Source organism: Bombyx mori, chromosome 4 (genome assembly GCF_030269925.1).
Source record: "Bombyx mori chromosome 4, ASM3026992v2".
In the NCBI taxonomy this organism is placed as follows: domain Eukaryota; kingdom Metazoa; phylum Arthropoda; class Insecta; order Lepidoptera; family Bombycidae; genus Bombyx; species Bombyx mori.
Window position 1 is genome coordinate 9,359,603 of NC_085110.1, and position 130,405 is coordinate 9,490,007.

Consider the following 130,405-nt stretch of genomic DNA (forward strand, 5'->3'; position numbering starts at 1 on the left):
TTTTTGCAAGAAATGTAAAAAAGATTTTAATGGACATGGGCAACAAAAACGAAACGTAACAACTATGAGTGTTGACCTAATATTTTCAAGTCTTTAATATGCCAAGTGCCTATGTTTTTACCCGACATGTCTTCTAGAACGTAGACAAGTGGTGAGAGTTTTTCGACAACTTTGCACTTGATATATTTCGGTGCTAACTTCTTACTAAAATACTTATCTTTGTCACTCAGGACGTAAGCGCGTTTATAAACAGTATCTCCTACATTAAATTCAAAGGGCTTTCTGCGTAAATTATAGTTAGCAGTGTTTTTTACGTGTGCGTGATATAGAGATTTCTGAACTTGATCGAAGATGGAGCTCAAACACCCTAGGTTTTCGGCATACACATCTCGAGGTAGAAACAAAACTTGATCACCCAAATCAATATCAGTATAATGAGAGCCACATACTACTAGTTCTCTGCCAAAGACAAGGAATGACGGAGTGAAACCAGCAGCCTCGTTAACCGAATTATTAATGGCAAACTGGACACTAGGAATAAAAGTATCCCATGATCGATGATCACTATCTACAAACGTAGAAATACAAGTAATAATTGTTTTGTTATACCGCTCTACGGTATTCACCTGGGGGGTATATTTTGGCGTGAAAAATACGTTTGGTATGTTATACTTTTTGAATAGTGCATTTGTATGACTACTAATGAACTGAGAGCCATTATCGAGAAAAATTGTTTGAGGCACACCATGAACGAGGAAAATTTGCTCTTCTAAAATTCGGACTATAATGTCTGAAGTTGCCTTTTTAATTGGATAAATGTGACAAAATTTCGAAAAACAGCAAGTTATCACTAGAATATGGCAATTTTGTTTTCGAGTCACAGGCAAAGGACCCATTAAATCAATCGATAACATCTGATACGGTCGAGAGCACTGCTTGGGGCGACCCATTTCTCCAAGAGTAGCATGGTTTTGAATTTTGTACTTGAGACAAGTGGAACATGAACCTACGAAATTTGCTACGTCTCGATACATGCCTGGCCAATAGTATCTAAGGGCGATACGTCTGTAGGTCTTAAAAATACCCAAATGACCAGCTGTTGGCTCACTATGATTCTCAGCAATGACAGTGTTTCTAAGTTCTGAAGGAACTACCTCTTTCCACGAAAATTCATTTGTGAGATAACACTTATTCTTACTACAACGGAAAAGAGCGTCATTTTTGATATGATGATTTGGATAATGTACAGGCTGGGTCAAACAATTATTATAAAGGGTCTTATACCAATCATCACTAGAAGTCGTGAGTGATTTAGCAGTAGTGATAGTATTGACTGGGACAGCTCTAGACAAAGCGTCGGGAATCACATTGTCTACACCGCGGCGGTGTTTGATTTCAAAATCAAACGACGATAATCGAACTCCCCAACGTGCAAGCCTACCCGTAGGATTGTTCAAGGAAAGGAACCACTTAAGTGCGCTGTGGTCTGTGTAAACTGTGAATGTCTTTCCGTTCTCCAGATAGCAACGCCAGTGTTCGAGAGCCACGAGAACAGCTAAGGTCTCACGTTCGGTAATGCTATAATTCTTTTCGGCCCCCGATAAGGACTTGCTCATATACGCTATAGGGTGCTCTTTCCCGTCAATAGTTTGTGTGAGCATACCACCTATCCCATAGTTACTTGCATCTGTATGGACTTCGAAAGGCAGATCATAATTTGGGCAGGAGAGAACAGGTGCCGAGACCAAAGATTCCTTAAGTTTTTTGAACGCAGTGTCGGCCTCATCTGTCCACTGGAAGGGAGGTGTTGATTTTTTGTTCGACAACCTATTAAGCGGCCCTGCGATAGTGCTAAAGTTTGGGACAAATCTCCGGTACCATGTTGCCGTGCCTAGGAACCGTTTCAAGTCCTTACGACATGTAGGAGTTGGGTAATTTAGAATGGCTGTAACTTTATCCGGATCAGTCCGCAAACCATTCGCGTCGACCACATAGCCTAAATATTTAAGTTTACTTCGAAAAAATTCACACTTTTCTAAATTAATTGTTAGATTAGCATGGCGCAGCTTGTCTAACACGCGAAGAAGAAGACTAACATGCTCATCAAACGTGCTACTTACTATTATCACATCATCTAAATATGCGAACGCCTTGTGATCCATGTCGCCAAACAATAAATCGACTAACCGCTGTTGCGTAGAAGGCGCATTGGTCAAACCAAACGGTGTAGTCTTGAACCGTAACGTCCCTCGTCCCGGAACGTAAAATGCCGTCTTGTCCCTATCTTCGAGTGCTATTGGTAATTGCCAGAAAGCCTTTGATAAGTCAATACTGCTAAGATAGCGCGCGTCTCGCAAGTTGTCCAATATCTCCGATATGTAAGGTAAGTTATAAGCGTCGCGTTTTGTAACAGAGTTTAGCTTCCTACTATCTAAGCAGAACCGCGGCTGACCATCTTTTTTAGTGACTAGCAATACCGGGGATTGCCAGGCACTCTCACAAGGCTCAACTACATCAAGCTGGAGCATTTCGTCTACTTGCTCGACTAGGATTCTCTGTTTCTCTGGTGAAAGCCTATAGTAGCGCTGTCTCACAGGAGGAGAATTCCCCGTGTCGATGTGGTGAGTAATTAAGTTTGTGCGTCCAAGTCCTTTGCGCTCAAAAGATATTTCTTCAAACTGCTTGGTAATATTGTCAACGACGGCCTTTTGTGATTCGTCCAAATAATCATACGAGCGCAAAAAATTGGTTGGGCTACCAACATCTAAATTAGCCAATGGAGGGCCGGGGAAATGAAGAGAACTCAAGTACTTCGGGCAAATTTTAAATGTGTGCCAAAAGTCAATCCCTAAAATAAGCGATGATTGAACTTCTGGAACTACGTGACTCTGAATAATGTGGAACTGGTTTTCGAAATGCACTGGCATATTAATATAGCCTATACTTCTAAGATTTTGTCCACCAGCCGCAATAATAGTCAATTTATCATCAGTACACAACTCCAGCCCACGACTAACTAATGCACTATGAGCATTGTTGCCTAAAATAGTAACCGCTGAGCCTGAATCCAAAAGGCCGGAAACTGTCAAATCGTGTATCTTAATATTAACATAGGGTCTTTTATCGTTAGTTGGTTTTGTATGCAGAATTGAAGCAACCTTGTAGCCATTAAAAAATAAACTAATTGTTTTTAACCAATTCTTCCATTCATCCCGGCTGGTACGGTGTATCTTTACATGTTCCAGGGACAATGGTTTGCTGCAATTCTGCAAATTTAGTTTTTTTTTTGGAGCCTGTTTGCCAGTACAATGTGAACACTCAGGTTTCTTAACTCCCTTGCGACCACACTTAAAACACAAAACTTCCGTATTAGTGCAGTCCCTAAAACTATGCGTATTGTTGCGGCACCTAGGACAATAGGGTAATTTTTCCCTTGCATCGTGATGACTTTCTTCAATACTGTGTAGATATTTTTGATTAATATTAGTGTTCCTGTTTATTTTTAATGGTTGATACGACTGTTTGTTGTAACTATAGCTAGATTTATAGTCGTAGGTCGATTTCGCCTTGGTCGCATATTTGTACGCAAATTCTGGTGCCAAGGTATCGGAAGTCGCTGCAGATGGTTCTCGAAAGTGGACGAGCCTAGACTGAACAATTTCATAATTCCTGCACAAGGATCTCAATTGATCAATGTTACATATTTCAGTAGCAGAGGCTAGAGTGCTTGCATAGCAAGGGCGGATATTATGTAATACTATTTCAAGCTTGTCCTCTTCCGAAAGTGATTTTAAGAGGCGGGCAAACATACCCGAGAGAATAGCTAAGTATATCGTAATATTTTCCGTTTCCCCTTGAGTCCTAGCACGAATCTCAGCAAGTAAACGGTAATCATAGTCTGCTTTATCAAAATCTTTTTTTAAAAGAACAACAAGATCATCCCAAGATGAAACCTGGTCCTTAATACTCCTGAACCAATGCAGCGCATCATCTGTAAATATTTCTGTAGCAGATGAGAGAAGTTTTGAGTCGGGGATGCTACGAGCCTCGCTAAATTCGTAAACACGTTGAATAAAAGATCGAACACATGATTTACCATCGAACTTCAGCCTACTCAGTTCTGAAGTAACACCTCGATCACAAGTAACAGCGACATTAATTGGTGCCTGAATGCCAGGTACAGAAGCAGATGCTGAACTAGATACACAAACTAATAGAGGGTCAACTGCCTTTTTGCTTAATTTCTGGAATTTTTCGTAGGATTCTTTAAAAAATTTACTACAAGCAGAGTGCGGCTTCTCTACTTCATCAACCACTATTCTGTTGATCCTATGATAAAGGTGATGAAAAATATTTTCTATGCGCGATAATGTACTTTTATCAGTAGGGCTTGACTCGAGACTTGCATTGACTTTATTCAGCAAGTCCAAAACAGCTTGAAGATCATCTAGGGGTTCGAGATGAGAACATAATATATCTTCTGAAGGAAAAGATTGACTTAATTTGCTAATCTGTTTCCTAAGATCAGCCACCGTAGCACCGGGGGTCTCACCTCTTATCGCGACTTCGTATTCCAGTTCAGTTTTTTGTAGGGATAAAAATTTTATCGTAAAAACCATAGTGATGCCTCAGGGTTAGCCCGAAATGGCATACGAATAAAATAAAGGAATATAGTTAAGAAAAAAAAACTCCGTTCTGTTACAAAGTTCGCACCAATAAAACGTCTAGGGCTAAATAATAAAAAATCTAGAAGAATGCAAATAAAGCAAAAATATACATGTACTATTTAAATTAAAAAATCGTCTGGATTGTATTAATACAAAAAAACAAGCTTTTTGTTTAATTAAATTTTAAATTAACTAAAATTAACACTTTTGATTTTGATTGTACCTATTTTTGCTTGAAACAAATCTTAAATAAAAACGTTAGGTTTGTAAGAGTATCATAAACTAAAAATGTAGGTACACAAAAATAACACAATATAGGACATGTACAGTACGACGATTTTTACAACACTTAGGACAGTCACAACACAATAATGTTAAACAAAAGGACACACACACACACGTATAATCTGCAACCACTTGACTCGAGAGGCAAAGTCAGATATAACCACGTAAAGGGCGCCAGTGCGACAACTGCTTAGTCTTTCCTTTAAAAAAAAAAAAAAAACTAGTGTCTCAGTTAAAAAAATATATATTACAAAAAAAAAAACGGCAGTTGAGCACACAAATTTGTAGGGTGTGGTTGTACGGCCGATCTGACTCTCCCTCTGTAGGTTACCCTCCTGAATTCCGGCAGCCAACGGACGTGGGTTGACCCGCTGAAGCACCACGTCTGGACTCCTGGAGGTTTCCTGGGCTGGCTAGATCACCAGGGTACGGGTTACTGGGCGGAGATGACCTTTTCAGCACACGCAGTTATCGGGTGAAGCAATAAGCAAGAAGCGTGAAAAAGCAGCTAGGCATGAACCCCTAAAAGCGGGGTCGAATCCGTTTATTTTAATCTTGTTAATATTAAACAGCACACGATATTGCTGTACTAAATATATTTTTTAAATAAATTATTTGTAGGTAAGTCGTCTAGGTTTGAAAACGAACTTTAACTGAACTCGAATACAAACGTAAGACTAATAAGGAAGTCTAGTGACGACTGCCGGCGGCTGCGCAGTGTCTGCGCCAGCCGAACCTACGTCTCGGGGGGAGGTGGGAACTATTGTTCTCATCTCAGCGGTACAGTCGATAAAATAACTGCTTTGAACATAAATACTTTTGTTTTAAGGTTTTTTTTTTATCTTTTTATTTTGCAGACGATTTAAGTTGTAACATTACGTTACAATATTGTCTGTTCATAATGCATAATTTAATTATAAATAAAATAAATCAAATATAATTTTAAACAAAAATCTTGATTTACTTAGAAGAAGAAGAAGAAGAAGAAAACTTAGCTTGGTAGCACGAAACAGATTTAAGTTTTCAGAATGTTTATTATGAACTAATTACGTTCTGCCTAGTCTATTATTAAAAGGCGCACGAATTGCTTACAAAACGGCCTTTGTCTTTGCTTAAAGCAACAGCCTGTATAATTATCCATTTAGGTGGTTTTCTTAAGTTAAACAGTATTACACCACACTTTGTTGACCCTCTGTGTTCATGAGTATCATAATTTGGAATAGAATAATTCTACGTTATCTTGTTAAAGTTGTTCTCATCTTTATTATTATTCAATTTAACAATTTCAGCTTGACGTTTGACTAAGTTTGGTACAATAGCTTGATTTTCAAACTGTGTAACATGGGCAAGTCGGATAGCCTTGTCGAACAGTTTGTCTCGATATCGAGTCGAGGGAGCTCATTTCTATCCCCGTTCAATTACGGACCTACAATGCTTCATCTTCGCCCGTTCTGATTCAGTTCATGCATCAACAACATCCTCCGGTTATAGTAACCGGCAAACATCGTGAGCAAATGACCTTGACTGCGCAGAACCGAATTTTAGATCACTTTGGTGGTGAGGGTGAGGCGCGACGGCAGGGGAAATCGTATCGAGCGCGTTATTGGTAGATCAGTCGAACCTTGCGTCCCGCACCGCGCCTTCGTTCCGCTTGCTCCCAAAAGTACGCTTGCGTACAGTGAAAAGTCTATCGTTATTAATCGTTAAGTTATATTTTGTTATAATTGCTTGTTGACTTTGTTGCCATTGCTATTTGATGAGTGTTTGTTGATTTTTTATAAAAAATACACTATGCCGCGACAAACTGGTGTAGTATTCAAAAGAAAGGGTAGAAAAATTGTGTACGACGTATATTGCTTCATTATAAAACAGGGGAAGAATGATATTATGGAAAAAGTAAAACAGACTTCGGAAGCAACAAAAACATCAGTGAGTACTGTTAAGTGCATTATTAACGAAGCTAAAGGCTCTGGCTTGCTCATCGTGCTTGGGACTCCGGGTAAGAAAAGATCAGGGAAGAAGAAAGTTACCGGAATGGATAGTTTCGTTCAATCTGTAATAAAAAGATGTAATCATAATAACTACATAACAAGCAGCGAAACTCCGTACCGTAGAAAGGCTTCGAAAATTTTAAAGAAGATATACATTTTAATGGCTCGGAATGAAGTTTACGACGAATTATGACAGAGCTAGGCTTCAGATGGAAAAAAAAACCAGAAAAAAATCGGAAGCTGGTAATTGAAAAAAGTAACATTCGATTACTACGAATCGAATATCTTCAAAAAATAATTAATTATAGACAAAAAAGAAGATCGAACCGACCGAGTCGTAAACTACACCGATGAGCCCTATGTCGACTTATCACGATGATGGCGACTCGGGTGATGAAAACAGTGATGATGATAATGGTCAAGATTATGATAACGAAAAAAAATTACAAATACCAGCTTCGCTTCAACTGAACGAAGACCTGGCAACAGCTCTAGTTTTGACTTAATAGAAGGAATATCTATTTTACCCCAAGATTAAATTATTATAATTATTAACCTATATTTTTTGTTGATGTTCTAATAAATATATAAATAAATACATATGTTGATTTTAATAATTTAATTGCATTATGACGCAGAGTAAATAATGTTTTTGCACGTGAGTGTACCATGCGCAAACTTACCCCCACTACGTCAACAAATGCTCAAGAAGTTTGCCGGCTATTATACCGCCGATTCAATTAGCACTCTTTGCCAACCAAGTGTGGTGATCACTCATGTACCACGTATCAACATCGACTCCCTTCAATCACTTCAGTCCTGCTTCTGCAGGAAAGCCGTCGAAGCACCGTTAGGAGAAACGTGTTCGTTAGTCACCGTCGACGACCTAGACCTGTCCTTTCGGGTTCATGCGATCCGTTTACGTTATTGTTAGACTTTTCTAGATTTAAAGCTGGGATCAGTATCACTGAGATCACTGTTCTCATCGAGCTCAACGCAAAGTTCGACATGAAACCTAGCCCATTACGTCAGCCTCCTGAGATTCTTGCGAGTTCCATTCATCGAATCGAGATTTTGATTCTGTAGTAAGCATTCGAAAAGCAGCTGCGTTTGAGTTGTCAGGTCTCTTTCGGAAGCGCTCGGGCTTTTTTACTGGTGGGAGAACCTTTTGTGAGTTCGCACGGGTAGGTTATCCCGCCTATTTCTGCCGTAAAGCAGTAATGCGTTTCGGTTTGAAGGGTGGGGCAGCCGTTGTAACTATACTTGAAATCTTAGAACTTATATCTCAAGCTGGGTGGCGCATTTACGTTGTAGATGTCTATGGGCTCCAGTAAGCAATTAAAACCAAGGCTGTGAGCACCCATCTAAGCAAAATAAAAGGGTGCGTGTACTTATGTACGCGCGTAAGAAGTAAAATTTTTTTTTTTTATTAATCAATTTGATAAAAAATTGATTAAACAACATCCTCAAACACGCATATTGGACATCCCTTTTCTTAACATCGTATAAATTCGGTAATTCTCGGTACGGTTCGGAAAGTTCACCTGCGGCCATATTCAGACTCGCCAAGTTACGTCGGTCGTATTGTAATGAGCGATTTAGGGGGCTACTTTATTCTGTTAATTTTGTGTCACGGTGCGCGCGCATCATAACTCACTCTCATCAATTTTTCATAACGCGCCTAAAGAAGTATAACTTCAAAAAACACTCATCCTGACAGAGCCCGCCTTCGTCCACCCGCATTGGTGCAGCTGGGAAAAGCATCAAACTATTGGCCGTCCCAATATATTTATACATAATATGTATATGACCTTTTATGGCTGTGAGACTTTCATGTGGGGACGTTTGTATGTATTCGTATGTTTGTCCTCTATGCGTTCCTAAACCGTTCATCCAGTTGTAATTAATCTTTGCACATTTACCTGTCTAATATCTCAACTAATGTTTTTAAAATAATGAGTGCGTCAATTTTGCCAACCCGAAGCTACTTCTGATTGGCGCTTTTTTAACTGACCACAAATTAAATTCAAGTAAAGTTTTCAATTCGAGCCATATTTTTTATTTATTTATGAGAATTTTAAAGCAATTTTCCATAAAAAAATTACTATATGTAAGCATAGTAATATAAGATCAAATTAAAACGGAAACAACTTGGAGTTAAACCCGAGCGATCTAAATAAGAATCAACACAGTCCGTTTAATTTTAACGAAAAATTCAGGAGGCATTATGTTCAAGTTATCGGGAAAGATCCTTTTTTGTACTTGAAGTATATTTTTAAACGAAAAACAATTAAGATCGTAGCTTTCAGTCCTAAAATATTTACAGTAAATTCTGTAATACTGTAAATTCTGGCACACAAAATATTTTTGAGCAAGTTTGCCTGTACATTTACATTGTTTACGTACATTTTAGTAAATGAACGACGGGCTATAAAATAAACTAGAAAATTTCAAGATTTATTTATAAGATAAACATTCTTAACTAAAGACGAAATGCAGGACTTTATGAATTTTCTTTGTGGAAAATATGATTTTCATATGTTGTTTTTCACCCACTGTGCTGCTATTTAAATTACTCAAAACACGTATGCTAGAGGAAGGAGGAAGCATCAATCTGGTAGCAGTTTATTTTGAATTCGACATGTTTGAAAACCGCTCTGATCAGCTATATTCAGCGCGTCTATGAAAGGGCTGCGCTTTCATTTTCATTTCACATTCAGTGTTCGTTTAGGCTGACTCGAGTTCGGTCGCAGAGCTTTCTGTCCGGGCGGCCGTGAGCATCAACCGCCCTAAGCGTAAATTTCCTGATGTATGCCATGTAGAGATGTAAATGAGGTATCTTTAAACTGTAAAGTGATTTAAATAAATAGTCAGATGAAAATAAACAGTTTCAAGTTCTGAATTGTGTTCTATTTTTCTGGTGTTTGGTCTAGGCGACTTATTCGAGGTGAGGAATGTTTGGTATTTTTGATTTTTTTTTTAAATGTATGTTGTAATGAATTATGCCGAATATTTTGCAAATTATATACAACAGCGTAGAATTATAAATACTACTGTTTTAAAACAGTTTGTGCAAATTAAATAATTAAAAACAAAGTAAATATAATACTCTGTGTAAAAGTTTGTTTGTACATTCTGATTTCAAAAATATCTTAACCAATTCACAAATACTCTGTGTATAAATTTGTTTGTGCATTCTGATTTCAAAAATATCTTAACCAATTCACAAATAGATTTTAACGTATAATAATTTTGCGCTAATATCTTTTTTATTTGTTTTATTTAAAGTTGGTCACAAGTTATCATATTTTTTGTTTTATTGCGTACATTCGTGAATGAGTAGGTACGAGACTCAGAATGAGTTCCTGTAGTGTCAAGTGATTATCGGAGTTATATACATCACTGCCATCACCGGCCTTAATATATGAGGCCGAAAACTCAATTGTATCGCAAAACGTTTGCTTGTCCTTCAAACCGGAATATTTGACTGCTTCGTATCGGAAATAGACAGGCATTATTCTTAATGTTTATCCGTTTTCCCCACTCGTTTATATAATACTAGCTTTTCCCCGCGACTCCGTCCGCGTGGAATAGTTGCTTTGGCATAACGCTAAATTTTACGCCCCCACTTCATTTACGTAGAAAGTGAAAATATTTTTAAATTATAGAATGTTAAGGAGCTGTTTAAACCCCTATTTTGAAACATTCTTTATTGGTGCTCCACTTGTATTGGTCTTACCGTGATGTTATATAGCTTTACTTAATAAATGGGCTGTCTAACACTGAAAGAATTTTTCAAATTGGACCAGTAAGTAGTTCCTGAGATTAGGGCGTTCAAACAAGCAAACAAACTCTTCAGCTTTATAATATTAGTATAGATTCGTAGTTTTCCATAATTCTCTTCCGACTATCCGCGTTTGGAGGGTTAAAATGAAATCCTCATTTTTTTAATATTCCTTACACCTTACTGGTGGTAGGACCTCTTGTGAGTCCGCGCGGGTAGGTACCACCGCCCTGCCTATTTCTGCCGTGAAGCAGTAATGCGTTTCGGTTTGAAGGGTGGAGCAGCCGTTGTAACTATACTGAGATCTTAGAACTTATATCTCAAGGTGGGTGGCGCATTTACGTTGTAGATGTCCATGGGCTGCAGTAACCACTTTACACCAGGTGGGCTGTGAGCTCGTCCACCCATCTAAGTAATAAAAAAAATAATAAAAAAAATTCCTGAAGGTATTACAAAAGAATCTTCGGAATAGAAAGATGGCCGCAGATTAAATTTTTTAAATGTTTTGGCAGTCGTTTACAAGCGGACATAGGAGCGCGTATTTTATGTATTATCGACATTTTATCGCTGAGTAAATTTTAAAACGGCAGTTTAATATCCTTCATTCTGATTTATATTTTTGAAATTTATGTGTTTCGTTATACAAGCTACTAGATATAAACATACATACACAGGTTTACGTTTACAATCCGGTCGCAATCAAGCTAGATAATTTTACATGATAAAAGTCCTCACGTCCTAGGATCGGCGGCGATATTTATGTTGTTGTGCTTACGAGCTCTAAGTGGGCCATGAACTTCGTCTACCCATCCAATTAAATAAAAGAAATCTAGCAACAAATTGAAGCTTCACTGGCTTAGTAGAAAATACGATGGTTGTTCTTGTAATTATCCGATTATGTCGTGGTTATATCCAAACAGAGGCGGGCACCAATTCTACTCAATATTTACATAAGTCCCTAACGTTTAATATTTACGAACATTGACATTATATGATGATGGAAGGTATATAGCATAACATAATTAAATGGAGGATAAAGGAGGAGGATAAAGCAAGGTGCAATTGTGGAGCCTATTTGTGCCGTCCGGATGGTACCAGTATTAAATTTATTTCTTGCGAAGTAGTCACATACTATGGTTTCAAGGATACGGTAGCCTTAATGTATATATCTAACTGTTCGTTGTTTATAAACGGTAATACTAAAAAAAATTAGCACGAAATAAGATAAGACAAAGTGAATACAAAGAGCAGTTTTATGGCTAAAGTGATCTTTTCCAGACCGCTTGCTAAGAAAGGAAAACCGCATTTTAATTATAAATGCGTTTAAAATTATAAAGCGGTGTCATACAATGAAGACAGCTAAACGTACATAAAAAAGTTTTTTTATAATATTAAATACATACATAGATTTGTATATTAACACAATTGATACACATAAAATTGCTAAATACATATATAAATACTTTCTTATAAAAATACACATAGATACTTATGAAACGAAATAAAATAAAAAAGTAGTAGACGACATAAGACAACATATGACAGAATCATAGGAATCAGAAATTATGCTCACCGTATTGTAATATAATTTTGAGACTTCTTATTTCATGACTATAGGACGTTGTGGTGTTTATAGGCTCCGGTAACCGCTTGATATTAGATGTGCCATGAGCTCAATTACCCACTTAATCTAAAAAAAAAATTCAGATATTTTATCAGAACACTTTTTGTCAAAATTGTATTTTGACGTAGATCATGTCTTGTTGTGGATATAATTTTTAATTCCGTTATATGCATAATATCATTGTACATTACGCTTCCTTTTGAGTTAGAGAAATATCTTTAACATGTTTTCTCCAGGATTAACAAAAAAGAGATAGGTAGGTGTCTTCTTTTGAGAATTTATGTGTAACTGAGGGATTGTTCTAAACGATCGCATCGCCCGCCACCGGAGCAGAGCACAATGCCTTTCCAGATCTTTGCCTTCTTTGGCCAAATACCATCCGATCCTGGAAGGAACCCCCCTCCATGGTGCTCTTTTTTCAAACAAGGCTTGCGGACTGTCTTCATTAGTTGGCTCCGATTCCGATTCGGTAGTAGATTCATTCGCGAAGCAGCTACTGTTGAGTTGTTAGGTCTTCTTTGGAGGCCCTCGGGCAGCTGTTAGCAAATCCCACCTCTCCTGGCTGAGCCTTGCTTGTCCACCTATCCTGGTGAAACTGGAAAGGCTTCCAGGCCACCAGTAATACTTCAATCAAAAAAAAATGTTGGCCGTGGCTTGGTTGTGTCCCTGACATTGTTGATGTTCTTTAACAAACGGTGACCACTTACCATTACGTGAACCGTATTCTCGTCTGCCCACAAAGGTTATACAAAAACAATTTAAAATTTACTCTAGAAATTTAATTTGCATCGTTGATAATCTTACGGGTCGGATTGGATCGGTAGTCCTTCTTCATTTATTAAACAATACCTTTTTAAATTTAAAATGTACCCCTGAAATTTCTACGATTCTTCTGAAAACGTTTTTTCTTTTAAATCAGATTCGAATAACTCGTTATAAGAAATCGGAAAGTTTCACGAATGTTGAATTAAAAAAATAAATCAAGATTCCAATTAAAGCAATCGATTTGATGATTTGGTAACCATGTTTTTAAATGTCAGGAAAATGTTCAAGTACATACATATACTTTTAGATCGTGTCGGAGAAGTCGTTGACTTCACATCTCAACTATGTATTATTCATACCCGATCCTGTAGACAGAATGGTAAATAGTCGACGTCGCCCAAAACAAGTCATTACGGATCCACCCAATCCATTAACGTTGCTTTTAGGTACCACAAGCACCGGTCACCGTCCTCGTCGAACCCGTCGCTTGCGACGAAGTGCTCGACGAGCTAATTAACCCACAGACACAGCCCACTGAGTTTCTCGCCGGATCTTCTCAGTGGGTCGCGTTTCCGATCCGTTGGTAGATTCTGCGAAGTACTGCTGTTGCTAGGGCCAGTGTTAGCAACACTCCGGTTTGAGCCCCGTGAGCTCACCTAAGCGTTAGGGTGAAGCTGAAATAGTCTCTCAAGGCTATCAGCATAGGCAGGAAAAAAAAGTATAATAAATACGTTAAAGTAAGTTATAATATGTAAGTTAAAAGCTAAAACTGTTAAAAGTAATAAGATTATGTATATATAACATGAGATTTAACAAATCGATTAATCTTGTTATAATTTTACATTTGTCAACTTTTCATAAAAAGCTTAGCGTCGTGTTGGAGAATAAAATCAACAGAATCAAAGGGATTGTTGTATTATTAAAATCAAAGCTTCACGTACAAAGTATTGAACAGATACGTAAACAAAAACACGTTAGGTAAAATCTAAATAGGTACAATTATTCATCACCTGTGTAAAATATTTTCTGCACCAAACAAATATTAATTTGTAGGTTTGTGTGTTTGTTTGTGCGCGCTTTACGCGTTCGCGTTTCTTTCGTCAGATTGTTTTAAACTCTTTACTTTGTATTGTTGGCACATAAGGATATCTATCATTCAGGAATAAAAATCAAAGGAATCTACGTATGACCGGCGGCGAGCGATTATTTTCAACCAATAGATGTATTCCATAGATTTGCTTGTCATAGCGAAGCGTTACTAAGAATCCCCACTTTCGAATTGAATCCATTAAAGGCAGGCATTTACTGAGTTTTTCAGCGATGTGGGATAAAAGCGTACCTGGTAATTTGTAGTTACTATGGGCGCGGACTCGAGTGTAATCAGCTTATTACATTGATTGATCCTGAAACACAATTTAATTAATTATTTACCTAACTTTTAATTATCAAAGATAATTAACTTTTAATTATCAAAGATAATTAAAGTAGTGTAATAAAATCAAAGCTTGCCAAATTTATAATATGTGAGACATGTAGGACGTTTTGGTCTTGCAAATTCTACCTATTTCTGTGATGCTTTTTTTAGGGGATAGACTAAATAGCTCATAGCTGAATAGTATGTACCTTAACATTCACAATAGGACGATAATAAGGGATCGTACATAAACAAGCAAAGTGTCGTGTGGTAGAAAATGTTCGTATGTATTATATCATTGAACTTACAGATACAACGGATTCGTTGCTACGGTTTATTTATTGAATAATTTCCTTTGACTATAGCTACCCTCTTAAATCCACACGCCGAGTCTTAATATAGTTCATTTTATTGGTTTCGTGTAGCTTCGACATTCTTGTAAACGATTTTGGCTAGTGGAAACAGGGTCAGAATATTAAGCATCTAATTGCGTTAGCTACTTTCTAACAAAATATTTTTAGATATTATGCTACTGATAAATGTAATTGAAACAAACCTACTCTAATAATAGTGGCGATAGCGCTATCGTACAACATATGATATTTGACAGATGCTTGAATCTCTCTTACGACATTTTCAAGATGAGCTTGCATACGAGGGCGGCACTGAAAATTTCGGGAACTAACGAAGTGACACAACATTACTATTTAAAAATGTATTTATTGCTTTTCGAAGTATTCTCCGCGAAATTTGACACATTTTTCCATACGATGGAACCAATCATTGAAGCAACCATTCCATTCGGAAGTTGGGGTCTCCAAAATGGCCGTTTTGTAGGCGTCTACAGCTTCTTCAGGTGATGAAAATCTCTGTCCACGCAATTTATTCTTTATTTTAGGGAAAGTATAGAAATCATTAGGGCTTAGGTCGGGGCTGTACGGCGGATGGTCTAATAATTCTATGTTTTCTTGCTCTAAAAACTCTTTTGTTCTGTGCGCGGTGTGAGAACTCGCATTGTCGTGATGGAGGATGATGCGGCGGTTGCAGTTCTCTTTACGGAGTTCAGAAACGACCTGTGGCAAACAAATGCTAGCATACCATTCTGCATTAACCGTTCTTTGTCCCTCAAGAGGAATAGTCGTAACATGGCCGGTTTTGGAGACAAACGTGGCCACCATTTTTTTTGCAACACTCCGTGAACGAACAATTTTTGTTGGCTTTAATTCATTTTAGAACACCCAAACTCGTGACTGGTTTTTGTTTCGGGTTCGTACGCGTATATCCAGGATTCGTCACCTGATACAATGTTGTATACAGCATTTGAGGATCCTGCGTGGAATCTTTCGAGAGTTCTGACGCACCAAGTAACGCGAGCCGATTTTTGCTCTTCACAGAGCGAATGCGGTATCCATCGGGAAAACAACTTTTTTACACCTAATTGTTCATGCAAGATTATTTGTATTTGACTCATGCCAATGTCTAAAGTTGCCTGAATTTCGCGGTATGTCACATGTCGATCTTCCTCAATCAACTTACGCACAGCATCAACGTTTTCTTGGGTGACTGCAGTTTTTGGACGACCTTGACGGGGATCATCACTGAGCTTGACACGTCCACGTTGAAACTCAGCAAACCAGCGATAAATTGTGGTTTTGGATGGGGCTTCATCACCAAATGCAGAAATCATCCGGTCAACACACTGTTTTTGTGTTAAACCACTCGAAAGTCATAATAAATCATCGCTCTTGAATTTTCTCGAGTCAATTCCATTTTCTCAACGACTAAACAAGTTTGACAAAACCTCGTGACAAGACCGAGAATCTTTTTTTAAATACCTAGTCAGGTCATAAATTCTGTCACATGTTTAATGTAAAATAATTGAAACAAGTTTATTCATTATGTAACCATTCATATACCAAAATGAACTTAACAAAACATACATTCTTATGACACTAAAGTTTATTCAAAATGACCTCCGTGATTTTGAATACAGGCCTTCAATCTGCGCGGCCAGTCGTCTATCGCAGCACGAACGAGGTCCATGTCAATATCGGCGGCTACCTTAATCAAGGATGTCTTGAGTGACTCCAAATTGGGATGAGGCTTTGAGCACGCCTTTTCCTCCAAGTGTTGCCATATCTTGTCATCTAACGGATTCAAATCTGGACTGGAGGAGGGCCAGTCTTCGTGCCGGATGAAGTCGATTTCACGCGCCGCCAGCCAGTCTTGTGTGCTCTTCGCTCTATGAGCTGGTGCCGAATCTTGTTGGAATACCCAGTGCCTGTTATTGAACATGGTATGAGAAACAGGTTCCACAAGGTTCGTCAGGACTGTATTTTGATACACAACTGCATTCGTTTTTACACCTTTCTCACAAAAATGTACCTCTGTTAAGCCCCAATAAGAAACTCCCAACCATACCATGAGCGAGGATGGAAAATGACCTCGTTGGACACGCGGAATACGGTTGCTCGCTTCTTCCCTACTGTGTGCGTACACCTTATCATTTTGTTTGTTGTAGCTCTCTTCTACGGCAAAAATTTTTTCATCCGAAAAAAGATTTTCCCGATATATTTTTCCCGCGTACCGCTTCAACATAGCGCGGCATCTCTTCAGTCTCAGGTCCATTAGACGAGCATTCAAACGATGTCCTGTTTTTCTTCGTTATGCCCGAAGCCCTAAGTCTTCATTTAACACCCTTTTCACCGTGGTTCTGCTTAACCCCATCTGAAGGGCCAACAGTTTCGTAACGTAAGCAACGTTTGGGATTTCTTTGAATTCGCGCCTTCACAGCTTTTATCACTGCTGAAGTCCTAACAGACCGAGGGCGACCACTTCTTGACCTGTCATCTACACTAGAGTCTCCATTGTATCGTTTGATGGTACGATAAACGAATCTTTTGGTTATATTCAAATTTTTCAGTATGTTAAAAATTTGAATTGGCGCGTAACCGCAACGATGCAACGCAATAACTGCAACATGGTCTTCTTTAAGCGTCCACTCCATATTTAAAAATGAGTGAAAATTCTAAAAGTATACATTTTTATTTTCATGAACAATTCGAAATTCGAATTCAATAAACTTTTTTGTGGCCAGCATTCTAAAAGAAAAGTTTTTACTGTGTGACTAGTTAAATAAATGGTATTCGATTTTTAAAACCAAGGAGTTTTCAATTAAAAAGATTTTAATATGACAGGAACAGTGGAAATATTCCATTCCCGATACTTTTAGTACAGCCTAGTATATAATATTACAGTTTCGAACAACATTCGGACCGTCGGATAATCGAACCTAATTCCCGTTCGGCGGAAGACATTCCCTTTGTCGTATACCTACCTCAAAAAGAATACATTTAATTATTAAAAAAATCAAATGTATTAATAAATAATTCAAATGTATTATTAATGACACAATTAATTTGTAATACGTAAAGAGCCTAAGAGCCGAATATATTCTAATTATACGAAAATCGGCACCGATTCACAAACCTTTTTTTATGAATGAAGGATTACTGGTGGCCCGGAGGCTTTTCCAGTTTCACCAGGACAGATAGGCGAGCAAAGGCTCAGCCAGGAGGGGTGGGATTCGCTAACAGCTGTCGGAGCGCCTTCAAAGGAGACCTAACAGTTCAAGAGCAGCTGCTTCATGAATGAATCTACTACCGGATCGGAATCGCGACTCGCTGTGAAGATCCGCCGAGAAACTCAGCGGGCTGATGTATGGTTGGGTTGCACGTCGAAATCTTAATCGAGTCCTACGAGTACGGTTACCGTGGTCCCTAAGCCTGCTCCAGTGTTAGAGCTGAAGGCGTCTAATGCAAAGGTTGGATCTAATGCAAATGGTATTGGATCTGACGGATCCGTAAGGACGCGTCTAGGGCGACGACGGTGACTGGCTCCTGCGTAGTCAATGTTCCTTACGAACCACGGAGCTCCGACGGCTATCCTGAAAAAGCGGGATTGTAGGGATTGGAGGGTCTCTATGTGTGTGCGGGCCACGTGAGCGAACATCACACTTGTGTAAGTCATGACGGGATTTATGCAAGTTTTGTAAAGTGTCACGAAGGGAGATTTTACTTTGCTTACAGATCATAGGATAAAGTCGACCGAGAATAAACGCGCGGTCGTGCACTGTTTTTATGTGTGGGCGGAATGTCATCGATGCATCCAGGGTGACTCTCAGATACTTAACCTTCTTGGTCCAGGGTATTGGTTGGCCGAAGAAGGTGATCGGGAGTGTGAGATTTTTCCTCCTAATGCGGGAATAAATACGGCTTGAGTTTCCTCTTTGAAAGAACACCGCAGTGTTTTTCCCTTGGTTGATATCTATGCGCCATTTTCGGAACCACTGTCCGAGGGTTGCAGCTGCAATCTGGAATTTCCTCGCGATTAGAGACTTGTTTCTAGTCGAGTAAACGGTCGTGTCGTTAACAAATAGAAGCGGGTTCCTTCGACTCGATATCGAAAAGAGCGGTTCGACAAGAAGTCCCGTATGATGAGCACGAGACTGTCCAGCACGTCCGTGTTGAATAGTTTGTAAATCAAACCGTTGTGCCAGATTTTCTCGAACGCTTTTGGGACGTTGAAGAAGAGAGCTCCCGTGTAGAGCGGTTTTGGTCGGTTAAGCTCTACGAGAACGTGCTGCGTGAGGGGGTGCACCTGTTGTACGCATGAGTGATTTGCGCGGAATCCGTATTGTTTATCGAAGAGAATGACCTTGGATGAGACGAAGTCTCTGAAGAGTTTGTAGAGTAGACGCTCATACAGTTTGGCTAGAGATATGAGGAGGCTAATCGGGCGGTAACTCGTCGGATGGTTTTTGGGTTTACCGGGTTTATGTAAGCCGATAACGTTCGCTTCTTTTCACACCGCGGGAAATATATAGTTCGTTATAGCGGCGTTGAAAATAGATGCAAACATCACGATGAGCTGGGCGGGTAGAAGTTTAATAACGCGTTTAGATATACTGTCTGAACTGGGAGCCTTGCAAGGGCGTAGGTCTTTGAATCACAAACCACTTAGTAACTGAAGCTATAAAAAGTATCATATGCTCATTTTTGGTTAGGCGGTTTGCATAATTAATGAAAATGAGTGATTAAACACAAAATAACGGGCTGTAGCATATTTCAAATATGGCATGGACTGCATCCGCTGCCTTTTTCTATCTCGATAACCATGCATTACGTTTTTATTTATACAAAATTAGTTATTGAAGACGATACGTGTTTCTGATGCCCGCATCACGGGACATTTTAAATTTTAAGCCACACAGTATCCTTTTTATTTTTTAAATAAGCTATTGTAATTACCGAAATTATAGAAGCTTAAAAGCTTTTAACGTTAATATACTACACAAATTTAACTTAAAATAAATTCTTCTCAACTGTGCTCTTGGCAGAGTGGTCGTGGTCATAATTCAAGTTAAAATGAATTTAATTTCATTTTGTTAAAATGTAAAAAAAATATGAAATTCTTTGAGTTTGTCAGAGCCTTGTCTGGAGCACTTTTGGTTAAATATTAAACTGGCAGAATTATAATTCATAATAAACCCGTTCAAACCTAAATAAGTTTTATAAGTGTTTATTAAATTCATTACTTTACATAAATTGGTAACAACTCTGTAGTAAGTTTAATTGTAATTATTGTGGTGGTAGGGCATATTACAAGTCTACATAGACGTTTGCCATTAGTCTATCTATTGCTATCGACCGGCATTTTTTTTTATATATTCCCTACCTAATTGTTGGTAGCCTAAGGGGCTATTCCAACTTCGCACGGACTGGTAGGTGAGCTCAGGGGTCAGCCTGAGAGAATTTCTAATACTAGCCCTGGCAAGAGTATTGCTTCGCTGAATCTACTCCCAGATCGGAATCCGGACTCACTGAGCAGATCCGGCGAGAAATTCAGTGGGTTGTGTCTATGGGCTACTTTGCAAGACGAACTCTTCGTCGGAGTCGACGAGTTTGACAAGGACGCTGACCGGACGCTTGAAGAGCCTAAAAACACCGAGAGTGGATCCGGGGATCCGACAAGACATGTTTTGGGCGACTTACTGCGCTTGCAAATCATGGGGTAGAGTGGATCGAATAGGAACGCGGCTCGGTCGCGTATTGACTTAATGTGGGAACTGAATGTCATTCCTCTGTTAAGGGTGACGCCTAAGTACTTAGCCTTCGAAGCCCACGGTATGGGCTGGCCAAAGATTTTTATGGTGGGAATGGAGTTACCTCGCCTAACTGGTGACGAGATACTAGCAGTAGTGTCGGGAGGGTGACCCCTTTTGAACAGCACGGCTGTGCTTTTCGTGGGGTTGATGTCGATGCACCACTTCCAGAACCACTGTCCTAAATTGGTGGCCGCGATCTGGTGCTTACTATGCATGAGCGACATCTTCCTACTCGAGTAGTAGATAGCCGTATCATCGGCGAAGAAGGCTAGCTGGGTCGCCGGCGACCGGGGTATGTCGTTAATGCATAAGCTGAGAAGTAGCGGAGAGAGAGCAAAACCTTGCGGAACTCCGGCCGAGATCTAACGCGGAAGAGAGCGGGTTCCCTCTACTCGCTAACAAAACGAACGGTTCGACAAGAAGTGAGTCGTCTATTATCAAAGGTGGCAATCTGTGCATTTGGACAAAAAAATGTTATTGATATGTCAATACAGATTGATTTCAATATAATCGTCTCCTTCAAAGAATACGGTTCAAAACCAGCATTAAATAAAGGTTAATAGTTAACCTGTTATTTATCTAAGATGTCGTTCAGAAGCGTTTTGTGACTGCCAATGGAATACAAAGTCAATAATTCGTTTTTCTGATTTACCAATAATTGTCCAAAAGTCACATTGCCGGCTTTGATAATAGACGACTCAAGTCTCGTATGATGAGCACGAGTTTATCTGGAACTTCATCGGCAAGTATGAAGTTATTTGATTTTTTTATTGCCTTTGTAGGCAGACGAGCATACGGCCCACCTGATGGTGAGTGGTTACCGTCGCCCATGGACTTCAGCAATACCAAGGGCAGAGCCAAGCCGCTGCCTACCATACCATTGATGACGGCCGATGTACATACTCATCTTCTGACTTGATAAAACATAAACATTAAATTTTAATGATCTTAAAAATCCTTAAAACATAATTGTCTTTTCAGGTATAGAAACACGAACGGTTTTTTGAATCATAAACAAAATAATACTCTGAATAGGTTTTTTTTTAGCCTGGTTCTAGCTACTTGCTTTTACGAGAAATTAATTACTTTCGGTTCATGTCCTTATTATCAAATTATTTTAGTGATGCTTATAATAAAAGGACTAATATTTTTTTTATGAAATTTTAGGTTAAATAGTTTTTATCGATTTAAATTGCACCACAAGTCAATGAAATTAATCACTAAAGGTCCAGGTTTAATATTTATTTACATATAACAAGTTGAACACGCACAAACAGGTAGCACAGCACAGACGAAGAATTAGTCCATAGAATTAAATAGTAAGATAGAAAAGTAAGGTGGAAACTGAATTTAAATAAAACATACAGGAAACAAAGAATTACGGAATCAGTAAGTTATCGATAGGCGACATGCGATCTGCGTGAAGTCGAGAGAATCGCTGTCGGTTGGGACGATGCGCCGGAGCGGGGTTGTCTCCCCGCACACTCCACTGCAAATACCGTTAGAATGTGCGTTTTCGTTGCACATTCTATTGCCGTTATTTTATCGTCTGGTGTCGGTGTAATTATAATAAATATGTAAATATAGTAATATTATAGTTGTAGTATAAATGTGTACGTGTTTATTATATGTATATATTATATAAATGACAATGTATATAGTAAGTGTGCTAGTGTGTCTGTGTGTGTTTGTGTGTGTAGGTGGGTAGGTAGATGCCACAAAATAACTTATTTAACAATAATTGCTACAATTTGAAAAAAATATTATTGAGGTAAGGTATTAATGAACTGGTCTCCTACTTCTCACTCTAGCGCGCTGACACGAGTAAGATGGGACGACGTGTCTGAGGCCGCGGTCCGCGTTGCCGTCGTTGCTGCCGTCGCCGGACGTCGACAGTGTATCGAGTTCCGACCCGGCAGGTTGGTTCTAATCCAGCGAGGTATTCCGGAACATCAGTGGCATCGTTTGGGCGGCCTGAGGGATCGATGTACCGCGGAGGCCGACGTCGTTGGTCGTCAACGATTGCCTCGACTATGCCAGCCGGCGTTGCTATGTTGACCGCGGGAAACCCCCTGCTCTAACCGGGTTCTGACCCCGGGATTGGACGCCGGCAGAGAGAGTACAAGGGGAGTCGTTTGGTGTGGTAGGGCCCAAAAATATCCTTGGGCTCGCGTTCTGCTTTCAATATTTACAGACCGTCAAGTCCCACATACTCCGCGTGCCCCCTAAGCACCGACACCTTGTAGGAGGTTCGGCCCCCTGACTGAAAAAAAAGTTTGATACCTCCGACGTATATTTCTATCTTTTAATCCTGTAGCCCATGAAAATTACAATATGAATACCTCAGGCAACTTGAGTCAAGGTTGTATTGTAATAATGACTTCAAAATGAGTCCAAAATGAGAGTGTCTTTCGCAGAGTTCCTCCGCCAGCACTATCCGAAGCTATCGTCGGAATTTCTAGGCTTTTTAGGGCACCCGCTGCTCCCGCGTGCCCCGTACCCGCACGCAAAGCCTCTACGCCGTCTGCTGCGGCCTCCGTTCCACCGACGCGAGTAATCATTCCGTCAAAAAGTTCCAGTAAAATCGCAAAGCTTTATCAGGAGAAAATTCACCTCGAAATCGAAGAGAAAGAGATAGTTCATTAGAACTTCATTAGAACTGTGGCGAGTACCTAGCCATCATACGATGTATGATATTTGATAGATGCCTGAATGTCACTTACGACATTTTCAAGATAAGCATGCATATATACAAATTCCGAACAACAACACTTGGGCCGTCGATCTATCGAGCAATATCACCCGCTTGGTGGAAGGTCTTCTCTCCGTCGTTAAGCATTCCACAGAACTATCTCTATAATTTAACTTTTTTTTATTGTTTATGTGAGTGGACGTTCTGTCAGCCCACCTGGTGTTCAGTGGTTACCGGAGCCCAAGAACATCAACAACGTAAATGCCGCCACTTACCTTGAGACAAGAGTTCAAAGTCTCAGCTTTACAGTGCAACGGCTGCTCCACCCTTCCAACCCAAACGTATTACTGTTTTTACTGTTTTACGGCAGAAATAGGCAGGGTGTTTTTTTGTCGACTAACCTTTTTCTTTTTTAATCAAAATTTAACACGAGTGAAACCACAGACCTTTGCGTGAAAATAAACTACTAACCTAGTAAATTAATTGTATTCTATAAAATGTCATAAAACATTTAAATTAGAAAAAGGGTTTTCCGGCCAAGTACTTTGTTGGTGGATCATTCTCATTACTCTTGATGCTTATAAATATTTCTCAACAACTCTCTCTCTATACTCAATGTTTTTCGAAATAATAATATTAATGTTTGGTTAATTTAGCAAATTATTATACCACATCCATCCTGCTTATTTTTGCTACGAAGTAGTTTCGTTTCATTCGTTTCGGTTTGAAGAGTGGGACGGCCGTTATACTTACATTACAGTTGAGATTTCCGTCTCATGTCTCAGAGTGTATTTAATATAATTTTGGTCTTGAATTATTCGTGGAAGTCCAGAGAAGGTTTAAAAGGTGAATAAATATGAAAATGCTCGGAATTAAATAAAAATAACATTTTTGTTTTTCCTTTGATGTTTATTTTATACAAAAGTTTAGGTCTTTTATTTATCGATTGAGGCACTACGAAGAATGCCGGGTCAGCTAGTAAAAAAAAAATTGTTGATATAAAAATATATTGTTTTTGTCTCTGCCTATTTGTATGTATTTAGACACTACATTTGTACGAGTTTGCGTTCTTAACTGGATGGATAAGATATCCCGTGTTTTCATTATAATATAGAGTGATACGACTATGCGTTTACCTACTGGTAGTGCGTATTGTAATCATGCACGGGTAGATACCACTACGCAAGGGGGCCGTTCTCTTTCCGCTCCTGTTTAGTTTATTTATTAACGACATTCCCCGGTTGCCACCGACCCAGTTAGCCTTGTTAGTCCAATAACCTTTGCATTAGACGCCTTCAGCTCTAATACTAGAGCAGGCTGCACCAACCCGCTGAGTTTCTCGCCGAATCTTCTCAGCGGGTCGCGATTCCGATCCAGTAGTGGATTCATTCGCGAAGCAGTTGCTCTTGAATTGTTAGGTCTCCTTCGGAGGCGCTCGGGCAGCTGTTAGCTAATCCGACCCTTCCTAGCTGAGCCTTTGCTCGCCTACCTGTCCTGGTGAAACTGGAAAGGCCTCCGGGCCACCGTTCATCCTTCAATCATAAAAAAAAAACTACACCGCAAGTAGTCCTGTATTTTGGCTGAGCAGGAAAGCTGTTATACAATTGATCGTCGATAGTAATTATAGATAGTAATAAAAAACTATGTGGTTAAATATATGTACAGCTCTAAACTAGCGACTTCTTTATATTTCTTTTTCTGAGCTTTGGGTCAAATGTGTTTGAACGCCGACAGACAGAATGATTATTCCATTTAGGTTCATACATATTAAGCTTAAACACGGTGAGCCTATTATTAGAGAAAAGTAGCCCAAGTAGAACCGCAGATACTGGTTAGAAAAGAAATTTGCTCCTACATATAATATGTACCTTTCTACTTACTAATTTATTTCAATTGAAACTGAATGCGCGCGTACCTTCAAGAGTACTCGATTCAGAACTTTTTATTTATTTATTTAGTAATCTTGTAAACAGTGAAAAAAATAATTTATAACAAGTTCTCGATTTCGATTGTAAATCTTCTCGCAAAAACTATTTGGGCCTTGTCATTGTTTTCAGGAACGATCTTGTAGTATGCAACGTTGGGATAAGAATTAATGTTTGAAGTAGGTTGAAATAATATACTGGTGGTAGGGACTTCTTGTGAGTCCGCATGGGTAGGTAAGCCCCGCCTATTTCTGCCGTGAAGCAATAATGTGTTTCGGATTGAAAGGGGGGACAGCCGTTCTACTGTTAAAACTGAGACCTTACAACTCATTCTTGTCTTAAGGTACTTTTGTTCATTTTTTTATTTTATTAATGTGGGTTACCCGTCTTAACGTGGCCGCCAACTTGTAACCCTGGGATACCTCGCTGGATCAGAGCTTACGTAGATCGCGAGGAGTGGCCTTTTGTCACCCGTTGCTATTTAGCAAGACCCGTGCAGACAGCGTACACGACGTCTTATTGGTCTCGCTTGCCGGTAACAATACGAGCAAAACTAATTTTCTGGCACCCAGCTTAATGGAGAGCAATTTCTTTTATGGCCTCTCCCTTTGGAAATTTAATATAGTGCACTCGTAGAAGTCGCACATTGCCCACCATAGGCGACGTAATCCGCGCTACTGTTTCGCATCGCACACCGTGAAGCATGTGTTCCACCGTTTCTAAGTGGCATTTAAAGTAATGGTACTTTGGCCACGGCCCATCTCCAATCGGTGTAGGTACTTTCTGAAACAACGGTTTTCGAATAACACGTGGCTAGTTTCAGTCTTGGGTGATTTTCCTGGACGGCTGTGGGCCGATTACTTTGGACTACGCTTCAAGTACGGAAGTTAAGTATACTGAGAGAAAGTTTGAATCACACATTTGTGTTATGTCTTTTTTTGTTTCATGTAATTATAATTGTAATGCGGTTAGCATTAAGAACATTTAATCAGTAATAAATGACGTATTTCATTTTTACTACCGAATAAATTGCAGATTGTCGTTTATACATACGTACAATTTTATGTACTCGTTACGTACATATCTTTTTAAATTTCGAGATCACTTACGACATTCTTTAAATTGTTTGCTGCCTCCTAAAAACTTACTAAAGTACATCTATATACATAAAAATGAATCCCTATTTCCCTTGGTCACGACATCACGCGCGAACGGCTGGACCGATTGCGCTAATTCTTTTTTGTTGTGTTTGTTAATGCCAGGAGAAGGTTCTTATGAAAGAAAAAAACAGGAATTTTGCGTAGAAAATTAAGAAAGTTAATCTAAATAAATAAAAAAGTGGGTGTGGCCTAACGGATAAGATATCCGGTGCATTCGTGTTGAGCGATGCACCGGTGTTCGAATCCCGCAGGCGGGTACCAATTTTTCTAATGAAATACGTAGTCAACAAATGCTCACGATTGAACTTCCACAGTGAAGGAATAGCATCGTGTAAAAAAAAAATCAAACCCGCAAAATTATAATTTGTGTAATTACTGGTGGTAGGACATCTTGTGAAGGTACCACCATCCCGCCTACTTCTGCTGTGAAGCAGTAATGCGTTTCGGTTTGAAGGGTGGGGCAGCCGTTGTAACTGAGACCTTACAACTTATATCTCAAGGTGGGTGGCGCATTTATGGTGTAGATGTCTATGGGCTCCAGTAACCACTTAACACCAGGGGGCTGTGAGCTCGTCCAACCATCTAAACAAAAAATAATAATAATCTTAAACTAAAAAACTTAATCACCATTTGAAATTTTCTAATGTAACCATAAGGCGTTTGACATAACATTGACAGAATGCGTGCTGCAAATATCCCCAAAGAGGATGTAAAAAGACTGAATATCGTTTAAAATAAATGCTTTGGTATTAATAAAATACGAGGATATAAAAAAACAGAATTTCACAGTTCACGGCAAACCGTTGCTATTGGACCAATAAACGTTGTGTGCCAATATTTCAAGGCATTTAAGTATAATAATGAAGCTCCTGAATTCAAGTCAAATTGACGCAATTGGTACTGCCACCGGAGGAGCCACATTCATTGGTTTGGAAATGGGACATTCATTGAAAATAAACCAGATTCTAAGCATTTTTTGACTCATATCCAGCAATACAATAATTATTATTGTTTCAAATAACGTCATTTGAAGCTACAAAAGCTATTCAAGAAAATATTACGCCAACTTTCAAGGTTAGTAAATTGAAAAACAATAAACTTTTACCAACACCTGTCTGTTGCAGAATACGTTGGCAGGCTTCTATTGAAATGGTGTATCAATTGAAAGGGCGTAAAGTACATTTGTAGCTCTACGAATTGCTAGAAGCAGCCAGAAGTGACCAGGTAATAGGCTAGGGGATAGGGGAATGGCAGTGCTGACAAAGTATTTTGAGAGCCACGTGGTAGAACCTAATGGTGGTATTACAAGCAATCTGCTATATAATATCCTATATTACATCATTTTCTCAAGTTCAGATTTGTATAAAAGAAAATTCAATAAAATCAATAATAAATGATAGTCCCCGAAGCGAAGTGAGAGTGGGTCGCTAGTACTTTATATTTATAAACTGAGTTCATTTTGACAAATGAATGATAGTCAATGTCATTTCATATTGTGATATATAGGTACACATCCTACTTGTTGAAACGATTATTTTATTAGTTTGCTATTTTATTACGAGTAGAACAAGTCAGCTCATGGTCCAGCTGATTTTATATGGGAATAGGAGCCCATAGACATCATAGCGTTATATTATTAATGCCAGCACCCAACTTGACATATGAGGTCGAAATCTCAATTATATTGCATAAAGGCAGTCCAATATTTGAGGCCAAAACGCATGGCTGCTTCATCGCAGAAATAGGCAGCATTTGGTACGTATAGCTCATAATACGCACTTCTAGTAATAACGTTTATATTCTTGTCAGGGTGGTTATATCTATCATACACACTATAGCAGGAACTATTTCCGAAATGCCTATACCAACTTCAGAGTTTCAACTCAATGAGATAAATAAAACAAATTCATTATTTTACACACAAGCAGATTTGAGTTACAATTGAATGCAGCAATACAAATTTGAGTTTCGTAGCTGGAATAAAAAATAGACATGAAACAACACGATCGTACTGTTAAGAAAAAAGACGCATAATTATCTTCCACGTGACCGCTTGGCTGTATACCGTTCAGATTAATGGCTCGTACATTATAAAAGGCGAGCTATTTTTGTTTCGCATCAAAACGATTTGTTATTTTAGTATTCACGCTTTTGTAATGTGATTACCTACTGCATGAAATTTAAAGATCCACCATAGATATGATTAAATAGACATTGAATTTATAGATTAAGAAGAATTATGTGTGGATTTGGTTTGTGATTATCGTAGGATTTGCAGGGAGTTTCTTTTCCTTATTCCTTCTTCAATACATTATCTACAGCAGGAGTATGCCCAAACAAAATTCCTCCCGTGGAATCTTGCTCTAATTGCTGACCAGCTAAAAGTTGGGCATCGCAAGAATATACTTATTTAGCAGTTGTTGGTCGAATGGTATGTTTGTGTATGAGCAAAATAGTTTCCCATAAAGTTTTCTAGTCTTTCCACAATAATAAAATGATACTAATGTTGTATTTATTTTCATTGTTGCACTTTTTTCTTTTTTAACATTTATGGATATTTTACCAGTACTTTTAAATTAAGGTACCAAAATTATATATGCTGATGGACACGCCATTGGAACGATGTCTCAGGCAAAACTAGTAAAATTTAATTTCCTTCGTTTCTTTTCGTCCATTACGCGGAGAGATGATGAGAAGAAGTCTATGTCATCATTTTATTAAGGTACCACTCGTTACTCAGCTAATTTAACTGAAAGTACTTAAAATTTTCAGAAATGTTTTCTTTCATTTACGTTGAGGCTTTGGGTTTGACTGTTTCTTACGGCAATTCCTTAGGGCTATGGAGTGTTTTACATTAAGTGAGATTTAACAAAATGATTACGATAGGCGGCAGCGTTATTGTGGCTTAGATTCTTGTTGATGTCTATATCTGGCGGTTGTCAGTTTCTGTCAGATTGGGCACGTGCTCTTAGCCTTATTGAAGCAGTAAAATGTTTGAAATTAAACGCTCAACTTCTTTTTTTTTGCAGTGGTTTTGTGGTCAGCAAGTTCGCTTTAAAACACGGGCCTTAGTGTGGAGGTCCGGTTTTCAGCAAAGAGTGCTTGCTTACGGTTGGAAGCTTGATAACAATGTTGGTGCGGGAAAAGATTAAGCTCTAACCGCTGTAGTCACCTCCAGCCATATTTATAATATATTTTTATAATATTTATAATATAAAGTGATAACAATAAAAAAGTAAGAGACAGATAATGTTCACGATTGACTTCCACGGTGAAGGAATAACATCGTGTAATAAAAATGAAACCCGCAAAATTATAATTTGCGTAATTACTGGTGGTAGGACCTCTTGTGAGTCCGCGCGGGTGGGTACCACCACCCTGCCTATTTCTGCCGTGAAGCAGTAATGCGTTTCGCTTTGAAGGGTGGGGCAGCCGTTGTAACAATACTTGAGACCTTAGAACTTATATCTCAATGTGGGTGGCGCATTTACGTCGTAAATGTCTATGGGCTCCAGTAACCACTTAACACCAGGTGGGCTGTGAGCTCGTCCACTCATCTAGCAATAAAAAAAAAGATAATCTATCCAGGAATACATCTTTAGAACTCATGTTAATATAACTATTTTGCTTTCACCGAATACACTCTCTCGACCTGTCTGTAATATTTTTGAAGTTAATGAGCTAAAAAGAGTATCACAATCCATACTACTGCTGTAAATAAAACGAGAAGATAAGATAAAAACTCCTTTATGAATCGCTGGCGATATTCTATTAAATGTAGCGTATTTCGGAAATCAATTTTACTAGTCGACTATGATATCTTTAAAAATTACAACATAAAGTGAAAAATTCGCTGTCTAAGAATAATTGAAAGAGCTAATGTGAGCTCGATTAGGCCAACTGCATTATATTTCCGATATTTCAGCGGTAGGCAGCGGCTTGGCTCTGCCCCTGGCATTGCTGAAGTCCATGGGCGACGGTAACCACTCACCATCAGGTGGGCCGTATGCTCGTCTGCCTGGAAGGGTAATAAAAAAAAAACTTCCGAAAGCTATTTGAAGTTTTTAGGATTTTTACATATTTTTTAAACATTTATTTAATTTTACAATAAATTTCTTCTCGTTCGTGTGTTGAACTTCGTTTATGGATATAAATATTTATGAGATAAAAGTGATTGAAGGTATTGCTTATGTAAGCTCGATCACGACCTACATAAATCTCGAGATACAGATTCGTGCTTAAGAAGCCTTAATAAAAGCGATATATTCGGCGAAGGAAAACGTATTTATTCAGTGTGCGTATTCAATTCATACGACATAAATATTAGTAGATAATGGGAGTAAAAAGGCTACTTTCTCCAAACAAAAAGGCTTTATCGAAACATACATTGGGCTTTATTAAACGACTAGCGACCCGCCCTCGCTTCGCTTCAGAAACATTAAAACACACATGAAACCAAAAAAAATATATAAAAAAAAGTAGCCTATGTTCATCAGGGACAAAGTCGGCTTCTAATGGAAAAAGAATTTTTCAAATCGGTCCAGTAGTTTCGGAGCCTATTCGAAACAAACAAACAAACAAATCTTTCCTCTTTATAATATTAGTATAGATATCATACCCGAACCGAATGGTAAACAGTCGACGTCGCCCTAAGCACGTCATTACGTATCCTCCCGATCCATTAACGGTGCTTTTAGGTACCTCAAGCATCGGCCACCGTCCTCGCCGAACCCGTCGCTTGCGACGAAGGGCTCGACAAGTAAATTAACCTATAGACACAGCCCACTGAGTTTCTCGCCGGATTTTCCCAGTGGATCCCGTTTCCGATCCGGTGGTGGATTCTACGAAGCACGGCTCTTGCTAGGGTTCGTGTTAGCAACAGCGTCAGGCTTAGTCAAATAGCTGAAGAAGTTTTATTGTTATAATATTTTTTGCAAATTTTAAACTTTAAATGGCTTTCCTATAAAGTTGTAAAAATGTTGCCTAAACCAAATACCCCTCAATCGATATAATACAGGAGGAATCCCCAGAATTTGACATCAATGGTATTAAGCAGAGTGCACTTTTAAGCAAAGTGGCACGTTATATTCCTATTTTTTGTATAGTGAGGAATCATTAGAGTAGCTGAAAAAGTTTAAATTAGGGAATATCTTATAATAAGTTAAAATCCCAGTCTGATATACCTAGTCTTGCCAAAAATACTGTTACAATTAAAAATAAAAAAAATTCTATTGCAAATAACATTTATTACTTCTACAGTGTGTTAGTTTAATGCATAAATATAAAACAATTTAAAGTATAAAAAGCTTATTCGAAGTGGTCTCCATTGGCTGCAATACAGTCCTTTAAACGTTGAGGCTAGTTATTAATAAAAATGTTGCTCAATTGTAAATTTTTTCTCATCCGTAAACAAAATCTTTCTATTAAGGGAGGTCCCGTTTGCGTACCGCTTCAGTAGTTGTTTTGATTTTACCACCTTATTCTCTTTTAAATTATCAGTTAAGAAATGACCAGTACGTCTCTAATAGGCTGCAAGTCCTAAGTCGTCTTTTAAAATACCCGACATGGTTCTAGGTGCTATCTTCATCTCCCAAGATAAAATCTTTTTTTTCTTCTCCTTCAAATTCTTTCCCTTACTGCTTTGACCACCTTTTTCGTACGAACACTACGTGGACGGCCAGATCTTTTTCTGTCACAAACAGAGGAGGGCACCTATTAATAGCCCGGTACACAAACATTTTACTAATACCTAGCGTATGGAGAGTTTTAAAAATTGCATTTGGCTCCATACCTACTTTGTGTAATGCAATCACAGCGATTCGGTTCTCTTTATCACCCCACTCCATTTTAATATCGCAAAATATTGTACAATGTATTGGCGCCAAAATGAGAAAATTCAATTAGCAATCATATAAAAATGACATATTCCAAATTCAAATGTAATATTTTGTTTATTTTTAATTGTAACAGTATTTATGGCCAGACTAAGTATATTATTACCCAGTGGTCACATGAATCAATCTAAATGCATTTTCGCCTAACGTATTAAGTTTATGAAAATAACGGAATCTTGAGTAGTATAATGTAGCGCACAAATGAATTTATTTATGTAATCAAGCACTAGAGCATATCGTGAGTTGGGTTGGTATCGCCGTCCTCATGTCTGAATCAATCATGCGTATAAACCGTAAGTACAGTGTTTGTTACAATGTTAATAAATATTCGTAAACTTTGAATAGATTTTGCGCCATAATAATCGCCTTATCATTGTCGTCGCTGACTACTCCCCGATTCTTGATCACGCATGTGCCAGTCACCGTCGACGCCCTAAATACATCCTTAGGGATCAGATTCATTAACCTCAGCATTAGACGCCTTCAGCTCTAACACTAGAAGCCGGCTTAGGGACTCTGGTAACCGTACTCATCGAACTCGGCAAAGAGTTCGATGTGCAATCTAACCCATACATCAGCCCGCTGAGTTTCTCGCCGAATTTTCTCAGCGGGTCGTGATTCTCATCCGGTAGTAGATTAATTCACGAAGCAGCTGCCCCCGACTTGTTAGGTCTCCTCCGGAGGCGCTGGGGTAGATGTTAGTAAATCCCATCCCTCCTGACTGAGCCTTTGCTCACTCACCTGTCCTGATGAAACTGGAAAGGTCTTCAGGCCAACAGTAATCCTTGCTTACTTCTTAAAAGAATAAAAAATAAATAAATATCTCATATCTCATAGTGAGTTGCGAGAGGTCATGGTTTGGTGAGGCAGAGCCAATGCTCCGTCTTGCCTTAGCAAGTCGGGTCTTTTGATTCTTGTAATCAAATTTGGCTGCAAGAGCATACCGGACAACGGGTTTTGGTTTGCTGTCAAGCGGTTCTTATAGTTTGGTCAGTATCGTTTAACTTCATCCAATATGGTTGGGGTTTCCAGGTACTCGTGGATTTCCGAATTTCGAATATATCAAGACGCTAGAGTACCTTCAGGATACTGTCTTGAGCTATCTGGAGGCATATAGTGTTGAATTTGCTTGCTGTCGACCAGTGAACGGCGGTTTTGATTCGAATTCGATATTTCATTTTATGTCAGTATAGACTCATACTTCTTTACTATAAGAAGACATAAGATTGAATATAAGACACCATTTAACATGTAATTTGCGATAGCCAAAACTAAAATATTTATATTAAACTAAATGTATTAGAAACGTTTAGAGCTTAAACTATTCCAGCAAATTGCTATGTAACAAATTATTTGACATATTTCACCCGCCGTACGTCCATTTTGTTTTTGCAATAATTTATACTGTCGATTTTGTTTACGGGCCTGAAAGCGGATGAATGATTAATAGCTGAAACAGTATGAATGTATGAAACTGAAACAGTGTAGCAACAAAATGAATGAAGCCAGTTTTTTATTATTATTTTTGTACTAAGTATTATACTATGGCAATAAATTTCTTAGTATTTATTTGAATTTCCGTATGTCTCTGGACTTATGGACAAGATGCCAGTTGTTTTTCTACCTATTTCTATTATCCTCGATGTTTCACGTTCGGTGAAGCTAGCATACCATCGAGCAATTTCTAATTAGCTTTAGCAAGAGCAGTGCTTCACTGAATCTACCACCGGATCGGAATCGCGATCCACTGAGAAGATCTGGCGAGAAACTTAGTGGACTGTGTCTGTGGACTAATTTAAACGACGAACATTTTTTTTATTGCTTAGGTGGGTGGATGAGCTCACAGCCCGCCTGGTGTTAAGTGGTTACTGGAGCCCATAGACATCTACAACGTAAATGCGCCACCCACCTATTGAGATATAAGTTCTAAGGTCTCAGTATAGTTACAACGGCTACCCCACCCTTCAAACCGACCTGTTTCACGGCAGAAATAGGCGGGGTGGTGATACCTACCCGTGCGGATTCACAAAAGATCCTACCACCAGTAAAAAAAGTTACTTGAGCAGCCGAACGGGGTGGAACGCTCTGTTGTTATATGTTGTATATGCTAATGTTGTCTACACTTGAAATTCAATAATAGGAATAATATGAAGAAGTAAGTAAGTTTTAATTACCGTTACTAGGGCAACGCTGGCACCATTATCTTAAAAAAAATATGGTGCCAGTTAGGTCCTCATATACATATCACACAACGAAGCTTTAAATACCTTAGAATAATTTATTATAATAATTTGAATAAAAGCCACCATTTTTACCTTATATTCATTACATTTTCATTTTATGAAATAAATAAAGTAAAGAAGCAATTTAAAATTAATGTACTTATGACCGCAATATAAGCACACAAGCCTAAGTATAAATCAGTCACATAATATGAAAGTAATCTATAGATTATACACTTAATATGAAGTAATCCGTAACTATTTATATACTATATTAATATACTTACCCACACATCAATACAGGATAAGCCAAATGTAATAGTTTCACTAAATAAACAAATCCTCTTGTGAACCCTGAGTAGCATTAGTTGTCGTTTAAGAAAATAATTTATATAAAGGACTTGGTAATCGCATAGACTTGTTTGTTTGTATGATTAAACGTATTAAGTTCTTTATTTTTAGAGCCATATTGTTCAAAATCCTGTGTGATGATGATTATTACTACTGCGGTTTTTTTATTATAATTTATTTAATATACATTTATTTAAAAGCATAAAATGCTTGAAGCTTATAAAAGTATGCATGTTTATCTTGATTAATCTATCTAGATAGTTTTTTAAAATTTAATTTAAAGAATAGGTAATTAAAAGTAATATAAGCAATCTAGACAGACCACTTAAGGTCATATAGTCCTATAACTCCGTGTACTATACTTATATATATTTACTTTAAATGTATATATCGGCGCAACGTTACTATTTAGCTAACTAAGATTAGTTAAAGTTAACTGTTTCCTTAATGTTACGCATGTACCTAAGCAACTGTTTAAGACGGTATTAAAGATAATTCATGACTAAACTACCCGCACTCTCTACGACAACGTAAGGAACGTCATTGATTTTTATATGTCATTGGCGTAATACTTCAATTATTATAATTGGTTCCAATAAAAGCATAACGGCGTCTTAATATGACCTAGTCTTTCTAGCGAACAATAAGAACTGTTTAGGATAGACAGGACTCTTCACTGCTATGGGTGTAAATAGGTACCGCACTATACCAAATCATTATCTGCATAAGCCCATTTAACAGATTGGATGTGTATCTACGAACTTACAAGGGTGGTCGTAACAGTGCTTCTTAGATTCGTTTGATGTTAGCTTACGAATAGTCCCTGCGTATAGGCAGATTTTTTCGGACCATTTCATTTTCTATGGCTCTGTAACTGATTACCCACTTGATTTCTAAATCACGAACCTATAGTTTCCAGGCGTCAAGATTAATGTGTCTATCCGGTAGTTTGCGTTTTGGGGTGAATGAATACCCATATAAAGTCCAGATGTTGCGATCCTTTATTATAGAACCACAGAACTACCATTCTTCCGATATGATAGATCGTGACTTTTAACATATCGGTACGTAAAATGACCGCCTGAGTTTTTTTTCGTGAGAAATATTGTAAAATAAACAAATTGTCAAAAAATCAATGGATTTAATAAAGTCTCGCAAATGTAGGCTATATTAATTATACAGTACTTTATTTAAAGTATATTTATATTAGTATTTATGAAAAGAAGTATAGATATGAATTAAAAATAAATTGGCTAAATTATAATAACAGCAGATGAATAATTTACAAAACATAAAATGTAACTTTGGACATTTTATTTATACTAGTCATATCGATTATGAAAATTAAGATTTTTATATTACTTTTCACAATTATTGTATAAATGAAATGTTCCTTATGAGCTAAAGCCAAGTGATGTTGAGCGTGAACAGCTGCTCCAGCGGTACAAAATGAAAGGCTTTCATCGCATCTGCCCGGTCATGCTTCTACGTTGTCGGCTTGGCCCAATATTCACTGTGATATTTATTATAAGCTCTTAGAACCGAACGAAAACATCACTCGGTAATGGTATCGAACTTAATTAATGTGATTAAGACGAGCACTGCGTGAAAAACGTTCACAATACGATCAGATACACGATAAAGTGGTTTTCCTGCATGTCAGCGCTCGGTCTCACGTTACCAAACCAACTTGTAAGCTATCAAATGACACGTCTTCCCCACCTGCCATATTCCCTAGATATTTCGATTATTATTTGTTCTGTTTGGTGAGACACGGTCTGACCATACAGACACCAAAAAATGGCTTAATTCGTGGATAGCATCAAAAGACCAACACTTCTATCGTCAGGGTATTCGAACTCTGTCAGGAAGATGGGAAAAAGTTGTGTTTAGTAAAAGGCAATACTTTGAATGATTCATACGTAAGCATTATTTCACAACAAATTTCCATTTTTATTGAAAAAAACCTTAGTTAAAAAACCTTAAATACAGATAATCTTTCATTAAAAACATCTTTGACACAAGGTATTTGTGTTTATATAATTTAACTTCAAAGCTTCGTTACCACTAAAAACGTTCCAATTCCGTTCCAAATCCGTATCGAGAATTCCGTGTAGAATTAATCTTTACGAGTTTCCTTGATGTACTAAATTTGGTTTTGGTTTTTACATAGCTGAATAGATAGATCAACCCTCTGTCTTTGTGCCTAAGGGCCTAAAGGATAACAAGCCCGGTGAATTCATATAGAGCGATGTGACTGTGCCGGTTGTCGAATCCCGTAGGCTGGTATCAATTTTTCTAATGAAATACGTAATTTACAAATATATATAAGAATATTATATATATAAATATATAATATTCACGACTTACCTCCTCGGTGAAAGAAAAACATCGTGTAATAAAAATCAAACCTAAATTATACCTAATTTGCTTTATCACTGATGGCCACATCTTATGAGCCCGCATGGGTAGTTATTACCTGTACCCATTATATCATTATGTATAACATGACTACAAAGTTACTTTGTCTGTTCTACTCTTGAAAACAGAACTAAACATTCCTTCGTATCAGAAATAGACAGGGGAGGGGTATGCACATATCCGCACTTATAATGATTTCTACTATCAGTAAGAATCAGTATTTCAAGTCCAAGAAGACCTTGAGAGAGTGGATAGGACATAATAGTTTGTTCATGTTCAAAAACTTCCGTCGTTTAGTAGTGTCATTGAATTTTATGAGGCCTATTGAGTTAACGGGGTCAGCGATTCTGTAACTTTTTCTTTCTAGTTAGCAACTAAGCCCTTCATTGTTTTTCTCTGGAAAAATAGCCACTTTTTTGTTTCAAATTTGTTTTCTCAAGGGGCAATGATCGTGTCATTGTCCTGTTTTTCTAAATTTTGAATATTTGTTTTAACATGACGATTGTCGGCTTGATATCCTGTCCAATTATATCATATCGCTTTTTAATTTATATATTTTGAGGTTAATTTAAGTTTTTTAATTAAACTCACTGAAGCAAACGCACAGCTTAGCGGAAATGAATGACAAAAGCGTGAAATGTCGATTTTTTCTTGAAATTTAGATTTAGTGTTTTAATAATTTTGTGCATTAATAAAGTGCATAAAATATGTCAGATTATGTAATACTGTCTCATTCTTCTTATTGTTGAAAATGAATTCCGACTTGGTGGTAACGCGACGACGAGGTAAAAGCGCTTGTAGAGATTGTGATTTGCTACTGAAGAATGACTTCAATGCGAACCATTGTACCAACCGATGCTACTATTTTTGACATTTTTAGCTTTTTTTTGGTCATGTTACTCGTCCGCGCCTAGCTGGAATATCCCGTTAGGCTACCAGAGAGTAGGTAGGGAATATACATATTTCACGGTTAAAAAAGTTATCTATACTTCTATACTAATATATAAATCTATAGTGGTTTTTACGGATGTTCCGTTATAACCACTGAACCATGCATCCGATTGACTTGAAACTTGGTATCCATGTAGAAAATACTTACTAATATTTATATGAGTGTTGGACTCCCTATACCAGTTGTATTAATGATGAGAATTTTTGTGGGGGGGATGAGAAATAGTAATGTTAATTTTAAATGCCCAGCGAAGCGGACGGGTAGAGCTAGTATTATTATACAGATAAGATGGTAACCAGATTTTATTGACTGAAACTACTAAAGCACTATTTATTCTGTCACTGCATTCGACTTTAACTTGCCGAAAAAAATGACTATAATTAAATCGTTGAAAAAAAGACATTGACTTTGTACGGCGACGAGCATACGGCCTTCCTGATGATCAAAGGTCACCGTTGCTCATGGACTTAAATTTCAGGGGCGCTGCCTACTGAAATTATGACTAATATTTATGATGTCGTTTGGGCCTTGTATCGAACGACGCGATTATGCATGTTTCAAGTTGTTCTTTGCCCGATGTTTCAAGGAAACGTTCAAGTTGTGATGTCTATGAGTTGCAGTAACCGCCTTAACCTTAACCTTGTTTAACGGTCTAAAGAGACAAATGAGTCGTCTATTATCAAAGGTAGCAATCTGTGTATTTGGACAAAAAAATGTTATTGATATGGCGATACAGATTGACTTGAATATAATCGTCTCCTTCAAAGAATACGGTTCAAAACCTGCATTAAATAAAGATTAATACTTAACCTGTTATTTATCTAAGATGTCGTTCAGAAGAGTTTTGTGACTGCCAATGGAATACAAAGTCAATAATTCGTTTTTCTGATTTACCAATAATTTTCCAAAAGTCACATTGCCGGCTTTGATAATAGTCGACTCAAATGACGTCTCCTTTTTTGAAACCAAATTTTATATTTTAATAACAATCTTTCATTTTACATTATTATGAGTTTATTGTTTTGGGTATACGAGTGAACGAGTTCACGGTACACCCGGTCTAAAGTAGTTACTGGAACCTATACTATAGACAAAGTTAAATAATAAATACATAAATATTTTCTACTTAAAAAAAAGTCGCTATATACATAGTCAAGTTCATAATATCAGACACACTGTATATTGCAATGTTCTCATTTTAATGAACTTTCAATATAGGAGTGGCGCCTGAATGCTTACAGCGTCTGTATTTTCGCAACGAATTTAATGATGCCGTGTTTATTTCGATGCCTTTTATATTTTGCTGCGGAAATGCAAATGAACCTCTGCAGAGTTTAATCAAAGCCGAGCTTAAAAGTTAAGTTAATTCATCGTATTTATTTTTGAAGTCGCTTTTAACGAGTCCTGTTCTGTGCTCTGTATTCGATCTACATATATTTGTTCATCAAACCGAATAAATAAAATTGAAGTATTTCTGTCTCTCTGTTGAAAGAAACGCTTTTATAAAATTTTATTAATTTTTGTTTCTCTGTCATCTTTCTGACCTTCACTGGACGATAGAAGAATTTTCAAGTAATATACTAAGCTATCTTTCATTCCGGAAATAATTAGGGCTTATTAGAGATATTTAGGGCTAAAAAACAGTAAAAGGAAATAACAAAAAGTCGATTTTCAACTTCTATGCATTAGAAATTGCATCTGGACTTTCTACGGCAAATTTATGGAACAATACAAAGTTTCAAATTTTTTTGTGGCCAGTATTTCAATCTGATGAATCAGTCAGTCAGAATACGTCATAACATATACATATGTATATACATCCATATAATATGATTCTATACAAAGTTACATTTTTACATGTTGTTCTGAAATAACAAATTGTTCTCAGATAATAAAACTGCCTTTTTAGCGTTTTTAATGGCACAGATGTGTAGACGAATTCACAGTCAACCTAAGCAGTTAAGCAGTGACAGAGCTTGTCGAATTCACAGCGTCGTTCATTTTGAGATATGAGTCAGAATGTCTCAATTTTTGCCTTTTTATGTCTTTGCTGTAACGTTATGTTACACTATAAATTGAGAAGCGTGGCTGTTTTGTCTCAGAATTATGTAAGCGCTGACACCAGCCCGCTCGGATTTACAACATGCGTTACTAATAACTGCATGACGTCAAAACACCTGTCCTGGTGGAAATGGAAAGGTCTTAGGCCAACCAGTAATCATTCAATAATAAAAAAACGTTTCAAAACAGAACGGATAACTGAATTTTGCAAGCTATAAACCAAAAGCACTCTTCCAGCATCCGAAGCTCCCGTATGATATAGTATGGCTCGAATCGTGAACAGGCAATTACGTGATAGACGAAAATGGTGGTGAGGTTTCGAAAAATGTTAAAAAGACGGTGAGTGCCATAAGATGTATAAATATACACCTTATAAAGGTTGCCTTCTTTTCTTTATAATTTAAAGGCAAACTGAAAACGCATTTGTCTTCTCTCCGATACGTTCAAAAGCTCTGCATCATTCCATGGATGAATTTAGTATAAGCCTATGTCTGTGAAGTGAAGTAATAAGCTTCGAAGCTTAAAGCTAAAGCCCGTACGTCCAGTTTTTTAAATTTATCCTGACGTTTATTGAGGTATCAAAGAGAAACTTTGTTTTTCACTCGTTGAGATTGAAGGCCTATTAGTTAATGCCTTCGTCATCCATTGTTAATGTAATTCTATGTATTCGTCATTTTATATGAAGTGATTTCGTCAGGAACAGTCAGGACAGTGGAACCCTACCTTTGCGGGGTATAATATGCTTTTTGATTTTTGAGGTCAGGGACCAATCTCTTACGAGGTTCCCAAGCCTAGGGTTTTTTTTTTATTGCTTAGATGGGTAGACAAGCTCACATCCCACCTGGTGTTAAGTGGTTACTGCAGCTCATAGACATCTACAACGTAAATGCGCCACCCACCTTAAGATATAAGTTCTAAGGTCTCAAGTATAGTTACAACGGCTGCCCCACCCTTCAAGCCGAAACGCATTACTGCTTCACGGCAGAAATGGGCAGGGTGGTGGTACCACAGATCATAGAAACAAGTGTGTTTCTATGATCTGTGGGTGGTACCTACCCGCGCGGAATCTCAAGAGTTCCTACCAAGTACGTACATATGGGGTAAGTGTCACTCGGTGACCGATGATTTTAAAAGCTGGGGCGGAAGATATTAATGGCCCACCTACTAAGTGACTCCCATACACTTTCACCGGCGTCCGATCATTGCCAAACGGTACAAACACGATACACCGCCAACCGGTCGTTCTTCCACAGCAGTTCCATCGAACTGCAGCTTCGTAGAACTGTTATAATGGAGAGCACTAATTTTTTTTTTCCTACCTAATCTGAGAGCCTTGAGAGGCTATATCAGCGTAACCATAATTAATAGGTGAGCTCATGGGGCTCAAACCTGACGACGTTGCTAACACGAACCCTAGCAAGAGCCGTGCTTCGTAGAATTTACCACCGGATCGGAAACGCGACCCATTGAGATGATCCGGCGAGAAACTCAGTGGGCTGTGTCTGAGGGTTAAGCGCGCTAAAGTGGCCATAATCTGCTCTGTCAGTACAGAAATGATTTTTTGACTAAGCGTTATTTATTTATTATTTCATTATTCCCTCAACGTGGATGTCCTTCATGAACACGTCTTAAGGGTGTATTTACTTTGAATAATTAGTATAGTTTCAGCCCTTATTGATATAAGGGCTGAAACTATACTAACACATCGGGTATCTTACTGATTAGTGCACAACTTAGTAGTCATAGGTGGCTAAAATATAAAGAAAACATACAAACGGTGAAAATAACCCATTAATTTCATCATAAAACCCCAAACAGTGTACTATGCAAAATTCAGTCATGCGTTCGGGGAACGTTTTTAATTAAACTAAAATGCGTTGAACCGCCCACGCTTACATAAGAGATAATTTTGCTTTATCTTTGAACATAAATTTTACTTAAACATGTAATTACAATGCATACGATACATTTTTACTGGTGGTAGGACCTCTTGTGAGTCCGCACGGGTAGGTACCACCACCCTGCCTATTTCTGCCCTGAAGCAGTATTGCTCCAGTAACCACTTAACACCAGGTGGGCTGTGAGCTCGTCCACCCATCTAAGCAATAAAGAAAAACAACAACAACGGATAAGCACCCAAAGACAAGAGTATAATCAATCAGCCTCATCAGACGGATGACATCTACAAGACTACTGAACAATAGGCTCCTATAAAGTTCGCCACAAGAACCTGTCTATACTGCACGCTTACTTTGATTGATGTGGCCATCGGGTGTGACCATTAGGTCATCGGTGCACCTTGTTCGAGCAACGCAATGCCTTTGAATTCACGATAACGGAATTGAACAGAGAACAAAGAGCTCTTACTTTCTTACTTTAGTTTACCAATAATCTACGGTCAGACATAAATCACACTTTATGTTGTCATTTATTCCTTAACTATTATGTTACGATTTGATGCAAACATTATGAGATCTTAGTATTATACATTACACGAAACATATTAAAGCACTTCATGAGATGAATCTGCAAGTTACGTACGTTCTGTACGTGCTTTTAAATCTTCAACTACGTGCTGAAATGTCACTGTTTATTATGTTTTTTATTATCTAGACGGTCGAAGTTTTTACTTAAATATGCTATGCGACATAAAATCTTAGTGTGATGCCTTTCTTAAAATATTTTATTAATGTCTTAAAGAAGTATTTCTTCGAAAGTTACGTTAACCAATCAATAGTCTATGAGTTTATTTAATAAATTTTGGTCTTTGAAATAGATGGATTTTATAGTCCAACTAAAATAGTATTTTCGTTATAAATCATTAGGTTCCAGTGTCCCTAGATTTTACGATAGTCTTCAGAATAACCGTTGAGCTTGCGATTAAATTATATCACGTCGAGCATAAACTTTGTACTACTTGAAAGGTTTCAACCAGCTTTATGTTTTCAGTTCTTGCCTAATATATGGTTTTGTTTTCGTTATATTAAGAAAACATTTATACTTAACTCTATTCAGATATATCATGTTGCTTTTCCTTAGAGTTAAATTATATTTAAATTAAATATTTATTGACTGATGACATAATTTATGTTAGTAAAATTGTCTTAATTAATAAAAACCGTTCATATATTATTATGAACAATTTCATTGAGCTTTCGGAGAAGTACTCGTAGCATGTGACGTTGTTTAAATGTTGGCTCATCTATACTAATACTTAGTCTGGCCATAAATATTGTTACAATTAAAAATAAACAAAATATTACATTTGAATTTGGAATCTGTCATTTTTATATGATTGCTCATTGAGTTTTCTCATTTTGGCGCCAATACATTACATACAAAACTGGTGTTTTGTTAATAGATTTTGATGTCAATGAAGCAGAACATAAAGCAAGGTCAAATAATCGAAAAAAAAAAAACTTCGTAAATACAAAATGTACTCAGTTGTGTCTTTAATTTATTTTCAAATGATACCTTACAAACAAAATTATTTATTTTGGCAATATGTGCAATGCAACCAAAATTTTTTAAAAAACAGCTGAAGTCGTCGTGGCCTAAAGGATAAGACGTCCGGTGCATTCGTATCGAGCGATGCACTGGTGTTCGAATCTCGCTGGCGGGTACCAATTTTTCTAATGAAATACGTACTCAATAAATGTTCACGATTGACTTCCACGGTGAAGGAATAACATCGTGCAATAAAAATCAAACCCGCAAAATTATAATTTGCGTAATTACTGGTGGTAGGACCTCTTGTGAGTCCGCACGGGTAGGTACCACCGCCCCGCCTATTTCTGCCGTGAAGCAGTAATGCGTTTCGGTTTGAAGGGTGGGGCAGCCGTTGTGACTATACTGAGACCTTAGAACTATATCTCAAGGTGTGTGGCGCATTTACGTTGTAGATGTCTATGGGCTCCAGTAACCACTTAACACCAGGTGGGCTGTGAGCTCGTCCACACATCTAAGCAATAAAAAAAAAAAACACACACACATTAGTAAATGATTTTCAAATACAAGTTAATAAGGTACATAAAAGGTAAATACAAGTTAATAAGGTACTCAATGAAGTTTTAGTTTTACAATACTGGCTATTTGAAACGTTACACCGGTCACTCACATGCGCACGAATACGCAAACCCGCAAGTGTGGGACGACATTTGCGAATGATTATGCAAAGTTTTCGCTGCATTCGTGGTTTTCCAAGCTGTGTCGGTTTTTTAACAGACATCAAAGCGCGCGAAGCGCGAACCATCGCGTAGTTTCCCACACATTCGTTTGCCCAGTTGCGCCGACGATTGCGAAGGTAACGGACGTATCGCCATTTTCATAGTTCGTGACGTCTACTGTGTAGCGTATCTTCATCAAAAGAAATCCCATAAAAACAGCATGGCTGTTAATGATGTCTGGGAAAGAATTCAAGACTCTTTTTCTCTTCAATGTTCTATTGACGAATTAAAAAGGAGGAGAAATTCGTGAGACATTTGTAAACAAGTGTAGGAGGAAGCGCAAACGGGTTCGCAAATTGAGTATGCGAACCCATTTGCACAGCCGCCTAGCCGCTAGGTTTGCGAATGAATGTTTGACGGCCCTTCACCGTCAGTGGCCGGCATTAGCGTTAACATAAATCCAACTTGAGTAAGTAATAGTGTAGTCGAAGTATTTATTTCTAGCAGGCGCAAATTGCACTACCTTCTGAAAATGTAAATAAACTAATTACAAATGTAGAAGAAATGTTTATAAAACGTAAAACAAAAAAGTTAAGCAATATTTTTAATTTTATGACAATAATTTTAAATTTACTGGTGGTAGGACCTCTTGTGAGTCCGCACGGGTAGGTACCACCACCCTGCCTATTTCTGCCGTGAAGCAGTAATGCGTTTCGGATTGAAGGGCGGAGCCGCCGTTGTAACTATACTGAGACCTTAGAACTTATATCTCAATAGGTGGGTGGCGCATTTAAGTTGTAGATGTCTATGGGCTCCAGTAACCACTTAATACCAGGTGGGCCGTGAGCACGTCCACACATCTAATAAATAAATATAAAATTAAATTAAACAGTGAAAATAAAGAACATGTCGTTATTACGTAGGACAAAGGTCTTCAGATACTTATATAACGATTCTAATTCTAAATCGTTGTGAAAATCTACATTCTTCACAAAAACGGGATCGGAGGACCTGGAGAGAGCTAATGTTGGTGCGAGCCGCCTGAGCGAACACCACGCCCGCATAAGTGATTCATAATTTTAAGGCCGTACCCGATCTGATAGAAAGTAGCAACCGCCGCACATCCGAGTAGACATCAACAAGGACCTAAGTTATAATAACGCTGCCACCGATCGTAAAACTATACTTTGAGTCTCGCTTAATGTAAACCACTCCACAGCGCTTAACGCAAGTGACAGAAAGCTTATATAATAATAGTTCCAGATAAATTAGCTCAGTGAAGACTGGTACCATAACAAAATGAAGTCGTAGACATCATCTCATGGAATAGACGGAAGGAAATGCAGAGACCTTAATTGGTTGACGGTCCACCTTTCAATGTAATTAATATATAATTTATTAAATTGTGAAGATGTTAAATATAGTTAACATCTGTAAATGTATAGTTATTATAAAAGAACAAAGTTTTTTAATAATCACTGTAATGAACTGAATACTTTATCAATGAAATTTTATAAAAGTATTTCATATAAGCTAGCGAATCCTTTTGATAGGATCAGATATTTTATTACTTCAGAACAATGAGAAAGAGGTCATTCGAAGTACGAAAGAATCATATTTGGTTCAATCCCCAACGATAAAGGAGAATTAGAAGGAAATAAACATACAGAAGAATTTCCTTATAAAGTTTTGCGAATTTCGGATAGTAATTAAAATAACTTTATTATGATTAAGACGATTTATTGACAAACAGGAAGTATACAAAATTTGTTTGTATTCAAAACTTTTGTTGATGAAGCAAATTAATATTAATTAATTAATATTACTTTTGATTGACGTTTGATCGACTTTGGCGTGGTTTTTTCGGTTTCCGTTCTGTTGGAAGACGCCACTCCGAAGCTTGTTGACTGTTTGCATGTCAAACCCACGTCTCGCCATCAGCAACAATGTCAGTTTGTCAGTGTCATGAATAATTGGGGCCTGGCCGAGGGAAAACATATTTTATACCCAAGTGATTATTCAAAATAGTACCGATCAACTTGTGAGACACAGTCTCACGTATTCATCCATCATATAGTCCATCGTTAAGTATTTAAAGTCAACGTCTGAGCGCCATTTCGCGAAAACTACATACTTTTTACTAGCGATATGATAAATGCTTGATCGTTCCTTACTAACATATAGGCAACATCTGCCTCATAAGAATACGTAGTTTAGTTAAACGAGTTTTCACTCGAAGCTCTTGTGTATCACGTCTTGACGATCAATTGCGCAACCAAATGTATCTAATCTAACCAGTTGTAAAAAAAAGGAAAATTTTCAAATCCTCGAAGAATGGTTGGTATTCGTCAGTCTGTAATTCAAGTTTTGTTGTAGTTATCTTTTATCTATATATTAATACGTGAAGCAAAAACTTTGTATCCCTTTTTACGAAAATTGCGCGGACGGAGGAGTATGAAATTTTCCACACTTATAGAGAATTTAAAGAAAAAGTGCACAATGTTATTTTTTTTTAGTAATGCATAAAAGACACATTAAATCAATAAAGAAAACATTACACACACTACATACCATGTATTTGACGCACACACGCATGCATACTATTTATTGTCAAATTTTTGTTCTTGACGTCTGTGGTCAAATTGGGAATAAATTATATATTGTTTGTCTTTATTAATATTTTTTTATAGTGGAGCCTTGGCGAAATTTGTGATTATAGAAGTATAAATTACAATCATAATAGTGTACAAACTTACAATCCCAATTAATTATAGTCGAATTTCGACTACTGCGGGACCTCTAGTTATTTAGAAAAACCTAAGCACTATTTATTTCCTCATATTTGCCTGTTAACTAACTATTCAAATGAACACAGATGTTACTGTGATCTAATATGCAAGCGTTTTGTTGCTAGACAGTATCTCGAAGGCTACTTACCATAAGTGCTCGTAAACATATTTTGCGTTAGGTAAACATTATATTTGCCACGACTTAGTTAAAACGTTTCATGCATTGAATTTTTTCCATAGAACCCATTAACTATATCCCTATGCCTAAGACCTTCACAAGCCAGACTTATAAAGTAAAATTGAACGTTTATCTAACTATTTTAGAAAAAGAGTTAATCTCTGCTAAAGCACTTGTGTTATGTTATAAATAACGAGCATTTACAAGATATTGTAGAGTCCACACACCTATAGAAACGCCTGCACCCTGTCCTAAAGTACTTGCTTAGAGAATACGCTAAGTCTATAGTCTTTATTGCATATTAGTGTTCACTTTGTCTCTATATAATATGAAAAATTCTGTACTTTATCTCTGACAAACATACAAGCGGAAGATAGACGGACGTTATTTATGCGTGTTTTTGAACAATATTATGAGCTTATACCAGATTTAATTTCGAGGTCGCAGGCATACTGTCCAGTTTTGTTTATTATTAGGGGTTAAAAGTATGAAATTGCCGATTTATACTGAAAATTTGAAACTCGATTTTATTCATTTAACATATTTATTTAAACAAAATATCTACCATTATCTATACATTGCTGCCATCTAATAGGAAGGTAATTTCTGCCTTTGCGATAGAACTCTGGTGATCTAGATTTTACAGACTGTGTGAAAGAATTTTGTACTGCATCCTTTTTTTTTTTTTTCGAGTAGAGGGCCGAACCTCCTACGAGGTCCCCGCGCAAAAGGGGCGCGCGGGGTATGTGAGACTCAACGATCTGCATCGTGTTGTGAGCAGACCGCGGGCCCAAGGATTTTAGGATCCACCCACTAAACGACTCCCCTGCACTCTTACACCCGACGTCCGATCCCCTCCGAGGTCAGAACCCGAATGAGGTAGGGGGGCTACCGCGGTCAACACTGCAACCAGACGGCGCGGCTCACCCCAAGGACGCCCAGCCGACGGAGCCTTCGAGGCGAATCGAAGGCTCTGAAACGTCGGCCGTCTCGGTACGGCAGCCCGTCGGGCCGCCCAGACGGTGCCGCTGGTGTCCCGGAATACCCCGCTGGGCCAGAACCAGCCTGCCGGGTCGGGACGCGATACACCGTCGACCGGTCGCTCTATTCACTCCACGGCAGCGTGCTAGAGTGCTGGTAGCGCGCCGCGCGGCCTCACCCCCTCAGGTCGCCCCTTGACCTTCACCGGGAGGAGGCCCGCTACCTACAGGGGCCGGGACGTACGGGCGTATTCTCGCCTCCGGCCCCCGGCTCGACGGCGATGGATCGGTGCGGAAAGGGAAGAGCTCTCCCTCTCTCGCTCCGCCGCCTCCTTCTGCGAGATGGTGGACTCGCAGAAGTCGAGCATTGCCTTCCAGGACGCGTCGCTGCCGATCATCGTAGCCACGACGCGCGGCAGCGAGAGGTCCTCTCCTATGACCGCGACGAGGGCGGCGCGTTGCTCGTCGAATCCAGAGCAACGCGCCAATATATGTTCCGCTTGTACTGCATCCTGGGAAGAAAACTTTTTATCACGAAGAAAATTGTCCAAATCACGAAAAAAATGTTAGTACGTCGGAGCAAGGTCTAGCGAATACGGACGGTGACGAATGGTTTCTAATTGCAGTTCCTGTAGAGTTAAAACGGTATCTCGTGCTCTATGAGGTCTCGCGTTATCATGGAGCAATAATGGCGAAGATCGTTGCAGCGTTTGACCTGGGATCAGCCATTGCATTTTTCTTTTACGGCTATCGTAAAGAATCCACTTTTCATCACATTTCACAATTCGATCCAATATATCGATTTAATAAGGCAACACGCATTTCTTTCTGCAGATCAGTAAAATCATGAGGCACCCATTTTTTATATTTTTTTATTTTATTGATTTGACGCAATCGAGTCAATATTGTTGGTAAGATAACGTTAAACCATGCCGCCAATTCCTGGGTAGTTTGGCTCGGATCGGCTTCCACCATCTCTTTCAATTCAATTCAAAATTTCCATCACGAAAGTGACAGATCAGCCAGAAACACTGACTTCGGAATTATAACCCGAGCCAGGGTTACTGTCCGTATAATTATGAAGGGATTCAAATTCGGCTCGGGTAACTACTTAATACCAGGTGGGTCGTAAGCTCGTCAAGCGAAAATAGCATTAAAAAATGAAAAGTCGCACCTAGATACTTTATAGCCTGAATACGTTTGATGCTTTTTATCATTTTTATCATATACAATAACACTTATTGCGGCATAACTATAATAGTTAGATATATGCTGTCGCAACAATTTTTGTAAATAATAATGTGTTCTATAAAGTCGTAGTACATTATTTTATTCTATCATCAATAGCTTCCGCAGGGCACGCGATGTAAAGAATATTTTAGGTAATTTTTTACACCTTGGGTTACATTATTGGAGTTTTAGTAAGGATCCCTAATTTTTTTCAAAAAAGATTATAGCCTATGTCATTCGGGAATAGTGTAGCTTCCAAACAGTGAAAGAATTTTTCAAATCGGTTCAGTAGTTTCGGAGCCTATTCAATACAAACAAACAAACAAATCGTTCCTCTTTATAATATTAGTACAGATTAAATACATTTAATTTATGATTTTACGTACCATCGGAGCTACAAATCGACTGGTGTGGACCAAACAGTAACACAAGCTTATCTTTATCTTATATATCTCTTTATAAAACAATATGACTTTATTTTATAGATACAATCTGCGATCATCCATGTGTCTCGTTTTCAGTTCGCACGAACAGTATATGGAATATTATCTTATGAAAGACGTGCGCATTGGGGTCAATCTCAGAAGCGATATTTTATTTCCCATTGTTTTAACAGATCAAAGAATTTCAAGTTTTTGTCTTTTTGCAGTGATCTATATAGTTAGGCAAATATTTACATGGTTTACATTTATGTACATAGCAATTGTCCAGAGTAAATGTTTTTTTCTTCTTCTTCAGGAAATGGGAAAAAGAAGCCGCAGCTACAGGAGAAAATAAAGATGATTGACGGTACATCCAGCAATATGCATCACGTCAGGCTATTAATAGGTGTAGAAGAGAAGGCCATGTGGAGTTCTCTGAACAAGACGACTTCGGGTCCTGAGGATGTTAACGTATCAAGAATAAACGAAACTGGACCACTATATAATGAGGACGAATACATATTCGATAGGACCGATGTTAGAGCTATTTTCATAACCTTATATACTATCGTTTTCTGCTGCTGTTTCTTCGGTAAGTACATAAAAACTTAATACACGTTTTACGTTTCATGTTACCAATTAAAACTTACTTTTGTTCGCAGAAAATTTCGAGACAGTCGAGGACTTGCATTTAATCTAGTCGGTTATGGCCGAGTAACTGCTTATACGTAATTATAAAAGACGTCATGTCCGCGTCATGGTTGAATTACTATTTTAACTGCAATCAAATAACCAAAAAGTTTCACCAACAAATTATTTTCACATTGTTAAGCATTTTTTGGTTATTTTCATTGTTTTTTTTTTATTACTTGGACGGGTGGATGATCTCACAGCCTACCTGGTGTTAAGTGGCCCACCGGTGCTCGGATCCCAGGCAGGTACCATTTTTTCTAATGAAATACGTACTTAACATATGTTCACGTTTGACTTCCACGGTGAAGCAATAGCATCGTGTAATAAAAATCAAACCACCACCCTGCCTGTTTCTGCCGTGAAGTAGTAATGCGTTTCGGTTTCAAGGGTGTGGCAGCCGTTGTCACTATACTGAGACCTTAGAACTTATATCTCAAGGTAGGTGGTGGTATTTACGTTATAGATGTCTATGGGCTCCGGTGACCACATAACATCAGGTGGACCGTGAGCTCGTCCACCCAACTAAGCAATAAAAATAAAAAAGCTACACGATGAAGCACGCTATCATTAGAATAAAGCTTCTGTTTTTTAAATTGACGTTTCGATATGAATATATGAATAAATTTACGATCTTGTATTGAACGAAGTAAATACAAAATATGTTATTATCAAAATAAAACATGGTTTTGATATGAAAAGCATTTAAATATGCTATGGTAATTTTCATTTTTTTATAGCTCAGATGGGTAAACGAGTCACGACCCACCTGTTGTCAAGTGGTTACAGGAGCTCATAGACATCAACAAGGTAAATGTCATTACCCGCCTTGAGACACGAGTCCTAAATCTCAGTTCTATAGTATAAAGGCTGCCCCACACTTCAAACCTCATAGTTTTTAATGGTGGTAGGACCTCTTGTGAATCCGCACGGGTAGGTACCACCACCCTGCCTATTTCTATCGTGAAGCAGTAATGCGTTTCGGTTTGAAGGGCGCGGCAGCCGTTGTAACTATACTGAGATCTTAGAACTGATATCTCAAGGTGGGTGGCGCATTTGCGTCGTAGATGTCCATGGGCTCCACTAATCACATAACACCAGGTGGGCTGTAAGCTCTTTCACACACTTAAGCAAAAAAAAAACATGTGTTGTCGGATCCCCTGGATTCACTCTCGGTGCTTTTAGATCTCTAAAGCATTGTTTACCGTCCTCGTCGAACTCGTCGATTACGACGAAGATTCGACAAGCGAACTAACCCATAGACAGCCTACTGAGTTTCTCGCCGGATCTTCTCAGTGGGTCGCGATTCCAACCGGGTGGTAGATTCTGTGAAGCACTGCTCTTGCTAGAACTAGTGGTAGCAAATTCTCCCAGGTTAAGCCCGTGAGCTCACCAACCCGTCCGGGCGTAGCTGGAATAGCCTCATAGGCTGCCAGCGAATAGGTAGGGCAAAATAGGCCATAGACTAAGACGGAGACTTGACATTGTAAATTTTTTAGACTTAACAAGATGAGAGGAAAAGGGAAAAAAAGGAAAAGACAAACATTACAACTTTAATATCCTAATCGACTATAGTTACAATTGACTGAACCACCGCTCAATGACTAATAATGTGTTGTTCGGTCATCGGTTTATCACTAGCATGGGCAAAAACTATTAAAATATATATATATATATTGGTGCCTCGGTAAACGGCCGATCTCCGCGGGATACTTTTTACGACATCATTCAGTATCTTATACCTCATAAAACTCAATTGATATAGCTACTCTTTTTTAAGCAATACGATACGATTCGACATTCTATAGTGACTGCTCATATTTAATGATGGATCAGACAAATTCCATTCTTTCGGGAAAGTCAAAACGTTGTCCGTTAAACGAAACTAAAATAAAATTATAAATAAAATTTAAATAGGAAATCTGTTTTAATGCTTGTAATATAATTGACGAAAAACTGGTTGTAGATTAATATTTGATTTTACCAACCATACTCAGTTCACATTAAAAATATTGTATAAGATGTAACCGCATGTATCTAACTAGTCTGGCCATATATACTGTTACATAAAAACTTTCCTTTTTTTCAAGTTTTTAATTATTTTGAATTTAGAACACGTACCTATATTATTTTAAAAACTTCTTTCGATTTTGCGCCATTTCACATGTTTTTCGGTATTCATTATCAAAATACAACATGGAATGGGGTGTTAAAGAAAATAGGATTGTAGTGATCGCCTTACACAAAGTGGGTATGGAGCAGTCGGTCATATTCCAGACGCTACAAAAGCTTGGTATCAGCCGTATGTTCGTTTAACGTACTATCTACAGATATAACGACACTTCGTCTGTTGAAGACCAGAAAATATCGGGGCAGTCGCGTGCGTGCTGAGCTTCAAAGGCTGTTAATCTTGTTAATGCCAGAATTATGGTCTAGTTTACCTTTTATTTTATTTTACTCAACCCTTTAGAATTATGGTCAGTTTTAGAGGACATGGTCTGCTCTAAACGACACGGTGATATTGAGTCTCTTAAAAAATCTTTAGAGCAAGCAGTGGCGAAATTTCCCTTCGAAGCAGTGCGTAAATGCATAGATTCATGATCAAACAGATTAAAGGCCTGTATAAAAGCCAAAGGTGGCCATTTCGAATAGAATATTCTTAAATTTTTTGCTGCGATTTTAATAAATATGTAGGTATACATTTTAATAATATTACATTACTTCATTTAAAAAAAAACATTTGTAGCAGAACTTATGGCTGTTCTAGGTACATAAGGTATATAACGTTATTGATTAAGTTTGGGAAATCTTAACAATATAATATTCAATATCCACTAAAACTTTGTTGTTTCGTTATTAATTTTGGGATATTATGACGGAAACAGTTAATTAGCTATGAACATTACATTATATTTATTAGTGCTGTTAAGTAACTAATTAATTAATTAATTAATTAAGTAACTTTATTATTGACGAGCATCTTTATGTTTTCACACCAATAATTTTGTATAATAGTATAAAAGTGCTCGACGTAATATGTGTTTTAACTGATTTCGCAGTAGCTATCGTAGAACAAAAATATTTGACACATGTCTGAATGGCATTGACTACATTTTCAAGCCATTATATACGCTTTCTAAAGATCAATTTTCGGACCGTCGCCGCGGCGCGTCTGTCTACCGAGCTTGATGGAAGATCTTCCCTTTGTCGATACTACCTAAACGATATGTTAATGTTGTAGATCCTTTTTTTTAATTTGTGCGATTTAAATAAAATAGGTTATACATATATTACTGAAAACTGCCCGCATTATACCTCAATTTTGTGTCTGTAGTAGGCTTTTTCTATTTACTAGTATTCTCGCCACGCCCCCGGAATTTGATCATAACCACTGACCTCAAGATTCAGATTCCTTTTAAATATTTTCGTTATTGATACACTGAAGAAAACATACTTTTCCAAAAAAAATATTGATAGCCTTGCTCGTCAACCGGTGCTACGCAAAAAAAGAAACAGAAAATTATTTGGTACAGAGAATGGTACTCAACTGATTGATCTCTGTCTATTTATATTCTACTAGCGACCCGCCCTCGCTTCGCTTCGGAAACATTAAAACACACATGAAACCAAAAAAATAAAATATATTTTTTTTTAAAAAAAGTAGCCTATGTTCATCAGGGACAATGTCGGCTTCTAATGGAAAAAGAATTTTTCAAATCGGTCCAGTAGTTTCGGAGCCTATTCGAAACAAACAAACAAACAAACAAATCTTTCCTCTTTATAATATTAGTATAGATATAGACTAGTGATTTCAATGATCCAAATTTAACAATAATTATTTATCCAATAGTTATAGATTTATTTCCCCTTTTGCATTTTTATTAACTTTTAAAGAAAACTGACTATTTCAATTATTTTATTCAGTACAAAGTTTTTATGTATCTATATGTAGTATATGTATTATTGTTCTATCGGCAGACTAGTTTACGGTCCTCCTTATGGTGAGTGGTCACCGTCGCTCAGACCTCGCTTGAAGAAGGATTTATCATAGCGTTTGGAACAAACCGTGGTGAGTAGTTCATCGCAGAGCCAAGCGGTAGATGGAAGAAAAGGTCTTTGCGATCTGTGTTGGGATCTGTACTGTGGTTGAACGCAGTGGTTCCAGATGGTATGAATAAACTCTGCTCCGGTGATGAGAAGTGGTAAAAAAAAAGAAGGAATCATCTCGAACAATTACTCACAGCATTCCCCTTAGAATATACCGCACAAAAAAACAGAGAATAGAAGTTCCACCGGAAACGCAGATTTTTAAAACAACAAAATCAGTTGATAATTTGTGGAGAAAATGGTAGTATTTATATTTCATAGATATAATTTACCACTTGCTAACTTATCACTTACTTTGGAAATAATTTGTTGAACAGACTTTTAATATATTATATACTATAATATAGTAAATACTTTTTTTTATGATAAGGGGAGATATCAAGTCATAACGCTCCTATCTTTGGTAACCTTTATTGTTACGCAGATATTTTTGATGAAAATTCATATCATATCATATTAATGCAAATTATGTCTATTAAAAGAATATAAAAGAACTACTAAAAGTCCCAAACTCACTATTATGAATGACTTAATTTTCACCACAGACGCACTCTTAAAATTACTATAGATTTGGTGAAATAACAATAATTACCATATTTAATGTGACGCGACGTGGTGACGCGTAAAATTCAGTGTTCTAGCAACGATGTCTTCGTATTCGAATTATTTATCGAAGAATGTCTGGTTAATCCGATTTGTTGTCAGGAGAGAAACGAAGCAGCCTTTCTTGCTTTATTCCCAATTCGTATTCTATTGGAGTAACATTCACCCTTAACTATTTTATGGCCCTTTTATTGGCTTGGCATGTGTACTTAGAACGTAATTGTTATCATTTTAAAAATGTCCGGTTAATTTGAAAACTTGCACGTGCATTAAAGATCGGTCGTATATTACAATGATTTTATTACTTGACTTAACTTGCCATATCCATAATATCATGTACAGGAGTAACCAGGATTAAAATGGATTGTTTAATACTACATTAATTACGAATTTGTAATCACTTTAATTTTAAGATCGAATAACAATGTACTTTCGACTTTTAACTAAAATCTCTGCCGTACCTTAACTTCGAGCTTTAACAATGAAGATGGACGTAGATGAGATAAAATAAAAAAAAAAATTTTTTAGATTAGTACCTATTTGTGTTTATGGAAAACCAATAATAATTATATATGAGCGCGCAACTGGCGCCATGCTGTTTTTTAAATAATGACGTCAGCGTTGCCCTCCATAGTGACAGTAATTAAAATTTACTTCTTCAGATAATTCCTTTTATTGAATTTCAAGCGTATAACAATAACAACAAAGAACTCCACCTTGTTGGGTTGCTCAAGATGTAGTAATAGTGTAGGTGAAATTGCAACTTGCAAATTATTTGGCAAAAATTGGACGTATTTTAATTCTTATTATTATATAGACATGAAATTTTATCTCAAGTGTAGCGAAATAAAAGTATTAGTAAAAATCAAATTTTCGTCCATCAATTTTTTAAACGCAAATTTGATATATTTTACACATATAACATTATCAATAGAAAAAGTCATGAAAAATAATAAATAACTAAATAAAGCAAAAAAAATATGTTGAGTACAACAGTAACAATAAACGGGTGTTGTTATGAAAATAAAAGAAAGTAGTGCAAAGCTTTTGTAAAATTAAAATGACCTTTTTAACTGTCTAATATTAATGTAAACGAAATTCGGATATCCATTTGCGTCCATCAAATATAACTGCAGTTATTATTTTTAATGAATGCTCATCTCATTTCACATTCTCTAGAGCCGAAGCGAACCAAATAATATCAAACGAAAGATATTAAAAAAACGTTCTTTAATCTCAACATGAACCAAAATCTTAATTTGAGATTGTTCAAATCCACGGACCAAATAAAACGCGCAAAGAAAAACAGCTTGAGAAGAAAGCAAATAATTTGATTCGGATTTCAAAAGTATCTTAACGATGTTTTCGTAAAACATGTTACAAAAATATGAATTTAAAAAAACTTCACTGATTTACTACGATAATTTCGGTGATAACATACTTTTTATGCTTTAAATTTATTTACTTAAATACACTTATAAAAAAAATCTGATTATATGTATATAATTAACTATATATTTCAATTAAACTAAAACATGATATGTAATTAAATTTAGGCCAGTCAGCGGCATAATTTTGTTCTTGTCGTTCGCTATTATCCAGAATGCGTTTTAATTCAAAAATATCAAATTACTCAGTGCTAGTTATTACCAACTTCCAACGGAATTATTTCCGGGTGGTCCACTATTATTATTATATTCCACACGAGTAGCCGTTAAAAGGCAGCGGATTCGGTTTAATTAAAATTCGGCACGTCTGCATGTACAGTGGACGATATGATTCTTATCTTATTCGTTATCGTTCTATGATTCTATATAGGTTTCGAAAATTGTTACGGTTCTGCGTTATCATCTAATTTGATGGTGGTATATTTTAACGATTTAATGTAATCGACAAATTATTAGTTTTTTATTTTTTATCTTTTACTAGCTGACCCGGCAGACTTCGCAGTGCCTCAATCGATAAATAAAAGACCTAAGCTTTTGTATAAAATAAGCTTAAAACAAATAAAAGTAATCCCTCTGACGGGGGACCATCAAAGGAAAAAATAAAATTGTTATTTTTATTTAATTCCTAGCATTTTCGTATTTATCAACCTTTAAAAACTTTTCTGGACTTCAACAAATAATTCAAGACCATAATTAGCCAAACCGATCCAGCGGTTCTCGAGTTTTAGCGAGACTAACGAACAGCAATTCATTTTTATATATACCTATATAGATTAGACTAGATGGATGGACGAGCGTACGACTCATCTTTTTTTTATTGCTTAGATGGGTCGATGAGCTCACGGCCCACCTGGTGTTAAGTGGTTACCGGATCCCATAGACAAAAAAGACGACGAAAATGCCACAACCCACCTCGAGACATGAGTTCTTAGGTCTCAATTTTTACAGTAGAACGGCTACCCCGCTCTTCAAATTTACCTAAAATATTTACCTTGAATAACGTGGAATAACGGGCATGTTGGCATCTCGTGCGGCTAGTCAATATTTCAAAGCAACTAAGATTTCGACTTTATATTTGAAGAAGAATCTACATCATTCATAAATTGATGTAGAAAAAAAAAATACAAAAAAAAAGATATCTGAGCAGCTTCCATTAGAGAAATCCATTAAAAAACACATTGACGGTCTGTCACATGCAAGTAAAAGACTATTATAATGTTCTGAGTTGGCGAAGCGCCGATTGACAAACAAACCCATTGTATCGCAGAACAAATGAACCATGTGTTTGGTCCTAAATGGATTTCTGCGGTACTCGGAATTTATCAAAAGCAGCTAAACGCCTTACATCAAGTTAATTACTATAGTTAAACCCTAAACGAATAAAAAAATTAAAGTTTATGCATTTTTGTGCTTAAACATAATAATTAACTCATTAACTTAATAATAAAAAACTTAAAATCGTAAATTACAACACTTAAACTATTCAAATGAAAGTGTAAAATCAATACAGTTATTTTATAGCTATAGGTTATATGTATAACGATTAGATTTGGTAGAAAATTAGAATATGACGACTGTGGGTAAGAGAAGTCCTGTTATCTTGAAAATGCGTTATTAATTAACATTTTACAAAATTTACTAAATGTATTGAATTGTCGAGACAGCTTGATTAATCAATCTTAAAAAACATATAATTTCATTTAATTAATTTCTTTTTAAGATATCAAATATGTGTCCTTATTTTGTTCACAACTTTTATTTACCACTAGAAACATAATCTCTACTTTAATTATAAAAATAATAATAAAAAGTTTCACTTAATTTATTTTAGTATCTTTGATATAAAGACAAGGAAATAAGTAAATTATGACATGCATTTTTTTCAGGTAATCTACTAGTGATCCTAGTAGTAACTTTATCGAGGCGTCTCCGTTCCATAACAAACTTCTTTCTGGCGAACCTTGCCGTGGCAGATTTATGTGTCGGAGTGTTCTGTGTTTTCCAAAATCTAACTATATATCTTATACCGAGGTGAGTGAATCGGAACATCAGGTAAACATGATACGATATTTAACTGGCCAATGTAATCTATATTTGTTTATGGCCAGGGCTATATTTGTTTCAACGTGTTAGAAGAGGTTGGATTTTGTTGAGTTTCAAATCAAGGGCATAATGTTTTGGCAAATCGAAATCAAAGAGCGACTCTTTTGATAAATAAACAGCCGCCCAAATGAATAGTTTCATTTCAATGAAAACATTTATTTGTAGGTTGAAGTATGAATATTGAAATGGCTAGTTGACATTAAGTTGTCAACGAGCCATTGTATTATCTATATATTAATACGTGAAGCAAAAACTTTGTATCCCTTTTTACGAAAATTGTGCGGATGGAGGAGTATGAAATTTTCCAAATTTCTAGAGAATATAGAGAAGAAGTGCACAATGCTAATATTTTAAATAATGCACAAAAGATACATAAAATCAATAAAGAAAACATTACACACACTACATACCATGTATTTGACGCATACTATTTATTGTCAAACTTTTGTTCTTGACGTCTGTTGTCAAATTGAAATTAAATATTGTTTGTTTTTGTTAATATTTTTTATAGTGTAGTCTTGGCGAAATTTGTGATTATAGAAGTATAAAATACAATCATAATAGTGTACAAACTTACAATTCCAATTAATTATAGTCGAATTTCGACTACTGCGGGACCTCTAGTATTTATTAACGCCGTGATCCATGTGATCATGTTAAAACGCGTACAGGGCTAATATATAATCTGTTAAATTTCAAGTGTCAGCAGCGTATTTAGTAAATTTTATATAGGTAAGCTTCGTTTTACGCGCTCCAACACAAAGCAAACAAACAAGGTCCAATGTCGAGCAGGCTTGTGTTTAATTAATCCGAAATGAACGTTCTGTTTGTGTTTGGATAATAGGACGGTCTTTACGAATTTTCCATCGATAACAAGACGTTTCCCGTTAGTAGTTACAAGCCAGTCAATATTATTTTACAATACTATAACAAATTAGCCAGAATATAACGAAGGTCCTTAAATTTCCAAAAAAACAACTATGTTTTATCTATCTGCCTTACACAGTATGACATAAGAATTTTTCATTTAAAAAGAATATTGATGTATTCTCGATATGGGTAATAAAATAAAAAGTAAAACGTGTTATATTCATGTTAGAAATCAGTATGAACACCAATTTAGATTCTGTTAGTTAACATTTTAGATACTGCTAGAACCCCTGTAAGCTTCGTTTCGATATTGGTAAAGTTTCTAGTATTTTTTTATTGCTTAGATGGTTGGACGAGCTCACGGCCCACCTGGTGTTAAGCGGCTACCGGAGCCCATAGACATCTACAACGTAAATGCCGCCAGCCACCTTGAGACATGAGTTGTTAGGTCTCACTATTAACAGTACAATGGCTGCCCCGCCCTTCAAACCGAAACGCATTACTACTTCACGGCAGAAATAGGCAGGGTACCTACCCGTGCGGACTCATAAGACGTCCTGCCACCAGTAATTACGCAAACTATAATTTTGCGGGTTTCATTTTCATTACATGATGTTATTCCTTCACCATGGAAGTCGATCGTGAACATTTCTTATGTACGTATTTTATTGGAAAAATTGGTACCTGCTGGTCGGATTCGAACACCGTTGCATCGCTACATACGAATGCACCGGACGTCTTATCCTTTAGGCTACGACGACTTCAAAATTTCATTAATTTGTCTTCATTTGTCTACATCCTCGTACATTAAAATTACGATACCCAGATAAAACCCGAGGAGCACTCAAAAGATATGAAAAATTATTATTGGAATGATGAATAGCTTATAAACTGAAACAGTGGATGTGGAACGTAAAAAGCCTTTTTTACAACAGACTTCGATAACTTTTTTCGATATCTTTTTATGTTAGAACAGTATTCATCGTAATTGATGCGTTTCAGTAATTTATAAAATTATCTACTTCATATTTCACACATAAATTTAACGATAAGTTGTTTTGAGAATGTCTTCAACTATATTTTGAATGTTATTAATGTATACAATACAAATGTATAATTTAAATTTTCTATTATTTTGTTACAGTTGGATATTTGGAGATTTTCTGTGTAAAATGTATCAGTTTGTTCACTCGTTGAGCTATACTGCGTCAATTTTTATATTGGTCGTGATATGCACGGAACGATACTTCGCAATAATACATCCAATTACTTGCAAGCAGATTCTGACATCGACGAGACTTAGGGTAAGTTTTGCTTTATTACGTAGGAACAGGGAACTAACTGTTCTACAATCGTGAAAGAGGTAGTTGCGTGGGTTGGAAATTGTTGAACATGATGTATTATGTAATATGTATCAGTCGCGATATGCACGGTTTTTTAATTATTTTTTTTTTTTTGAAGTGAAACTTCCTTATCGGCGTTGGAAAAAAATTTACCGTCACATTTTTCGGTTACGCGTCACATTTTTCCGTTACGCGCCATCTGTTTTGTATTCATGTCTATGATAATAAAATCCTTTTGTTTAAACTTTATCTAATTTAACTTTTTTGTATTCATGTCTATGATAATAAAATCCTTTTGTTTAAACTTTATCTAATTTAACTTTATTTAACCAATTTCTAGAAAGTTGCATGTAGATCATTTTTCGAAAAATAAGGCCATAAATAAGTTTCACTTCTTACGTGTGTACACTAGTACACGCACACATTTTTTTTTATTGCTCTTGTAGGCAGACGATCATACGGCCCACCGGATGGTGAGTGGTTACCGTCGCCCATGGACTTCAGCAATGCCAGGGGCAGAGCCAAGCCGCTGCCTACCGCTTAATACTCTCCACAAGCCTCGTTTGAAGAAGGACATGTCATAGCGCTCGGGAAACACCGTGGAGGGGAGCTCATTCCATAGCCGGATTTAGCCGGATATTTTATACGGTGATATGCACGGTACATGCACGTATTATGTATTGGTCGTGATATGCACGGAACGATACTTCGCAATAATACATCCAATTACTTGTAAGCAGATTCTGACATCAACGAGACTTAGGGTCAGTTGCTTTGTTACGTAGGAACAAGGTTCTGCAAACGCGAAAGAGGGTGTCGCGTAGGTTGGAAATTGTTTAACCTAATGTATTATGTAATAATAGTAATATAGTAATAATTGTACACTTGAATGAGATGCCTGTCATTCAGTTCACGTGTACGCAATTGATCTTTCCTGTTTTTACTGTACAATAAAAAAGATGAAAAATTCGCAACGCACTTGAAAGCGGAGACAGCTATATTTTGTTTTTTATGGGAATCATTTTGCAGAGGAAAATCTCTCCGTAATACTCCTAGTTACATGTTTTCATTATTTATTAGCTCGGGGTAAGATACGTATTTATATTTTAGTGTAATTTTAGTATTTTTTGAGTCACAGGGTCTTAGTCTAAATTTCAGATCTTAATAGTAAGTATATAAGTGTAATTATTTAAATATTATATAAGCCTTGCTCTAAGGATTGGTTGGCTTTGGGCTACATCTGGAAGTCCGATATTAAAGGTTCATAGATTCATATTTCTCAGTTTCTTGTCTAACGTCAAATCTAAATCCTTTGCGTCCAAAGTGTGCAGCTGTATATTGTATATTGCGAATCCTCACAGGTCACAATCCTACTTAATTCTACAGTCAAGAAATCATGCGAAGCAACGTAGAGCCGACAGATGTGCCAATGTCAATATAGAGGTTTAATCTTGCCTAGGTTGTTTATAGGTATTGGCGCCAAAGCGAAAGGTTCTAAAATAAGGATATAAACTGAAATGGAACTGAAAACGAGGATCCTGTTTTTTTTAACAATAATCCAAGAGGGAATCGTTCGACTCATACTTACTTCACAAATGTTTCGAGTAAAAGCTATTTTTCTGTCCCCTTTGGGTGTTATTGACCCTATATTTTACTGTCAAATGTCTCCAGTTATCTATTACCGAAACGGGGTTCACGAAACGCTAGACCAAAAATCTTTTGAAGCATTTTGTATCTTTAGGCCTTGAAATGAGTTAGCCAAATCTTTTTTTTTTATTGTTACAATTTTTACTAGGTAATAAATCTACATTCTCTTAAGCTAAAAGCTTTTAAAAGAAAAGCCAACAATTTCTCACTTGAATAGTAATAGGACAATAAAATATATTCGTATCCCTTCAGAATGAACAAAGCCCGTGATGTGTTGCTTTCTCAAAAATAACTAGAACATATTTCCAGTTGGTGATACTTGGTGTATGGATCACTAGCGCCGCGTATAGCGCCCCGAAATTCATATGGGTGGAAACGATAACAAACGATTTGGGCAACGGGCAAATGGAGACTATATGCATACCGCATCGCAGGAAATATAACTCTGAAATATTCGATATGGTGAACTTCGGGCTGCTCTACGTGACCCCGCTCTGTGTTATGACTGTAAGTATTAAAATATTAAATTATAAATACAATTGCCCACGCGTTCAGTATGAGATAAATAAATGAGAACTTATTTTAAATAAGATGTTAAAATTGCTTGTTTGCTATGATGTTGGATGTGATGTGATGTGATGTGATGTGACATATCGACGCTTTAAAGGCAAACGTAAAAAAAAAGCTTAAAAGCGACAATAACTGCTTTATACATAAATGATAGGCAATGACAATATTCGATGCGCAAAAAATAATAAAAATATAAAAATATTTCTAGGTCTATTAAAATCATTTCAATCCTACAGTCAGATTCATTAAAATAGAATTTTTTTCAGGTATTTCAACTTTAAATTACTCTACTGTAAAGTTCACGCATTGTCGCTTAGTCACGTTTGCCTTTCAAGCGTCGATATGTAATGAGATGTGATGTTTAAAATAATGTTTTGTTTGTTATAATTTCTCATCTCCCATGAAGCCCCAGTCTTAGTTAATTAGTAAAGCGGCTGCCCCAGCCTTTCACACCGAAACGCGTGACTAATTCCCGGCAGAAATAAACAAGATGGTGGTACTTAACTATGAGCTCCCATAATATTTATAAGTAAATATGTTGTTGTATCGCTGGGCTGATTTATATATACTAGAGGTCCCGCAGTAGTCGAAATTCGACTATAATTTTGAATTGTAAGTTTGTACACTATTATGATTGTATTTTATACTTCTATAATCACAAATTTCGCCAAGACTACACTATAAAAAATATCAACAAAGACAAAAAATATTTAATCTATTCTAAATTTGACAACAGACGTCAAGAACAAAAGTTTGACAATAAATAGTATGCATGCGTGTGTGCGTCAAATACATGGTATGTAGTGTGTGTAATGTTTTCTTTTTTGATTTAATGTATCTTTTATGCATTATTTAAAAAAAATATTAGCATTGTGCACTTCTTCTCTATATTCTCTATAAGTGTGGAAAATTTCATACTCCTCCGTCCGCGCAATTTTCGTAAAAAGGGATACAAAGTTTTTGCTTTACGTATTAATTTAAAGATTACACAATATAGCTAATCGCAGAACTTCAGACCAGAAATCACGGATACATAGATGCTTGTATCTTGAAAGATCTATCTATCATGGACAAACTAACGACCCACCTGGTGTTAAGTGGTAACTGGAGTCCATAGACATCTACAACGTAAATGCCGCCACCCACGTTGAGAAAAAGATCTAAGGTCTCAATTTCAACAGTACAACGGCTGCCCCACTCTTCAAAGCGAAACGCATTACTGCTTCATGGCAGAAATAGGCAGGGCGGTGGTACCTACCCGTGCTGACTCACAGCACGTCCTACCAACAGTAATGAATGTCAAGATGTTGATGATTTAGCAGTTTATTTTTATCAGTAGAAAAATATAATATTATTTATATAATATATTCAGTAAATCTCAACCTAGACGGCTCAATTTTCAGCACATTTTTCCATTACAATGAACTAATTTTTTTTGACGTAAGATGGCCACTACATTTCAGTCTATTTTCTGACGTAACGCAGTAATGAATTAATGTTTGGTGCGATCTTATGTCTCAAGGTCGACAGCGGTATTCACGTTGTGTGATGTCTATGGAATCCAATAACTACATTTACAATACCAAAAGAGCCAAGATTTTTATTAGTAATGCACACAGTGTACGACTTAACTTTGTAATAACGTACAAAAAATAACATATTTTTTTTATCATTCATTGACCACGATCTCAGAGCGTTCGTTTGCGCAATAAACGAATTCTTATGCAAACAACCGTGAATGAAGTGTACCACAATAAGTTCGCACGCTACCGAATGACCGTGGGTTGTCGCGAAACCTCCAGTTTAATTTTCCTTATACCTCGAATAGAACTTAAATTAATATTTTTATAATAAGGAACTTCATTCCTAGCCGGTGTCCCACGACACCACACATCTTTTTTTTATATTAAAACACTATAATCTATTTTTGTATTTTACATTAATTTGTAAGATTTTGCCTAATCACGGGAACATAAAGCTGTTTTGTAAGCGTTACCCAGAGGTATTAACTATGTACATAAACCTAATGTAAAATTGCAATAAAATTTTACGTAGAAGATATTAATAAAACAAATTCCATATTATGATGTTTAGATATTTACCTGTGCCGAGATCAGTTAATTTGCTTGTTTATTTCATGTTCATTCCTTATGCAAAAGACCATTATATTATTATAATGTCAAGATTTAGACTGGAATTCAGTGCACTAAAAATTTTCGCAGAAAACTGATGAACATCTTTCAAAACTCAAACTCAAGTAGATAGACCAATATTTATTGTGAATATTAATATAATAATATAAGTAATATAATGTATATAGATAATACTTAAGCACTCAATCTACAAAAAAAATAATTCCGAAATAAAAATTTTTTGAATGTTTACATTTAAAAAAAACAAGGCAATTATCATGATGCATAGCTTTATCGAAGCACCATTCCGACGCTAACTTCAGGTGTTTCCGAATCGGTTCAAGATCCAAATCGTTGTGTAAATTGACGTTACGACTATAGAACTTTTAAGTTGTTTATTATTATTTTTCTATTTGTTTTCCAACATTTAAGACTTAATAATACTTGGTAAAGCTTTGAATACTAATGATGCAATACAAGATACAGATTCTCTTAGTAATTTGGAATAAACATACAACGTCTATAATGTTCATCTCATCAGATTTTTCATAAAATATTCCTAGATCTTATACTTTTAAACGAGCAATTCTTGTATATACATATAATCTGAATCTCGGAAACGGCTCCAACGATTTTTATAAAATTTAGTATACAGGGGATTTCGGGGGCGATAAATCGATCTAGCTACGATTTATTTTCAGAAAATGTTGTTTTATTCGTGTTACCAATAATCAACGTTATTGATATTTTCCCGAGATAGATTGGCGAATAATAATACTATTTTTCATAATTTCAAATAACCGCTTTAAAGACACAATAACACTAAAGCTATTTCAGCAGATGGCGTTGTTAAGCCACTTATCATCGTCTATATTATAGTTAACATTTAAACGAGTACGGACGCAAATTAATCGCATTTGATTGAATATTACAATTATCCACAAGACAGATTACAAGCACGCACACACATATTACTAAATTTTACTTTTCAAACATTATAAAATACCTACATTAATTTAAATAAATTGTTATGTTCTATTTATGGAAAGAAATTGAGGAGAACTAATTGGTTTTACACAAGTAGGTCATAAGCTAAAAGCTTGGTATACGAACGATTTTCTTAATTGCGTACTTAAAGAGCTTCGATACGTAATACTTTACATTTTACCAAGTACACTCAATAATCTCTATATATAAAAATGAATTGCTGTTCGTTAGTCTCGCTAAAACTCGAGAACGGTTGGACTGATTTGGCTAATTTTGGTCTTGAATTATTTGTTAAAGTCCAGAGAAGGTTTAAAAGTTAGATAAATATGAAAATATTCGGAATTATATAAAAACAAACAATTTTGTTTTTCCTTTGATGTGTCCCCCGTCGGACGCATTCCTTTTGTTTCCTTTTCCTTTATGGTAGAAATAAGTGGGTGGTACAAACCTGTGCGGGCCACAAGAGGCCTAGCCACCAGAAATAAATGAACAATTCTTTCTTCCTAGTCGTACACTTTTGTCAGAGTGGTCGTGGTCATGCATCAGTCAGATCCTGCGACACCGATGCTCTCGCGATGCGACGCCATGTGGCACGGTGTTTCGCAGAGTGAGAGCAATAATTTATGTTGGAGTGAGTCACAGATTTTATGAGGTCGGTCCATCGTGTTGGAGATCGTCCGCGAGATCTTTTGTCCTCGACTTTCCCTTGCACCGCCAACCGCTCAATGGAGTCCTCATTACGAGTGATGTGCCCGAAGAACTTGAGGATTCGTAATTGGACTGTTGACGATAGTCTTTCCTTGATGTTGAGCTCTTTCAAGATCGAAACGTTGGTACGGTGCGCGGTCCACGGTCTCCAACACCACATTTCCAGTGCGAAATGAACGATAAAGAACAATGGAATAAATGGCATGAACCTGAATCGCACTAACGAAATTCAGAATAAGCTTTTCAAGCAGATGTTGAATCTTCAACGTTCGGATTACAGAGTAAATTTATCCCCTTTTTGCTTACCCTAAAATAGCATCATCTACGTGTTATTTCACTTTCTTTAATGCTTAATGATTGTTTTATACTATTTAAGTTAAAAAAAAATACTGATGAAAATGTAAAGTTAAAAGAGATTTTTTTTATTTGACCGTTTTTTTATTTGACTGTATCCAACGTAGGGCATCTCGGATTGTCGACGATCCTGAACTTGCCGATCGGCTAGATCCTTTGGCACTGCGTAGGGATCTATCTTCCCTATGCATACTTTACAGAATTTACAATGGGGAGTGTTCCGAGGAGTTGTTTAATTTAATAGAAGCCGCTGATTTCCGCAACCGATCGTCTCGCCGGAACTATCATCCGCACCATCTGGATGGTTGGCGTTCCACTACAATGCGTTTTAAAAACAGTTTTCTGCCACGCACAGTAAATCTCTGGAATTCGTTGCCATCAGCGGTCTTCCCCAACAACTGCGACATTGGGTTATTCAAGAAAAGAGCATATTCTTACCTGAAGGGTAGGCAACGAACTGGCGTCGCTGGTGACCGTGAGCGGCGGTGAATCACTTACCATCAGGTGATCCGTCTTGCTCGCTTGCCTCTTAGCTGTTATAAAAAAAAAGGTTTATCTCACTATCTACGGTTATGTGAATAGAAATGAACTTTACACTATACTGTTTACCATATGACTACAGCGTTTAATTACAGGTCGATCTATGGCTAATTTTAGAAAAGTAAATTTTATGACCGTTAATGTTATTAATAAATTTTGGCTTTATAGAATAAAACATAATAGGTTGGGGAAAAGTCGTTTCATACAACTTTCAAACATACAATAAAACATATAACAGAAATTTATGGGCGCAAAATTGAATTTATTAAATGAAAGTGGCGTTGTAATTACAAATCTCCTTTCGGTCTAACGCTGTCAAATTTAAGCAATCAAAATTTCGAAATTGTGCTATAAATATTATAGTCGAAATTGAATTTGACAAATACAAAACTTCGACATTCGTTGTAAATTTTTTAATTACTTTTTGATTGATTTCAAATAAAAAGCATACGCATTTACTATGGCGTCGTTTATTAATCTTATCGTTTGGACTGTTTGATTCATCATCATCGACAAACGAATCAAAAATCGAAAACAATATAGACCTCACATAACATTAAAAATTCTGATATGTTACGGCTATATTGATACAAAAAATATAAGATAACACCAACATCAAATATTTTTTTAGTCCCAAATATAATACAATGTCACTCCTCCAATAATTTAGTACAGCTTCTTGTTGAATTTAGAAAACGAAATAGATACAAATTAGAGAAAAATGAGTAAATATATGTTTTTATTGGGACTTTTTTTGAGATTTTTGCAAGTTTATGCATGAGCTATAAAAAAAATAGTAGCTATGACAAATAAGGGGAAGGAAATCGCTGTTCACTTATTAACTAAAAAATTTTTACTGGTGATAGGACCTCTTGTGAGTCCGCACGGGTAGGTACCACCACCCGGCCATGAAGCAGTAATGTATTTCGGTTTGAAGGATACGCTAGCCGTTGTAACTATACTAAGACCTTAGAACTTATATCCCAAGATGGATGGCGCATTTACGTTGTAGATGTCTATGGGCACCAGTAACCACTTAACACTGGGTGGGCACCCATCTAAGCAATAAAAAAATTTAAAAAGATCAAAATAGCACGCGAAAACATGTTGCCAAAGTTATGATCTCATCACATCGGTATACTAAGTATAGGTAACAATAATAAGTTAAAGGAAAAAAATACAATAAAGAAATAAACGAATCAATGGATCAGTTCATTCCTAAATTTTTTGGGTAATTGATTAAATGGTAATTGGTTATTTTATTTAAAAATAACAATCAATTATGTTACTTCAGTTTAATAAACATGTAGATGTACTGATAAATAGTAATCAAATAACAGTATTTAGCATACTAAGCTTTATGTTCGCGTGCTAAGTTGTATTGTATTTCAGATTCGTAGACATCAAAATTTGTGCCCTATTGATGAAATAGGTCACGGTTTATCTAATAAATTCAAGGGAAAGATTATTTTACTTGTTTATGTCAATTGATTTTCGAGTTATGTAAAAAGTATGTAACTACAAAAAGCATAATATGCATTTTTATTTTAAAAAACCTGTAGATTTTTTTATACCAAAATTGTTTAAAGAGCAGCGTTCGGAATTACAAGAGCGCGCACAAGTAGTCCACCACCAAGTACCACCGCCCTGCCTATTTCTACCATAAAGCAGTAATGCGTTTCGGTCTGTAGGGTGGGGCAACCGTTGTACTGTAAAAACTGGAACCTAATATTTCGAGGTGGATGGCGACATTTACTTTGTGGATGTCTATTGTTCCCGGTAATCACTTGATACCAGGTGGGCCATAAGCTCGTCCACCCATATAAGTAATAAAAAAATAACATAAAAAATTTAGAAAAATTGTTACCTGACTGCGGCACTAGAACACTGGCATTGTCGCACCGCTAGAAACGAGTATATTCACATATTAACGCGACTTAAAACATTACCTGTTCCAAGGAAAAATGGTGCTACCTCAATCTATTTAAATCAAGAATTTGTGGTCCGTGAACAGTAAAAGTGAGCCATAGCCATTTATCAAAATAAACCTTTTGTTTCCCCCAAAAATAAAACGATTTTCCCGTCTTTCCGCCCAAATCGTCGCAGAACCTTAACTTGCTTTTTGTTATTTATTTCGGTACTGTCTTGTCAATTCTTCCAGATAAATTCACACCTAAAAGATAGTCTGTCCTAGTTTGAAAGTCTAAATATTTTAATACTAGCCTTTTAAAATGTAAAGGTTTATACTATGGACTTTTTCTTTTCCACCTCTTTAAAGCCGTTTACTTTGACACACTATTTTAAGTTTTGGATGAATCGTGGGACTGATAATGCGGGAACACAATATACGATCCCACTTAAAAATTTACACGTTGAGCTTGCAGAGAAGCATAAATTATTTAATAATGTATAAAAGACAACAGTTTCTAAAAGCCATGCATGCCGTTTTACTACAGAAAATCTTTATCAAAAATCAGATTTATTAACTTTTACGTAACATATGTAGATTACATTTTTCCTTGATAGGTACTTCTTAAATCGACTGTCCCTACGTACAGTATCGAAACTAAAAATTTGCGTTTTTTTTTTATGACCCTAAGATATTTCTTTTTATGTATATTTTCACACAAAAAAGAGAAAATGCTATAAAATACATATTAAACCATTTTTTCAATGAGTATAATATCGATACTTAACAAATCATTCAGCGTAAAAAATCGAATGTTTAATTTCGGTACTATACGCGGATACAAGAAGCGTGCGAGCAGGACGAAACTACCGCTTTCGTTGCTATACGCGGTGCTCCGCGCACCCGCGCGTTCCGACGCAATTTTGAAGTAATGTGGTTCTAACATGGTTCTAACGGAAAACTGATAAGTATATTAACAGATTTATTAATTCCGAGTGCATGATGTTTATTTTTTCCTTGTTTTTTAATCTGATTTCCTTAACAATATTCTGTGATTAATTAAGTTTACCTCAAAAACAATGTTTTTTAAAGTAAATGTCATTTACCCGAAGTATACTATCGAAAGTCCCAAATTCGATTTTGTACGTCGATTAACATTTTTTTTTGAGTATCGAAAGTGACAGTTTCGATATTATTCGCTGATGTTTAATTTCCTTGTGTAATCGAATCTGGTACATTCATTATTATACGCGGGTATATTTGTCAATGAGCCTATCGAAAATACCACTTTCGATGATTTCATTCGGAATTATATTCTTTTTATTTTTATATTCGATATATCTACTATAGAATATTACTTTTCTTAAAATCAATTTCTATGTTTTATTAATTTATGTTATAACATATCAACAGAACTATATTTTTTACAAATCAATTTCTGTTTTATTAACTTATTTGATACATGGACACTATTATAGTTTCTCCTAATGTGGCCATACCTAGTGCCGCGTCACTTATAACAGAATCGAACTGAACTGAATGTGAGTCTTCACTTATAACCTTGTTGGAAGGTGACTCGTCATCTACAGTTAAAAAAAGAAAATCTACTTTTAAAGTTAACCCAAGCAAAAAAAGAAAAGGAGGAAAGGAAAAGGTGCAAAGACAACTGGATAGATGTTAAAAGAAAAATTGTAGTGAATACTGGTCAACAATATATTAACAGGAATGAAAAGGTACATAATAAAAAAGGAATGGGACCGATTTATAAAGCAACTTGTAAATTAAACTGCTGCGAACATTTTAATGAAACAACTCGTCAGAAAATTCATACAAGTTTTTGGCAATTGGCTGACCATGCTAAAAAATTGAATTTTATTAACAAATTTACCAAAAAGTTAAACAAGCGCCGTTTTACCACTGAAAGTACATCTAGAAGACAGTTTACCACTCAGTATTTCTTACCAGATCCAGTCGAACATCAAAACTATCCCAGCGAATATAGACGTGTTAGTCTTAAAACTTTTTTGAACACCTTGTCGATTACGGATCAATTCGTCCGTACTGCTCATCAAAAACTAAATCAGGAAGGTATCTCTTTACCAGATAACAGATGAAAGCAACCATATAGTTAAGATATATTCTAATATTATTCAAAGTGTATCTGATCATGTAGCCACTTTGCAACCAGTTGAATCCCATTACACCCGAAAAAATAGTAGCAAGCTTTATTTAGATAACAACTTATCAATGAGAAAAATGTTTTCTTTATATAATGGGTGGGACAATCTTCATCTCTATAATAACAAAGCGCAAACTTTACGCCAGTATACAGACATAATTAATGAAAACATGAATAGGATATATGTGACCAATGCCACAGTTTTTCTAACGAAAACTCTCCAACTGAAGAGCAAATTAGCGCCTATAACAAACATAATTAATTATTGAGACTAAAACTGTTGAGAGACTTTAAAAATAATGATAAAATTATTGCTCAAAAGTGGTCTGAAACAGTTCTGTTTCAGACCACTTTTAGAAAAACAGAAAAGTAAAGTAAGGTGCCAAGGAATTTCTCTTTTGGTCCGATAATTGCGCGGGCCAAATCCCGTAACCGAATAATATACTCTTTATATATTTATCTGGCAAAATAATATAAAATCGATATTACTCATCGCTTTTTAGAGCAAGGGCACACGCAGAACGAAGGAAATCTAAATGAACTGATACACATACACCCCAGATCAATGGTTTGCGTTAGTGCGTTTGTGTAAAACTAATAAAACCCCATATAATGTAGTGGAAACGACTCAAGATGACCTTTTTAATTTTAAAGCTATATTGGATGATCGCAAGTGGAAAAAAGATATTAGAAACGAAAATATGAAGTGGAATTTATTTTTATTAAAGAAATTAGTGTGCGTAAAGATGATCCAAATTGTTTATATTTTAAATACAACCTTAAAGTTAATCCTTCATGCTTAAACACCAAAATAGAAACAAGAAGTCATGGAAGAAGGCAAGTAATTAATATCGAATTAAATAAATTGTATAGTCAAACATTACCATTACCTGAAGCTAAATACATATAAGGATATAATTCATTTAAGTAACACTGGAGTCATACCCAAAGAATATTATAGTTATTATAAGAATTTGAAATATAGCAGGAACACATTTGAAGAAGACTGACGATTCAGACTAAATACAATATTACAGTACAGTTATCCTACAGTCTGTACTTACCTGAATCTGTTATGTTAACTGCTTTAGTTTAATTTTTAAGACGTCCCTTTTTAAAACTTCCCTTTATTCAGTATTTAAATTTTTTATGATTATTTATAGAAGAAATTATAAGAAATGTTTATTTTAATAAGAATACTAAATCATTATTAGTATTACTCTAAGAAATGCGAATGTTATTGGATTTTAAGTTAATTTAAAGCTTTTATTTTGTTTAGTTTTTACTTTGTAGAATTAAGTATGTTCATATTTTATTCAAAGAAGTTTGTTTTACTATATTTTATTTTTAACTAACTGAAGAATAAAAGTGTGTTTCATTTGATATCATTATATTAATTAAACGTAAATCTGTGATTGCAATATTAGTTATGAATTTTATTGATTTCATTTTATAAATTAAAATGAAATCAATTAAAACCTCAGTAAACTAAACTTGCCTTTGTTTTAATTAAAATCGTTTTACAGGCCAAGTATCGAAACGTATAAAATACTTTGACGTATTGTATCGAAAGTGACACTTCCGATAATTTCTTAATTTAAATGTACAACGTAAAATATCGAAAGAGTCACATTCGATAATTTTGATAAAACAGTTCCCAAGTAAATAATCGAAACGGGCCGTTTCGATTGTTCACGCTAATTGATTAACGTAGTAAAGTATCGAAACTAACATTTCCCAAAAACTATGAAGAATTTGGGATAAAATGACATATACATTTAACTGCCAGTCAAAGTTTACCATATATCTGAAATTATTTGCAGATAGGTCAATAAATGACAATTTGGTACACAAAATTAACTTCAAAGTGCTCTCCTGTAAAGTACCGTTTTTCAATTTCGATATTATACGTAGGGACAGTCGAAATATGTGTATACCTTTAAATACTAGGTACTGTGTACATATACTTTAAATTTTGATATTTTTATTAAAGAGCGCTTTCACCAAACAAAACCATATATGTATTTGCTTATGACTGGCCATGCGATAGGTTATATGTCTACTCTCATAAAAAAAAAACAGTTTAGTTAACAGTAAGCTTTGAATTAGTTATTATCCTTAATACAGTAAATACAGTTAAGGATAATAAGTAATTTGAATTTAATCTGAATTCTAAAGTCAGGTGGTAAAGAGGAGGTGAACGGATCATCTCGCACAATTTCTCAGAAATACTTATGAAACAAACGATACAAAACACAGAGAGAACCGAATATCTTTTACGGAGGTGAAAGTGCTTTGTACAGTATGTTATAAAGTATTCAAACGTGAAATAACGCGTCGCTTTGTTGAATCCAAGCGTGTTTTATATTAACTTTGCGTTATTCTTCAAATGATTCCGATTCATTCTTCAATCTCGTCGCAAGTACTTCAAATGCTTTTTAGTAATCACTTATTTCATTTTAAAAATGTCTGTTTATACTATGATTTTTTGTAGTATTCAATATCGGAATAGATATTAAAATAGACACCAGCAGTGTATACCACAAAAGCTATGAGACACCTATTTTATTCTATTTAATTATTAATATTATTATTACTGGTGGTAGGACTTCTTGTGAGTCCGCGCGGGTAGGTACCACCGCCCTGCTTATTTCTGCTGTGAAGCAGTAATGCGTTTCGGTTTGAAGGGTGGGGCAGCCGTTGTAACTATACTGAGATCTTAGAACTTATACTTATAACTTATCAAGGTGGGTGGCGCATTTACGTTGTAGATGTCCATGGGCTCCAGTAACCACTTAACACCAGGTGGGCTGTTAGCTCGTCTACCCATCTAAGCAATAAAAAAAATAAAAAAATCTATTTCTATTTTTATTCTACTGTAATGATAAATTTGACATTTTTAGCATTATATCACATTTAATTTACTTTTTAGAATAATTTTTCTTAAACAATAAAACAGTTTACGTAAAGATAAAATAATTCCCACATTTTTTTTATTCCATCATTCATTTCAAATGTCAAATTAAGCTCTACCACCTATTACAAAAAAAGTCATAGTCCTGAAGAGAGTCGGCAAAATATTAGAAACTCAAACGAACTTTTTAAGCATATATATCCGAAATAGCCAACTGCATATTCTTGAGTAGCAAAAATAGGTAAGTTTTTCATATTTTCATTACACTACATGAAATGAAAATTTAAAAAACTTCGGTATTTTTTTTAACAATATTTTGGTACTAAAGTCGGTAAATGACATAATAATATAGGTATAATGTTTGTAAAATACATCAACGTCGTCGTCATCGTCGAACAACAAGGAAGTTATGAAAGCATCCAAAAATTCTCTCATGAAATCTTTAGGGAATTAAATATTACTAAGGATACGGAATATTAAAGATTTGTGGCAGACTTCCAAAATGGTATAATACAAGTAATAACATGATATAAATTACAAACTTTAACGAACTTTCAATGGTTTATTCATAATAAGATATTCAATATTTCCAAGACTGTCATATTATGGTCTGAATTTTTACAAACAACAGTTTGTTGAAACCTTGTTAGCTAAAATGCCGTTATAGAAAGTAATATTGTCAGCCCGTAGAAAAAAAATACTTTTTGACAACTTTTAATCTCCGAGTAGCACATCCATGTGAAGATAAAAAAAAGTTTTTTCTTTTTTCTACAGACAAATGGATCAATTTGGACTCAAATCAATTTCTATGACTGATCGATTGGATCGAATTTTATTTTAAAAGATTTATCAAGTAATTGAAAACAAAATCAACAGATTAGTTAACTAAGATCGGTTTGTACCTTTAATAAGAGTTTAATAATAGATAGAGATAGAGATAAATAATAAGAAGAATGTAAAAATATCAACGCGAATGTAACTCTAGCTATCTAGCAAAACCTAATGCGATTGGCTTCGATCAATAATACTACGCGATTGGTCAAAAACCTTGTCCCTTATCACTGCTCTCGTTGCCAGAACAGAGTAGCTGTGTACTACCTTAGACAAAAATAATATGGTTCAAACACGAAACAAAACGCGTTTCCTTGGATTTCCCTTTTATTTTTGTTAACCATAGATTTTCCGGGTATAAATCATTCTACTGCAATCATGTTATTTATTTGATTCTAACATCTGTAGAGTGTTCTAATTTATGGCTAAAGCTCCTATATCTTGCAACCACTTCGCAAGCCGTGATTTAGTCTGCCTTTCTACGGAAAAGCGATATATTATTTATGCATGCCACGTTTTTCCTTTAGGTACTTTACACGCGGATTGCCGTGGGCTTGTGGCAGAGTTCACACACACTTCAGAGCCTCGGACGTGTTCAATGCTGCGCAACGGAATGTCCTCGACCTGAGAAACCTCGCACTGCTAATTACGAGCCGCAACGTACCTTTGTCGGTGCTACCGAGGACAAGGTCAGATTTAAAATACATTATTATGCTAATCACACAGACAGCATACACTGCAAATCAAATTTTCATTGAGTTAATTCAGTAGAGGTTTAAAGAGGGTACGTTGACACGCACGATTGTTATATAAGTTAAGGTTTATTTTATTTATTATTTATTTCACAGAAAACAAGACACAGTACAGAGTAATAGGAAAATTATGTACAAAGGTTTATTTCATTTTCAATATTATTTTCGTACAAAATGGTCCTATGTTCACTACTAACTGATAATGGTCACGTATCGTGAAAGTCTAGTCTAAATAAAATCGATAATAATACAGCTGTAGAAAGTAGCGTTGATAAATTCTTAGCTCTTGATGATGTTTTGATCATAAAGAGGGCTACTAAGCTACTACTTTATGCTAAAATCGAAACTGATAAAAACCTAATTTAGTCAGAACTTTTTGCCGGTCAAAAGATCATCCCGTACTTTATAATAAAATAAAAATCTATTAAGTTAAAGTTGATTTTACACTTTTACGAATTTTTATTTTTCTCACTGTCTCCCCGGTGTTATGTAGTTATCAAAACCTATTCACATAATCATACCTTGAATTGTGCCATCGTTTTTGAGAAATGAGGTCGAAGTCTTGGTTTTTGTTGCCCTTGTAGGCAGACAAGCATACGGCCTGATGGTACGTGGTTACCGTCGCTCGTGGACGGCAGCAATGCTAGTAATACGACAATTGCAGGGACACTCCTTGGAACTGCGGCGGCTCGACGCCGTGAAAAAATTGTATTATATAATGGCTGTCTCATCATTGAAACGGGAATCCAACTGCTTCACAATATATTGTACAATTACGGCCTACCACTAATTAAGCTTTGCGGGTTTCACTTGTTTTACATACTGGTATTATTCTTTTTTTTTTTTTTTTATTGATTAGCTGGGTGGACGAGCTCACTGCCCACCTGATGTTAAGTGTTTACTGGAGCCCATAGACATCTACGACGTATATGCGCCACCTACCTTGAGATAATATAAGTTCTAAGGTCTCAAATATAAGTAGCTACAACGGCAGCCCCCCCCCCCCCCTCCTCCCCCTTCAAACCGAAACGCATTACTGCTTCACGGTAGAATCAGGCAGTGTAGTGGTACCTACTCGTGCGGACTCACAAGAGGTCCTACCACCAATAATTACGCAAATTATAATTTTGGAGGATTGATTTTTATTACACGATGCTGTTCCTTCACCGTGGAAGTCAATTATGAACATTTTTTAAGTACGTATTTCATTAACAAAATTGGTACCCGCCTGGGATCCACACACCAGTGCATCGCAAGATACGAATGCACCGGACGTTTCACTCTTCGTGAACAAGACGTGAATAAAAGTGTTTACCTGCATGTGAAGTTTGTTTAAGCACTGGCACTAATTGTTTAAATTGTTTAAATTTAAAAAATCCGGGCGTCTTATGATTTAGACTTTAAAATTTTGATCCTTTCTAAAATGATTAAATATCATTACAATGTCAGTGAATCATAAATTGTTTCAGTAACCATTGTATCTTTAGTTTTTTTATAGTCTAAGTGAACATGGAGTATTTCTTGTCTATACTTCAGACAGTTATGAGATTTCATGGCCTACCATTTGTTACGAGATTGCTCAAGTCGTAAAAGCCACTGCCTATCTGAAGGCATTAGGCCGAACTCTCTGCAGATCGGAATTTTAGATTATGAAAATAAGTATATTCAGTATGTGGTATTTACATTTTCGCGACACTTTCTTCCAACAGTCCGCAACACGTTTACATTGAAATTGGATTCTGAAATAATAATCCAGACACACTCTGTTTTCTTATGTTAATATTAAGCTTATTACTAAAAGGTTTTGGTAAAATCAAAACGATGTTTCGCCGACAGCAACAGCTGTTCTTTATACTTTTTGTTAGATAAATTCAATCTCGTTGTGCGTTGTTAAAGCCTTATTTTCTCATTCCTTTAACGTAGACGCCGATCAAATACACAATCGGTTTGTAGGATAAAATAGCCGTCATTGTCATGAGATCGAGATTTCATTCGACATTCAAGTCAACAAAATGGCAAATATTTATGTTTAGCCTGACAAATAAAGCCTGTTTACCATGTACATTAAGGTTCTTTTCTGGAGAACGGCTATGCGTCCAGCATAAAAAATATCCAACGGAATTAATTTGTTATTACTCAATCTAATCTAATCTAATAACTTTTTATATTTTCTGTTCAAATAGAACGGAGTGTCGACAAAAGTAAAAGGTCCGCCAGCTAAAAATGTTCGCACTTACGAGCCTCGCGACTGTCACCACCTGAGCCACTTGTCTCGCAACGTGCTGCGCGCGCGTCGCGGTGTCGTGCGGATGCTCATCGTCGTCGTCCTAACGTTCGCCATCTGCAACTTACCATTCCACGCACGCAAGATGTGGCAGTACTGGTCCAGCGGCTACGAGGGATCGAGTGACTTCAGTACACTTTTGACGCCGTTAACGTTTCTCATTACGTATTTCAACTCGGGGATAAACCCTCTCCTGTACGCGTTCCTCTCTAAGAATTTTAGGAAAGGCATGAAGGAGTTACTATTCTGCAACTACCGCGACAAAAGGAAGAACGATCAGATTATAGTTTTGAATCCAGTAGGCGGTGGAGTCCTGCGACGCAGCTCGACCCGGTCTACCCGCGCTAACTGCAGCACGATTACGATGGCGGCCAACGGTGACTCGTGAGATTTAAGACGGCGGCGCTTTATTCATAGGATGGAGAATATTGACGTTTCCTGATTAACGGAAAGCACGGATGAAGTGACTGACAGCAGCGGTCTCTACACCGTGTCTACAATCTCGAAAATGGACCTATACGGCTAAACTCACGTACGTCGAACTCTCCTATCCGAATAAAAGTGCTCGTATGACTGTTCTCTCGACTCCTGACATTTGGTAAGTCTGATCGTGAACGATCTTGATTATGACGATCTCATGAGCTTAATTTTAATAAGTTTTAGTGTGTATTTTTATTATACGTGTACTTAGATTACACATGTACATCGAATCCAAATGCATGTCATATGAAGACTTTCACAAGTAATTGCGATACATATCTTGTACAAAATGAATAATGCTTTCAGTGGCTTGTAATGAAACAAAGTTATAATAGGACCCCGTACAAAACAAAAGAATAAATTTGTACGATATAGATACAAAAAAAATTTTAGGCATGTAATATCTTATGTAAGAGGTTTTGAATTGTATGTAGTGAGTACGTACCTGTTAAAAGTAATATCCATTTCTAGAATAATATCACTTTGCTTAGAAGACAAAGTAAAATAATTGTTACGACTCTTACAATAAGATATAAATTGTTGTATTTCGTGATTTTAATTCAATGACAAATACTTTATTGTAATATTTAAATTTTGCCCCTTATATGGCGATTGACTTAATAAATGTTATATGAATAATAATAATTGTTAGCTATAATTCTACATGTAATATGTATATTTATTGGATATTTTACAATGATCTTATTGGAAATGCTGAGTTTTTCTTCATCAATGAATATTCGGTGAATGACCGATTCTCGTGAGCAAAAAAGTGATTAAAATACACTGGTTTCATTTGGACTTCAGACATTAGAGACTTTACCAAGCTGACGTTACTTATTACGACGTATGGTGTCAGTGAGAACATTGTTATTTCATTATAATTGTATCTCATTTCATTATAATCGATATTCATGTAATTAATAAAACCACATTCGGTAATTCATTTTAACTTTATATAAATTTTAGCTGTAATCCTATAACTGTTGTAATATATTGTTGTAATAATTGTTATACCTAAATTTTAAATTTTGAAATTGAAGTATTTTTAATATCCAATAAGTTTTAATTTCTTTATTACATCTTATTTATTTACTGTCGAAAGCAGTTACTATGTTTGGAATTTTCATGTAGCGTTAATTTATACCAGTGACGTAGCATAGATGTATAATTGAGATAGTAAAGCTAAAATGTATAGCACCGCGTACTAAGATTTTCCTAAGCAAATCCCTTTCAATAATATAGTTTAAGGGAAATTTAGTTAAAAAAATAAACAATAAAGCTAGCGAACGGTTTTTTTTCCAGAGCTAGTTTCTTGTAGGAAAGTCCTCGTTCATTATATATTATGTATTTCTGACTCTGTATCGTGTAAATTATCATAAGCTCTATGAGGTGTTTGATTTTTTTTATTACCCTTGTACGAGAACAAGCCCCATTGATAATGGGTGTCTAACCGTCCCTTATAGACGTCCCAAATGCAGAGGGTCTTAATTAATGAGCGGTGTGAATGGCATTATCGACAATCTGTACAGCCGCTGGTATATAGAGTTAATTATAATAGAAGTAGCTAGTATTTTGGAGGCCTGGCCCAGAGGTGGGATCACTGGCCGTGTTTCTTTGTCCAGAGGTGAATTACTGCTTCTCTCCTTTGAGGGCTCCCAGCATTTTAGACGACATTTTAGCTTAGCCCTCCAAATGAGTCAAATATTGGATATCACTCGAAATGACTCTCCAAGCGTCGCAATGCTCATGGAAGGTTTGCAGGGATTGTCCTTGAAATTGTGTCACCATGACAAAGAGTCCTTCTTTGCAGTAAACAAGCAATGTGTATCTTCAACGAGTCGGTTAACCTCACTTGGAGACTTGCCCCAGAGAATTATCCACTTCAGGTTCAAGTTTTGATCGTCTCTGGTGCACCACGCTCCGAGAGAGACTTTGATAGCCAGTGTTGTCATTCGCATAATAATGCATGCCATCAATAGATAGCCTGTTATTGGTATACAGGATGAAAAGCCACAGTCTATCCAAAAAGCTAGCAATCCACTTGCGGAGTTCCTCGGAGATTCTGCTTCTTCCGGATCTTTGAATAAAACATGCGCAAAGCAGTATTTTGCGAGCCAACAAAAATGTATATAAATATATCGTTGCCAACTACTCTCACTTGTCACAACATCATTAATGAAAAAATTGGTACTGGATTCGCTAGAAAGATTAATAAAATGTCTTTACAAAGTGTTAATATTCTTGGGGTTCCAGTTCTATGGAAAATGTGATATCAGCAGGGAAAACATTTTCTCTACAGAATATGTTACTGCAAAAAACAAACCTTACAAACCATAACAAAATTTTGTTATTTATTTGATGATAAGGTAAATTGATTTGTAAATTGTTCCTCTGTATAAAATCCAAAAAATGCAACTTTGCAAATTCACAAACACTTAAAAATGTTTTGTTTCAATTAATTATTTTAATGATTGTGTATCGGCAGACGAGCTCTCAGTGAACACGGCCTTAAGTAGGATAAATAGATAGACAGATATCGTATCGTAAATGCTGCCGCCCTCTCAGACAAAAGTCATATTAGCTCGGCATAACAGCTGTCCCAGCCCTTACGCCGAAATTCGTCATTATTTTTTAGCAGCTATGTGTGGATGTAGTTATTTACCCAATTTAAAATCATCAACAAAATACTTGAACCAAGGGTATTGTCGTATTACGGCTAGGCGACACAACTTTCGTGTTTAGGCCACATAAAATATATTTCAAGAACGCAATGTTCTAACAAGTGGATAATCATTGAAAAGGTTTCTTCTTCAGTATTTAGATTCGAATCATAATTTCCTGTTGACATTTTCACTAACCGATTTCCCAAATTTGATATTTTAACGTTTACGTTACGTTTGAAAATATCACGATTGAGCTGACTTCCATAGAATTACTTTCAGATTATTTTCCTGATTATTTTCTTCGTCATATCTTGCCAGAAGTAAACTAAAATTTTTAAAATCTTTACCAATAATTTTCTCTCTCTTTCCTTATCATCTCCTAATTTTTTCTCTCGATATTTTTATTTTCAAATTTTCCGCAACAAAGTTATATTCTTGTGATTGTTTTTTTTTCTAAAGTTTACGACAGTCCGTTCGTCTTGAGTTAATCCTTGCCAATGGTAGTCCCATTGATAGGAAATAGGAGCTTCTTATGGCAAAAAATCCAGAACCTATTGTAACAGTGACATTATATTAATTTAAGTAACGGTTGTTGTTGTTGCAAAATACTAATAAAATACTGATTTTTTCATGAGTTAAATATTTTTTTCCTGATACGACGCATTGAACAAAAATAAGCATAGTTTAATAAGTGAAGTGAAAATTGACACTTTTAATGAGATAAAAAAAAAAGTTTTTAGCTTAATCTATAGTGATATATATGTAGAATGTAAGTTTGATGTTAATGTTAATGAATTAATTTTATGAAGTAAAGTTAAGTGGATGTTGTTAAATAGTGTTTTATTTTCAAGAGCCTTTCACAACAAAGTATACGATATCACAATGTTATTATCCAAACAAAATTGTGTAACATGGAATTGTAAACGCCAATATTAACGATAGAATAATTTATTGGATCCAATTTATATGCTACACCAATAAGCGTCGAATAGTAGTACTTATTACCGAAATAATCGGTAAATCTAGTCATCGTCTTAGCTGAACACTATTTCAATGCAAAAATAATAAAATATTCTTTTATAAGATTGATTTCATAATAAGCCTGGAAGCTTTGTATGTATTCAAGTTTGCACGTTTTTTCGCGAATATATTACATAATATATTATTATATTATTATTCTTATAATAATATAATAATATCATTATTCTTTATAATAATGTGTTGATATAATAAAAAAGTAAAGTTTACCCTAAATTACGATTTTGATTATTCACAATGAAACAAAGAAATAATCATAAGTTACTACTAGTATACTTACTTAATGCTATTATTACACTTCACTGAATCGATTTGTCGACTAAATTCAGCCAAGTGTAATAAGTCTTTTAAAAAGGAATTTATTTCTTCGCTTTAAGAGTTTGACAGTTTGATTTAAAAAACTAAAAAATGAATCATATAAGTCGATTACAATGTTTGCCAGTCTAGTAAGTTCAAGATATTTATAACTTTAAGGATTATAAGCGTTAGGTATTTCTTCTATTATTTTAATTCAAAGTTTTACGATTTTAGTGACGGTATCTTTACCTGACCGATTTTAACAATATTCCTCAAACAATCTATCAATATACTTATATAAATCTACAGTGGTTTTTACGAATGTTTCATTATAACTACTGAACCATACATCCGATGACTTGAAACTTGGTATCCATGTAGAAAATACATGTACTTAATAGATAGGCTAATATTTAAATGAGTCTTGGACTCCCTAATAATAATGACAATAAATAACAATATTAATTTTAAATGCCCAGCAAAGCGGGCGAGTACTGCTAGTATATTAACAAAGTTCGCCGTCACGCGTGTCTGTATCGAAAGCAATAAGCTCGAAAACTAAAGAGCGGATTGTCATACCCCTTTCACCAATCAATTATTATTGCTTGATGTTATTGAGTGATACATATTTTTCCCCTACCTATTCGCTGGTGGTCTAATTCTATTCTATTCCAGCTTCGGGGGCTATTCCAGCTACACTCGGCCGGGTAGGTAAACTCACGGGCTCAACCTGAAAGAATCAGCTAACACTCGCCATAGCAAGGGCAGTGCTTCGCAGAATCTGCCACCGGATCGGAAGCCCGACACCCTGAAAATATCCGGCGAGAAACTCAGTGGGCTGTGTCTGAGGGTTAAATAATTCATGAGAAAGGCTCAGATGTTTAATTAATTATATTTTTTTATTAATTGGCTTAACGGCGACGGAAGGAATCGTAAAAAATCATGCAGACCGGGAGCTTTTCTGACGTGTCCCGCGTAAACAAACGGAATTATCTGATAACAATTGTATATTTTAGGTCAAAAAGATAATAATAACTTTAAAACGACTGATTAAACAGTGAAAAACTATGGTAAACTAAAATCAATACTTTCAGAATGACCATAAAATTTTAATTACAATGGATGGTGTAATAAATATTTTGTTAAAATACTTTTGACTATAGAAATAAATACCCCAATAAGATTATTTCATAACAATAAAGCTCTTATACATATTTGAATGAGAGTCGGTAAGAAAAGAAGATCCCCGTGGCATACCTATTCTTCCTATTACAATGGAAGAAAGGGTAACAAATTACCAATTACTTGTTGGTGAGTACGTATTAGGTACCTCGAAGGAAAATGGAAACCGGCTTGGAAGGAAATTATTGTCAAGAAAGCTTAAACGTATTTACAATTAAAGTATTTGTCTTTACTAAAATTGTAAAATTCGAAGATAAACGAAATTTACTTCATTGCTCATTTAATTTGGTAACTTAACGATTTGATCCCACAACACTGATACCAATAAACCGGAAAATTGGCCTGAGGATTCTGTATTAATATTAAAATTTCAGATAGAACTAACTCAAAAATATCGTTTTGATGAATCCACCCGATTCACTTTCAGTATCGATGGTCGCTTCAAGATCTAATAATACCAGGAACAGCCATAAGCAGGCCACCGTACTCATCGTATTCATCGAAGAGTTCACCTGTCAGTTTTTTTTCCTACCAACTTGCGGGTATCCTAAGGGAATATTCCGGCCACTCACGGACTGGTAGGTGAGCTCATGGGATCAGCCTGAAGGAGCTTGCTAATACTAGATGTAGCAAGAGCAGTGCTTAGCTGATCCGCACGGGTAGGTACGACCAACATGCCTATTTCTGCTGTGAAGCAGTAATGCGTTTCCGTTTGAAGGGTGAGGCAGCCGTTGGAACTATACTGAGACTAACTAACTAACTAACTGAGACCTTCGAACTCATATCTCAAGGTGGATGGCGGCATTTACGTTGTAGATGTCTATAATCTCCGGTAACCACTTCAGAACAGGTGGGCCGTGAGCTCGTCCACCCATCTAAGCAATAAACATGTATAATATATAAATATTATATTTACGTCGTACAAAGACAAAGTACCTGGGTGTCACCCTCAGTAGAAGTATTTATACATACATATAACAAATGGGTCAAACTACTGCACCTAGTCTGTAGCGTGACGATACATAGGCGGCACTGAAAATTTCGGGAATTAACGAAGTGACACAACATTACTATTTAAAAATGTATTTATTGCTTTTCGAAGTATTTTCCGCGAAATTTGATACATTTTTCCATACGATGGAACCAATCATTGAAGCAACCATTCCATTCGGAAGTTGGGGTCTCCAAAATGGCCGTTTTGTAGGCGTCCATAGCTTCTTCAGGTGATGAAAATCTCTGTCCACGCAATTTATTCTTTATTTTAGGGAAACTATAGAAATCATTAGGGCTTAGGTCGGGGCTGTACGGCGGATAGTCTAATAATTCTATGTTTTCTTGCTCTAAAAACTCTTTTGTTCTGTGCGCGGTGTGAGAACTCGCATTGTCGTGATGGAGGTGATGCGGCGGTTGCAGTTCTCTTTACGGAGGTCAGAAACGACCTGTGGCAAACAAATGCTAGCATACCATTCTGCATTAACCGTTCTTTGTCCCTCAAGAGGAATAGTCGTAACATGGCCGGTTTTGGAGACAAACGTGGCCACCATTTTTTTTGCAACACTCCGTGAACGAACAATTTTTGGAGGCTTTAACTCATTTTCGAACACCCAAACTCGTGACTGGTTTTTTGTTTCGGGTTCGTACGCGTATATCCAGGATTCGTCACATGATACAATGTTGTATACAGCATTTGAGGATCCTGCGTGGAAACTTTCGAGAGTTCTGACGCACCAAGTAACGCGAGCCGCTTTTTGCTCTTCACAGAGCGAATGCGGTATCCATCGGGAAAACAACTTTTTTACACCTAATTGTTCATGCAAGATTATTTGTATTTAACTCATGCCAATGTCTAAAGTTGCCTGAATTTCACGGTATGTCACATGTCGATCTTCCTCAATCAGCTTACGCACAGCATCAACGTTTTCTTGGGTGACTGCAGTTTTTGGACGACCTTGACGGGGATCATCACTGAGCTTAACACGTCCACGTTGAAACTCAGCAAACCAGCGATAAATTGTGGTTTTGGATGGGGCTTCATCACCAAATGCAGAAATTATCCGGTCAAGACACCGTTTTTGTGTTAAACCACTTCGAAAGTCATAATAAATCATCGCTCTTGAATTTTCTCAAGTCAATTCCATTTTCTCAAAGACTAAACAAGTTTGACAAAACCTCGTGACAAGACCGAGAATCTTTTTTTAAATATATAAATGGTATTCGATTTTTAAAACCAAGGAGTTTTCAATTAAAAAGATTTTAATATGACAGGAACAGTGGAAATATTCCATTCCCGATACTTTTAGTGCAGCCCTCGTATTGTTTATCTGTTCTCGTCGAATCAAACAAACAACAAAACATCTCAAGCGAACCTTACAAGAGCGTTATCACAACGCCACATCAGTACGACCACACGTCTTGAAGTTTTTCCGCCTACTAACTTGTAGCCCGAAGTTAAATGAGTGTCAAATATGTATATGTATGTACATATGTGCTGTCAAATCAAAGGGTCGGGTATCAGTGCGATATGGCTTCATTAATATCCTTATTGGTTACGATCTCTATGTGAAAATCGTATCATTAATGGTTACTATGAAGATGCTAAGGAAATTTATTTTTGTAGTTTATTAGCATTATAGTAAAAACTCTTTTACTTGGAACTTGTTTTGTTAAGGTAAAAACTATAATTTCTATATTAAATGCCTTTTATTTCAAATGTTTGTACAGACATGTGTTCGAAGTAAGTCCTAATTGTATTGTGAAATGGCTACCCACCCCCTCTCTTCAAACTGTAACTGTAACTATGACAGAAATTGGCCAAATGGTAGTAACTACCGGTGTGAACTTTCAACACACCCACCCTACCACTAGTTCTCCAGTGAATTCCTCAAGCCACCAACATGCAGTTCAATTTTTATTCTTAGTTAAAAAGAGTTATTTTCCTGAATATTTGATACAACTATAAATTTCATTTCTATATCCTTCAGAAGAGTACTACATCTAAAATTCTACAAAAAAATCTCTATACCGTGTCACACCGGACTGAGACATGAATGTTTTCCCATGCAATTATTAAACAATTAAAAAACCGATATGAAGTGTTTTTTACTCAGTAGTTTCGCATTGTTCTCTCGATGAAGGTTCCATTACGAGCACGAATATTACGGTATAAGATCTTAAATACCCCTAAGGAATCGAAGCTCGATGAGAACATTTTGCATTAAAAGAGAACGCCGCCGTTACAAGGATGAGTTAATTTGCATATAATTAATTTGCATTTGTTATTTAAGTAACAAAATAAAGTATTTTTGGCTCGGCGCAAAAGCAATAGGGTATTTTTCACATGTAAAACAATTTAAGAGGTATCTTGAATGATGTTTTTCCAAATCCTACCCCTAAATGGGCTTCGGCACGCAGGGGAGGTGGGGTTCGATTTGGAACAGTTCTACGACCATCTGCCTAATGCCAACTTCACATTGCTATATTGCATTTTGGAATCGCATATTGCAATAATTGCATATTGCAATGCTAGATTGGTAAAATACGGGGTAAGAACACGTGGGAGACATAATAAATAATGCACTTTATCGCTTCAAAAACTTTCTCCATTTCAAGATAAAGTTGATGCTTGTTCAAGCTTTAATCTATGGCGATGTGTGTTCTATGTGTGATCTTGACCTGAATGCCGACCTTTTGAACAAACTCGAGCATCTTCTCAACAACTGCATTCGATTTACTTTTAATCTTCCCAAGTATGACCACGTGTCTACTTACCGCTTCGAAATAAATTTTCTTCCTCTACGCGAGCGCCGCAATCTACATCCTCTTACTTCACTTCACTCTATACTGACATGCCCAACTCATCCCTCCTATCTGACACAGTACTTTAAATATTTACATTCTTCGCACAATAAGGACTTGCGTTCCTCTAATAATTTACTCCTTCGCAGTCCCACGCACAACTCTAGTTTGGTCCGTTCGCCTTTCGTAGTTCAATCTGTTCAACTTTGGAATTCACTTCCTCTTAATGTTAGGATGACCACTGATTGTCTAACTTTCAAAATAAAGGTTCGGCAACTTTTTCTGGATGAATTGGTGAAAACTTAAAAAATCGACTCGCAATGTAGGGTGTTCTGTGCAATATAATATATTATTTTCTTATACTATTTTCTTCTATTTCTTTGATAAATTTGTTATATTTTTATGTTGTGTTTAAGTGTGTATATGATTATATATGGATTTTTTTTATTGCCCTTGTAGGCAGACGAGCATACGGCCCACCTGATGGTGAGTGGTTACCGTCGCCCATGAACTTCGGCAACGCCAGGGGCAGAGCCAAGCCGCTGCCTACCGAATGTGGCTACCGTATGTGAATATACCTATACGAGTATATGATAGCAATTATATATAGATATATGTGTAAATTGTATATTATTATCATGATATACTATTGTGTACGTTGTTGTATGTGATGATATATTTATCTATACCATGTAGATCGTAGTACCGATCCGGTGGTAGATTCTGCGAAGCACTGCTCTTTCTATGGTTAGTGTTAGCAATGTCGTCAGGTTTGAGCCCCGTGAGCTCACGTAGGTGACCACCAGTAGTAGTTAGGTTATGCAGATATACTCTTTCAAGGCTATCAGCTAATGGTAGAAATGGTAAAAAAAACGCACAGCTCTCTGTTGTTTTCGTTGTAAACTTGAAATGTAATAAATGGGATTCATTGAGCCTTAATTACTGTCACTATGGAAGGCAATGATAATGATGAAGAGAATGGCGTCAGTGACTCTGACGTCATCATTTAAAAAACACCATGGAACCAGCCTCTCCGTCATATCAAACTCAGTAACAGATAGTTACTGGCACTAGTCTGAATATCTTTATCCAGAATTCAGTAGTATGGTAACCCCATACTTGTGAATTTAATTGCTGCGTCTCCCGTATACATTTTAAAATTTTATTTATTTCAAACACGTAGCACACATGTAGCACTCCATGAACGTTGATCATCATATTAAGCCGACGTCATCATTTTAAAAACACCATGGGACCAGCCACTTACTTATATACAATAAAATTGAAACCTCGATTTCATCTAGAGGTGAATTAGTGATCTCTATGTCAAAGGTGCCCTTTGATTCCTTGACACTAGTATATAATTATTCCATTAAGGATAAGCCTAATTATACCGCCTACCGATCAAATATCTTGTGTTGTGTGATGGCTACGGCCACATTAGCTTGATTTGTTTGAAGTCGTGTTCCTAATTATTATACCGCCGGATAAGGCAATCTATATTCTAATCTATCTAAATTCTATCACAAACTCGTTTGATTTCTTTTTTTTTTTTCTACCTAAGCTGATAGCCTTGAGAGGCTATTTCAGCTTCACCCTAACAAGTAGGTGAGCTCACGGGGCTCAAACCGGAGTGTTACTAACACTGGCAAGAGCAGTGCTTTGCAGAATTTACCACCGGATCGGAAACGCGACCCACTGAGAAGATCCGGTGAGAAACTCAGTGGGCTGTATGGGTTAATTCGCTCATCGAGCCCTTCGTCGCAAGCGACGGGTTCGACGAGGACGGCGATCAGTGCTTGTGGTACCTAAAAGCACCGTTAATGGATCGGGAGGATCCGCAATGACGTGTTTTGGGTGACGTCGACTGTTTACCATTCGGTCTACAGGATCGAGTATGTAGTTTCCAGCGGCCACAACAAGAGGGTTCTCATGTCGTGCCACCTTCTCAAAGTGGCGTAATGATGCCGACTGTAAATACTTACTGAGTCAAGTTCCAGGTCATAATGGAGATGGTTCCAGGTCATCATAGAGATAAATGCACAGCCATTATTGCAATACAAAAATGAACTTTCGAACTGCTTCTGTCTCAAAATATCGGTATCAGCGTTCGTGTGGTGCAAATATGACTATTTACCTACTTATTGTAAAAAAAATAATAATTGAATGTGATAATCGGATCATCTGATCGTCAACTAATTTTATTACTCTGCGTTTATTACGATGAGAAATTGATGTTAAGCAGTCCCTTTTATTGTAATTTCAATACTTTAAAAACGTGTAAACACGCTCACGTGTACCAAGCCCTATAAAATACGGCTGTACTGTCTAGCGCTTGGTCATTCGTGCCTTTCGCTAGAAGTAATAGTGTTCTATGTTCGTGCCCGAGCCGTAGTACAGTACGGATCTCTCTGAAACGTTGTTACGCTCCTCGTGAAATATACGCAGCTCACCAAGTTCTCGTGAAGTTTTGTTTAGGAAGCCCAAACATGAGTCATCGTCAAGAAAGTAACGACCGTGACGTCACACTTTTTAAACACATTACGTACGTTTCTCCTCCGTCATATATAATTTGCCGTATGTAAATTTATTATTTTCAGAAAGTTGCTCCTGATTCGATGATCAGGTATACCAGATATTTATCCACTTTCGAACAAGTCCGAAAAAGGGTTTTGCTGAATCCTAAATACACACATACCTTTTTGCTAACTTTTGTACTCCAAACTTAAGATATCCATTTAACAAAAACTCGAATGAATTTTTTTTGTTTTTCAGTATAACTAATTCCATTTGACTCCATACAGAAAAGAGCCGTTCAAGAGCCGATATTCCATTTGACTCCATACAGAAAAGAGCCGTTCAAGAGCCGTTCGGATTGTCGAATTAGCCGCTGATATTCCGAAATATCAGCGGCACCGGCTAGCCAACCTGATGCACCACCGACCGTGATAGCCAACGTAGAGTCCTCGATTTGCCTAAACGACTCCGCCAGCCAGGCATCCCAGGGATATGCTGTGCATTTACTGGTAGTGTTGATCACCTTAATACCTCAACCAGACCGTACTATCGCCTAGGACCTTGGAAAGAAAGTACAGAGTAATCATTTAGTAGGTGGTTACGGTAATTCTACATATTCTTGTGCCTCCCGACGTGGAAACCTCATGTAGAAATTTGGCACTCGGCCCAAAAAAGGGGTTCTGTCTATTTTACTCCCAGTAACCCATCTGTGCAATAAATAAGAAAAAAAGTTATTATAAAATTCAAATTGTATTTTTTGTGCTAAATTTCATGTAATCGATTCAGTTAAATAGAGCGGCTAGCTTATGTCCCAGCGGATATGAAGCACACACAGCGAATACAAGCGAAGATAATTGCTTATGCATAAAAATATAAAGGTAAATAAGTTTGTCTGTAAACCTTACAAAAGTACTAATATTATTCCTTCAATCGGTTTAATTGAATACTTACCCAGTATATATCTTCTTTTTACTTTATTTTTGGGCGAAAAAAGCTTTAGCTTTCAATTGGAGAACTAGAAACTTCAGCAAAAGTCTGTAAAGGAGTATCGAAAACAAAGGCTGTTTTATTTCTGACTAAGGTTAATGAACTGAACCCTTCTGGAAGCCCATTGTATCACCTACAGTTAAGCTAAAATGAATCTTATTTCAATTTAGATGTCATAGTAAATGAATTGTTAAATAGGGTGAGAATGACAAAATGTTAACTAACTCCACAATCGATTTTAAAATGCGCAGCGGTCTTGGAAAAAACCGGTGAGTCGATTTTAGTTTTCTTTTTAAATTGTATATTTAAAACACTAAAACGGTCTTATTCATAGATAATATAATTTTTACGTTACAGGAAGACCTAATACTTTTTTATTAAGCGTATTTAAGGCTATCATCGTGCTTGCGGTAAAATTGTACATTCATAATGGTTTACTAGGATTTCTTGACTATAATGGAATGCAGCTATAGCATACAATGTTGCCATTTCGTAAAGAAAAACTTAATTGGGTCCTGAAAATTTGTGCTGTCCTGATTTTATACTAATCCGACCTCTCCCTAATTTTGTCACTGTCTTTTACAACACGCGACGATTGCTTGATTCGCTCAAGCTAAAAGGAAAGCTCCCACATGGCCCCTATCTTACGCCGCCTCGCGTGTATTTACTTCAACCTCTGTGGAAAGACAAAGAATAAAGGTTTTTTATTATAAAAAAATCCATCACAAACAAAAATATTTTACTGATATTTGCAGTATTAGCTTTATTCGTTTTTTCCTAAAAATAGCGCCACAAATCTTTAATACACGAAAGGAAATATAATAAAATAAAAGTGCTGATTTCGAAAAAATAAAAACTTTTCCTGTAAAGCTTAAATAAATAAAGAAAACTTAATCTATCTACTGTATTTGATTTGTGATTTTTATTGTTTATGTAGACGTGCCCACGACTTACCCGTTATCGACTATTACTAGATTCTCCGAATGCGATAATGTAGTTGTAAGAGTTGTAGCCACTCACCTAGAGACACGAATACTAGAGGCTTAAACGATATCACGCCTGGTGTACTTACTCATATCAAGTGAAATTACCTATTGTCATATTCTCCAGGTGGGTACCAGTTATCCTAGGCTAATACATATCTAACAGATATTCACGCAAAATCTTCTCAGCCCAAATAAAAGAAACAAAAATAAAATAACCTTATTACGATCATCGGAGCTAGAAATCTATATATGGATTCCTATGGATCCTATGGATATAAGGCGAGTTGACGGCTGATCATCAAGAAGGTTGTGACAACCACGTATTGATAATCTTTCAGAAATTTAAAGGGATATGTCGGTTGCAGACGACATAGTTACTTTTCTCGAGGAAGATATGGTCGTCGGTAAGTGGATGCTCTTTTTTTATGTGTGAGAGATTACTGCTGGCCCGGAGACCTTTCCAGTTTTACCAAGACAGGTGGGCGGGCGAGGATGGGTGAGATTTGCTAACAACTACTCGAGCGCCTCCAAAGGAAATCTAACAACTCAAGAATAGCTTCTTCGCGAATGAACCTACTACCGGATCGGAATCGCGACCTGCTGAGAAGATCCGGCGAGAAACTCAGCGGGCTGATGCTTAGGTTAGGTTGCACGTCGAAGTTCGCCGAGTTCGACGAGTACGGTTACCGGGATCCCTACTCCTAGTGTTAGAACTAAAGGCGTCTAATGAAAGGATTATTGGATCTGATGGACCCGTAAGGACGTGTCTAGGGCGTCAACGGTGACTGGCTCCTGCGTGATCAGGATTCGGGGAGTAGTCAGCGGCGTCAACGATAAGGCGATTATCATGACGCATAGCCTTATTGAAGTAACGTTCCGACGCTGACTTCGTGTATTTCCGGATTGATTCGAGGTCCAGGTCGTCGTGTAGGTCAACGTTCCTCACGAACCACGCAGCTCCGACGGCTAACCTGCAAAAACGGGACTGTAGGGATTGGAGAGTATCTACGTGCGTGCGGGCCGCGTGAGCGAACACCACACTTGCGTAAGTCATGACGGGCTTTATGCAAGTTTTATAAAGAGTTATTCCGAAGGGAGATTTTACTTTACTTACAGATCATGGGGTAGAGTCTGCCGAGAATAAACGCGGCACGGACGCGGGCTAATTTTATATGCGGGCGGAATGTCATGAATGCATCCAGGTTGACTCTTAGGTACTTGACCTTCCTGGCTCAGGGTATATATAGGTTGGCTGAAGAGGATGATCGGGGGCGTGGATGCTTGTTCAGCAGTGGACTTCTGTAGGATAATACCAAAATTGCATAGAAACTTTTCCTGTGACCACGGATTTCGCGTACAATTCTTAAATTCCACAGAACGAACAGCCGAGCGTGAGTCGCCTTCTCGAATACACACCGCTACTTGTAAATAAGCTCAAATTGAAGATACGATTAAGGACAGATAAGGGCTCATAAAGGTTTTACTTCGCTTACCTTGCGGTCTTATGTGCTCTTCCATTAACTTTTTTTTTATTTATTCCTTAGATGGTTGGACGAGCTCACAGCCCACCTGGTGTTAAGTGGTTACTGGAGCCCATAGACATCCACAACGTAAATGCGCCACCCACCTTGAGATATAAGTTCTAAGGTCTCACGTATAGTTACAACGGCTGCCCCACCCTTCAAACCGAAACGCATTACTGCTTCACGGTAGAAATAGGCAGGGTGGTGGTACCCACCCGCGCGGACTCACAAGAGGTCCTACCACCAGTAATTACGCAAATTATAATTTTGCGGGTTTGATTTTTATTACACGATGTTATTCCTTCACCGTGGAAGTCAATCGTGAACAATTGTTAAGTACGTATTTCATTAGAAAAATTGGTACCCGCCTGCGGGATTCGAACACCGGTGCATCGCTAGATACGAATGCACCGGACGTGTTATCCTTTAGGCCACGACGACTTCGAATCGTTTTGAATCGAATTGAATCGTTACCGAGAAACGATGGACGTTGTGGCTGAAGTATGTCAAGCTAATCTGTATCTGTACCTTCTTACACCCGACGTCCGATCTCCGTCCGGGATCAGAACCCGTTCAGAGTAGGGGGGTTCCCGCGGTCAACACTACAACCAGACACGCGGCGCCACCCCGAGGACGCCCGACCGACGGGTCGTCGAGACGATAGTCGACGACCAACGACGTCGGTCTCCGCGGTACGGCGGCCCTACCAGGCCGCCCGGGCGGTGCCGCTGGTGTTCCGGGATACCCCGCTGGGCCAGAACCAGCCTGCCGGGTCGGAACGCGATACACCGCCGACCGGGTTGCTCTTCAACAGTATGTTCGGCGACGACAGCGACGACGAAAATGCGGACCGCATCGCAGTCCGCAGCCGCCGACGCGCCGTCCCGTCCTCCTGGTGCCAGCGCGCTAGAGTGACGGTAGCGTGCGGCGCAGCCTCAACCCCCTTAGGTCGCCCCGTGACCATCACCGGGAGGAGGCTGCCTCCTCATAGGGGCTGGAGCTGGACAAACGCCCTCCTCCGAACTCCGGCTCGACGGCGGCGGCACGGCGCCGAGAGGGAAGAAGAGCTCTCCCTCTCCCGTTCCGAATCTGTATCTGTACCTGTGCGGACTCACAAGACGTCCTACTACTAGTAAGAACCGTGGCTCATGAACATCAGCAATTCCAGGAGCACAGAATAGTCGGTACCTATTGCTAGCACACAATCTTGGCGGTCTTGAAAATATTGATAATAAAGCATACTTTAAATCCTGAAGGTTATTAAATTACAGAGAAAACTATATTGCTTAAAAATGATTACGGCCTCTCCACTATTAATAAATTTTAAGGCAGCGTCTAGCTTTAATTTGATTTTAGACTCTTTTTTTCATTGAATCACGATGTTTTATCAAAATATAATACTCAACGTTTCAATTATAACTCTGAAAATTTAATTGTTTTCTGACTGTAAATTTTCAAGGAGGTGTTTTAATAACAAATCGAATAATTCACCGCTATGAAAGTTATTAGGTATCGAAACATCAATTAAAAACGTATTAACTTTGTTTCATAGATAACTTGTCCGTTTTATCAAAATATTTCACACGTTTTCAAAGATTTATTGATAAGATTGTTTTATAATTTTATATATTTACAATTATTATATTTTATAATTTTATTTTATTTTATAATTTTAAATTTAGATATATTAATAATTAATCATTTAAATATATTATATTTTATAATTTTTTTTAAGAAAAAAGGATTTACGGGTGGGCCGAACGCCTTTTCAGTTTCACCATTACAAAATGGGTGAGCACTGGCTCAGTTAAGAGGGGTAGGACATTGCTGCCTAGCTTGAAATGTCATATAAGCTTATAGAGATTGTATGGGGACCTGTAGTGCCGTGACAACACGCTGCGTGCAGCTTAGTTCGGAATCATACCTTTACAATACTACATGTGTCTAGGACGTCAATGGTAACTGGCTCCTGAATGAGCCATTTATAGGGAGTGGCCAGCGGCGGTCACTATAAGGCGGTAATGTTAAATCGCCTCATCAAAATAACCATTGTGATGATTCTGAACTTAGATCGTCTTAAGGGTGGACGTTCCTCACATACCACGACGCTCCGATGGCTATCCTTCGGTATTGAAGAAACAGAAGGGTGTATAAATGAGTGTAGGCTGCATGAGCGAACACCGCACTCGCATAGGTCATTCATTATAGGCCAGAGGCAAGTTTTGTGAAATATTACATTGATGCAAAAGGACATTTCACTTCGCTTGCAGACATTAATATTGCTTTTCTGTCTTCGAAATTTCAAATAACTTTATCTATTGTTTGAGAATCAAGGCGTAAGTTATTGTTATGTCCAGACGGCTGGCCGATCCTTCGGCTGGTCGTAGGACCGTCGAGGCGATTCGCCCGGTTCTTGTGAATTGGGTGAATCGTGACAGAGGACGCCTCACTTTCCGGCTCACGCAGGTGCTCACTGGGCATGGTTGCTTCGGTGAGTTCCTGCACCGGATCGGAGCCGAGCCGACGGCAGAGTGCCACCATTGTGGTTGCGACTTGGACACGGCGGAGCACACGCTCGTCGCCTGCCCCGCATGGGAGGGGTGGCGCCGTGTCCTCGTCGCAAAAATAGGAAACGACTTGTCGTTGCCGAGTATTGTGACATCGATGCTCGGTGACGACGAGTCGTGGAAGGCGATGCTCGACTTCTGCGTGTGCACCATCTCGCAGAAGGAGGCGGCGGGGCGCGTGAGAGACGCACAGGCCCGCCGCCGTCGAGCGGGGGCCAGGGAGGCGGATCTCGCCCAAGCCCTGGCCCTCTAAGTGTTTCGGGTCCCCTCACATGTCGGCCTGGGGACCGGCGAAGGGGGCCTAAGAAGACGACGTGCAAGCTGCTCTGCACGCGTTTTATGCATGAGCATCCGGGTAATGGAAGGCCGGCTATCCTCAACCCACGCTGGTTCTGACCCAGCGGGGTATTCCGTAGGATAGACCATTGTAACCGGCGCCTTCTAGGCGGACTTCGGATAGCCTGCCGACCGAGAGGACTGGTGGTCGTGGCGCCGACGACCGCCAGTCCGGCGTCCCGAGGGGGAGGGTGATGGGAGAGATGTGCTCCGCAATAAACGCTTCACTTTCCCCCCTTTGCCTTTTCATGAGTTTTGTCTCATGCGAGGTTTGGACGTTAGTTGTTGAGAGACAGGAGGTTTTAGTCGGTTCGACTCCGACATGCCCCGCCCTCCATCCCCAGTGAAGTCCGACGATTTCCTCCTGACAAAAAAAGAAAAGAAAAGTTATTGTTATAAAGCGCAATAAGTACTGGCAATACATGCTACTTATTAAAAAAAATAGAGTACGGGACCCTGTTTAAATTCTAAAAACAGAAAAAGCTTTTAATTCCTAACTCCTATACACCGTCGAATGCACTTGAGATTAAATGAAAAAAGTTATAGCTAGGTAGCTCGAGCAGTACAGTTCAAGTATTTATTTACTTTACCAGCTTTATGTTGCAGCCTACATGAACTACACTTTATAACGCATATAAAATCAGTCCGTGACCGTGCCGCGTTTATTCTCGGTAGACTCTACCCCATGATTTGTAAGCGGACTAAAATGTCCCTTCGGAACAAGGTGACACTTTACAAAACTTGCATAAAGCCCGTTATTTATTTTATTTTATGATTGAAGAATTACTGGTGGCCCGGAGGCCTTTCCAGTTTCACCAGGACAGGTGGGCGAGCAAAGGCTCAGCCAGGAGGGGTGGGATTTGCTAACAGCTACCCGAGCGCCTCCGAAGGAGACCTAACAGCTCAAGAGCAGCTGCTTCGCGAATGAATCTACTACCGGATCGGAATCGCGACCCGCTGAGAAGATCCGGCGAGAAACTCAGTGAGCTGATTCATGGGTTAGGTTGCACGGCGAACTCTTTGTCGAGTTCGACGAGTACGGTTACCGGGGTCCCTGAGCCTGCTCCTAGTGTTAGAGCTGAAGGCAAAAAGTCAGAAACCTGATCACGTTGATTTGTGAGACCGTAAGCGTTAAAAAATCTTATCGTTACGGATAGGGACTTTATTCTACTTATATACGCCATTGATTACCGGCGGAGTGAGGGGAGGACGTACGTATTTAATGACGCGTATACGTCGGCGTATTCTTGCACAACGGCGATAAAGTGTTGTGCAGTGGAGGCAGCGCGAATGGCGTCGCCCAAAGCATTAACGCGCTCAAAGTTGATCGATTGAAAGAAGTCGATCGCTAAAGCGAGATTTTCGGACGCGGTCGGAGGGCAAGTCGCGGGAAAGGGACGAGTTGCGGGGGCGGGACAAATCGCGGAGGAGGGAGTTGTAGCCGTGTTTGTGTACGGCAGTGGTTTCGCCCAAGCCGAGAGACACTGGGCACCGGCGCCGGAACGAACGCTGGCTTATCCTGCGACACAGAGGGTGCCGAGGCTTTGATGTCTGGGCCGGAAGCTCGGAGGCGGTTTTGGCGGGCGACGCGGCGATTTATTTTCGGGGCTCGGGGGCATCCGCGGTAATTTGCGGGGTGACCCTGTGTTTGACACAGGACGCAGCTAGGCAGTTCCGTCGCGGTTTTTTGATCGCGAGTGCATAGGGCCGTGGCGTGATCGCCTAAACACTTGACGCATCGGGGGCACGCGTGACAGTTATGGGAAGAATGCCCGTATAATTGGCAGTTATGGCACTGGCTAGGTGTGCCTTTCTTGTGTGGGGTTTCGACGGCGATTCCGGAAAGGCTACAGACCGTTCGGATGTTGAATATTTGCTTACCCTCGGGGGTAGGCTGGAGGGCGACGAGAACCATGTTATTGGCTCCCTTCCGCGACCTGTGTGCATGCGGTGTACGGAGGTAACCGGAACCGCTTGTTCGAGAAGGTCGGCCTTGACGAGCTCGGCATCCAACTCTTTAGGGATGCCACGTATGACGGCACGAAGTTCGCGCTCCTCCTGGAGCGTATACGTGCGGAAACTTATACGCTCCTTACGGAGGTAAGAAGAGAGGGCCCTATGGTCGTCGGGTGTTCGAGCCTTAATTTGAATGCCGTTCGCGAGATTACGGGCATTCGTTATAAGTTGATATTTTTGGCCTTAAGGGCCAGGGAAACTCGATCCCAAGCTGCCTTCTCTTGGAGGATTACCGGGGGAGGGGTCTGGGTTTTATTTTGTGCCACCGGACGCGGCGACGGAGTGGCACGGGCTGGAGGCGCAACGGGAGTCTGAGGGCGGGGGCGCGACGCATTCGCGGCTTTGCTAATTTTAGCGGCCGCGGGAGCTCGAGACTCCGCGGCACGCTTCTTACCCTTTTGTACCAGGGTGAATCCATCCGTCGATGAGGCGGGGGCGAGGTCGACCTCCATCTCCGAGTCAGAGTCGGAGGACGAGGAGGTGGGCGCAGGTAACCTACGAGCAGGTGTTTTGGAGAGCGCGTACAGTAGTAAATTTACAGTAGTAGTTTCCCGAACAGCTTGTGCCCCCCCCCAAGAATAGGAAGGGCAGCGTCCGGCCGAGTCGTTGACCGCACAGACGGCTTATCATCCCCCGATGCCGAAAGTATGGAGGTATCCTACTGGGGTAATAGCTTTTTCAGGCTGGAAATGGTCATGCTTTTACTTTCTGTTTTGATTACCTTAGCACAGCCTTTCTCAAAGTGGGCGATAACGCCCCCTTGTGGGCGCTGCCGGCCTAAAGGGGGGCGGTAAGAGAGAAAAAAATGGGGGCGTTGTCTAGAGGCTTGTCAGGCGATTTGTAATTTCATCTAGGAGGACTCCTAGACACCGACTGAGCCCTTGCTATAGCAGTTTTTTAGTAGGTGAAAAAATGGGGGCGCTACAAAATAATTTATTCTCAAAGTGGGCAGTAGATGAAATAAGTTTGGGAGCTCCTGCCTTAGCAGAACCAAGCTGTAGCTCCTGAACAAAGTCTGGGACTTTATAAAGCACAGTTTCGGCTTTGCTTTTTGTAGTCGTCGTGGCCTAAAGGATAAGACGTCCGGTGCATTCGTGTCGAGCGATGCACCGGTGTTCGAATCCCGCAGGTGGGTACCAATTTTTCTAATGAAATACGTACTTAACAAATGTTCACAATTGACTTCCACGGTGAAGGAATAACATCGTGCAATAAAAATCAAACCCGCAAAATTATAGTTTGCGTAATTACTGGTGGCAGGACGTCTTGTGAGTCCGCACGGGTAGGTACCCTGCCTATTTCTGCCGTGAAGTAGTAATGCGTTTCGGTTTGAAGGGCGGGGCAGCCGTTGTACTGTTAATAGTGAGACCTAACAACTCATGTCTCAAGGTGGCTGGCGCATTTGCGTTGTGGATGTCTATTATTATCAAATATCGGAAACACATATCAAAACAACTTATCCTATGGGGAATGTTCTCGATAATTGTAGTCTTGTGGTGTTGACTTTAAAAGCGTTGCAGAGATGACATGAAGGCAGTTAGTAATCGGTTCTACTCAAAGTGAAATAGCGAACGGATCACCTGAAGCGAAGCGGAAGAAGTGAATTGCGCTTGTAAAGTGTCCTTAAGTGCTCTAAGTGTTTAAGTGTTACATTTTTACTTTGTATATCGGTGAGTTTTATTTATCTCGAGCCTCTTTTGACGCTGACTGCTTATACAAGTGAAAATACACAGCTAGCTTACCACAGGATCTTCAAGCGTATAGGCTCCTCGTGAAATCTTAATAAAATTTTATCATTGGCTCCGTATTCTTATTCAAAGATAAATATTCCAATCGTATCGAAATAAACTTGTGAAACATAGTTCGTTATTTTTAAGGCTCATTACTACTCATTAGGTAACTTAAATAAGTTGTGATCAAATAAAAATCAAACAAAATTTAAAATCTAGTTAAAATATACCTACTAGTTAACCTAAAATAGAATAATTAAAATATATATTGATATTTCCAACCTCATAATTGCTATTTTAAGTTTCTTAAATTATAATTAGTCACCCACATATTACTCAGCTATGTTCGTAATTATATCGTGCAGCTTATTCTGCTATGGAATGGGCCCTCTCTCGAGATCAGAACCATTACTGACCGGTAAATACATGTATAAATACACTTATGTATAGTTTGTATGTATATATTTCTTGGATATATTTATGTTTGCGTGTTTAATTTATATAATATTTGCACCTACCATTATTAACTCTGCACTACCTTTGATTGAATGGTAGAGAATGACTTAGGCCTTAAGTTCGCCAATAAAGATAAATACATGAAGTATTATAATAAATAAATATTTAATTAATTATTATACTTAATATAAACTAGTAAATTTATAAAATTTACGAAGTAACTTATTTATAAAAGCCTGCCTAATATAAAAAGTGCAATGAAATTTTAACATTATACTTTAAATTTGCACCAGCAGTCACACGTCCTTACGGATCAATCAGATCCAATAACACTTGCCTTCAGCTCTAACGCTAGGAGCAGGATTACGTACCCTACTCGTCGAAATCGGCACAGATTTCGATGTGCAACCTAACCCATGCATCAGCCCGCTGAGTTTCTCGCCAGATCTTCTCAGCGGGTCACGATTCCTATCCGGTAGTAGATTCATTCGCGAAGCAGTTGCTCTTGAGTTGTTAGGTCTTCTTTGGAGGCGCTCGGGCAGCTGTTAGCAAATCCCACCCCTTCTAGCTGAGCCTTTGCTCGCCCACCTGTCCTGGTGAAACTGGAAAGGTCTCTGGGCCACCAGTAATCCCTCATTTATTTAAAAAAAACTACCAGTAACATTATATTGGATCCGACAGTCGTTAAACAAAACAACTTTCTTTTGAACGGTTTGTAATTTTTCACAGACTGAGATTCCTTGTGATCGGTATTTAATCTGTAAGACCTTGCAAGCATTTTTGTTTATTTCTTGTTTTTGCCCGCGGCCTTACGAAAGATACCTGCGCCAAACCAATAATCCGGCTAGAAGCTAGTTTTTGAACCCTTTTGTATCGTTTTTTTCTTTATCGACCAATTCAAGCAATAAGTCTACCTAACATAGATTTTTTTTTCGTCTATCACCGAGGAAACCAACCGCTAGATTTGGCAAAATCCACCTCAACTTACACAACAAGTCTGAGCCTAATTTCAAGAAATTAGGAAAAATTTAGAAGGAATATCCCAAATTTTAAGGCTTCGAAATTTTTAGGATTCGATTTTTAAAGCTTCGGTTGTAGACAGACGCTGTTTAACGCCGAGGTATAACTGTTTGATTTCATTACTTACATAATTTTCCGTAACAGATTTAATAACAAAAAAAATACTTGCCATGTCTGATTAAAATATAATATATACGGGTATTGTAATAATTACTTCAATAAATTTATAACAGAGATCCAACAGGCTATCTATATGCATATATAAAAATGAATCCCAATTTCCCTTGGTCACTTAATCACGCGTGAAAGGCTGGACTGATTTTGCTAGTTATTTTTTTGCTATGTTTGTTATTGACAGGAGAATGTTCATAGCTATATATATATATATATAGCTATGATTATATATATATATATATATAGCTATGATATATATATATATATATATATATATATATAGCTATGATATATATATATGTCGTGGATAACGACTTTTAGTAATATTAAGACGGTGGTTTTGATTATTATTTTAAATGATGAAATGTTGTTTTGATAAATATCACAAAATGAAGGGTAGACTCCGTAACGCCACAGTATAAAATGGCGGTACGTGGACAGAGTCGTGGCATTCCGTGTCAGACAGTAATTCCGTCCGTCTCAGTCAGTGAGTCTCTGTCAGTCAGTCAGTCGGTCAGTCGGTCTGTCGGTATATGCAACGAAACTGTCGGTTTACCCTGTCATTGTGAAAGTTGTGTGTGTTGAGTTTCAATAATTATTATTGAAAAGTTTTATTGACTAAACTGAGTTCAATCGAATACGAGCGATGACGGAACCTACCGCTCAGCCATCCCTGACGCCTGCCGACATATATATATATATATATATATAAATGAAACCCAATTTCCCTTGGTTACGGTATCACGCCTGAACGAGCGGCTGGACTGATTTCGCTAGTTCTTTTCTATTTGTTATTAACAGGAGAAGGTGCTTATGAAAAAATTAGAAAATTGCGCCGAAAATTAGACAATATAAAATTACTTAAGCACCATATTAAATTTTCTTATTGTAACCTCCTTATGGTGTTTGACATAACATTGACAGAATGCGTGCTACAAATATCGTCAAAGAGGATGTAAAAAAACTGAATTTCTTATTGAACATCACGGCTAGTTCAGAGCTATCATGCCTAATATTAGAAGTTCAATTTGATGTGGAGTTTTGGTAAGCTTGTGTAGACTAACATACACTTTACTAATATAACACGTGGTATACTTGGTTATAAAGAAGAATACAACGGTGTACAGTAAGGAACGAAATATGTCTGAAGACTTACCGGTTCACCTTCCTTCCACTGCCTCGCGCTCCCTGGGCTCAGCGTCGTTTCCGGAGGTGGGACCGTCTGTCCCTTGACTGGTACACGATGAACAATTGTCGCTGGTTCTAATGGTTACGCGTGACTTGCGTTGGGTAATTTTTGTTGTTTGTAATAAAAGAATGTCTGCCGCGGAACGCGTGTGTTAAGTTACTATCCGACGGCGATCTCTGCCCGTAGGCTTGGAGGGGTTGCTCAGCAAGCTTCTGGTTGGCTAGCCGGCCGTCCACAGGCAAGATCGAACCTTACTGCACATAGGTTAAGATTTGTGTTGTCTTGAAGATGTATTGTCTAATACTCGATACCAATAAAAATATAGAAAACGAAAAAATCTGTTTCAGTACGAAACATGCCGCTCACCTTAAAATAATGCAATTGTTTTAACACCACTTATGAAGGAATTTAAAAACTCAGTAACTCAACCACGTGTGGGTGAAAATTAAAAGTACTAATAAAAATAAAAGAAAAAACAATGAGTGACATAATAATAAAAAAAGTTAATTTATTGGAAGTGGACAAAGTTTGACTACTGCACGTTTAACGAAGGTATTACCGATTTGAACAGTTACTACGCGAGTAACATTGTCGGACCCGGGATGAAGAGCGTGTACGCGAGCCAGTCTCCAGTGTAATGGAGGAAGATTATCGTCGCGTACCACGACAATGGTGCCTTCACGTATGAGTGGTCCGCGATTGTGAAACCATTTATTGCGTTGTTGGATTTCATGTAAATACTCGCGACTCCAACGTTTCCAGAAGTGTTGAAGACACTGTTGTACCCAACGCCATCTGGTCAGTTTACTCGAAGTAGACTCCGTCAATGAGACATCTGGCAGAGCCGTTAAAGGACCTCCAATTAAAAAATGAGAAGGTGTTAAGGGTAAAGGGTCCGTAGGATCGCTACTTAACACACAGAGCGGCCGTGAATTGAGTACGGCCTCAATTTGACAAAGAAGTGTATGCATCTCATCATACGTCTGTGTTTGTGTGCCTAACACACGGTAAAAGTGATGCTTAAAACTTTTTACACCAGCTTCGAATAAGCCGCCGAAATGAGAAGCGTAAGGTGGCTGAAAATGCCAAGTTATACCTTGTTCTAAAGTTTTACTGTTTAACGTCGATTGTACATTATTATCACGTAAAAATTTATATAACTCTTGTAGGTAGTTATTACAGCCAACAAAGTTTCTCCCGCAATCGGAATAAATATCGGTACTCATACCTCTACGTGATATAAATCGTCTTAGAGTCGCCAAAAACGCGTCAGTAGATAATTCCGAAACCAACTCGAGATGCACCGCCTTAACCGACATACAAACGAAAACAGCCACATAACATTTGATTACCTTCGCGTTTCGAACTTTGTTTGCACGAACGTAAAACGGTCCAGCGAAATCAACTGCAGTCTTTAAGAATGGACGTTCGGGACGCACTCTTGAGGCGGGTAGCGGAGCCATGGCTGGCTGTAACGGAGCAGGACGTGCTCGAAAACAACGAACACAACTATGAATACGCATACGAATAATATCACGACTGGATAAGATCCAGAATCTTTGAAATAAAATGTGTTGAACAGATTGAGATCCGGCATGCAAATTTGTGATATGAGCGTTATCGATTATTAAAAAAGTTAAATGATGTTTTTTAGGTAGAATCAACTGGTGCTTAGAATCCAAATTCAAAATCGACCTGTGAAGTCGTCCTCCTACTCGTAAATTATTGTCTTTGTCAAGAAAGGGATTTAAACGTCTGAGTTTATTTGAAGGATATTTTCCCTGTGAAATATTTTTTATGTCCTCATAAAAACAAAATAATTGAACTCTGTGAATTAATTTCATTAAAGAAAACTCATACTCGGACACCGTAATAAAATCAGGATAGGATTTTTTTATTCGCTTACAATTATTGTAAAAACGAAATATTCGAGCTGTAATTCTAACGAGTTTACCTAACGTGGAAAAGCGTGAAATGAATTCCACGTCCTCCGGTTGTGTTATTTTATCGGTTCCTACTTGAACAGAAAATGAAAAGACGTGAAGCTTTGGGTTCCACTGCAGACCGAGGACTTTGATTTGCATATCATTTTCCATGGAAGCGAAGGATATGTTGTCCTGCCGCTCACCGTGAAGACTTGGCGTCTGAACTGCCGCGAGTATCGCGGGCGAGTTGCTGCACCACTTTCGCAGTTCGAATCCCGCTGATTGACAAATACCAATTAATTGTTGTTGTAAAACTAAAGCACGTGACTCGTCACTTTCTCCCGTGACTACGTCATCAACAAACACTTGGTCCTTCAGGACCTCAGAGGCTAACGGAAACCGCGTCTGCTCATCGACAGCTAGTTGTCGTATCGAGCGTAATGCTAAATACGGTGAAGAACTAATGCCGAAAGTAACTGTTCGGAGTCGATAGTCGCGTACGGGTTCATTTAATGATGACCGCCATAAGATTCGTTGAAAATCGCGATCCGACTCGCGTATTAAAATGTTTTGGTACATTTGCGCTTAGGCCGGCAAAAAATATGTACAGTAAGGAACGAAATAAGTCTGAAGACTTACCGGTTCACCTTCCTTCCACTGCCTCGCGCTCCCTGGGCTCAGCGTCGTTTCCGGAGGTGGGACCGTCTGTCCCTTGACTGGTACACGATGAACAATTGTCGCTGGTTCTAATGGTTACGCGTGACTTGCGTTGGGTAATTTTTGTTGTTTGTAATAAAAATCACGATAACCGCCATTAACTCGCGCTGCTCCGTAGCCATCATGGCGGATATCGAACAAGATATGTTTGAACGTGAAATAATTCTTGACGATATCAAACGTACACTACAAGTTGCTCAAATTAATGAACAGCAATTTAGATCTCGTGTTGTAGACCTAACTTCTCAACACAGAAAATTCTCAAAATTACAATCAAAAATTGAAAAAGTTCTTATAAAAACAAAATGTTTCGATAAAGATGAACAGCTTAAAATTCGTGGTGATTTTAATGATTGTTACTACGCCATAATTGCTCATATGAATAGTTTGAAAAAATCGGATGAAGAGAGTAGACGAATGAGTCGACCTTCAATTGTAAATTCTTCGTTCAATGCTCATAGCGGTGGTTGCGCAACCAAACTACCCACCTTACCTATGCCGTGTTTCAACGGGGAACCTACCGAGTGGCCCCCGTTTTATGATTTATTTCGTTCGTTAGTGCACGACAGTGATGCCTTCACCAACACGGAGAAATTCCGTTACTTACTATTAACTTTAAATAATGAGCCGTATAATTTAATAAAGTCACTACCGATAACTGAGGACAATTACTTTGTGGCTTTGAACATTTTAATTTCACGGTATGATAATAAGCGGGTGATCGCAGTGAAACATATCGACAAAATACTCGATATCGAACCTTGTTCCGAAAGAAACATTCTTACTTTGCGTAATTTACTGAACGTATATCAAGAAAATATAAAAGCGTTGGAAGTTATGCCATTGCCTACGAAACAATGGAGTTTTTTATTATTGAACATTCTACTGCGTAAAATACCACCCTCAATACGTAAGAGGTTCGAGTTATCTCTAATAAAACCATGCGATATTCCAGACATTGACACGTTAATAAACTTCTTAGAACGTGAGTTATCTGCATGCCAGTTTTCAAACTCAAATTCAGTTAGTTTAAATACAAATGATAAAATGGTCGAACACGGGGGTAGTTCACGAACATTACCGCAAAATGCATCGCGTGTTGTTTCTAAGTCAAGCGAAGCCACCTTAGGTACGCGACGTTCATTTGCCGCTAGCGTCATTCATGACGTTCCCTTAAGAAATAAAAACACGAAGAACAATATGTGTTTATGTTGTGAGGCTCAGCATACGTTAAATAAATGCAGCAAATTTCTAAATTTATCTCCGCGTGATAGATATTCTTTCATTCAAAATAAAAACGTTTGTTTTAATTGTTTAAATGTCGGTCATGATGTGAAACAATGCAAGTCCAATTTTGTGTGTCGCTCGTGTCAAAAAAGACATCATACTTTACTTCATTTTGATTCTCATCGTTTGTCGGTTACAGTAAATAGTGGTATGACAGAAAGTAGTTCTGCATCTCTCTCGCGCAACGAGTCATCTCAATCTGACGTAGCCGCTCAACACGTCATGACCGCGGTGAATCACACACAGTCTACTGCATCGTGTGTTCGGGGTACAGTTTTGTTAGCCACAGCGCTCATCCATGTATGTGTGACTCCGCGTATTAAACACATCGTTCGATGTATTGTAGATAGTGGTAGTCAGGCGACATTTATCACAGAGGCTTGCGCGCAGCGTTTAAATTTAGCGCGTAAATATACTAACGTTCCGGTGTTCGGTGTGGGTGATAGTAAGCCTGTATACCCGAATGGCTTCGCAACGTTCTGCGTTACCCCTCGTAATGGGGATCAGCCTTCGATTCCGGTTGAAGCATTTATTTTACCAAAGATTGTTTTACAAAATATGCCAAGCGTTTCTTTACCTTTCACGGAATGGCCTCATATACAGAATATTACATTAGCTGATCCCAATTTTCATACTCCACAACCAGTGGAAATGCTTTTAGGTGCGGACATACTGTCCCAAATATTATTAGGCAATGTGATTACGGGACCACCTGGTTCGCCGATAGCTATAAATAGCATCTTCGGTTATCTATTGTTAGGTAGTCTTTCTTTCAATCACAAGTCTTCCCCTGTTACGACAGGAATACAAGTTTATCATTCAAGTTTTAGCTCATCCTACGATGACATGGAACTAACAAAATTTTGGGAATTGGAGTCGTTGCCTGAAAGGAAAGAGTTTACTCCAGATGAAACTTTGTGTGAATCGTTATTTGTTAGCTCACATACTCGTGACAAAACCGGACGATACATAGTCCCCCTTCCGCTTAGACCGGATTCCCCGTCCTTAGGTGAATCCCGGAGTATAGCTTTAGCTAGATTAAATAAATTAGAATATCGTTTAGAACGTAACCCTTTGTTAAAAATGGACTATCACACGTGTTTAAAAGAATACGATGATCTTGACCACATGGAGTTAGTTAACACTCCATCCCTGGTCCCGGACAATTCGTATTACATACCGCACCACTGCGTGGTCAAAGATTCGAGTACTACTACTCGAACGCGCGTTGTTTTTGATGCAGGTTGCAAAACTTCTAATGGAAGGTCTTTGAATGACATCTTGTTAGTCGGTCCTAAATTGCATCAAGACATAGTCGATGTTTTACTAAAATTTAGATTAAATTCTATTGCTTTCACGGCAGATATAAAACAAATGTACCAAAACATTTTAATACGCGAGTCGGATCGCGATTTTCAACGAATCTTATGGCGGTCATCATTAAATGAACCCGTACGCGACTATCGACTCCGAACAGTTACTTTCGGCATTAGTTCTTCACCGTATTTAGCATTACGCTCGATACGACAACTAGCTGTCGATGAGCAGACGCGGTTTCCGTTAGCCTCTGAGGTCCTGAAGGACCAAGTGTTTGTTGATGACGTAGTCACGGGAGAAAGTGACGAGTCACGTGCTTTAGTTTTACAACAACAATTAATTGGTATTTGTCAATCTAAAGCACGTGACTCGTCACTTTCTCCCGTGACTACGTCATCAACAAACACTTGGTCCTTCAGGACCTCAGAGGCTAACGGAAACCGCGTCTGCTCATCGACAGCTATTGGCCATCATTGACAGCCCAGCACAAGACCAGGCAAAAAAATATGTACAGTAAGGAACGAAATAAGTCTGAAGACTTACCGGTTCGCCTTCCTTCCACTGCCTCGCGCTCCCTGGGCTCAGCGTCGTTTCCGGAGGTGGGACCGTCTGTCCCTTGACTGGTACACGATGAACAATTGTCGCTGGTTCTAATGGTTACGCGTGACTTGCGTTGGGTAATTTTTGTTGTTTGTAATAAAAGAATGTCTGCCGCGGAACGCGTGTGCTAAGTTACTATACGACGGCGATCTCAGCCCGTAGGCTTGGAGGGGTTGCTCAGCAAGCTTCTGGTTGGCTAGCCGGCCGTCTACAGGCGAGATCGAACCTTACTGCACATAGGTTAAGATTTGTGTTGTCTTGAAGATGTATTGCCTAATACTCGATATTAATAAAAATATAGAAACACGAAAATCTGTTTCAGTACGAAACATGCCGCTCACCTTAAAATAATGCAATTGTTTTAACACTACTTATGAAGGAATTTAAAAACTCAGTAACTCAAACACGTATGTGTGAAAATTAAAAGTACTAATAAAAATAAAAGAAAAAACAACGAGTGACATAATAATAATAAAAAAGTTAATTTATTGGAAGTGGACAAAGTTTGACTACTGCACGTTTAACGAAGGTATTACCGATTTGAACAGTTACTACGCGAGTAACATTGTCGGACCCGGGATGAAGAGCGTGTACGCGAGCCAGTCTCCAGTGTAATGGAGGAAGATTATCGTCGCGTACCACGACAATGGTGCCTTCACGTATGAGTGGTCCGCGATTGTGAAACCATTTATTGCGTTGTTGGATTTCATGTAAATACTCGCGACTCCAACGTTTCCAGAAGTGTTGAAGACACTGTTGTACCCAACGCCATCTGGTCAGTTTACTCGAAGTAGACTCCGTCAATGAGACATCTGGCAGAGCCGTTAAAGGACCTCCAATTAAAAAATGAGAAGGTGTTAAGGGTAAAGGGTCCGTAGGATCGCTACTTAACACACAGAGCGGCCGTGAATTGAGTACGGCCTCAATTTGACAAAGAAGTGTATGCATCCACAGATCATACTTGTTTCTATGATCTGTGTATGCATCTCATCATACGTCTGTGTTTGTGTGCCTAACACACGGTAAAAGTGATGCTTAAAACTTTTTACACCGGCTTCGAATAAGCCGCCGAAATGAGAAGCGTAAGGTGGCTGAAAATGCCAAGTTATACCTTGTTCTAAAGTTTTACTGTTTAACGTCGATTGTACATCATTATCACGTAAAAATGTATATAACTCTTGTAAATAGTTATTACAGCCAACAAAGTTTCTCCCGCAATCGGAATAAATATCGGAACTCATACCTCTACGTGATATAAATCGTCTTAGAGTCGCCAAAAACGCATCAGTAGATAATTCCGAAACCAACTCGAGATGCACCGCCTTAACCGACATACAAACGAAAACAGCAACATAACATTTGATTACCTTCGCGTTTCGAACTTTGTTTGCACGAACGTAAAACGGTCCAGCGAAATCAACTGCAGTCTTTAAGAATGGACGCTCGGGACGCACTCTTGAGGCGGGTAGCGGAGCCATGGCTGGCTGTAACGGAGCAGGACGTGCTCGAAAACAACGAACACAACTATGAATACGCCTACGAATAATATTACGGCTGGATAAGATCCAGAATCTTTGAAATAAAATGTGTTGAACAGATTGAGATCCGGCATGCAAATTTGTGATATGAGCGTTATCGATTATTAAAAAAGTTAAATGATGTTTTTTAGGTAGAATCAACTGGTGCTTAGAATCAAAATTCAAAATTGACTTGTGAAGTCGTCCTCCTACTCGTAAATTATTGTCTTTGTCAAGAAAGGGATTTAAACGTCTGAGTTTATTTGAAGGATATTTTCCCTGTGAAATATTTTTTATGTCCTCATAAAAACAAAATAATTGAACTCTGTGAATTAATTTCATTAAAGAAAACTCATACTCGGACACCGTAATAAAATCAGGATAGGATTTCTTTATTCGCTTACAATTATTGTAAAAACGAAATATTCGAGCTGTAATTCTAACGAGTTTACCTAACGTGGAAAAGCGTGATATGAATTCCACGTCCTCCGGTTGTGTTATTACTGAATTCAGCATTAATGTTAAATTACGTCTTTCCTCCGTAGTATTAGGAATGTTTTTGTTCGTGGGCCAGTATGACGGCTCTCGGGCAAGCCACGGTGGGCCATTAAACCACATTTCATTATTTAGAAATGTTTGAGGAAGCATCCCACGAGATGGAGCATCTGCTGGGTTATCCTCAGATGGAACGTGACGCCAGCACCTTGCAGGAAGTCGTGAGAGTATCTCGCTCGTTCGATTAGACACGAAAGTTTTCCATTCATGAGGTGGTGATCGAAGCCACGCTAACACAATAGAAGAATCTGACCATGCGTACATATCTTCGCAGTTCACACGATCTTTATAAATACATAGCACCCTCTCACACAGCTGAGACAATAATACCGCCGCACATAACTCTAAGCGTGGTATCGTCAAAACCGGTTTGATAGGCGCCACGCGAGTTTTTGCAATTAAAAGAAAGCATCTAACATTATGTTGTAAGTCCGTAAGACGTAGGTAAATGCTAGCAGCATATGCTTTTTCGGATGCGTCCGAAAACCCATGAATTTGGACAGAATATGTATTTGGCAAAACATAACGTGGAATTTCTAATTGCGATAAGAGTGGTAACTCATTGATAAAAGTCGACCACGCGTTTGCTATATTCACGGACAGTGGGTCGTCCCAGCCCACTTTTGATAACCATAATAATTGTATTAAATGTTTGGCATATAAAGTGACAGGAGCGAGCCAACCCATGGGATCATAAATTTTCGCTATTTGAGATAGAATCGCACGTTTTGTTATTTTATCGGTTCCTACTTGAACAGAAAATGAAAAGACGTCAAGCTTTGGGTTCCACTGCAGACCAAGGACTTTTATTTGCATATCATTTTCCATGGAAGCGAAGGATATGTTGTCCTGCCGCTCACCGTGAAGACTTGGCGTCTGAACTGCCGCGAGTATCGCGGGCGAGTTGCTGCACCACTTTCGCAGTTCGAATCCCGCTGATTGACAAATACCAATTAATTGTTGTTGTAAAACTAAAGCACGTGATTCGTCACTTTCTCCCGTGACTACGTCATCAACAAACACTTGGTCCCTCAGGACCTCGGAGGCTAACGGGAACCGCGTCTGCTCATCGACAGCTAGTTGTCTTATCGTGCGTAATGCTAAATACGGTGAAGAACTAACGCCGAAAGTAACTGTTCGGAGTCGATAGTCGCGTACGGGTTCATTTAATGATGACCGCCATAGGATTCGTTGAAAATCGCGATCCGACTCGCGTATTAAAATGTTTCGGTACATTTGTTTTATATCTGCCGTGAAAGCAATAGAATTTAATCTAAATTTTAGTAAAACATCGACTATGTCTTGATGCAATTTAGGACCGACTAACAAGATGTCATTCAAAGACTTTCCATTGGAAGTTTTGCAACCTGCATCAAAAACAACGCGCGTTCGCGTAGTAGTACTCGATTCTTTGATCACGCAGTGGTGCGGTATGTAATACGAATTGTCCGGGACCAGGGACGGAGTGTGAACTAACTCCATGTGCTCGAGATCATCGTATTCTTTTAAACACGTGTGATAGTCCATTTTTAACAAATGATTACGTTCTAAACGATATTCTAATTTATTAAATCTAGCTAAAGCTATACTCCGGGATTCACCTAAGGTCGGGGAATCCGGTCTAAGCGGAAGGGGGACTATGTATCGTCCGCTTTTGTCACGAGTATGTGAGCTAACAAATAACGATTCACACAAAGTTTCATCTGGAGTGAACTCTTTCCTTTCAGGCAACGACTCCAATTCCCAAAATTTTGTTAGTTCCATGTCAAATTGTGCCTGCCCGTAGGCTTGGAGGGGTTGCTCAGCAAGCTTCTGGTTGGCTAGCCGGCCGTCCACAGGCAAGATCGAACCTTACTGCACATAGGTTAAGATTTGTGTTGTCTTGAAGATGTATTGTCTAATACTCGATACCAATAAAAATATAGAAAACGAAAAAATCTGTTTCAGTACGAAACAAACGGTTTTCTTTAATTTACAATTGAATTTTAGTTTACAAAAATGCCAGCTATTAGACTTACAAAATTAAGTCGCAGAACTCGCAATGCTGCAAGTCAACGATACACAAGAAACGGTTTGAAGGGTGGGGCAGCCGTTGTAACTATACTGAGACCTTAGAACTTATATCTCAAGGTGGGTGGCGCATTTACGTTGTAGATGTTTATGGGCTCCAGTAACCAATTAACATCAGGTGGGCTGTGAGCTCGTCCACCCATCTAAGCAATAAAAAAAAGACACCTTCGGAAACGCCTCTCGGACTTCATTACCGAAAAGAAAATAGACGAGTAGTTTGGGTTTCGCGACAAACACTCGTGCATACAACAAGTGCACCGCCTCACGGAGCATATCTTAATAGGGCTCAATAGGCGGAAACCAATCCCGACCGGAGCCCTCTTTTTCGATATCGCAAAGGCGTTCGACAAAGTCTGGCATAACGATTTGATTTACAAACTGTATAAAATGGGAGTGCCAGACAGATTCGTGCTCATCATACGAGACTTCTTGTCGAACCGTTCGTTCCGATATCAAGTAGAGGGAACTCGATCTCGCCCCCGTCATCTGATAGCCGGAGTACCGCAAGGCTCCGCGCTCTCCCCGGTCTCCGGAGACCCATCTAGCGCTCTTCGCCGATGACACGGCTCTCTACTACTCGTGTTGTAGAAGTCGCTGTTGCATCGGCGACTCCAGATCGCAGTAGCCACCATGGCACAGTGGTTCTGGAAGTGGGGCATCGACATCAACACCACGAAAAGTACAGCGGTACTCTTCAAAAGGGGTCGCCCTCCGAATACCACTTCGACCAGCCGACTCCCTAATAGGCACGTTAACACCTCTGCCATTAGCCCCATCACTCTCTTTGGCCAGCCCTTACCGTGGGCCTCGAAGGTCAAATATCTAGGCGTCACCCTCTACAGAGGAATGACATTCTGACCCCACATTAAAACGGTACGCGACCGTGCCGCTTTCATATTAGGACGCTTCTATCCTATGATTTGCAAGCGAAGTAAATTGTCCCTTCGTAATAAGGTGACACTCTACAAAACTTGCATACACGCCGTCATGACCTATGCAAACGTAGTGTTTGCTCACGCGGCCCGCACCAACTTGAAACCTCTTCAAGTCATTCAATCCCGTTTTGGCAGGATGGCCGTCGGAGAATGGGCCAGATTCTAAACATTTTTTTACTCATATCCAACAATACAATAATTACTTTCCAAAGACGTCATTTGGAGCAACAAAAGTTATTATATAAGTTATCAAGAAAATTTTATAACAATTTCAAGGTAAATATATACCAAAAAGTGTCTTAAAAAAATTATTTATTATAAAACTGTGGTTATTTTTAAAATAAGATTTATAGGATTATTGAAATTAATAACTGAAAAGTGAATGAATAAAATAAGTTTTAAGATACAATAATTATTTCTACATTCTTCTTCCTACATTTAGAATCTACCAACATTATTATATGATTTTCTTGGCTTTAACCAAAAATACATTCATACTAACGCAGTGGGATTTTTATAGTTCATTAAAGTTAATATAAACGTATTAATAAAACAAAAGTGCGTCTGAATACGTCAGTGAATACTACTGAACTTTGTGAATTACTTATCGACAAATACTGCTCCAATTCCGAAGAGCTTCCAAATAAATCTAGGAATCTATGTTCGCGCGGTCGGAGCAGTCTCGAGTGCTCTCAACTCCCGTTAGTTCTTCGTTCAAGTCAGATGTACACACATAAGCAAAAGCGGTCGAGTAGTGATATGCAAACACTTGAACGGCACGAGTAAAGGCTTAAAGTAACTTTTTTCATTTCTTTTTGATTACATTGACTGTGATTCCACTGAATAGAGGAAGATAGGAATTGAAAACGATTCTTTTTTTAAATGCAACGGCGACAAATATGTTCCTTTTTTTTTTGCTAACAAACGATGATCGACGTTCGAATATTACTAGTGTTTTATGGATTGGTGGTTATTATAGGCCGATTACTTTAACTCGTGTCGGTGATTATTGACTGTATTAAGCAAATGGTGCCCGAGATTGTTCCGGCTTCTAAGTGGTTGCCCTCATGATTATGAGCTTATCTACGGTAATAAAAATACAAAACTATTTTATCAATTCTGTTTGTGCTGCATGACGTTCTAGCAATAATTCGTACCTAAGAACACGAACCTAGGAAGGTATTATAATATGCAATATGTTAGTAAGAAAACTCATTATACACAAATTAATGTCATTAATATTCAAATGATTTCTCGTGTTTTTTATTTTTTTTATTTGAAGTAAGCGGAAGATTGAGACTGATGCTCCTTTGAAATCTAGAGGAATAATGGGACAGTAGGGACGATAGGGCCGGGAAGTTTTTAGTAGGGAACCCCTCTTCAATCTCTCTCAGAGGTATCTCTCGTGAGTCAGGGATGTCAGCGCAGTAATTTTCAAACGCTACCGAAGTTAAAAAAATAACCCATTGGGTAATTTATATCAATTAAGGAAAAAAATCTTTATGAATCGTTCTGTCATCTTATTCGAGCTAAGTTTTATCTTTTTTCAATAGGAGTAAGATTATAAAATACCAATCATTATTAATCGCATTGTTATTTAAAAATTTACACATTCACTCTTCTTTCTTTTAATTTAATTTGTCAATTAGGAGTTAATTTCGACGTCTCAGAAATTCAATGCCCTTCTGTGCCAGTTTGCTTAGAGGTAATTCTGATTTTTTAGTTATGAATTAATTAATCAATCTGCGCATAATAGATTCAAAGTACAAATTTCGTAAGATATTTTATTTGCACGTATTTTTGACAAAAATAATTAATAACATATGATATATTTTATCCTCCATTCATAACATATAATCGCTCAGCAATGGTTGGATGTGTACTGTTGCGTGAATATGTCTTGATTCCGGTTTCGGAAATTGTGTAGTAAGCCAACGAAGGGATAACGTAATTTACTATTTGTTGATAAGATTTAATAAATCTGAGAATATATCACACGAACTCATTTAACGGGCTTTTTAATATGATTTTCTCCAAATAATCCGCTCCGCAAATCACTTAAAATCAGGTCCAAATGAGTGACAGAAATATGATTTGATATCGCAGACATCTCCGCCAAATCATCATTGAAGCCACATTATTTCCACATTTTACCTAAATGATTAATGATTCTATAGAGCTTAAAATCATTCTGATGCAAGCACCCGTCGCGTGCGGACATACTCAATGATCGCTCGATCGCCCAACTTTTCTTGGTGGGACATCTGGCGACCAAGGGTTTTCCGGAAGTATCTACCTAGCCTAGCGACCAAATTACTAACATACAAATCCAAACGCGCGGCGAGCCCTTCCGCGGTCTCCGCCGCGGCCTCCGTTCCACCTGCGCGATCGTCTATGGTATAGGTATAGGTCCTTCGAGACCGCCACCCCCGCGCCCTTTAAAGCACCTGCAGACTCTGACTCGGACTTTTTTTTTTATTGCTTAGGTGAGTGGACGAGCTCTTGGCCCACCTGGAATTAAGTGGTTACTGGAGCCCATAGACATCTACAACGTAAATGCGCCACCCACCTTGAGATATAAGTTCTAAGGTCTCAGTATAGTTACAACGGCTACTCCACCCTTCAAACCGAAACGCATTACTGCTTCACGGCAGAAATAGGCAGGGCGGTGGTACCTACCCGTGCGGATTCACAAGAGGTCCTACCACCAGTGATTACGCAAATTATAATTTTGCGGGTTTGATTTTTATTGCACGATGTTATTCCTTCACCGTGGAAGTCAATCGTGAACATTTGTTAAGTACGTATTTCATTAGAAAAATTGGTACCCGCCTGCGGGATTCGAACACCGATGCATCGCAACAACGAATTCACCGGACGTCTTATCCTTTAGGCCACGACGACTTACAAATGACTTGGACATGGAGGTCAACCTCTCCCCCGCTTCTTTGATTGACGAATTCACCCTGGTACAAAAAGGTAAGAATCGCACCGCGGAGTACCAAGCTCCTGCGGCCGCTAAAATTAGCAAAGCCGCGAACGCGTCGCATCGGACGAGCTACCGCCCGATTAGCCTCCTCATGTCTCTAGGCAAGCTGTACGATCGACTGCTCTATAAGCGGCTCAGAGAATTAGTCTCATCCAAGGGCATTCTCATCGATGAAACGAACTAATACAAGGAAGTATAGTTTAAGTATAAAATTCTAACTATTATACAATTGGCTTTAAAATCTAAACGAAATTAAGATGTGTATCAATGCAAACATTTCAACTACAATACTACGAGCTTATAATTTTATATGAACAATCTTGTATACAATTTTTCGGTGGCAATTTTTAATAGAATACTAACTACAAAAACTAAAAGCTTATTATTTTCAAGCATGTATTGAAATTTATTATTTATAAAACTTTAACAAAATAAATATTCTAGAATAATAGGTTCTATAAGATACCTACACACAAGCCACCGACGTTAACAAAACACGCGCGGAATACACAATGGGAATTAATTATCGCGGCCATATTATTATATCCTCTGGTTTCTTGTGGAGGCAGGACTGATTTGGACTAAATTAATATGATAATAGAATGCCAATGGAGAAAAATACCGCGGTGAAACATATTTAAAACTTATGGGAATGATTAAACTGATAAACTTATACTTTACTAATTTTAAGATACCTGCTGTCACATTTCATTACGTTGTTAAACCACTAATAAGAAATATACGAGTTTTTTTACACTATTTACAAATTACTTGTTGAATAGTAATCGAATTAATCCAGACACGAAAATTACTAAATAGCAACCAAACCTATTGGAATTAATTATAATAAACTTACCAAGGGGGTTGAAAAATTATGCAATTCGCTTTTAATTTTCCTGTTTATATTTGTGTAGGACTGATTGTGCTATTTTTAAAAAGTGAACAAATAATCACGAATATGGATCACTTATAATCGTCGTGCGAGCTCTCTGGCGTCGAAATTGCTTTCCTCCTGTGCAAATTCGTTTTTATATGTATGTATCGGAACGGCCTACTTCCTCCCTGTGGCGACAATGCGCACTGACCGGACTTCTAGATCTTTCGTATGAGACGAGATAGAAATATGGAAAGAACGGCTCAACCGAATCAAGTCACGCTCCAAACTATTGTCCATATTCCAGAAAATACCTGTACTACTGAGATAGCAATACTCGAATCGAGCGAAATGGAATCATTCTCAAGCAGTTCTTCGCTATTGTATTTTATTTTCGAAATTTCTACCTTTTTTTTTTTTTTTTTCGTGTAGAGGGCCGAACCTCCTACGAGGTCCCCGCGCAAAAGGGGCGCGCAGGGTATGTGAGACTCTACGATCTGCATGGTGTTGTGAGCAGACCGCGGGCCCAAGGATTTTAGGGCCCACCCACTAAACGACGCCCCTGCACTCTTACACCCGACGTCCGATCCCATCCGAGGTCAGAACCCGGATGAGGTAGGGGGGCTACCGCGGTCAACACTACAACCAGACAGCGCGGCTCACCCCAAGGACGCCCAGCCGACTGAGCCTTCGAGGCGAATCGAAGGCTCTGAAACGTCGGCCGTCTCGGTACGGCAGCCCGTTGGGCCGCCCGGACGGTGCCGCTGGTGTCCCGGAATACCCCGCTGGACCAGAACCAGCCTGCCGGGTTGGGACGCGATACACCGTCGACCGGTCGCTCTATTTACTCCACGGCAGCGCGCTAGAGTGCTGGTAGCGCGCCGCGCGTCCTCACCCCCTCAGGTCACCCCTTGACCTTCACCGGGGGGAGGCCGCTACCTACAGGGGCCGGGACGTACGGGCGTATTCCCGCCTCCGGCCCTCGGCTCGACGGCGACGGATCGGTGCGGAAAGGGAAGAGCTCTCCCTCTCTCGCTCCGCCGCCTCCTTCTGCGAGATGGTGGACTCGCAGAAGTCGAGCATCGCCTTCCAGGACGCGTCGCTGCCGAACATCGTAGCCACGACGCGCGGCAGCGAGAGGTCCTCTCCTATGACCGCGACGAGGGCGGCGCGTTGCTCGTCGAATCCAGAGCAACGCGCCAATGTATGTTCCGCTGAGACACTCATAGCCTAGTAGCATGAGGAGGCTAATAGGGCGGTAACTCGACACGATGAGATCGATAATCCTGCCTTACGGCCTCTAAGTACTTCCTAAGCATGAGCTAAGACGTCTTTCAAGGCCTCGTGATGACCCAATCGCACTGCAACTCTAACCTCCAAATTCTGGATATCGTCGATAAATACTTGTACCAAGTTTCCATCAATAAGGGCAGGTGAAGATCGGTACGCCTTGCGGACTAGCTTCTCAACTTCGAGAGCCCACTGTTGGAGATTCTCGTTGCTGCGCTATCCTCGTTCCTTCAACTGGGCACGAAAACGTGTTCCAGGTGCGCATCTCCATATCTCGACTCCAACGTCTCCACGAGCTGCTCATAGATTGCATCCTTAACTAAGGCTTCCAGGGTGGTGAAAGCTTGTTAGCGGAGTCACAGAGTAAGCGCCCTCATGGCCTGTGAGTTGCTCTAGTCGTTTGCCTTAACGGCCTCAAACTGGATCCTATAGGCTGACCACGAGGTTATTCCATCGAATGGCGGGACTTTGAACCCCCGCGTGGAAGGAGCAACAGTAGCCGAGGCTGAAGTTACTGTTCTTGTTTTTATGTCACATCAGCCACCTGAATCTCAGCTTTCGCGATCCGGCTCTCATGCTGAATAATACGGTCCTTGTGCTGTTTTCCTGCTCTTTCATATCCGTCAAGTCTTTTCCGAATGTCTCTTTTAAATCTTTTATTAAGAGCATCTGTTCGTCCTGTCGACAAGCGTGCTCCTCCTGCCGACAGGACTGTTCCTCCAGCCTGCGAACCAGCTTCTCTTCCTGGCGACGGGCCTACTCCTCCTGGCGACGGGCCGGCTATTCCTCGGTCGGCGTTGCAGAACCTTCAACCCGCCTTCGGTCGAATTCTTGCTGCCGCTGACCTCTGTCGCGAATACCTTCTGCCGTGTCCTTCGGTAAAACTGGCATTATTTTCACACTTCCAAATTGTTACGCGCTGGTTTTCGGGATCGATAAAAGATCCACCAAAGAACTCTATTTAACACTTAGAGCATTCACAGAATACTTTATACTTCGCAATTCACTTCTTCCGTTTCTTTTCAGGTGATCTGTTTGCTGTTTCGCTTCGAGTAGATCCGATTACTAACTGCCTTTGTGACACCCCTGCAAAGCTTTTAAAGTCGATACGACATTCCTAGAATTATCAAGAAAATTCCTGACAAGTCGAGTATTTTTGATATGCGTTTCTGCCATTTGACAATAGATGGCGTTGCTCTTACCGGCGTAACAATAACTTTAATAAATTTCAAATACTTTTCAGTTTCAATGGTCGAAGGTATTATAATTGAGTAGTTGTTTTCGCCAAATTTAGAACTGATAGAAAAGCGGGTGCTCTTAACCCTTTATAAACGACATAAACAAATATTATGTATATCTAAAAATGTCTCGTTACGACTTGGAGCCCGATTTACCGAATTTCTTAGAATAAATAGTCTTTTGTAGACCTTTTATAACTCAAACAAAGCTAGTAGATAACCCAATATTTATTTTTAGTGATTGAGTTAAGAATAATGAAAGTATTAAGAAGAATCCTAGATTCCAGAAAGGAAATCTAAGACTTCAAATATTGAACAAAGAATGTTGAATTTTTATATTTCAATTACATACCTAACCTTTTTCTATGCTAAATACTTGATGTTTGTGTATTTTGGGACGATTGCAGTGAGTAGCCACGGATAAAAAGTGCGACCGCCAAACGCTAACTTTGACTCGCTTTTCGATTCGAAGCATAATAGACATCAATTTTTCTTTGTTACGAGATACGATTAATAGAAAGAACCCGCTTCTCCCTGCGACCACTCACGGCTGGAGTCCCGCAAGGCTCCATTCTCTCTCTGCTCCTATTTAGTTTATTTATGAAAGACATTCCCCGGTCGCCGCCGACCCTGAACCTTATTCGCTGACGACACAACCGTTTACTACTCGAGTAGAAACAAGTCTCTAATCGCGAGTAAACTCCAGAGCGCAGCGTTAGCCCTCGGGCAGTGTTTCCGAAAATAACGCATAGACACAGCCAAACACACAGCAGTGTTATTTCAAACTTAACGCGTATTTCCTCCCGCATTAGGAGGAGAAATATCACACCCCCGATCACTCTCTTCAGTCAACCTACACCCTGGGCCAGGAAGGTCAAGTACCTGGGAGTCGTCACACTGGATGCATCCATGACATTCCGCATATAAAATCAGTCCACAACCAGACAGCTGTTAACAAATCCCACCCCTCCGAGCTTTTGCTCGCCCACTTGTCCTGATGAAACTGGAAAGGTCTTCGGGCCACCAGTAATCCTTCAACCATAAAAAAAGAAGACGCCCTACCACCAGTAATTACGCAAATTATAATTTTGCGTCTTATAATTATGAATTAAGCCTATGAGTCTAAATATTTATGAATTTACAAGTTCCGAACAAGAACATTGGTACCGTCAGTCTACCGAGAAAATGTAAACACTAGGTAGGAAGCTCTTCACATTATCGATTAGCCTAAAATAATATCAGGTACATATCATTTTACTTTAATTTATGTGCCTTTATATAATAATATATATTAATAAAATCTCAGTAGAAATATTCGTGATCAGTGAATAAAGGTCTCTCTAAATCTCTATCTATCAACTGTCTAATAAAGGAAGTTTTATGGTTTCGCTAAAATATGGCTTTATAGAAATACAGGTACAATTTTAATTTTTCGAAATTGAAAGTGGCTTTATAATTCCAAATCTATTTTCGATATAACGCTGTCAAACTTAAACAATCAAAATCGTAGCAGTGCGGTAAATTCTGTCATCGAAATAGAAATTTACAGAAGGGAAAATATTACTCTGTAAATTTTTTATTCATTTCATATACAAAGGCATAGGTACGCTTCTCCTAGGTTTTCAAGCGTAATTATCTAAAGCTAACAAGCTTATTGATGAATGTACTCACGTAGTTACGTAGGAATACTTTGATTCACCATAACAGATAATCTTTAGAGAATCAGTTTGAAAAAAAAAAACATGTTTCAGATAGTAATGTATACTTGTGATATGTTAAGACTACGAGTATATCGATATACATTTTTTTTCCACAGGAGAAAATCGCCGGATCCCCATCCGCGCAGCGGGTGGTGTATGTGGGAGTTGAACCTCACTAAAAACTCCTGCTGCTCACAGCCGGCGCCCTACCCCGGACTGGGCCGGAGCCCAGTCGAAGTTATTGAGACGGCGGGACAGGGCTTACGCAGAGCATATTACATCCATCCCGCCGTCCTAATATCGTTATACATGGTGTTACAAAACTACCCGTAAAACCGAAAAGAGGTTAAATGGGGCCTTGTAACGAGTCTTCACAATATTTAAGAACCATAGTAACGCTGTATAACATACACAAAAAAAAACCGATCTGACACGCTGTTCCATCTCGGCAACCGTTGGGCAATCGAAGAAATACACTCTGTCCTTAACGTAACCTCACAAAAACCAAGGGCGTGAGGTCCGGAGAACGAGCAGGCTATAGCACCGGTCCCCCGCGGCAATCCTTCCTTGCGGAGAGCAAACTTTAAGATGTTCTCGTACGTTGCGAGCAAAATATGCCGGAGCTCCATCATGCTGAAACACCATGTTTCTTTGGTTCTCAAAATAACCCAAGTCAGCCACAGGAAAGCCGAATTCCGTTTGTAAAAGCGTTAGATAGTTGCTACCTTTCAGACGTGATGGCATAATAACGAGACGGCTGACATGCCCGTCATAAAGGCCAGCCCACACATTCAGCCGCCACTGGTGTTGGAATCTGCCCTGTCATGAAGCATGTGGATTCCCGCGAGCCCAAACGTGATCGTTATGCATATTTCAAAGTCCTGACCTCATGAATGTTGCCTCGTCCGTCTAAAGAACATAGTTTACGTAATAAGGGTTTTCCTCTAACTCAGGTACCACTCGGAGAAGTTCCTCCTGGGTACAAAACGGAGGGTATCAGCTTCTATGTATAGCGATAATGATAAGGGTGACGATTGTCGTCACGAAGAATTTGTCAATAACAACATGGTTTATACCGAATCTTGTTCCAGCTCGCCTCGCACTTGTGGTCGGCTCTTCTTCAAAATGCTCTAACACTAATTCAGCCTGCCCGATGTCGACTGTGCTTGGACGTCCGCTTCCAGTAAACCGATGAAAAGCGCCGGTGGAATGTAGTCGTCTTGACATGTTCAGAAAATACTGGTACGAAGGCAGCCGTCGTTGTTCAGTGGGGGGTCTAGCGTCGATAAATCGTTGCCGATACAGTTCACGAGCACTATTTAAATTGCTATCTTCGTGGCCTACGCATAACACCATATCGTAATATTCCCAGTTAGAAAGCATAGTTATTTTGCAAAAAATGTTGGAAAAAACCTCGAAACAGCTGTAGTATATCGATTAGAAAGATTTGAAATTGACAAAATATATTTTTTTACAACTTGACGTTTTTTGAAACCAGTACTTGAGTATAATGACATCCTTGTCTTGAGGTAGCAAGCATTTATGAATGAAAAATAGAAAAACTATTAAAGTAGACTATTATTAGGCAAAATAAATACACCTTTATGTTAAATAATCTGATTCCCTGACATGACAACTTATTAGGGCTGACAACATTTTTGGCTTTGATAAATAATTATATTTTTTACGGGGTATTTTGTAACACGTTGTAAATATGTTCAAAAGTATACCTACTGTCAAATATTATCTCTGTCCAAAATACAATGCTATTCATCAAAGATCTAAGTCATCAAAGATCGGGTAAACCGCCTCGACGGTCCGTAGACCCCACGTGGAGTTGATTAACCACCCCGACCACGATTCGAGCACAGACCGCCGAGAATGGGCCTTCCACGCCCGCAGCTTACTTTTGGGGAGACGCGCCACGCATAGAGCACGGAGCTTGCCGCGCCACCGATAATCGGCAGCGAGCGATTCTGCCTCCAGGGAAAACGTTACAGAAGAATAGATCGTTTCTTCCGGAAATAAAATTATTTGTTATGTCTTACTATTAAAGGGTTCGCAGAATCTTATCTTGCTGTTTGATGTTAATTTCTCAGAAGTCTATGTCCGTATCTTAAGAATCCTTCCGAAAAAGTTCACAACTGAAAGAGTGCTTGTTACACTTTGATGGTCTAAGCCTTTTGCGCTTTTATTCCCATGCTCTTAACAACAAATAGATATATTTTTATTTCGGGACGAGCATAATATCTCGCGTCCCACATTTAATTTTGTAAGGCCGTTTACTTTGAGGCATCAACTTTCGATTGACGGTCACTTCTCAGAATAATGGACATGATCGTACGGTTTTAGAATATACCCTACAACGAAATTTTTTATACTCCATACTTTCCCGTAAGCGTACAATGCTTAAGAATTTCAAAGAAAGAGCTCCAACTTTAGTAACTTACCTTCCTTTATATATCAAGTGCTGTGAAGCCATAATAACTAGATAATGTAATTCCAAAATCGCCTATTCATGCTGTGAAATCCTGTAGTTCTCAATATACCACTAAAAGTTAATTGACTTCGATTCATATTCACCTGTAAGAACATTTTTATTTTTATTTCAGGTATACTCGTACAATAAATTCAATTTCTTCATGTTTTCTTTCGTAAAATGATAAGAACCCTAAAAAATGACGATGGCATTCAGACATCAGACGTCATAGTTCTTACAGAGTTGTCGAGGTCATGAAATCTCAGTAGTTCATTTTCATTTTCGCCACATATGTATGTACATACATGACCGATCGACGTCTAAAACTTTTTAAATTTTATCACACTTATTGAATGACAAAGTCTACCACAGGTTCCAAAAATAGTCACAGTCCTGAGTAGAGTCGGCTAAACATATTACAAACAACAAAAGAGCTTGTCTTTTTGCAATAAACATCATATCCGACCTCATTTGAGTATTCTTGACTAGGAATCTCAATGCTGTTTGTCAGTTAAAATAGCGAGTTTATTTATTTATTTATTTATTTATTTAATAAACAATGTTTCAACAGCATTTAACTAGACACAGGGTACAGAGGATGTTTTCCCAAACATGAGCCAATTAAAGAAACACATTATGTTTCCAAAAAATTTTAACATAATGAATGAACACAGGTAGTTCAACTAAGGTAAGACAGTTAAATAGGTAGATTAACTTTGTCGAATGATAACTTGCAGAATAAGTTTGTAGAATAAGTTTAAGTTCAATATAATTAATCTTAAAATAACTTGATTGATAGTATCAATACATCCTAAAATTACTTGTGCAAAGTCGTCGTGGCCTAAAGGATAAGAAGAACGGTGTAATCGTATCTATGCACCGGTGCTCGAATATCTCACAGGCAGGTACATACTATTTTTTCTAATGAAATATATACTTAAAAATTGTTCTCATTGACTTCCATAGTGAAGGAATAGCATCGTGTAATAAAAAATTTGATTTTGGGTTTGCCCGCAAAATTATAATTTACGTAATTACTGGTGGTAGGACGTCTTGTGAGTCCGCACAGTGAGTTTCAGTTTGAAGGGGGGGTACCGTAAAAACGAAGACCTTAGAACCCATATATTTCATATTGGTGGTAGGACCTCTTGTGAGTCCGCACGGGTAGGTACCACCGCCCCGCCTATTTCTGCCGTGAAGCAGTAATGCGTTTCGGTTTGAAGGGTGGGGCAGCCGTTGTAACTATACTGAGACCTTAGAACTTATATTTCAAGGTGGGTGGCGCATTTACGTTGTAGATATCTATGGGCTCCAGTAACCACTTAACACCAGGTAGGCTGTGAGCTCGTCCACACATCTAAGCAATAAAAAAAAAATCAAGGTAGGTGGCGGAATTTACATTGTAGATGTCTATGGGCTCCGGTAGCTACTTAACACCAGACGGGCCGTGCGCTGGTCCACCCAAGTAAGCAATACATAAATAAAATTGAGATTTTGATAAAACAAATGTCATCCACTCGGAGACTTCCCGAGCGCTATGACATGTTCTTCTTCAAACGAGGCTTGTGGAGAGTACTTAACGGTAGGCAGCGGCTTGGCTCAGCCCCTGGCATTGTTGAAGTCCATGGGCGATGGTAACCACTCACCATTAGGTGGGCCATATTCACGTCTGCCTAAAAGGGCAATAAAAAAAATGCAATTATATTAGTTGATATCCCTCATGCCGAAATGTACGAAAGCTTCACAGGCATCTTTGACAGAATTGTTTCTACCTATTAGCTGGTAGCCTAAGGGGCTATTTCATCCCGGACAGGAATGTGAGCTCACTGCGTCAATAAGAGAAAATTTACCAACACTAGCTCTAGCAAGAGCATTTCTTCGCAAAATCTACTATCGGATCGGAATCGCGACGCATTAAGAGGATCCGTCGAGAAACTCAATGGGCTGTGTCTATGCTAGTTCGCTCGTCGGACTCTTCATCTTAATCGACGAGTTCGACGAGGACGGTGACCGGTATTTGAGGGGTCTAAAAGCACCGAGGGTGGATCCGCGGGATCCGACAAGACATGTTTCAGGCATCAGCGGCTTTGCGTTGCGCCGGGTTGACAACCATAGACATTGCTTTTGTTACTCAATGTGGACATTGTTCATGAAATCGTATTACTTGGAACATTCTGTACAAGACACTTGAACCCCGACATTATTGTACCATTGGGTGATTTACGGTTAGGCACCAAAGCTAAGATAAGCTTAAGTACATAAAATACACTTCAAGCACATAAAGTTTTTAATTCAATGTGTAATTGATTACTGAAGGACAGAAAAGCACTGAAAAGGTTTCTCTTTCAACATATTTCTTTTCTTTTCAAATTACAAACATTATTCCCTGTTGAAATATCATTGCATTACTTAATTTCAAATTTGATTAGCATTTACGCTTCGGTTGGAAACACTCCAGTTGATTTATTGAGTTTTTCTTACCCTCCATCGGATTATTTCCTGACCGAATTATTTTCTTCGGTCGTCTTGAGAATACAAAATTACTCTAATGTTTTTAAATCTTTACTATCTTTATCTTGTTATTTTATCCATATCTTATTAGATTTTTTTATCTATTTTTTGGTTTTTCACTATTTTTCTTTGTATTTTTTGCTATATTTCAGCTGAGAGTTGTATTCAAGTAAGGTATTGTTATATGTGTAACCTCTATACGATTAATCCTTAATGAGGTTAATATGTTATTTATATCATTCTTCTATAGATGACATAAATAGAATTCCGATTATTAAAACATTAGAATATTAGACATATAAAGAGCATTTTTGCAATATTCTATATATAAAATTCTCGTTAAAATATATAAAATTCTCGTGTCACAGTTTTCGTTTCCATACTCCTCCGAAAGGGCTTGACCGATTTTGATGAAATTTTTTTTGCTTATCCGGTATCTATGAGAATCGGCTAACATCTATTTTTCATCCCCCTAAATGTTAGGGGTAGTCCACCCCTAAATTTTATTTTTTATTTTTTAGACAATTTTTTTTGTTTTTATTTTTTTATGATACAGCATACAAAAATACATACAACCCTAAATTTTCACCCCTCTACGATCAACCCTTATTTTTTATTTGTTAATTAAAAACTAAATTTTTTTGCAAGAATTTTGTTTTTATTTTGTCATGACTTAGAATAAAAAATTTCATATTACTCTGAAATTTTCACCCTCTACGATCAACCCCTATTTTTTATTTGTTAATTATAAATTTTAAATTTTTTGCCAAGATTTTATTTTTTATTTCGTCATGACTTAAAATAAAAAAAAATATATTACTCTCAATTTTCACTCTTATACGATCAACCCCTATTTTTCCATCCCGATTTTTATTTTTTTTATTCTATGCACAGATCCGCAATAAGGTTGCAAGATGGCAATCAAATATTATAATTGTAGTATGATAAATTGTTATTCAGAGTTTATAATTTCAAGTTCCTTTAATTATGATTTTTTTTAATTCAATTTGATCTCCTGCCCTCGCCGGTCGACTACTGATCAACTATCAATCGATCAGTTATCCCTGCCAGGTGTCACCACTCATCCAGCAAAGTAAAATCACGTAGTAGGGATGAGGACGAAGCCGGTCTCCTGTCTTACTCACTATACATTTTTCAGCCATGTTTCTTTGGTTTTATTTGTGTATCAATAGTATGTTCAGTAGGTCTGAGAATCGGCTACTATCTATATTTCATACCCCTAAGTGATAAGGGTTGTTCACCCCAAACATTTTTTTTTTTATAATTTTTTTTTTGGTTATAATGAGGTATAGTCCCCAGCGCGTAACTTGGCAAGAGTCGCTAGATGCGCAGAAGTCGTTTTTTAGGTCTCTTTGGTTGTCAAGCGGGACGCGGGGAAAGATGTAGCACCGTTCTGAGCGCGCGATTGGTGAGTCAGTCGACTCTCCCCTCCCGCACCGCGTCCACGTTCCGTTCGCTCCCGGTTACACCTGTGCCTACTAAAGTTGTAGGAACCCTTTGTTTATATTGAGTTTTTGTTACGAGTTGTTATTATTATTTTAAATTTAGTTTTTGTTACGAGTGTTATTGTTTTAAATTTGTTTGCAATGGCAGGACCAAATACCAATGACTATAATTATAGTCGATTCAGTCACTGAGCGTTTTATTATTTACGCCAGTGACGACAGCGACTCTTCGTTATGTCGACGATGAGGAGCAAACTCCTTCCACCAGCTCAGGTCCTACCATAAATTTAATCCAAGGGGTAGCACTATTAGAAAATGATAGTGACGACGGCGACACATAATTTTTAATATTAAGTATATTTTGTTAAATAAACTTTTTAACTTTTAATTGTATTTTATTTATAACACATAATACACTTCACGAATTCCTCTCTTTTCTTTAACTGTCTTCTAAACACACAGGCTTAAAAATAAATTATGGCAAATAAAAAATTTAATAAAATAAAATTAACATATATGCGGGCCATAAAACCGACAATTTTTTTGTTGCAATGTACACTATGCGCGACATTACCCCCACTACACCAAAACCTTGCCAACTTACGTGCCGCTTACTATATTATGTGGTTGAATGAGGTTTTTGAGTATTTTAAATATTAGACTATAATTTCCCTAGAAATCTTATTTAAGGCAACACAACGTTTGCCGGGTCAGCTAGTTAAAATATAAAAAGATATAAAAATAATGGTGAAGCAATAGCTTTAAATGTTGTTTCTCTTTATAAGAGCAACTCAATTGCTATAGTTTTACAAAGCTAAACTGTATTTTGATTTAAATAAATACATTATAAAACAATATTTAAAGCT

The 130,405-nt window shown here is 38.0% G+C and overlaps 1 protein-coding gene and 1 long non-coding RNA gene across 2 annotated transcripts; one reads left to right on the forward strand and one right to left on the reverse strand.

The window, feature by feature from the left end:
• Positions 1–9,796: 9,796 nt before the first annotated feature.
• On the forward strand, positions 9,797–79,933 carry NGR-A31 (neuropeptide receptor A31). The gene is given in 7 exon segments (NM_001134275.2): positions 9,797–9,890; positions 50,456–50,731; positions 58,874–59,018; positions 61,105–61,264; positions 63,260–63,457; positions 76,602–76,763; positions 79,010–79,933. Coding segments are annotated over 6 exon segments (1,389 nt in total). The 5' UTR covers positions 9,797–9,890; positions 50,456–50,496; the 3' UTR covers positions 79,499–79,933.
• Positions 46,264–50,898, reverse strand: LOC105841825 (uncharacterized). Its single transcript, XR_001139738.4, has 2 exons — positions 50,790–50,898; positions 46,264–46,520 (listed from the first exon to the last, which is right to left on the reverse strand). It is a non-coding gene; the product is annotated as an uncharacterized LOC105841825 (long non-coding RNA).
• Positions 79,934–130,405: the final 50,472 nt, after the last annotated feature.